General features: G+C 41.4%; 2 protein-coding genes across 4 annotated transcripts; one reads left to right on the top strand and one right to left on the bottom strand.

Annotated features, from left to right (window-relative positions):
* Positions 1 to 15,631: 15,631 nt before the first annotated feature.
* Positions 15,632 to 78,713, bottom strand: SLC39A9 (solute carrier family 39 member 9). 3 transcript variants are annotated; one of them, XM_054447968.2, is made up of 8 exons: positions 78,594 to 78,713; positions 54,019 to 54,127; positions 36,139 to 36,279; positions 35,845 to 36,042; positions 24,701 to 24,769; positions 23,115 to 23,200; positions 22,128 to 22,262; positions 15,632 to 19,639 (listed from the first exon to the last, which is right to left on the bottom strand). In XM_054447968.2, exons 4-8 carry the CDS (start codon positions 35,891 to 35,893, stop codon positions 19,409 to 19,411), a joined length of 570 nt encoding a protein of 189 aa, XP_054303943.1. In that variant the 5' UTR covers positions 35,894 to 36,042; positions 36,139 to 36,279; positions 54,019 to 54,127; positions 78,594 to 78,713; the 3' UTR covers positions 15,632 to 19,408. The 3 variants fall into 3 exon arrangements, with proteins under 3 accessions (XP_054303943.1, XP_054303941.1, XP_054303942.1); XM_054447966.2 differs by lacking the exon at positions 36,139 to 36,279 and having other exon boundaries at positions 77,578 to 78,685; XM_054447967.2 differs by lacking the exons at positions 35,845 to 36,042; positions 36,139 to 36,279; positions 78,594 to 78,713 and adding an exon at positions 77,578 to 78,042.
* ERH (ERH mRNA splicing and mitosis factor) lies at positions 78,668 to 96,667 on the top strand. Its single transcript, XM_054447970.2, has 4 exons — positions 78,668 to 78,810; positions 82,150 to 82,237; positions 90,016 to 90,136; positions 96,163 to 96,667. The coding sequence occupies exons 1-4, from the start codon at positions 78,808 to 78,810 to the stop codon at positions 96,263 to 96,265; spliced, it is 315 nt and encodes a 104-aa protein (XP_054303945.1). The 5' UTR covers positions 78,668 to 78,807; the 3' UTR covers positions 96,266 to 96,667.
* Positions 96,668 to 114,992: the final 18,325 nt, after the last annotated feature.

The raw sequence follows: 114,992 nt of genomic DNA, 5'->3' as shown, positions 1-114,992 counted from the left end.
TGTAGCTGTGAGAAGAGGGTCAGACCCCAGAATGGTAGATCCACTGACAGCTTGCACCATGCACCAGGAAAAGCTGCAGATACTCAACACCAGCCAGTGAAGGCAGCCAGGAGGGGGGCTGTACCCTGCAGAGCCACAGGGGTGGAGCTGCCTAAGACTATGGGAACCTACCTCTTGCATCAGTGTGACATGGATGCGAGACATGAAGTCAAAGGACATCATTTTGGAGCTCTAAGATTTGACTGCCCTGCTGGATTTTGGACTTGCATGGGGCCTGTAGTCACTTTGTTTTGGCCAATTTCTCCCATTTGGAATGGCTGTATTTACCCAATGCTTGTACCCCTATAGTATCTAGGAAATAACTAACCTGCTTTTGATTTTACAAGCTCATAAGTGGAAGGGACTTGCCTTGTCTCAGATGAGATTTTGGACTGTGGACTTCTGAGTTAATGCTGAAATGAGTTAAGACTTGGGGGACTGTTGGGAAGGCATGTTTGGTTTTGAAATGTGAGTACATGAGATTTGGGAGGGGCCGGGGCAGAATGATATGGTTTGGCTGTGTCCCCACCCAAATCTCATCTTGAATTCCCATGTGTTGCGGGAGCAACCCAGTGGGAGGTAGTTGAACCATGGGGGTGGGTCTTTCCTGTGCTGTTCTCGTGATAGTGAATAAGTCTCATGAGATCTGATGATTTTAAAAGGGCCAGCCTGACCAATATGGTGAAACCCCATCTTTACTAAAAATACAAAAATTAGCCAGGCTGTGGTGGTGCATGCCTGTAATTCTAGCTACTTAGGAGGCAGAGGCGGGAGAATTGCTTGAACCCGGGAGGCAGAGGTTGCAGTGAGCTGAGACTGTGCCACTGCACTCCAGCCTGGGTGACAGCAGAGGGAGACATTGTCTCTAAATAAATAAATAAATAAATAAATAAATAAAATAAAGGGGAGTTTCCCTGCACAAGCCCTCTTCTCTTGTCTGCTGCCATATAAGGCATGCCTTTCACCTTCCGCCATGATCGTGAGGCTTCCCCAGCCACACGGAACTGTAAGTCCAATAAACCTCTTTCTTTTGTAAATTGCCCAGTCTCAGGTATGTCTTTATCAGCAGCGTGAAAACAGACTAATACAAACACCCTTCACAGTCTAGTCCCTGGCCCCTGTCCGCGCTCACTCACAGTCATTCCCCTGGCCCTCTGCTCCAGCCGCACTGGTTCTGCTAGCCTGGGAAGGTACCATGCTCTTCACGTCTTCTCACTTGCTGTCTCCTCAGTCTAGAATGCTTCTCTTATTCCCAAAATCCCTCTTCAACATTCAGCCCAAAGACTTCTTTAGTGATGTCTTTTAGTTTTCTTTTAAAACATTATTATTATTATTATTTTAAGAGATAAGGTTGCTCAGGCTGGAGTGCAGTGATGCCATCACAGCTCACTGAGCCTGGAACTCCTGAGCTCAAGCAATCCTCTCCTCCTCAGCCTCACAAGTAGCTGGGATTACAGGTACATGCCAAAACGTCTAACTAATAAACTTTTTTTTTTTTTTTTTTTTTTTTTTTTTAGAAATAGGGCCTAGGGATCTTGCTATGTTGGCCATGTTGGCCTTGAATTACTGGGCTCGAAAGATCCTCCTGTTGCTGGGATTACAGGCATGATCCACTGCACCCAGCAGTGATGCCATTTTTTTTTTTTTTTTTTTTTTTTTTTTGAGACAGAGTCTCACTCTGTGACCCAGGCTGGAATGCAGTGGCTCAATCTCGGCTCACTGCAACTTCCACCTCCTGAGTTCAGGGGATTCTCATGCCTCAGCCTCTGGAATAGTTGGGATTACAGGCACACACCACTACATGCAGATAATTTTTGTATTTTTAGTAGAGACAGGATTTTGCCATGTTGGCCAGGCTGATCTCGAACTCCGGACCTCAAGTGACCCACCTGCCTCGGCTCCCCAAAACGCTGGGATTATAGGCATGAGCCATTGCACCTGGCAGTGATGCCTTTTCTGATGCCACTTCCTCCTCCCCTTGGTTGAATTATATTCCTACTTTGATTGTATTTCCTAAGGCCACAATGGGCCTTGGGCTTCTCTACCTGTGCAGGACTGGGTTTCCCCCAGGGCAACCCAGGAGAGAGTTGAGGTGGGGTACAAGGTACCACATGAAGGTGCGAAGCCAGTAGGCCAAAGGACTATGAGGGAGGGAGAGCCACAAGGGTGTGTGGGCACAGAAGACTAGTTGACCCATCTCTGGGTGTGCTGGGGAGCAGGGTCCCCTGGGGCCCCTGTGGGAAGTCTCACCTTCCTGTGGGGAGGCACAGCCTGAAGCCACATAAGCAGGCCCCCGCTTCAAAGTCTCTCTCCACTTGAGCTCCCTGGCACTAGACTAGATGGGCTCTGTTCTCATCAGCAGGGCCAGCCTCTTGCTAGGCTTCTACCCCACCCCACCCTCTCACTGCCCAGTAATCACTCACACCCGATGTTGCCAATGCAGAAGTGTTTTTAGGAGTGGCTGGAAAACCCTGCTGCCCTGTCAGCCTGCCAGCTACTCTACAGCACTAACATTGGCTCTTGGTACCCACCGGCATCGCTGTGGGCAGCACACTCAGCAGACACCCTGAAGGTATTCAGTGCTCCCTCTTGTGGGTGATGCATGAATTAGAACATACATTAATTTGGCTTCTGAGAGCAAGTATATTTTGGGAACGGTAAGAGGCAGATATGTTGAGTCTGGCCAATAAGCCCATAGCCATTTATTGCTATGATCACACACACTCTCCCAGAACATCTAAGGGAAAGCCAAGGTGCTGGCCCCTCATCCAGAACAGAATTAGCAATTCACTGGACTAGGTGCCAGAGGCTGGTTACCAGTGTTAGCTCCATCTTTACTCAATGAGAACACTTCGGGCAAATTACTTTAAAACACTCTTGTCTTCATATATCAAAAGGGAGCTAACCAGGAACAGTGGCTCACACCTATAATCCCAGAGCTTTAGGAGGCTGAGGTGGGAGGATCAACTGAGCCCAGGAACTCGAGGTCGCATTGAGCTATGATTACACCCCCACACTCCAGCCTGGATGACAGAACAAGATCTCCAATCTCTTTTTAAAAAAAGAAGGTGGTGGCCAGGACATCTAACTCTCTGCATCATACTTTCTTGGAATTTTTTTTCCAGGTTCAATAGCATGTGCTTTTCTGGCTTTGTTACTAAACTGAATTTGCGTCCGCACACCCGGCAGAGCAAAGCCAAACACGGCCATGGGGATTGCAGTCAGAGAAAGTGAGGCATTTATTGCAGGATGGCAAGGAAGGAGAATCTGGCAGCTCATACATCAGACAGAACTCCCAGACAGCTTACAGGCAAGACTTTCTAAAGGCAGAGGTTATAAGCAAAGTCATAAACCATAAATTAATACATGGAGGCTATACGTTAGTTTGACCTAAAAAGGTGGACATCTCAAGGCAGGTCGGGCACAGGTCACAGGTGAATTCACAAATATTTTCTGATTTGCATTTGGTAAAGGAGGCAAAACTTTGTCTAAAAATTTGGAGTTAGCAGAAAAGAATGTTACCTCTGTCCCATGGTCACGAATGGGTGGTCAGAGTTCAGTCCTCATTTCCCCCTATGTGAGGTCTATGTGCCAGCAGATCATTTGGTGGGGGTCTGGGTTTCTGGAAAGCAACTCAGGAAAATATGATAAGATATTATCTTCAGTTTCTAAAGGGAATCAAACTTTCTGAGACTCTAACTTCCTTGGTTATTTTTTTAGGCTGCTTTTGCCTTCTTGCTTATGAAATTGCTCACCCACTTCTCGGGGATAGCTAGGTGCCTGGAATTTCCCTTGAAGGAACTCAGATTTTCCTTTATTTCCATGCTGAGTGGGTGGGGAGGGTGCCTGGCAGGCTCCTAAGAGGAGTCCCCGCTCCTCTCAGTTTGTCAAGTACTGAGCAGGGCGGAGGCAGGGACAGATGAAAATACAGTATAGGTTCTACTGCTCTTCCCACCCTCTGCCCCCAGCCCAGCGAACACCCAATTCAGATGGCGGCTAGAGGGCTGGAAGGAAACAAGAGGTCAGGAGTGGAAGCTTTGGTGAGACAGTAGTTGAAGTATCCGAAGATGGTTATCAAATTCTGCCCTCAAGAGCATTCCAGACATAAGCAAGCAATCCAGGTCCTTCTAGCTTCCTCGAAGACCCCAATCTCCCTCTCAATCCCCTTCTCTACTGGGCTCCCTCCTCTGATGGCTCCTGAATTTGTCAGGATTCCTCAGTTCTTGTGCAACCAGAGTGGGACACAAACTTTTACTCACATTCCTATCCAAAAATTACAAAATTGGGCAGTGGCTAACATCATAACAAAAATCAGTGGCTGAGCCAGTAATAGGATCCGGGTTTTCTGATTCCTAAATTAGTCATACAGCACCTTGCTGTGGTTGGTCAGTACTGAGTTAGTAACCTGAACCCAGTTAATTTCCCACCTGTACACTCAGTTCCATGCCCTTTCTGATACTGCTAACTCCCAAGCAGCCCTCACCAAGTGTGAGGCAGAGGTGGAGCTACACACACGCAGGGTCAGCAGCTGGCCCTGCCAGGGATCAGGGCTGCAGCTGGGGCGGGGAGAAGGGAGGGTTGGTGGGAGGGTGGGGTAGGGATATGGTCTGAGAAACATGTCCTTAGGCAATTTTGTCCTTGTTTGAACACTGTAGAGCAGTGGTCCCCAACTTTTTTGGCACCAGGAACCAGTTTCATGGAAGACAATTTTTTCATGCACTGGAGTTTGGGGGGAGATGGTTTCAGGATGATTTAAGTGCAATACATTTATGGTGCACTTTATTTCTATTATTACATTGTAATATATAATGAAATAATTATACAACTCACCATAATGTAGAATCAGTGGGAGCCCTGAGCTTGTTTTCCTGCAACTAAACGGTCCCATCTGGGGATGATTGGAGACAGTGACGGATCATCAGGCATTAGATTCTCATAAGAAGCACGCAACCTAGATCCCTGTGTGTGCAGTTCACAGTAGGGTTCATGCTCCTATGAGAATCTAATGCTGCTGCTGATTTGACTGGAGGCAGAACTCAGGTGGTAATGTTTCTTCACCTGCCGCTCACCTCCTGCTGTGTGGCCCGGTTCCTAACAGGCCAAGGACCAGTACTGGTCTGTGGCCTGGGGTTGGGGACCCCTGCCATAGAGTGCAGTTACACAGATCTAGATGGCATAGCCTACTACACACCTAGGCTGTATGGTACAGCCTATTGCTCCTAGGCTACAAACCTGTGCAGCACATTACTGTACTGAACACTGTAGCCAGTTGCAATGCAATGGTAAGTATTTGTGTGTCTAACCACAGAAAAAGGTGGAGTAAAAATACAGTATTATAATCTTAGAGGACCATCGTTATAAATGTGGTCCATCATTGACCGAAACATTGCTCTGTGGTGCATGGCTGCTTTAAAAAGCACATGACACGGTGATTAACGTTACTGAAAAAGAAACAGAGCAGCATACGGAACATGGGGGTGGGGACAGGTTACAGTTTTAACTCATGTGGTCCCGGTAAGCCTAATGGAAGGAGACATTGCATCCAGAGTTGAAGGAGGGGGAAGAGCATTCCAGACACAAGGACAAAGACTCACGGTTGCTTACTTCCTACATTGTAAACAGTATACCGGAGGATGCAGCTCTAGCTTAGAAGAATTAAAAACAGACATACACACATATGTAGGCAGGTGGGTGTTTGATTCCCTGGGTTGCTGCTTGAAGGGCTGTGGTGTTGGGTGTGCCACTTGTGTGTGATTCTCTCTCTGGTTGTGGGTGAGTGACCGAGTGGGCAAGTGACCATCGCTGTGTGTGGTGATTGTTGTGACGGTGTGTGGTGTTTGGTTCTGACTCAGCACGGGTCGATGAGTGTGTGGCTGGGACCATTTAGAAGTAGATACACACTTGTGTGTGACTGTGTAAAAATGTGTGAAACATTTTCTCACCATTTCCATGAAGCAGCCGTTTTACCAGAAGGGTTGGAAGGAATCTTAAGGTCTAGAAGCCTAAGAGTTTATCTGGTAATTAATTTTAAACATTATATCTATGGTAAAATAAATGTGGATTATGAAGGAGAAGACAAAGTCAGCAAAAGTGAGATGTCAAGGAGCTTCCTGTGTATGGGTTGACATCTTTCAGCCAAATACTAGACTACCATGGGTGGTGGTTCATTCTCTTTTGCTTTTAGGCACCTTTGGTGTGGGAAAGTGTGGGGAGCTCTGGACTTGACACATTCTGAGGCAGCATGATTCTGAATGACTGGGACTCCGAGGTCCTGGATGCTGGCCAGCCCCTACGATGCCCAGTCCTGAATGAGAAAACCATCCCTATTCAAGGTGGTACAGTTTGTCCTTGAGCCAGGTCTAGACTTCAGAGCTACTCTCCCTCGGTTTGATCCAGTTTCTCTCAGACCTTGTGACCTCTATAGCGTAGTTAAGAGTGTGGGCTCAGGAGCCAGAATGCCTGAGCTCCAGCTTCAGAGATGTGCCTTGGTTTCCACATTTGAAAGTGGGGATGAGCCAGGCATGGTGGCTCATGTCTGTAATCCCAGCTCTTTGGGAGGCCAAGATGGGAGGATCCTTTGAGCCCAGGAGTTTGAGATCAGCCTAGGCGACATAGTGAGACCCCATCTCTACAAAAACAAACATTTAAAAATTAGTCGGGAGTGGTGGTGTGTGCCTGTGGTCCCAGCTACTCGGGAGGCTGAGGTGGGAAGATTGCTTGAGCCCGGAGTAGAGGCTACAGTGAGCCATGATCACACCACTGCACTCCCAGCCTGGGCAACAGAGCAAGACCCTGTCTCAAAAAAAAAAAAAAAATGGCCAGGCGCGGTGGCTCACGCCTGTAATCCCAGCACTTTGCGAGGCCGAGGCAGGCAGATCACAAGGTCAGGAGATTGAGACCATCCTGGCTAAAACGGTGTAACCCCGTCTCTACTAAAAATACAAAAAATTAGCCGGGCATGATGGTGGGCGCCTGTAGTCCCAGCTACTTGGGAGGCTGAGGCAGGAGAATGGCGTGAACCCGGGAGGCAGAGCTTGCAGTGAGCTGAGATCACGGAGCTTGCAGTGAGCCAAGATCATGCCACTGCACTCCAGCCTGGGCGACAGAGCGAGACTCTGTCTCAAAGAAAAAAAAAAAAGAAAGACAAGAAAGAAGAAAGAGAGAGACTTATAGCACATAACTCATTGAGTTACTGGGGAGGACTAAATGTAAAATAATGCCACTACTGCTGCTTCTGATAAGGATGATCATGTGCAAGAAGTTAATGCTTTCTTTCTTCCAAGATGCTTTTTCCAGGAAATACACCACATTGCCTCTTTCTTTACACATTCTTCAGGAGAGGGCAGAGGCAGCATTTCCCTTGTAGACACAGTGATGTGGTGGAATTGCACACACTTTAGAGTCAGACCTGGATTCAAATACCAACTCAGCCATTTATGTTTCTTTTTTTTTTTTTTTTTGAGACAGAGCCTTGCTCTGTCACCCAGGCTGGAGTGCAGTGGCACAATCTCAGCTCACCACAACCTCTGCCTCCCGGGTTCAAGCAATTCTCATGCCTCAGTCTCCCGAGTAGCTGGGACTGCAAGTGTGCACCACTACGCCTGGCTAATTTTTGTAGTTTTAGTAGAGATGGGGTTTCACCATGTTGCCCAGGTTGGTCTTGAACTCCTGACCTCAAGTGATCTGCCCGCCTTGGCCTCCCAAAGTGCTGAGATTACAGGCATGAGCCACTGTGCCCGGCCATTTACTAGTTTCTTAAAGCGTATCTTAGTTTTCTTTGTTCATAAAAAAAGGAATGTTAATGCTGGGCTTGCAGCTTGGTGCTGAGGATCAAATGAAAAACTGTAATTAAAGCAAACCTCAGACCTTAGTTACTGATTACTGAGATTAAAAGACAACTTGGCAGGGCGCGGTGGCTCACGCCTGTAATCCCAGCACTTTGGGAGGCCTAGGTGGGTGGATCACCTGAGGTCAGGAGTTCGAGATCAGCTTGGCCAACAAGATGAAACCCTGTCTCTACTAAAAATACAAAAATTAGCCAGGAGTGGAGGCGGGTGCCTGTAATCCCAGCTACTAGTGGAGGCTGAGGCAGGAGGATGCCTGAACCTGGGAGGCAGAGGTTGCAGTGAGCCGAGATCATGCTACTGCGCTCCAGCCTGGGCAACAGAGTGAGACTCTGTCTCAAAAAAAAACAAAAAAGAGACAACTTAAGGCTGGGAGTAGTGGTTCACACCAATCATCTCAGCGCTTTGGGAGGGTGAGGCGGGAGGATTGCTTGAGGCCAATAATTCTATGTTGCCTAGGCAACAGAGTGAGACCCCCATCTACACAAAAAAATTAAAAAATTATCCAGGCATGCTGGCGTGCACCTGTGGTCCCAGCTACTCAGATGTCTCAGGCAGGAGGATCACTGGAGCCCAAGAGTTCGAGGCTGCAGTGAGCTATGATCTTGCCACTTCACTCCAGTCTGGGCAATAGAGCGAGAGAGACCCTGTCTCTTAAAAAAAAGAGAGATAAACAACTTAAGCAAGAATGGTTGAATTTTAAGCTTGTGAGCCTATAGTTCAAGGAGACAGTTGTAAATGTATCCAACCTGACCTTATTCATAGTCAGGACAGTGTTGTGAGTTCAAGAACAGAGAGTAGCTGCCAAAAATAATGATCTTTTCTGTGTTCTCTGATCCTGGGAAGGGGTGAGTGGCTCTAGTTTCCCTCTAACATCCTCCTGTGTGTGTGTCTGTGTACATGTGTGAGTGTTTGCTTATGCAAGAAAGGAAGGAAGAGGACCGAGCTGGTGCAAAGCCAGCCTTCTCTCAGGATATCTTTCTTCCATACCATCTCTACTTCCTCGGAATCCTTGATCTGCCAAAGAGAAATCCGGAAAATGATGAAATGGCCATTTCACTTCTATGTGTTTTGAATGCAAATATGCACATTTTGAATGTAAAATAAAATTTCTCTAAGTTGAAAAATTCCATTTAACAAATGACTTTTTTAAAAAAAACTCTAATTCTATAGAAATAAATGGTGATTGTCGGGTGGGGCACAATGGCTCATGCCTGTAATCCCAGCACTTTGGGAAGCCAAGGCAGGAGGATGGCTTGAGGTCAGGAGTTTGAGACCAACCTGGGCAACATAGTGAGACTCCATCTCTACAAAAAATTAAAAACTTAGCCAGGCATGGTGGCATGCACCTGCTCAGGAGGATGAGGTGGGAGGATTGCTTGAGCTCAGGAGTTTGAGGCTGCAGTGAGCTATGGGCTTATGATTGCACCACTGCCCCTCCAGCATGGGTGACAAAGCAAGACCCAGAAAGAAAAGAAAAGAAAAGAGGAAAGAGAAAGAAAGAAAGAAAGAAAGAAAGAGGGAGGGAGGGAGGGAGGGAGGGAGGGAGGGAGGGAGGGAAGGAAGGAAGGAAGGAAAGAAAGAAAGAAAGAAGAAGAAAGAAGGAAGGAAGGAAGGAAGGAAAGAAAGGAAGGAAATATATGGTGATTGTCGACAAATGTGAAAGCACTTATAATAAAAAGAATAAATCAAACATTACTCAGAATCCCACAATCCAGAGATAATTACAGTTGAAATTTGAGGGTATAATTTTCTGAACTAGTTATATTCATTTATCTCTGCCCTTCTTTTTTGAAAACTATCCTTATATTACAATTTTCGAAAGGAGTATCTGCCACATGCAGTCTGGTAAACTGCTTTTCATACCTGAAATTAATCATGAACATATTTGTAATTACATTTTTGATCTCATAGTATTCCATTGTATTGCTTTTCCATAATTTAACTAATCTGTTGTTGTTTAACTCAGGGCTCTGAACACTGGATAAAAACATGGTCCTATCCATGAACTATCTCCCTTGTCTTAACTAACTCCACAAGTCCTCCCAAAACATGTGAATGCCTGACCTCTTCGTGAATAACTGTGTTTATTTCTTGGCGTATTGACATTCAAGAATGTGGCCTTTATTTCTCTAAGGAGTGGGGTTGATGGAAACCAGCACAGAAGGCTGGTTTTGGATGAGGTATTGGAGAACTGCAGGAATTTGGCTCACTGGATAGACATCGTTCCACCATGGTTGAAGATGTAACTCCTGCTCAGAAATGATTTATTAGTGGTGAAATTCCAAGGAGCTTCTGAGGTGCCTCCTGTTCACAAATAGTTGAGATTTGAGGTCTGATAATAAGCAGCTCTACTGACCCTCACCTGAAACTCCATCTCCCCCCAATCTCCACCTTTTTTTGAGACAGAGTCTGGCTCTATTACCCAGGCTGGAGTGCAGTGGCACAATCTCAGCTCACTGCAAACTCTGCCTCCTGGGCTGAAGCCATCTTCCCAACTCAGCCTCCTGAGGAGCTGGGACTACAGGCACGTGCCACCATGCCTGGCTTTATTTATTTATTTATAGAGGCAGGGTCTCGCTATTTGCCCAGGCAGGTCTCCACCTCCTAGCCTCAAGTGGTCTTCTTGCCTCAGCCTCCCAAAATGCTGGGATTACAGGCATGAGCCACCACAAGGGGCCTTATCTTCCCCCTTTCACCAGATTGACTATCCCACCTACATTTCTGGCTATGCAGTGATTGCTCTTAATGACTAAGGGGCAGGGTCTGAACCCTTAAACCAAGTCTCTTATTTCCTTCTGGAGGAGTTTGTATTTCTCTCATTTATGAGTAATATGTTGGTATATAAGAAACAGCCCTGGATGATAGGAAGTGAAGTGACATTTTGGTGCTGGGGAATAGAATCATGTTAGGAGGAGGCTTTGCATGGGACATTCTGCTTTCCCTGAGGAGTGACTGCCTTGCTCTCAAAGAGGGTAATTAACAATGTCCAGGGGCCAGAAAGTTAGAGAATGACAACCTAGAAAAGACCTTTTGAGTTGGAAACAGGAATCTTAAGTTTCAGTAGAGTGGGATGAACTCAGTTTAATGAGGGCTTAAGTAGAAAGATTTCCTTCTCTGAGATATGAAATAATTTTATTAATTAAAAATATGGGATGTGACAGCATGGCTCATGCCTGTAATCCCACACTTTTGGAGGCCAGGCAGAACTTCTTGACCCAAGGGGTTCGAGACTAGCCCAGGCAACATAGCAAGACCTCATCTCTGCATACGAAAAATAAAATTAAAAAAATTAGCTGAGTGTGGTGGTGGTGTGTGCCTGTAGTCCTAACTACAGGCTGAGGCTGAGGCAGGGGAGGGTTGCTTGAGCCCAGGAGTTCGAGGTTACAGTGAGCTGTGATCCTACCACTGCACCCCAGCCTGGGCGACCCTGTCTCTAAAAAAAAAAAAAAAAGAAAAAAATTACAAAGCGGCATAATCACAAATATGTGCCATTTAGTAATAAGAAAATAAGTTACTCATAACTGAAAGTCCTTGTCACTCAATTTATGTATTTTTACTAGACTATATTAACACAGGTAAATATTTCTAACTATAAACAAAATTTTGTTCCAGCTTTCAGTCACATAAGATTACATCATCCCATTTTTTCCTCTGCTGGCATAATCTCAATGAGATATATTATTGTATATTTAGGCTAATTCCAATTTTATGCTATTAAAAATACATTTCCCATAAACATTTCTAGGCAAATATATATTTTTGTAATTGCTTATAATAAATTCCAAAGGTGGAAGGACTGAGATAAAAAGCATAAATATATTCAAACTCTTGATATGCTCTTTAGAAATGTAGTATCACTTTACACTGGCTTCCATTTTATCCATTTTTTTCTTTTAACATGTCACTATTTTGTCCAGCTACCATTTACTGCATATATGGTATAAACCTAGCATTTAATCTGATTGCTTTTCTTAAAATTTCCCAACATTTACCATTGTGTTTTTCTATGCTGTGACTTTTTCTTTTTTCCTTAAGTCATCTTTAGCCATATTTTAGATTCTTAAATATTCTGCTTCTTACTGCTGGGCTCTTTCATTCCACTATCTCTGTGTCAGTGCTTGCATTGAGACTTTGTCACTTTAATTAGGCCTTCCACGTGTCTTCCTTTTTTTTTTTTGAGACAGAGTCTTGCTCTGTCGCCCAGGCTGGAGTGCAGTAGCACGATCTTGGTTCACTACAAGCTCCGCCTCCTGGGTTCACACCATTCTCCTGCCTCAGCCTCCCAAGTAGCTGGGACTACAGGCACCCGCCACCACACCCGGCTAATTTTTTGTATTTTTAGTAGAGACGGGGTTTCACCGTGTTAGCCAGGATGGTCTCGATCTCCTGACCTCGTGATCCACCCACCTCGGCCTCCCAAAGTGCTGGGATTCCAGGCGTAAGTCACTGCTCTCGGCCCTTCCTTTTCAACTATTCTTTCCTCACTCCATTCCAGCTGCACTTGTCTTTTTGCTTCTTCTTGAACAAGCCAAGTAAGCTCTAATGTTAGGACCTGCGCTCTAGCTATTTGCTGTGCCTGGGATATTCTCCTCCCAGGTATCTGCTTGGCTCAGGTACTCACTTCTTTCAAGTCTTGGTTCAGGTTTCACTTTTTTTTTTTCAGTCTTGTTCTGTTGCCCAGGCTAGAGTGCAGTGGTGTGATCTCAGCTCACTGCAACCTCTGCCTCCCGGGCTCAAGCAATTCTCATGCCTCAGCCACCCGAGTAGCTGGGATTACAGGCATGCACCACCACACCTGGCTAATTTTTGTATTTTTAGTAGAGACAGAGTTTTGCCATATTGGCCAAGCTGGTCTTGAACTCCTGGCCTCAAGTGATCCACCCACCTCGGCCTCCCAAAGTACTGGGATTACAGGCGTGAGCCACCACTCCTGGCCAGGTTTCACCTTAAAGTGTCCAGCTCTGACCATCTGTGTAGTAAAGAATTAGGCAGCCTTTGTCTTTGGTTTCTGGGAAGTAACCTCTAATCCTTTGGAATTTCCTGAGTGATAAGAGTATTCATTATTCATGGTGGACCCCTGGGATCCCACTTGATAGTTTCTGCTAACACAGTGACTCATGGAAGACCCCTGGATAGTTTATGTTTGCAAGATTACTCAGGCTGGGAGCTGGCCACCCGGAAAAGCCAACCATGTAGAGTTGGGGCTTTGAGTCATTGTGATACCAGTCCAACCTCCAGGAAGGAAAAGGGGGCTAGAGATTGAGTTCAACCACATAGCCAATGATTCAATCATGCCTAAATAACGAAGCCTCAATAAAAACTCTGGATAACCAAAATTCCGGAGAACGTCCCTGGTCAGAGTATTTTCATGCTTCAATGCTGGGAGGGCAATGTGTCCCTGAGAATGAGGGAAGCTTCACATTTGGAACTCTCTCAGACTTTGCCCCAGGCACCTCTTCTGTTTCTGGTCTGTCCTTTTTGCTATAATAGAACTGCAATCATAACATAGTTTTTTTCTGGAGTTCTGTGAGTTGTTTTAGCAAATTACTGACCAGAGAGTGGCTGTGGGAAACTCCAAATTTGCAGCCAGCTAGTCAGAAGTAACGATGGCCTGGGAATCCCTGAACTTGCTGCTGGTGTCTGGAGGGCAGTTTTGTGGCGGAATGTGCCCTTAATGTTGAGTTCCCATTTTTTCAGTGTACAATTCAATAGCTTTTGGTAGGTTCACAGAATTGTGCAGCTGTCATCCCCAACATGCTTTTTGAACTTTCAAATTTCTGATCTGGTTCAATCAAAAAGGAATCTCCAATCCAGGTTAATCACTGGATTTGATTATTTCATCTCTTTAGACTCTCTTAATTTAGAACAGAATTCTTTCTTTTTTTTAAGTGAATTTTTTGAGACAGTCTTGCTCTGTTGCCCAGGCTGGACTGAAATGGCGTGATCACGGTTCACTGCAGCCTTGCCCTCCTGGGGTCAAGCAATCCTCCCACCTCAGCTTCCCAAGTAGCTGGGACCACAGGTGCATGTCAGTACATCCAGCTAGTTTGTTTTTTTTTTTTTTGAGACGGAGTCTCGCTCTGTCACCCAGGCTGGAATGCAGTGGTGTGATCTCGGTTCACTGCAAACTCTGCCTCCCGGGTTCACGCCATTCTCCTGCCTCAGCCTCCCGAGTAGCTAGGACTACAGGTGCCCGCCACCACGCCTGGCTAATTTTTTGTATTTTTAGTAGAGACGGGATTTCACCGTATTAGCCAGGATGGTCTCAATCTCCTGACCTCGCGACCCGCCCATCTCGGCCTCCCAAAGTGCTGGGATTACAGGCGTGAGCCACCGTGCCTGGCCCCAGCTAATTTTTTTAAAAAAATTTTTTGTAGAGATGGGGGTCTCACTATGTTGCCCAAGCTGGTCTCAAACTCCTGGGCTCAAGCAATCCTCCCACCTCAGCCGCTCAAAGTGGCTGAGATTAGAGACATGAACCATCACACCTGATGACACTGACTTTTAAAAGACTTTTTATTGAGCTATGACATAAGGTAAAAAGCACAAATCATGTGTACTGCTTTTTCACCTGCTATAACCCTGTAACCAGCACCCAGATTAAAAAACAGATCAGGCCGGGTGTGGTGGCTCATGCCTGTAATCCCAGCACTTTGGGAGGCTGAGGAGGGCGGATCATGAGATCAGGACATCAAGATCATCCTGGCTAACACAATGAAACCCCGTCTCTACTAAAAATACAAAAAATTAGCTGGGCGTGGTGGTGGGCGCCTGTAGTCCTAGCTACTCGGGAGGCTAAGGCAGGAGAATGGCGTGAACCCGGGAGGCAAAGCTTGCAGTGAGCCGAGATCACACCACTGCACTCCAGCCTGGGCTACAGAGCGAGACTCTGTCTTAAAAAAAAAAAAACCAGATCATGTGAGCAGGAAAAAATAAAATGAAAATGACACCAAACAGAAAAGGATTGGTGGCTATTTTGGCTAAGCCCAGGTGTGTGTGTTTTGATCTCAGGGAAGCCTCCCGAGTAGCTGGGATTTACAGGTACCCCCCCTACCACACCTGGCTAATTTTTCTATTTTCAGTAGAGACAGGGTTTCACAATGTTGGCCAGGGTGGTCTCGAACTCCTGATCTCAGGTGATCCACCCACTTCGGCCTCCCAGAGTGCTGGGATTACAAGCGTGAGCCACCACACCTGCCCTGAGCAGAATCTTTGTAACTAGCTATACATGTAACTATACACATAGAAAACCAGCACAAAGTGGGCCAGTAGTATTTAATGAAATCTAATGACTAACCATAAGTCCACAGAGGGAGAAAAACATTTATCAAATTCACAAGTCACGCTTCTAATCAAATCTCTTTAATTTCCAGGGTCAGTTGTTCATAGCATCTATCTACTCATATAACAACTCTGCCCTTTGAAATGAATTCACTGTGGTTTGGATCTGTTGCCTCTTTCTCTTTTCTGAGAGTAAAGAGAGCTACCTTCATAAATAATATTTGCTAACAACAGCAAGGCAAAAAAAATTATCAATGCATTTATGTCTTTCAGGGCAGATTGGTCTATCAAGTCCTTAATTTCCCCTCTCTCCTTTCTCCCTCCCTTCCCTAAAGCATGTGCCTGTGGTAAGTACATCTTTCTACCATCCATCACAACTTTTCATTCTCTTTTCTGATGTTCAAATACAGGTCAATTCTGGTCATCAAACAAACTGCAAAAGGATAAGTAATGAGCCACTCAGATTAAGGTATGCACTAATAAAAATTTAATATCAGAAAACAGCATTTTTTTTAACCATTCACAATTAAAGTGGAAAGAGACAAAATTATAAGGCAGCCATCCATGGAATGATTTCATGTTTACAAGGGATCCAGAAAAAGGGACATTTAAAATCACTGTTCCAGCTACTGAACCAGGGGAACTGCAGTCTTATCCCATGAGACTTCTAACTTGCTGGAAGATGCCACAAGAAAAAAAGATCAAAGCCAATCTCCTTGTGTTAAGCCACTGGGTTAGGCTGAGTATATCTAGAGAATTCCTAAATGGTTGTCTAGTTCTTTCCCACAAGTTACACATTTCCTTCAGGTCTCCTGAGGTGAATCTAGATGTCTCAGGTACAAAGAGGTTTTAATTTCACAGCATCTCCAACAGTGCACTTTGGGTGATGTGGACCATTCTGTATTGAGCAGAAATTTTCTAATGGAAGGAAGGTTCCTCTGCAGAACAACTACAGAGGATTTTCACTTAACACTGCAGCAGTTCTGGACGAATCTGGTCATGATTCTCAGTCTCCCAAGGGGCTCAGGGGCCCACAAGGCAGGAACGTCCTTTGGGGGTTTGTGCTGCTGTCATACAGTTCCTGTGTTCAGTCCCTAGCTACCATGTGTTTCAGGGGCTTAATACACTCCGATGCTGGTGTGTCCTCTTAGTTCTAATCCTTGAAAAAGAGAAAAACCAGGCAGTGACACTTAGAAGTAGGCTGGTAAAAAAACACAATCACATTTTCTCCTTTCTGCAAAGAAAGCACAACTCAAAACAGCCACTCCCTTTCTTTTCTCTAATGATTCAAAATACCAGAACAAGGCTCACTTGGCTGTTTTGAATTGGGAAAGAAAGAGGTGAAAGCGGGGAGAAAGAGAAAACACATAACCTCTAGGTAGGTAGTACTGTTTCCAACTATCTACGTTCCAGTGCAGAATCTTTGCTAAAAAAAAAAATTGGCAACAGTGTGCACAGGAAAACTGAATCAAACCTGGAACATCACTGCTTTCGTGAAATGGAACTGACAAGCAATTAACTGGAGAATAAGTGAGGGGAATGGAGCAGTAGTATTCTCTAACTTAATTTGCCATTTAAGAGAGCACTTGGAATCTGAAGAAAGTCTATCCCTACCAAGGAAACGGAGTCAAATTGCAATTAAGATTAACTTTGGTTATATGGAAGGAAGAATCATGCTTCTCATCATCAATTGCATCTCTTTGGTAGCCAATAATTCCATCTGTAATCATGGCAGCAACTTAAGTATTGCCAATGTTTTCAAATGTGTTACAGCATTAAGGCATCCACATCTAAAGAGGCAGTTTTAAACAAGAGGAAAACGGAACTGAAATGTGCCAAGAAGTGAACACGGACACAGCCTCTCCCGGAACACTGCCCACCACGCCAGCAAGCTCTTCCTCCAGTCAAGAAGGCCTGTGCCACGCTGCTTGGTTCCCTGCTGCCTGAAGATGCATTTGAGCCCTATGAGATTAGTATGGCTATTTCTGCCTGCTGACCAGGAGAGAAATGACTAGTTCTCGAGGCAGCAGCTTTAAAATCTGGGAAAGCCCATACATAGCTTCTGAGAGCTAAGAGGGCCCTGAAAGGTTTGCTTGTTAATAGTGAGGTCCAGAGGGGAAGGCAAATTTGGAAGTCAGATGGTTCAATCCTTGCCGGAGTTCAAGGCTCCATCCAGCAAGATATACTAGCCAAACTTTTAAGCATGATGGCAAGGCACTGCTGAAAGAGGCTTTGGCCAGTAGAACAAATTACCATTGCACACAACAATATGATAGAAAGCACTACTGTCCAAACCAAACCAGACACTACAATCTGCTATTTATTTGACAAAGTCAGTTTCCAGAGAGAATCTAGGCAACCATATAGTTTTGAAGGACCAGATGAAACCTCAAGTCTCACACAAGTCAGCTGTTAACATCCAATCAAGGAAGTCATTTGGACTTTCCATACTATACCTTCTCTTGGTGGTAAAATTGTATGCAATTGTTGCCAGTGACTACATACAACTGTATCCTATTTGTGCTACTTTCCTCACTGTGGCCAGCAGAGGGCTCACAAGCTTTATTTCCACAGCTGCTGATCCAGTAACAAATTCATGAAGGAAATAAATCATAGGCATGTTAGCTTATGCGTCACAGAAAATGTTTTTACAAACTACTACGTCCACTGCCCTGAAGAAACTAGTCTTGGTTCCCCCTTAGTGTAATGTGTTTTGAAATGGTATAGAAAGTAAAAATAAATTAATAATACAATATTATACACTTATTTGACAAGACAGGGTTTACAAAAATTTTGGCAAATATGAAAAAAAAATTATCCTAGTTTGTTAAACACTTTTGCTATCTCAGTTGTTTAAATTACCAGAATATTGGTGATTGTGTCAATTTACACGAGGAGGTGGTATTTTAAGCGCTCAACAAAGCGACATTTGACACAAAGGTAATTTCTTTGAAGGGGGATAAAGAATAAAGATATTATTATCTTCATTATCACAGTTCGAGAAGTGGTTGTCCTGATAAGAATTCATCTCACACAAATATTAACACCAGCAGTAAGCAGCAAATTGTGGGAAGGAGAAGCTAGAGGGAAAAGTTAGGAGAAAAGCAAAGACGAAGAGACAAGAGACATGATTCCAATAAGCTTTAAATCAATAGGCAAACACTTCTCATTTATGATCCATCTTGCTACAGGTGGTTATGTGAGAAGACACAGTGTCCCCTAAGCTGACCTAGTATTTAGGTCCCTAGAGGGATTGCTGATCTGCTAAGAGAAATACTTTAAAAAAAAAAAAAGGACAACCATACATTTTGGTAGTCTTTTAAAAAAGGCTACTACAAAGATATCAATAACCATCCAAAAATCACTTAAAATTTAATATCCCTTAATTTCCAAAGACACTTGTGATCTGACTGTTCTTGAAGGAAAGCCTAGAACTGAAGCTACTAGAACTTGGCTCCTCTCTAGGAATGTGGAGACAGGTATTCTGCAAAGGAGAACTTGACAAGGAATGCTACAAAATACCAGTCACCTCTTTAGAAGCTCCTCCCACCTCTCCTGCTCCATTTGATGGAACGGCAGGCTGGATTCAGAGAGGCATGTGCCAAAGGAGCTGTTTAAGTCCCTCTAGACATCCCTTTTCAATGGATATCTCTTTTGAGTATAAAGTGAGCTTTCAATGTGTCTTGCTATCATTTTCCTGACCCTAATCCCAAATTAACTAGAATCACCTTTAGCATCTAAGTGAGTGGGTGCTATGACCCTCCATCAACGCATGTGGCATAGATGCTAAAGCACCAGTCTTACATGGTGGGAACCATGTTAAAAATCAATAGATAAAGTGGCAGAGCCTCTAAACTAAGAAGAGACATAGCTTAATTACAGAACACTGTATTTTCATAATCACTATTTCATTGTGAGTATGAAGTTCTCCTCTTTTCCTTAAAACTAAATTCCATCTTCCCTGAGAATAGGGTTAAGAGAAACATTAAAACTCAAAACGTCAAGGGCCTTTTAAAAGATAACACAATGGGATGTCTATAACTAACTGCAACGTAAATGTGTTTCTACTCTAAAAGCTTTTCCATTACTCAGGTTTTAACCTCACCTCCCCTCTGGACTCTAGGAATACATGTGGAGATGCGCAAGGCGAGACAAGAGACTGAGGAAGTGAGTAGCTGTCACGCGCCGGCTGTTCTCACTGGATGGCAAATGGCCCTGGACCAAGGCTGGACCTTGAACATTTAATGCTGGTGTCCTACTGACAGGATGAGAGGGATGAGGCAACCCAGAACCAGGGCTGCCACTTCCAGGCGGCTGAGGCCTCTCCCTCCCGTGGCATCGAGCTTGTGGCTGTGCCCTATTCCGCCCACCTCAGGGAGGACATGTACTGTGGCAACATAAAGAAATGTCCCGGCAGAGAAAAGCATGGCCACTCCCGTGGCGTTCACCTCTGAAAGGGCTTCTTTACTGCTCTGTGAATCAGAAGAGAGAAAGAGGAAAAACTAAGTCAAGTAAAATTCAGGGTCAGGAAGAAGTCCCAAATAAAAAACACTCATTATTCTTAACTGGTGCTGTTTAGGACACTGGGGACATCTAGAGAACACAGCAACTTTAAGTTATTCATGGGAAGCTTCCAAATAAGGGTTTAAGAATACCAGTGATGTACGCAATTGATTTTTTAAAAAATTTATTGTAAATCAACAATTTATAATTATATATATTTATAGGGTATAAAGTGACATTATGATTCATGAATAAAATGTGGAATAATTAAATAAAACTAACATCTGTCATCTCAAATATTTATCATATTTTGTGGTGAGAACATCTGAAATTTACTCTTAGCAATTTTGAAATGTACCACACACTATTATTAACTATATTCACCACAGTTCCATCATTCTGCCCATCCATTCATTGACTGTATCTGTCTAGAGATGAGGTCTCGCTATGTCGCCCAGGCTGGAGTTGAGTGGCTATTCACAGGCACAATCCTAACACATTACAGCCTGGAACTCCTGGGCTCAAGCAATCCTCCTGTCTCAGCTTCCCAAGTAGCTGGGACTACAGGTGTGCACCACTGCTCCTGGTTCACAATTGCTTTTTAAAACAAACTTTAAGTGCTGGTTTAACAGATTTGGCTTGTATTATTCTTGAGATAGAATCAACAACATATTATTGCAGATATTAAATTTCAGACATGAATTTATTTATTCTACTAATATTTAACAAGCATCATCTATGCACCAGGCTCTGGGCCAGGTGCTTGAGATACAGTGGTAATCAAGATGCAGTAGTTGCCCTCATAGAGCTTAGAAATATCTCTTAAGTGGCCGGGCATGGTGGCTCATGCCTGTAATCCCAGCACTTTGGGAGGCTGAGGTGGGCGGATCACGAGGTCAGGAGTTCGAGACCAGCCTGGCCAACATGGTGAAACCCTGTCTCTACTAAAAATACAAAAATTAGCCAGGCATGGTGGCGGGTGCCTGTAATCCCAGCTACTCGGGAAGTTGGGGCAGGAGAATCGTCTGAACCTGGGAGGCAGAGGTTGCAGTGAGCCGAGATTGCGCCATTGTACTCCAGCCTGGGTGACAGGCAAGATTCCATCTCAAAGGAAAAAAAAATGTGTGTGTGTGTGTGTGTATATATGTATATCTCATAAGCTAATCTTTATAAAACTAATTTCAACGTTTTCTGTTAAAAAAGTGGACCTATGGACTAAGGCAATCAATTAAAATTTTAAGAAAAGAACATGCCATAGATGCAGCAAGTAACTCCATGTCTCCAGAATTATCAGTACCTTCCTGTCAAAAGGTTAAAAAACTGACACTGATTACTGAAGTGATAGAGTAACCTGTTAAAGGGAACAACATACTGCTCACTGAAAGAAGAGAAGGCTCTTCAGGTAAATGGAAAGGGTTTTTATAACACACTCTTAAAAATTAAGATCAATAAACCCTTGCTTAACAGGAACTTAGCCATTCTTTATCTCATTTTTCACATGTTCCTATTAATATGGGTTTTACTGCCAAATACTGAATTGACTGATGCTCAGAAGAATCAATGACCTTTAGAGAGGGTGTTGGGGAAAGCAGTTCCCATCAACTAGCCCTGAGTCAGTTTGCTTCTAAGATTTTCCTCCAGTTGCCTGCCAGCTGACATTTGGGTAAAATGCGGAGGGTTGTTGCTAAGAGCTACAGACAGGACTATAAGGCATGGGAAGGTACAGCTTGGAGACAGAAGAGCACATGTTACCTCAGGTCTGAAGCTATGTTCAGTACAAAGTATTCAATAGAAAGAACTGTATAGTTACTATCTGGGGACATGAGAGCTGGGAGAACAGGAGGAACATGTGAAAAATGAGACCAAGAATGGCTAAGTTCCTGTTAAGCAAGGGTTTGTTAATCTTAGTTGCTAACAGTGTGTTATAAAAACCCTTTCCATTTACCTGATAAGCCTTCTCTTCTTTCAGTGAGCAGTATGTTGTTCCCTTTAAAAGATTACTCTATCACTTCAGTAATCAATGTCAGTTTTTTAAACTCTTGACAGCAATCTCTGCCCAGCTGCTACTCTTCTCAAAGCGGCTATGTGGCTTGTTACTCACGCTTCATGTATCTACCTCACATTAAATATGGACAGATTTGACTTATTAGATATCTGTCAAATGAAACTAGCATGGCTGGTTACGTTATACTATTTTAAATATTGAAGGGCTATCATATTTATGCAAATATTCTTGGAACTGATTGATAGGGAAGAAGTTTTCAAATTAAATGAATAAGAAAATGCTAATACGAAGAGGACACATTGGAATTAAGATATTTACCCTGTACAGTTTTTACTCCTAATTTTATCTTTAGTTTGAGAGAGTAATGTATTGGAAAAATTCAATCTAAGAGACCATAAGTTCTAAGAGATCACAAGACACTGGTTTAGATAGCTGGGAATAGATTAGCTTACCTTACTCAGTCCTAAGTATGTCACCATGGACATAACTGGTGCTGCCAGTGCAAAGACCAGCAAGTGCTTTCTGATTCGATTCCGCTCTAAGCCAGCATGCATCAAGAAGGAAACCAGTCCAAAAGCAGCTGGTGCCTGGAAATAAAAAATCATCTCTTATTATCATTCTAGAAGTATGGATTGCTTCTACATCAAGAAGTATATGCCATTTGACTATGATTTCTCATACAAAGAAAAACTCACAAAAGGCCAGGCACAGTGGTTCACGCCTGTAATCCTAGCACTTGGGGAGGTCGAGGTGGGCGGATCACCTAAGGTCAGGAGTTTGAGACCAGCCTGGTCAACATGGTGAAACCCCGTCTCTACTAAAAATACAAAAATGTGTGGTGGTGGGCACCTGTAATCCCAGCTACTTGGGAGGCTGAGACAGGAGAATCGCTTGAACCCAGGAGGCGGAGGTTGCAGTGAGCCGAGATCACACCATTGCACTCCAGCCTGGGTGACAAGAGCAAACTCCATCCCAAAAACAAAAAACAAAAAACCCACAAAAACAAAAAACAAAAAAAACCCCCAAAAAAAACAAAAAAACAAAACCAGGCAGAGTACCAACGCTGAGCTATGCCTCTTAGGAATTAATGTTCTAAGCCAAGAAAAGATCCTATTTGTGTGTTTCTTGGATAGTAAAAAACAGAAACAGTCAAGAAAAGAAAAATACTTTTGAACAGAAATTATTACTATGAAATATAAAAATCTGAGGAGAATTTGACAATTTGTGTATATGTCTACACAAAAAAATTGAAACTCCTCAAGGAAAAGCTTAAGAAAATGGGAACAAGAAGCTATGAACAGATTTATTCAATTTTCCAAAATGAATAGCACTTATGAAATGAAGAAAATGTTCCCATTCCAGAAAAAACATTAAGGACCATGAGAAATTTTAATTATGAATACACTCAATACCAAACCTTACACCAAAATGTTGCTTACCTTATGTAGCATGATTGCCACAAACACAATTAACTGGACACTAGTCTGTGAAGTAGACGCTGCTGCTCCCAAAGCAACACCATCGGCTATATTTGGAAACAAGGAAACATAAAATACTATAAACAACAACAATAACAGTGTAGTGGTTGAGTATATGAGCTTTACAGTCAGGTCCAGCTGGATCTAGTAAGGTTACTTAACCTTTCTACACGCCAGCCTTATCTTTAAAATGTGTTCAATAAAGTATGTATTTCTTAGGGTTTTCATGAGGATTAAATGAGATAACTTATGTAAAGGGCACAGCATCTGGCCCAGGGTATTCAATGTTATTATTTTGGTTGCTGTTGTTGTTATTGGAAAACTGACATTCAATTTTCCAACTAATCAAAAATCCATTGATTAGTTAATCAAATTCTAACAAGGGAAATATCAAAGAAGAATTTCAAAGGAAGCATCTCTTAATCTTATAGGTTAAGAAACAAAATAGTCCCAGCTACTCAGGAGGCTGAGGCAGGAGGATTGCTTAAACCCAGGAGGTGGAGCTTGCAGTGAGCCGAGATCGCGCCACTGCACTCCAGCCTCGGCGACAGAGTGAGACTCCATCTCAAAAAAAGAAATAAATAAAATAAAGATACTAGACATCTATATAGATGATTATTACTTAATGAGTAAACACTGGTTGAATGAAAGAAATTTGTTAGAAAAGCATATTATACTTAGAAAGGGCCAGGTAACAGTGTACCACCTTTCGCATGCCTTTCTTTGCCACTGACAGAATTCTATTACTAGGACTAGGTTTGGGTTATGATTCTAAAGTGTACCCTGTCAGCAATGCTGAGATCTCTGCATTCCATTGCATACCACTTCTGCTTAAACTGGTGCTTTGCGTATAAACTGGTAACAGAGCTGTTCAGGACAAAAGTGCCAAGGCTCTTTTCCAGATGACATTCTAGAGCCAAGAATGAAAAGAGCAAACTTCTTCTTAAGAGCTAGACAGTAAATATTTCAGGCTTTGCAGTTATTTGGTCTCTTGCAACTGTTCAATTCTGCCACCGTTGCACAAAAACAAGAGATGGATCATTGCCATTGTCTATCTCTTCCTCAGCCTCCTGCAACTTTATCTTCATTCTAACATCAGTCACATTTGCCTTTCTCCATTTTTTATTGCCATCACCCTAACCTAAATTTTCATCACTCAAACAAACCTAAATCAGCAATAGGTTCCCTACTTTCATTTTTCCCTAATCAAATTCACTGTCACAAACAATATATAAATACATGGGCAAGGCTGTGTTCCAATAAAACTTCCTTAATTTGAATTATATAATTCTCATGTGCTACAGTATGTTCCTCTCTCTCTCTCTTTTTTTTTTAAGCCATTAAAAAGTATAGAAACCATTCTTAGCTTGCAAACCCCTGACACTGAGCACACCAGGCTTGTGCTTGTGTTGGAGGACTTCATTAAGAAACCTTTTCCTCAAAGGCCAGTCCAAGAGCATTCAATGAGGACAGTCCCTGAAATATAAACACTAAGGTCTCCCCTGTGCAATAGAAAACAAAGAAGTTCCACTGCAATCCAACCCTACCTGCAGCATGGACGACCAGACCCAGCGTGGTGGTGATTTTGGAATTGCTAGACCTTGCTGCTTCTGGATCTAAAGTGAAAATGAGAAAGACAGTGTTAAGCTATGTGAGACAGAAACTGTTCAAACATTGGTCTGAAGGTGAAAGAATTTCACTAATGTTGGCCAGGCTGGTCTCAAACTCCTGACCTCCAATGATCCGCCCGCCTCACTCTCCCAAAGTGTTGAGATTTATAGGCGTGAGCCACCGCACCCGGCCACTATCTTTTTTCTTTCTGCTTCAAACCCTTAAAAGATTTCCCTGTCCTGAAGAGGTGGCTAAGAGGGAACTCTTCACTTGACTCAGCCTTACCTTAACAGAAAAATCGCTGAAATGTGTAACCCCCAACGGCCCCAACTTCCTCCTATTCCTTAATCCTCTTCCTCTACTATTCCAAGGAAAGTGCTCTATGGCCTCTGATCATTTCTTTCCAGACCAACCTAACTGTCATTGTCTATCTCTTCCTTAGCATCCTGCAACTTTATCTTCATTCTAACATCTGTCACATTTTTATTGCCATCACCCTAACCTAAATTTTCATCACTCAAACCTAAATTAGCATCAGGTTCCCTACTCTCATTTTTCCCTAATATAATTCATCTTACACATCCGTGTCAGATTCATCTTTTGAAAACACCACCCTTGGCCGGGCACAGTGGCTCACACCTGTAATCCCAGCACTTTGGGAGGCTGAGGCAGGTGGATCACCTGAGGTCAGGAGTTTGAGACCAGCCTGACCAACACGGTGAAACCCCGTTTCTACTAAAATATACAAAAATTAGCTGAGTGTGGTGGCGAGTGCCTGTAATCTCAGCTACTTGGGAGCTGAGGCAGGAGGATTGCTTGAACCCAGGAGGCAGAGGTTGCAATGAGCCATTGTGGGCAATTGTGCCATTGCCCTCCAGCCTGGGCAACAAGAGTGAAACTCCGTCTCAAAAACAAACAAACAAAAAAACCCACCACCCTTCTGATGTGTCAGTTACCATTTAAGAATCTGCTGCTTTTCAAATTCAGGGCAAACTGCTATATTAGGTAGGTTCTTAAGCCCTTTATCAACTAGTTCCAACTTATTTCTCAATGTCCAGTCTAGTTAAACCAGTTTGCTTAACACCATCGAACAAAACCTTCTTATTCTCCTTTCCCCAAGTCTCTTCACCTGTAATTCTTGGCACATACTGAACTTCTCAGCTTGTTAACCCAAAACTTGGACATCAATCAAAGTCTAACTACAGAACCACTTCCCTCAAGAAAGAATAAAAAATTGAAGACTAAGCATGGTGGCTCATGCCTGTAATCTCAGCAGTCTGGGAGGTCGAGGGGGGAGGATCACTTGAGGCCAGGAGTTTGAGACCAGCCTGGGCAACATCACAAGACCCTATCTCTACAGAATTTTTAAAATTTAGCCAAGTGTGGTGGTGCATGCCTGTAGTCCCAGGTATCTAGGAGGTTAAGGTGGAAGGATTACTTGTTCCTAGGAGTTTAAGGCTGCAACAAGCTATGCTCATGCCACTGGACTCCAGCCCGGGTGACAGAGCAAGATCTTGTCTCAAGAAAAATTAAAAATAAAAATAAAAAATAAATTTAAAAAATTGATTCCAGCTCAAAGCAACTCTCCCTTGCCTAGACCTAGTGATCTATGCGGGTAGTCTTCAAAGGTTCCTCTATACACCACCTCAGATATACAAAGCCATTTTCACTTGAATGTTTTCTATCCCCAGATGGACTGTAAATGCTAAAGCATTAAATTTTCTACCTCTCTTTTCCTTTAACATGTCTGACAGAATGTAGCACAGCACTAGGCACCCAACAGTTACTTAATAAATCCTTGCTGAAGAGTGAAAAAAGCATTTATGTGTATTAAATAAAGATGTTACTGCTATTGTAGGAAACATACAAGTAAATAAAGTTAAAAGATGGGGACATCAAAATGCCAGGTAAAATGACAGATGAACATCAGTCAAGTAAGTTACAGGGGATTTAATCTTCTTAGGAGTCCGGCATACAAAAGGAAGGGGTTTACAATGGAAAAAGTATACAAGTAAAGTAATACCTCTTATTAATAAATGATATTTTCCTATTAAAACACTGCAAAGAAGGGAAGCTAAAGACCCTTATCACTCTGAGCCAGCAAATAGCTCAATGCTACCCTGAACTGGAAGGAAGAGTCAAATTACACTGTGTGCAAGCTGGCTCTGGCCTTTTTTTATACAAAGCCTTATCATCCAGTTATACTTAGGATCTTAAACAATTAGAGGCTTTAAAATTAGAAAGTTTTTATAAACCTATAAAGACTGCAGTTTAGCATAAATTTAATAAATACACTTTTATTGATATTTTATAATACATTAAACTCTGCAGAAAATAGGTAAAACCAGGTCATCACACATGAAAGCCAGCAAAAACAATGACTTCAGAGATAAAACAGGAAGAAGAATAAAGGAACACAAGCTACATTTAATTCTCTGTATAGGATTACAGGGCACTACTGTGCCCACACATTTTATTTTTATTTTTTTAGAGATAGAGTCTTGCTTGTTGCCCAGGCTGGAGTGAAGTGGTGTGATCACAGCTCACCGCAGCCTCGAACTGAAGTGATTCTCCCTCCCATCTCAGCCACCTGAGTGGCTGTGACTACAGGCAAGTGCCACTATGCCTGGCTAATTTTTAAAGTACTTTTTTGTAGAGATGCGTCTTGCTGTGTTGTCCAGGCTAATCTCAAACTCCTGACCTCAAGCCATCTTCCCGCTTTGGCCTCCCAAAGTGCCGGGAATACAGGCGTGCACCATTGTGCCTGGCCTGACAATCACCATATATATCTTTAGAATCAGGTTTTTTTTAAAAAATCATTTGTTAAATGGAAATTTCTTTCAACTTACTGAGGAGGAAAAATTTTATTTCACATATTTAACATGTTTACATTTACATACATGTTTCAAAACACATAGAAGTGAAGTGGCCATTTCATCATTTTCCAAATTTCTCTTTGGCAGATCAAGGATTCTGAGAAAGTAGAACGGTATGGAAGAAAGATACCCTGAGAGAAGGCTAGCTTTGCCACAGCTTAGTCCTCTTCCTTCCTTTCTTCCTTTTTTTTTTTTTATTTTGAGATGGAATCTTGCATGGTCGCCCGGGCTGGAGTGCAATGGCGCGATCTCGGCTCACTGAAACCTCTGTCTCCCAGGTTCAAGCGATTCTCGTTGCCTCAGCCTACCAAGTAGCTGGGATTACAGGTGCCTGCCACCGCACCCGGCTAATTTTTTTGTATTTTTAGTAGAGACGGGGTTTCACTAAGTTGGCCAGGTTGGTCTCGAACCCCTGACCTCATGATCCACCTGCCTCGGCCTCCCAAAGTGCTGGGATTACAGGTGTTAGCCACCGCGCCCAGCCCCCTTCCTTTCTTGCATAAGCAAACACTCACACATGTGTATACACACACACACCCACACCCACACCCACACACACACACACACACACACACACACACAGAGCAGGATGTCAGAGGGAAACTAGAGCCACTTGCCCCTTCCCAGGATCAGAAAACACAGAAAAGGTCATTACTTTCTGCAGCTACTCTCTGTTCTTGAACTCACAACACTGTCCTGACCATGAATAAGGTCAGGTAGGAGAAACTTACAACTCCCTGAACTATAGGTTCACAAGTGTGAAATTCGACCATCCTTGTTTCTTTTTCTCTCTTTTTTTAAGACACAGGGTCTTCCTCTGTCACTCAGGCTGAAGTACAGTAGCACAATCATAGCTTACCGCAGTCTCGAATTCCTGGGCTCAAGCAATCCTCCCATCTCAGCCTCCCAAGTAACTGGGATTACAGGCACATGCCACCATGCCCAGCTAATTTTTAAGATTTTTGTAGAGACAGGGTCTCGCTTTGTTGCCCAGGCTGGTCTCAAACTCCTGGACTGAAGCAATCTTCCCGTCTTGGCCTCCCAAATCGCTTGGGATTACAGGCGTGAGTCACCATGCCCAGCCTACTTTAAATTGAAACTGACAAGAATCACAAGAAAAATGTCTTGGAGCCCAGTGTGGCCAACTATGTAATATAGCCAGAGTTCGATACCACCCAACAGTGCTTCTCATTTGCTGTTTGGAATAAAGCACATGAATAAAACCATTTATTCTTACATCAACTTTCCAAGATAAGATTTTATTAAAAAATATAAGTCTATGGAAAAAAATTTAACACATAGTAAATACAAGGAGATTAAAAACTGTTCTAGACCAAAATTATTTTGTTTTGTTTTAAGCTTACTCCCATAATTTTTTAAAACTCTAATTTGGAAATAATTTTAAACCTTCAGTAAAGTTGCAAGAATAGTTAAAAAAAAATTCATACATCCTTTTCTCGGATGGACCAATATACTAATTAACATTTTGCCCCATTTGCTTCATCATTTATACTCATGCTCTCTGTACACACACACATTCTTTTTCTCTAACATTTAAAAGTAAGTTGCACACACACATCAATAACCCTTTATCCCCAGATGCTTCAATGTGTATTTTCTAAGAGAAAAGATATTTTCTTACATAATCACAGTACAGTTATCAACATTGACACTTTTTCTAATTTTCTTGCATATTGTAATTTTGTCAGCTGCTCAATAAAGTACTTACTTCAGGGCATGTTTCCTTTCCAGGAAGGATCCAGTCTAAAATCACACATTTCACTTAGTTGTAACTCTTTGGTCTCCTTTATCTGGAACATTTCCTCTCGCTTTGACTTTTATGACATTGCCATTTTTGGATAATATATTCTCCTCCTTTCTTGTTTTTTTAGTAATAAAAAACTTTTGTGTGTATGTCCTTAGACTATGGGTTCTTGGATGAAATGTTATAAAGGTGATGATGCTTCTCCAGGGATCACACCTAGAGGTGCAGGATGTACATCTGCTGCTCACTGGTGGTGTTAATTTTGAATTATATCCTGGACATTGCCAACATTATCTCATGGATAGTCAGATTTTGTTATATTCCTCCAAAGAGTGACTTTTTTGTTTGTTTTGCTTTAAGTAACTTGGTTGGATTAAAACTGCAAAATGTCTTTTGGGTTGCTGCTCAATTTTCAGGTTAATTTTTTTGTGTGCTTTTTTTTTTATTTTTATTTTTTTTTGAGACGGAGTCTCGCTTTGTCGCCCAGGCTGGAGCGCAGTGGCATGACCTCGGCTCACTGCAAGCTCCGCCTCCCATGTTCATGCCATTCTCCTGCCTCAGCCTCCCCAGTAGCTGGGACTACAGGTGCCCGCCTAATTTTTTTTCTATTTTTAGTAGAGATGGGGTTTCACCGTGTTAGCCAGGATGGTCTCGATCTCCTGGCCTCGTGATCCACCTGCCTCGGCCTCCCAAAGTGCTGGGATTACAGGCGTGAGCCACTGCGCCCCGTCACTTTTTTTTTTTTTTTTTTTTTGGAGACAGGGCCTCCCTCTGTTGCCTAGGCTGGAATACAGTGGCACAATATTGGCTCACTGTAACCTCCCTGTCCTAGGCTCAAGCTACCCTCCCACCTCAGTCTCCTAAGTAGCTGGGACTACAAGCGCAGGTCACCACAACCAGCTAATTTTTGTATTTTTTGTAGAAAAAAGGTTTTGACATGTTGCCCAGGCTGGTCTCAAACTCCTGGGCTCAAGCCATCCACCCACCTTGGCCTCCCAAAGTCCTGGGATCACAGGCATGAGCCACTGCATCCAGCCCAGTTTACTTCATAATTATCTTCAGTTGAGCTACCTGGAGTCTGCCAAGCGTGGTTCAGGGTCAGCTGGAGACCGAGGCAGTTCATATACAGAATTTGGGGATGAGTTTCTCTTCTTTCTAGGATTCTCCCTTATTTTCAGTGCTGTAACCACTGAAACTCCTGAACTCTGTCCTCTGGTTCTTCAGTCTAGAAAGACTGAGTCTTCTATCAGAGTTTTAGCTGTCCCACAGTGGGGTGACTACTAAAAGCAGTAAAAATAGGAAATGCACCCTGTTCCAAGTGTTGACTCCCCTCCAGAATTTGCTTGCTTTGGGTCGTTCTCCACTGGTTTTTTGAATTCTGTCCAGCGTTTTTAGTTACCTGTAAGGAGGCTGATCTGAGAGCTTACTTGGTCATATCAAAAGCAGAATGCTTGGGACCTTAATTTTGACTATCTGATCAAGGTATCATCTGATTTCTTCATTTAATTACTTCTTTCCCCTTGAAGCCAATAAGGAAATAAAAATTTGCCCCCTACATTTAACATTCATTGATGATGCGTGCCTGAGTCGACCTTTACAGAGGGTTGCAAAAATGAGTATTTTTCCAACTCCAGCACTCTTTCTACATTTAACAATTGGAGCATTCTACTATAAGCGAGTGCTCTCTCTCTCTCTCTCTCTCTCTCACTCTCTCTCTCTCTCTCTCACTGTCTCTCTCTCTCTCTCTATATATATATATCACAGATGGGCTTATGGATTCCCATTTTTTTTTTCTTTTTTGAGACAGAGTTTCGTTCTTGTCTCCCAGGCTGGAGTGCAATGGCACAATCTTGGCTCACTGCAACCTCCGCCTCCTGGGTTCAAGCAATTCTCCTGTCTCAGCTTCCCCAGTAGCTGGGATTATAGGCGTGTGCCACCATACCCGGCTAATTTTTGTATTTTTAGTAGAGATGCGGTTTCACCATGTTGGCCAGGCTGGTCTTGAACTCCTGACCTTAGGTGATCCACCCGCCTCAGCCTCCCAAAGTGCTGGGATTACAGGTGTGAGCCACCGTGCCCGGCTGGATTCCCATTTTTTGAATGGTTTATGCTTTATTACTGTTCTTAATTACGTTGGTGCTCAACTTATCCCAGATGTGGCCAGTGGGAACCCTTTTAAGAGGGTTCCTATATCCTATGACATGCTCCCATCTTCTTCCTTCCTTCTGTTTTTTTTAGTACTAGAAGCTCAGGGTAAGCTTCAGGGTAAGCTCACTTGTACTTACCCTGCCACTGTCCTGGAATCAGCCCTGAGTCTTCTCTGAAGGGCCCTGGCATGCTCATGCTAGTAGGATGTCTTTATTTCTAGGCCCCATCTCCAGACAGAGCTAGGACATATATATATGTATATACAAATATATATATACAAAAACAAATACATTTAGAAATCTCGAGTCCAATACTTCCAATTCCAATACGTCCCTATAGGGGTTCTTTCTTGCCTTCCTCCACTCCATACTTGTGTGTTCCTTCTTCCACACTTAGAACCCTGACTCCACCAACATCAACATGACCCATTTACTCAATCCTATAAAACATCTAAAGCAGCTTCAGAACTGTTTTGCCCATTCTATTACAAAACAACAGCAACAACAACAACAACAACAACCAGTTCAGTATTTATGGTTTTCTCCCAACTCTACCCAAGACTAAACATATATAGTCAAATACTACCTTCATAATTTACTTGAATTAGTTTTTTTTTAAATCCCTTCAGTGTGATTGTATTATTCACTTGAAATACAATTCATCTGTTTCAGTTAGTGCTCCCATCCATATTGGTTTCATTCTATTTTTTGAATATGTAGAATATTAACATGTTTCCTAAAGTCAGAATTATACCAAAAAGGCAGGCTTTTTGGTGCCAAAAGGGGAATATCATGTGCTCCCAAAACCCTTCTGCCCTCTCAACTCCTCCACCTCATCCCATGCAGTTAATAAATGTCTTTTGTTTTCTAGCCAGTTCTTCTTCTGTTTCTTTTTTGTAAAGGTAAGTAGATACAGTTGACCACTGCACTGAACAATGTGGAGTTTGGAGTGTTGACCCCCTACATAGTCAAAAATCCACATACAACTTTTCACTCCCCAAAAACTTAACCACTAATAGCCTACTGTTGATCAGAAGTCTTAATGATAACAAAGTCGATTAACATGTATTTTATTTGTTATATGTATTAATACTGTATTTTTACAAAAAAGTAAGCTAGGTAAAAGAAAATGTTATTTAAAAATCATAAGAAAGAGAAAATATATTTACTATTAAGTGGAAGTGGATCACCATAAAGGTTTTCATCCTCATCATCTTCACACTGAGTAGGCTGAGGAGGACGAGGAGGAAGAGGAGGGGTCAGTCTTGCTGTCTCAGGGGTGGCAGAGGTAGAAGAGGTGAAGGAGGTGGAAGGGGAGGCAGGAGAGGCAGCCACACTCAGTGTAACTTTTATTGAAAGAAAATCCATGTATAAATGGACTCACACAGTTCAAACCCATATTGTTCAAGGGTCAACTGTATGTTTTTCTTATTTCCCCTTCTTTCTTACATAAAACATAGTATATGCTAGATGATCATTATATTTTTTGCTTTTTTTTTTCCATTTAACAATACCTCCTGGAAATCTCTCCCTATCAGTTCACAGCTACCTGAATCTTTATTCTTCTATTATTATTTTTTTTAGAGCGACAGGGTTTTGCATTGTCACCCAGACTGGAGTGCAGTTATGCAATTATAGCTCACTGCAGCCTTGAACTCCAGTTTCAAGTAATCATCCTATCTCAGCCTCTCAAAATGCTGGGATTAAAGGGGTGAGCCACTGCGCTCTGCCTGAATCTTTATTCTTTTCTACAGCTACATGGTACTCCATTATGTGTACATACCATAGTTCATTCAGCCAATCTCCATGACTGAACATTTAAGTATTTTCCAATGATAAATAATGCTGCATTGAATAATCTTGCGCATATGTATTTTCATATTGGAGCTGTATTTGAGTAAATCCCTAGAAGTGGGATTTTTGGTCAAAGGGTAAATATATATGTAGTTTTGTAAGATACTGCCAAATTCCTCTCCATGGGCATTGTACCATTTTGCATTGCCCACCCCAATATATGAGTGCCTATTCTATTACAGCTTTGCCAATCGAGTGTATTGTTAAGCTTCTGAATTTTTGCCTGACAGGTAAGAAATGGTATCTTAGGATAGCTTTGATTTGTATTCAAGTGAAATTGAACATCTTTTCATATGTTTAAGGGCCATTTTAATATCTTATTGTGATTATCTGTTCATGTCTTTTGCCTGCTTTTCTGCAGATTTTTCTGTCGATCAAAGATTCTTAGCCTGGGGTCTACAGAGGTGAGTACCGGTAGAATTCAGGGGATGTCTGTGACTTTAACTTGAAAAAACGCGTTTTTATTTTTACTAACCTCTGAAATTTAGCATTTCCTTTGTCTTTATTTTTTTTGAGATGGGATCTTGTTCTTTTGCTCAGGCTGAACTGGAGTGCAGTGGTGTGATCGTGGCTCAATGTAGTCTCAACCTCCTGGGCTCAAGTGATCTTACCACCTAAGCCTCCTGAGTAGCTGCGACTACAGGCATGCCCCATTATGCCTGGGTAATTTATTTTTTTTTGTAGAGATGGGGTCTCACCATGTCTCCCAGGCTGATCTAGAACTCCTGGTCTCAAGTAATCCTTCCCCCTCAGCCTCTCAAAGTGCTGGGATTATAGGCATGAACCACCACGTCTGGCCACATTTCCTTTATTTTTATTATCATTATTATTTTTGAGACAGGGTCTCACTGTGTCACCCAGGCTGGAGTGCAGTGGCGTGATCTCAGCTCACTGCAGCCTCAACCTCCTGGGCTCAAGCATTCCTCCCGCCTCAGTCCCCCTAGTAGCAGGGACTACAGGTGCGCACCACCATGCTCAGCTAATTTTTGTATTTTTTCTAGAGACGGGGTTTTGCCATGTTGCCCAGGCTGGTCTCAAACTCCTGAACTCAAAAGGATCCGTCCGTCTTGGTCTCCCAAAGTGCTAGGATTACAGGTGAGTCACTGCAACTGCCCCCTCACTGCCTTTAATTATGAATGCAGACAATAAACCACAAGTAATATCAGCACTATCTTTACTGCCAGTAGAAATCAGACTAATCAGGTTATTTTACGGTTGTAGATTATCTTTAAATTATCATTTTCACTCATTACTACTTTAAATTAAGGACATATAGAACTGCTGCCATACTGCATGATTACAGCTTTCCTGTCTGCAGATGCTCATGTGATGGAGCTGGGCAACTATCAAGTAGCTCTGCATCTAACAGTCACTCAGCCACCAAACAGTGATAGTCACAAGGCTCTCCCATTGGGGACCAAGATATTTATGCTGCTTTCCAATATTTCCTAACTGCAAAATTCCCTGCTGACATATCTGAAAAAATATGCCTACACATCAATCCCTTGAGAAGTTTTATAACTCTCAAATTTATTTCTATCACCATGGGATCAAAGTGTATCATGTATCAGAATCCTTTTTTATTAATATAAATCATATGAAAAATGTTGACCTAGCCAAAGATAAATTCGTTGATCTTAAAACAAAACAGTTACTATGACTGGAGTTAAATTTGAAAAGTCTTGGGGAATTCTAGTTGTCCTTTAGAGAAGCTTATGATTTCTTAAAAAGCAAGCTACAAATGTGTTTAGGTACATTTGTAAGAAAATACCTTTGCAAATCAAGATTTTCTACACCAATAACCATCAAAACAAAAACCCAAAATCAACTAGATGTTTAACTTGACATACATGTTGCCTTGTTACAGACTACCTCATAATTTAATGTTCTTAAGCCAAGCATATTATTATGTAATAGCTAGCATACTAATGTCCTAGAAAATAAAATTCAACTCTAACTTGTTTAGGATTTAAATGTATTATCTCATTATTTAATGCACTGATAAAGACATATATTACTATATCACAAATTTGTTCTGATGTTTTAGTAACTTATTTCAACACAGGTGGTTTTCTCTTTGATCCTATGTACTATGTTTTATACATTTAAAAACAATATTCCAATTAAAGGTCCACAGTCTTTAAGGGCTGCCTAAGGGCTCCATAGCAAAAAACTAAGTTAAGAATTTCTGCCCTAGACTCTCAACCAAATGTGACAGCTTTAAGACAAGCAAAGTAATAAACTAATAAACACTTCTTTGCGCCACATGCCACAACTCACTAGCTCTCCCCACTTAGTTAAATGTTCACTAGAACCCAAGGAAGACAAGAGTTTTAGCACTAAATATGGCCACTGATACAGACTGAAATATTTGATCGTTTGTAACTTTCTCAACTGCAAATGTATTGCACTGCCCAGAAAGCCTTGGAGCCACTCACCGTCAGTAGAATGCACATGGGAGTTACCAATCTGGTCCACCAGCAACATGAAAACGAAGCCCAGTACGAGGGAAACACCAATATAGGCATGCAGCTGTGTGTGGTCGTGGCTGTGCTCATGTTCATGGACAACTGATTTTTCTGCTGCTTTGTCTGATGCAATCACATCATGTGTTTCACTCGCTTGGTGGTGTTTTCCTAGAGCAGAATAAACCATAAAGAGAAAATACGTTTTTCCCCTAAAAACATTTTCATGTAGGAGTTTTCATTCTTTGTATTTCAAGCTCTACTTACTTTACTGTAAAGACATCCACTTTTTATATTGTAATCCAGCCAATCATTAACTCCTTCAACTTAAAGTTCATGATGAAAAAATCCCCAAATGTCTTCTGCCTTTGGCATGCAGACCTTCTGACTGCCTATTATTCTCAAAACCTGGGAAGTGGAAGCAAATCACCATGCAAGAAAGCAATCATATTCCCAAAGGGACACCATCCCCAAATATTCCTCTATCTGAGAAATTCATGCTAATCTCACCAGAAAATACACTGTTTTTTCCTGATGAAAACAGGCAAATGAAGACCAGTAACAATGAAAATAATTGCAAATTCATCTAGTTTATACCTAGGTTGAGATAAAAATGTCAAATAAGGAACAAATTGAGTAGAAAATTTTTAGCTTTATAAAATATCGCAGACAAATGCCAGCAAGAAACCAAAAGGGCAGAGCAGTTTAAGAGGCACATCCTTCAGTCTAAATTCAGTTCTAGAAATATGGAGGTTGGGAGACTCTGAACTGCAGTAAATGATACCTGGCCAGTTGATAATCCCAGTTTACAGTATCATATTTGTCATTTAAAACATAAATTCTTCAAGGCCAAAATGCTTATCTTTGCTATATTTCATGAATAGAGAATAACATACTAGACATTTATAATTTATAATCAGATTAAGCAGTTTAAGCCTTCTTTAAAAATTGAGACAAGGTCTCATCTTTCACCCAGGCTGGAGTACAGCAGTGGTGCAATTATGGCTCACTGCACCCTCGAGCTCCCGGGCTCAAGCAATCCTCCTACCTCAGCCTCCCAAGTAACTGGGAAACCACAGGCAAGTACCACCATAACCAGCTCATCTGAAAATTTTTTTGTAGAAATGAGGTCTCCCTATGTTGCCTAGGCTGGTCTTGAAATCTGGGGCTCAGGTGATCCTCCCACCTTGACCTCCCAAAGTGGTAGATTACAAGTATGAGCCACCGTGTCCAGCCTAGAGATCCTGTCTCTTAAAAACAAAACAAAACAGGCCAGGTGCGATGGCTCATGCCTGTAATTGTAGCACTTGGGGGGGCCAAGGCAGACATATCACGAGGCCAGGAGATCAAGGCCAACACGGTGAATCCCCGTCTCTACTAAAAATACAAAAATTAGCTGGGCATGGTGGCGTGTGCCTGTAATCCCAGCTACTCAGGAGGCTGAGGCAGGAGAATCGCTTGAACCAGGGAGTAACGAGGTTGCAGTGAGCCAAGATCACGCCACTGCCTTCCAGCCTGGCAACAGAGCGAGACTCTGTCTCAAAACAAAACAAAACAAAACAAAACAGTTTCACAAAATAATATCCAACCTTACAACAGTTACAATGCACTCTTCTGTTTCTTTCTCTGTCTCTCTCTCTCTTTCTTTCTTTTTGAGACAGGGTATGGCCCTTTCACCCAGACTGGAATACAGTGGTGCAATCTCAGCTCACAGTAACCTCCATTTCCTGGACTGAAGTCATCCTCCTACCTCAGTCTCCCAAGAAGCTGGACTATAGACGTGAGCTACCAAGTCCTGCTAATTTTTATATTGTTTTTGTGGAGATGGAGTTTTGCCATGTTGCCCAAGCTGGTCTCAAACTCCTGAGCTCAAGTGATCCGCACACCTTGACCTCCCAAAGTGCTGGGATTACAGGCTTGAGCCACCATGCCTGACACTATTCTTATCTTTTTGAGACAGAGTCTCACTCTGTACCCAGGTTGGAGTGCAGTGGCATGATATTGGCTCACTGCAACCCTGTGCCTCCAGGGTTCAAGTGGTTCTCATGCTTCAGCCTCCCAAGTAGCTGGGTTTACAGGTGTGCCACATGGTGAGGTCTTGCAAGATCTGATGGTTTTTAAGGGGCCCTTCCCCTCTTCATTCAGCACTTCTCCTTCCCGCAGCCTTGTGAAGAAGGTGCCTTGCTTCCCCTTCACTTTCCGCCACGATTGTAAGTTTCCTGAGGTCTCCCCAGCCATGCTGAACTGTGAGTCAATTAAACCTCTTTAATTGACCTTTATAAATTACCCAGGCTTCAGGGCCTTTTGTGGTTACATAAGAATTTTAGGATCGTTCTATTAAGGTTTATTTGGCTTACAGTTCTGCAGGCTGTCCAAGAAGCATGAATCTGAGGATCTCAGGAAGCCTCCAATCATTGCAGAAGGGGAAGAGGAGTCAGCATTTCACAAGACGAGAGAGGGGAGGGTTGCCATGCTCTTTTAAACAACCAGTTCTCTTGTTAAATTATAGAGGGAGAACTCACTCATCATCAAGGGGATAGCACCAATATGTGCATGAGCGATCCACCCTCATGACCCAAACACCTCCCACCAGGCCCCACCTCCAACACTGGGATCAAGTTTCAACACTAGATGTGGAGGGGACGAATATCCAAACCACAGCAAATGCCCCTGGAATTATGATAGGGGTTGCATTAAATCTGTAGATCACTTTGGGTAGTATGGATATTTTAACAATATTAATTCTTCCAATTCATGAACACAGAATACCTTACTTATATCTTCTCCAACTTCTTTAATCAATGTTTTATAGTTTTCAGCATATAGATCTTTTACCTCCTTGGTTAAATTTATGCCCAAGTATTTTATTTTATTTTATTTTATGATGCTATTATTATTATTTTTTTAAATTATACTTTAAGTTCTAGGGTACATGTGCACAATGTGCAGGTTTGTTACATATGTATACATGTGCCGTGTTGGTGTGCTGCACCCATTAACTCGTCATTTACATTAGGTATATCTCCTAATGCTTTCCCTCCCCCTCTGATGCTATTATGAATGAAACTGTTTTCATAGTTTCTTTTTCAAATAGTTCATTGTTAGTGTATAAAAATGCAACTGATATTTGTATGCTGATTTTATATCCTGCAACTTCACTGCATTTGTTTATTAGTTCTAATTTTTTTTTGGTGGAATCCTTAGGTATTCCTATGTATAAGATCATCTCATCTGAAAACAGAGACAACTTTACTTCTTCCTTTCCAATCTGAATGCCTTCTATCTTTTTTGTCTGCCTGACTGTTCTGGCTAGGGCCCCCTATATTTTATTTAATGTAAAGTGACAGAAAAAGCCACAGTTAATCATACCTCTATAAAGAATCTCATACATGGCATTCCTACAGAACTGATAAAAATGAGTGGGATAATCTATATTGAGCCATACCTGACAATAGCAGTTCTGACAATACATCATATTTGTATTTTCATCTTTGACCCAATAGTCTACCTTCCTAAACATACCAATTCTAACAGTCCAAAGAATTTTGAGATGTTTTCAAATTTTGGCTGCACAGTAAAGTGCTGCATTACCCAACAATCTTTGAAGTTCTTAAAACTTGTTTCTATAGACAGTTTTTTTTTCACGTGAAAGCTGATAATCATCTAATTCCAGTGATTTTAGAGCTCTAATTACAGAAGAGTAAGAGGTTCCTTTTTACATAATTAGTATTTAATAATGCTTATTAAAGCATCAGAGCACTTAGTTAACATGATATACTGAGTTCTGAAAACAATGTATTATCATAATTATAAAGTCCACAGAAGAACGAAACCATAGGCTGTAGTGACATGTATACAAACGTCTTTCTTGAAGTATGAAGAAAATTTGTTTTGGTCTACAATAAAGAAAGAGGGGGTCAGGTGCGGTGGCTCATGCCTGTAATCCCAGCACTTTGGGCGGCCAAGGCAGGTGGATCACCTAAGGTCAGGTGTTCAAGACCAGCCTGGCCAACATGGTGAAACCCTGTCTCTGCTAAAAATACAAAAATTAGCTAGCCTGGTGGCAAGTGCCTATAATCCCAACTACTAGGGAGGCCGAGGCAGGAGAATCACTTCAACCCAGGAGGCGGTGGTTGCAGTGAGCCGAGATGGTGTCATTGCACTCCAGCCTGGGTGACAAGAGCAAAACTGTCTCAAAAAAAAAAAAAAAAAAAAAAGGTAAGGGAAGAGGGTAAGAAAAGAGAGAGTAAGGCAGCAAAAACAAAATTACAATGATATGTCTAAACTCATCAGTATGAAGAAAGATGTAAAAAATCTGGAGACAGCTTAGCTGGAAGGTAATATCATGGTTAAGTTACTCCACACATTTTTTTTGAGTTACTCTTCCCAGCACTTTGGGAGGTTGAGGTAGGTGGATCACGAGGTCAGGAGTTCAAGACCAGCCTGGCCAAGATGGTGAAACCCATCTCTATTAAAAATACAAAAATTAGCTGGGCATGATGGCAGGTGCCTATAATCCCAGTTACTCGGGAGGCTGAGACAGAGAACTGCTTGAACCCGGAAGGTGGAGGGTGCAGTGAACTGAGATCGTGCCACTGCACTCCAGCCTGGGTGACAGAGTGAGACTCCATCTCAAAAAAACAACAAAAAAACTTCTTTAACAGGGGTATTAACATTTTACATTTTCAAAGGAATGTTGGAGACATCTGATGCTGGCCATGTTAGAGTAAGTGCATTTTGACGTCAATCACCCACTGATTACAACAAAAACTGGACAAAACATACCAAAAAACAACTACTTCAGGACTACAAAAAGTAAACAATAGCAAGTGAAGGGAGGTTAGCAAAAACTTCTAGAAAAACCCTGTCCTTCTGGCCAAAGGACCAGGAAAAGAGGTTGCTAAGAGGTAGTAAAGTACAGGAAAGTCTCCCCTTTTTTTTCTTTACCTCCTCTTTTTTCTTTCCTGGTCCTGCCTTTAAGGCAGCCCCAGTTGCAGAACTGCATGGTGGCAACAAAGGCAGTTAAAACCCCATCTTTCTGGCCAGAGCAAATAGAAAAAGGGATCCCAGGCCGGGCGCGGTGGCTCATGCCTGTAATCCCAGCACTTTAGGAGGCCGAGACAGGCAGATCATGAGGTCAGAAGATCGAGACCATCCTTGCTAACATGGTGAAACCCCGTCTCTACTAAAAATACAAAAAATTAGCTGGGTGTGATGGCAGGCGCCTGTAGTCCCAGCTACTCGGGAGGCTGAGGCAGGAGAATGGCGTGAACCCAGGAGGCGGAGCTAGCAGTGAGCCAAGATCGCACAGAGCGAGACTCCGTCTCAAAAAAAAAAAAAAGAAAAGAAAAGAAAAGAAAAAGGGAACCCACTGGTCTGAAGTATTATGGGGGAAACCTGGTTATGCTGTTCTGCCTTTTCTGCTGTTACTTTCCTTTGATAGAAGCCCAAGTCACATGGAACTATGCAGTGGCAACACATGCAGTGTTGCATGCAGCCACACATGCAACACATGCAGCCAAAACTCTAGAGAAATCTTGTCTTTCTTGACAGAGGACCAGGAAAATGGCGTCTGTCTGCAAAAGAATGTGAAAGGAACACTGGAGAGGAAAGAGCTGAGGGAGGGGTTCTTTAATCCTGTGTATAAACGGCACAAGTCCCAGGCTCACCCCTGAACTCAGTATACACAGGACATAGTCAAAGCAACATTGTAAAGGCTTTGAAAACTCAGCTAAAATGAGAACCATCATCCAAAAAACAAAAAACAAAAACAAAACAGAACTTTTAGGCTGAATCTAAATAGGTTAACTTCCTGCTAAAACAAAAGAAATAAACATTCTCCAGAGATTTTGACAGGACTCAGATTCTCAAGTTATCATATTCAAAATGTCCAGCATACAACCAAAAATTATTTGACATACAAAGAAACAGGAAATTTTGACCAATTACCAAGGGAAAAGACAATCAACCCAACCCACAGATCACTCAGATACTGGAATATTCAAAGACTTATTTAAAGCAGCTACTCTATGTTCTCTAAGCTAAAGATAACATACTTTTTGAAAAATAATTTTTAAAAAATAGAGACAGGGTCTTGCTATGTTGCCCAGGCTGGTCTGGAACTCCTATACTCAAGTGATCCTCCCACCTGGGCTTCCTAAAGTGCTGGGATTACAGGCGTGAGCCACTGTGCCTGGCCTAAAGGTAAAAATTCCTCAAATAAATGAATGTCCTCAGCAGAGAAACAGACACTATAAAAAGAAACCAACTGGAAATTTTAGAACTGAAAAATATAATATCTAAAGTAGTAAATTCACTGGATGGGATCAATAACAGACTGGAAATGGCTGCATGCAGTGGCTCACGCCTATAATCCCAGCACTTTTGGAGGCCAAGGCAGGTGGATCACCTGAGGTCAGGAGTTCCAGACCAGCCTGGGCAACATGGTGAAATCCCGTCTCTACTAAAAACGCAAAAATTAGCCAGGCGTGGTGGCACACCCCTGTAATCTCAGCTACTTGTGAGGCTGAGGCAGGAGAATCGCTTGAACCCGGGAGGCAGAGGTTGCAGCGAACCCAGATCGTACCACTGCATTCCAGCCTGGGCAAAAGAGCAAGACCCTGTCTCAAAAAAGAAAAAGAAAAAGAAAAAGAAAATAGTAGACTGGAAAGGACAGAGGAAAGAATCAAGGAATCTGGCTACAATGGCAGAGGTAAGAAGTACAAATTAAGATCACGTGGCTCACAAAGCCTAAAATATTTATTATCTGATGCTTTACAGAAAAAGTTTGCTAATCCCTCGTCTAAACACATCAATTAGAAGACAGAGGTTGTCAAACTAGAGTTTAAAAAAAATTATACAACTATATGCCATCTGTAAGAAGTCCACTTTAAATGAATGGCACTGGCTAAAAATAAAAGGATAGAGAAGAAAGATATAACCACGGAAACGCTGATCAAGAGAAAACTGAATGGTTATATTAAAATTAGATGAAGCAGACTTGAGAACAAGAAATATTAGCAGGAATAAAGACGGATATTACACAATGATTAAAAAGGTCAATTCACCATGGCATAGCACTCCTAATCATGTAGGTACCTAACCAAAGAGCTTCAACATACATAAAGCAAAAGCTAACAGAAATGAAGAGAAACAGATAAATCTACAATCATATTTGAAGACTTCAATACTCCTGTCTTAGTAATAGACAGAAGCAGAAAATCAGCAAAGATAATAGAAGACCAAACAACTTAACCTGAAATTTACAGAATAAGAGAATGTATATTCTTTTCAAGTGTACACGGAACATTCCACAAGATTAACCATATTCTGGACCATTAAAAAAGCATTTACAAACCTGTAAGTTTTCAAAACATACTAAGTATATTCTCTTACCATAATAAAGTTAAACTAGAAATCAGTAACAGAAAGAATCGGGGGCAAAACCAAGCAACCAACCAAATTTAAAAAACCACCACTCAAAAATTTGGAAATTAAATCACACAATTCTAAGTAACACATGGGTAAAAGAGGAAGTTGCATGAGAAATTAGAAAATATTTTGAACTAAATAAAGATAAAAATATAGCACACTAAAATTTTGAGATGCAAATAAAGCAGTGCTTAGAAAGAAATTTACAGCATTAAATTTTTTTTTCTTTTCTCAGGGAGGGTCTTGTTCTTTCACCCAGCCTAGAGTGCAGTGGCATAATCATGGCTCACTACAGCCTCAGCCTCCTGGTGTGTGTGTCACTGCGCCCACCTAATTTTTTTGTAGTCACTGCGCTCACCTAATTTTTAAAATTTTTTTGTAAATACAGGGTCTTCATATGTAGTTCAGGTTAATCTCAAACTCCTGGTCTGAAGTTATCCAGCTGCCTTAGCTTCCCAAAGTACTGGGATTACAGGCGTGAGCCACCATGCCTAGCCTAAATTCTTAGAAAAGAATAGGCCAAGTGTGGTGGCTCATGCCTGTAATCCCAGTACTCTGACTCTGGGAGGCCAAGGCAGGTGGATCACCTGAGGTCAGGAGTTCAAGATCAGCCTGACCAATATGGTGAAACCCCGTCTCCACTAAAAATACAAAAATTAGCTGGACACGGTGGTGGGCACCTGTAATCCCAGCTACTTGGGAGGCTGAGACAGGAGAATTGCTTGAACCTGGAAGATGGAGGTTGCAGTGTGCCAAGATCATGCCACTGCACTCCAGTCTGGGCAACAGCAAGACTCTGTCGCAAAAAAAATAAAAAGAAAAAGAAAAAGAAAAAAGAAAAAAGAAAAAAAGAAAAGAAAAGAATTACATGCCTGTAATCTCAGCACTTTGGGAGGCCGAGGCGGGAGGATTACTTGAGGCCAGGGCTTGAGATCAGCCTGGCCAACATGGTGAAACCCCGTCTCTACTAAAAACACAAAAATTAGCTAGGCATGGTGGCACATGCCTGTAGTTTCAGCTACTTGGGAGGCTGAGGCATTAGAATCACTTGAACCTGGGAGGTGGAGGTTGCAGTGAGCTGAGACTGTGCAGCTGTACCCAGCCTGGGCGACAAAGCAAGACCCTGCCTCAAAGAAGAAAAGAAAGAAAAGCAAAGAGAAGAGAAGAGAAACCTCAAATCAATAAGCTTCACCTAAAGAAACTTTAAAAAGTAGGAGGAAATAAATTACTTGAAAGACACAACTTCCAAAGCATACTCAAGAAGAAATAGGTAACTTGAACAGTCCTATCTCTATCTATTTAAAAAACTGAATTCATAATTAATAACCTTCCATCATAGAAAATTCCAGGCCAAGATGGCAAATTCACTAGTAAATTCTAACAAATATTTATGGAAGAAATATTATTGATTTTATATATTCTCTTCTAGGATATAAAAGAGAAGGGAACACTTCCCAAATCTAAGAGGCCAGCATTACCCTGATAAAACCATACATAGATGTTGTTAGAAAGGAAAACCACAGGTCGGTATTCTTCACGAACAGAAACACAAAAATCCTTAATAAAATATTAGTAAATTGAATCCAGCAGCATATAAAAAGAATTATATATAATAACTAGGAGGTGGGTATATGCAAGTCTAGTTCAACATTTGAAAATCAATCACTGCAATTCACTCCATTAACAGACTGAAAAAAGCATCTGATGAAATTCAACAACTATTCAAGATAAACACTCTCAGCACACTAGAAACAGAATGGAACTTCCTTATATCATTAAAATGGCCATACTGCCCAAAGCAATCTACAGATTCAATGTTATATCAAACTACCAACATCATTTTTTACAGAACTAAAAAAACTATTCTAAAATTCATATGGAACCAGAAAACAGACCAAATAGCCAAAGCAATCCTAAGCAAGAAGGACAAAGCCAGAGGCAACACATTACCTGATTTCAAACTACACTATAAGACTATAGTAACCAAAACAGTGTGGTCCTGGTAGAAAAACAGACACATATACCAATGGAACAAAACAGAGAACCCAGAAATAAAGCCATATACTGACAGCCACCTGATCTTCAACAAAGTCACCATGGAGGACTCCCTAGTCAATAAACAGTGCTGGGATAGTTGGCTAACCGTCCATATCCAGGGGAATGAAACTGGACCCCTACCGTTCACCAAATACAAAAACTAACTCAAGGTGGATTAAAGATTTAAATGTAAGACCTCAAACTATAAGAATCCTAGAAGAAAACCTAGGAAACCACTCTGGACATCAGCCTTGGGAAAGAATTTATGACTAAGTCCTCAAAAGCAATTCCAACAAAAACAAAACCGGACAAGTAGGACCTAATAAAACTAAACAGCTTCTGCACAGTAAACTACCAAGAGAATAAACAGACAACCTACAGAATAGGAGAAATTATTCACAAACTATGCATCTGACAAAGGTTTAGTATCCACAATCTATAAGGAACTTAAAAAACGGAACAAGTAAAAGACAACCACATTAAAAAATGGGCAAAAGACATAAACAGACCCTTCTCAAAAAGACATATAAGCTGCCAACAAACATGAAAAACCACTCCAAATCACTAATCAGCAGAGAAATGCAAATCAAAACCAAAATAAGATATCATCTTACACCAATCAGAATGGATATTATTAAAAAGTCAAAAAACAACATGCTGGCAAGGCTAGGGAGAAAAGGGAACACTTATACACTGTTAGTGGGAATGTAAATTAGTTCAGTCACTGTGGAAAGCAGTTTTGGAGATTTCTTGAAGAATTTAAAACAGAGCTAACATTCAACCCCGCAATCCCATTACTGCATATCTATCCAAAAGAAAACAAATCTCTGTACCAAAAAGACACCATGCTCTTATGTTCATCACAGCACTATTCTCGATAGCAAGGACATGGAATCAACCTAGTTGCCCATCAACGGTGGACTGGATAAAGAAAATGTGGTACATATACGCCATGGAATACCATTCAGCCATATAAAGAATGAGATCATATTCTTTGCAGCAAGGTGGATGAAGCTGGACGCTATTATCCTAAGTAAATTAATGCAGGAACAGAAAACCAAATACCACATGTTCTCACTTATAAGTGGGAACTAAACATCAGGTACTCATAGACATAAAGATGGCAATAATAGAAACTGGGGACTACTAGAAGGGGAGGAAAGGAAGATGGTAAAAGGTGAAAAACTATTGGTATGCTCAGTGCCTGGGTGATGGGATCATTTGTACCCCAAACCTCAGCATCATGAAATAGACCCAGGTAACAAACCTGTACATGTACCCCCTGAATCTAAAATAAAAGTTGAAAAAAAAAAAGAGAAACAGGGAATCCATAAAAAACCTATATCTAACCTCGTATTTAATGGTGAAAGACTGAATGAAAGTAAGGCAAGAATGCTCATTTTCATCCCTAATCAATCTCATAATGGATAGTCTAGTCAATGCAATAAGGAAGGTTAAAAAAAAAAAAAAAAAAGGCAGACAGGAAAGGAAAAGGTTAAGCTGTCCCTATTCACAGATGACATGATTATTTATGTAGCAAATCCCAAGGAATCTAGAAAAAAGCGCCTATACATAATGAAATTTCTTATACTAGAACTTTTTATATACTAGAACACTAGAAATTGAAAACATTATAAAAGTATTATTTACAATTACTAAAAACATGAAATATTTAGGCATAAGTCAATAAACTATCTGCAGATCTGTATGCTAAAATTACAACACTGATGAAATAAATCAAAGAAGATCTAAATAAATGGAGAGATACACGGGGCTCATGGATTGGAAAATACAATATTCTTAAGATGTCTATTCTCCCCCAAATTTATAGATTAAACTTAATCTCAGTTAGAATCCCAGCATGATTGATTCCATAGATATTTGACAAGCTGATTTTAAAATGTTTATGGAAAGGCAAAGAAGTTTATGGAAAGCCAAAACAATTTTCAAAAATAAGAACAAAGTGGGCTGGGTGCGGTGGCTCACGCCTATAACCCCAGCCAAGGTAGGAGAGTCACTTGAGGCCAGGAGTTCAAGACCAGCCTGGGCAACAGAGTGAGGCTGTCTCTATAAACAGTTTAAATAATTAGCCAGACATGGTGGCATGCACCTGTAGTCCTAGCTGCTGGAGAGGCTGAAGTGGGAGGATTGTTTGAGCACAGGAGTTCAAGGTCACAGTGAGCTATGATCATGCCACTGCACACTCCAGCCTGGGTAACAGAGTGAGACCCTGTCCCAAGAAAAAAAAAAAAAAGAAAGAAAGAAAAATAAGAACAAAGAAGGACTCCACTACCTGATTTCAAGATTTGCTATAAAGCTACATGAAGACAATGTAGTGCTGGTAAAAGGTAAACATACAGATCAATAAAACAGAACAGAGAATCCAGAAATAGACCAACACAAATACAGTTAATTGATTTTTGACAAAAGTGCAAAGATAATTCAATAGAGAAGGGATTTTTTTTTCAACAAATGGTGTTAGAACTACTGAACATCCACCCATATGCCAAAAAAATGAACTTTCACCTGCATTCAAAATTATATCGAAATAGATCATAGAATTAAATGTACAGCTGAAAATCATAAAAGTTCTAGAAGAAAACAAAAGAGAATATCTTTGTGAATTTGGGCTCAGCAAGGGGTTTTAGATATGACACCAAAAGTAAAATCTCAAAAGAAGTAACCGATAAATTGGACTTCATCAGAGTTAAAAACTGCTCTCTAAAAGATACTGTTAAGAGAATGAAAAGATAAGCCACGAACTAGGAGAAAATATTTGCAGAACATGTATCTGATAAAGGACTTGTATCTAGAATACAAGTCCTCAAAACTCAGTAATAAGAAAACTCAATTTTTAAAATGAACAAAATGTTTGCTATCACCACAGAAGCTATAACAATGGCAATTAAGCATATGAAAAGATGTTCAGCATCATCACAGGGAAATGCAAATTAAAACCACACTGAGATATCACTATGCTGCTATTAGAACGGCTAAAATAAAAAACTAAAACAAAACAGACAACACTAAGTGTTGACAAGGAAGGGGAGAACTGGAATTCTTATCTAGTATTGATGAGAATGCAAAATATTACAGCCACTTTAGGAAGAGTTTGTCAGTTTCTTTATGAAATTAAACATATATTTGTCATGTGACCCAGCAATCCTACTTGTAAGATTCTTTTGTCTTGCTCTGATGACAAGGCTGGAATGCAGTGGCACAATCTCAGCTCACTGCAACCTCTGCCTCCCAGGCTCAAGCAATCCTCCCACCTCAGTCTCCCGAGTAACTGGGACTACAGGTGTGTGGCATCATGCGTGGCTAATTTTTTGTAAGGACGGGGTTTCACCGTGTTGCCCAGGCTGACACTTGTAAGTATGCAAGAAAAATAAAAACTCATGTTCATACAAAAACTGGTACATTAATAGTGACTTTATTCATAGTCACCCAAACCAGGAACCACCCATATATATATCTTCCAACTGGTGAAGGAATAGCCAAATATGGTTCATGCAAACAATGAAATACTACTCAGAAAAAAAAGGTACAAACTAGTGATACACAGAACAATATAAGGGGACTTCAAAAAGCTTGTGGAAAAATGAAATTAAAAGATTAAAAAAATTTAAAAATATAAACATTATTACTGAACATAAGCTCTATCAAGTGTGAGACACTTTTGTAAATGATGATACCAGCTATTTAGTTCACCCCTAAATAACTGAGGGTCCTGGAAATTTAACCATGTCAATGCAGTCTTTTTACATTATTAACTGAAGAAAAATGGGTACCCTTTATAGATTTTAAGATTAGGAAACAAAAAGAAGTTGGAAGGAGCCAAATCAGGACTATAAAGCTGATGCCCAAAACTTTCCTACTGAAAATCTCACAAAATTGCCCTTGTCTGATGAGAGCAACGAGCAGGAACATTGTCGTGGTGAAGGACTCTGATCAAGCATTTCTGGGCATTCCTCTGCTAACACTTTGGCTAACTTTTTTAAAACACTCTCATAATACACAGATGTTATGGTTCATTGACACTCTAGAAAATCAACAAGTAAAATGCCTTGCACATCCCCAAATACTGTTGCCAGTGACCTTTGCTCTTAACCGACCCACTTTTGCTTTGACTGACCACTTCCACTTCTCAGTAGCCATTGCTTTGAAATGTGGTTTGCCTTCAGGATCGTACTGGTAAAGCCATGTTTCATCTTCTGTTACAATTCTTTGAAAAAAAAGCTCCAGGATCTTGATCCCACTTGGGTTCCATTTCCATTCAAAGCTCTGCTCTTGTCTGCAGCTGATCTGGGCACAACCGTTTTGGCATCTATTGAGTGGAAAGCTTGTTCAATGTAAAATTTTCAGTCAGAATTGTGTAAGCTGAACCAATTTAGAGGGCTATGGGGTTGGCTATTTTTTGTGTTGTTAATTGTTGGTCTTCTTTAGTTAGGGCAAGAACAAAATTAATTTTTTCTTTGAAAATAGGTGTGGATGGTCTGCTGTTGCAGGCTTCATTTTCAACATCATCTTGTCGCCTTCTTAAAACAAGTTAGCCATCTGTAAACTGCTGAATTCTTTGGGGTGCTGTCCCCATAAACCTTTTTTTTTGAGACAGTCTCGCTCTGTCACCAGGATGGAGTGCAGTGGCATGATCTGGGCTCACTGCAACCTCTGCCTCCCAGGTTCAAGCGATTCTCCTGCCTCAGCCTCCCAGTAGCTGGGATTACAGACATGCGCCAGCACACCTAGCTAATTTTTGTATTTTTAGTAGAGACGGGGTTTCACCATATTGGCCAGGATGGTCTCAATCTCTTGACCTTGTGATCCACCTGCCTTGACTCCCAAAGTTCTGGGATTACAGGCGTGAGCCACCACGCCCAGCCCCCATAAACCTTTTGCAAACCATCAATGATTTTACCATTCTTACACCCAACCTTCCCCATAAATTTGATGTTTGTTCTTGTTTCAATCTTAGCAGAATTCACGTTGCTCCGATATGGGCTCTTTTCAAACTGCTGTCTTAACCTTCTTAGTACCTCTAAGCAGATCCTGTTCAGACATGTTATAACAAGTTAGTGCAAGCTCATTTTACTGCAAAAAAGTTTTTTGAAATCCATGCATAGTTTTTCCATAATATACATTTTCCCTTCATATACTGACCCTCAAATGCATTATGCTAAGCAAGAAGCCAGACCGAAAGGTTACATGATTCCATTTATGACATTCTGAAAAGGCAAAACTATATAGACAGAGATCAGTGGTTGCCAGGGGTTGAGAGTGGAGAAAACATTTTATTACAAATAGACAGCGCAAGCATACTTTTTAGGGTGACAAAACTATTCTGTATTTTGATTGCAGTGGTGATAACATCACTCTCTATGTATTTGTCGAAACTTGTAGATGTGTACACCAAAAGTGTGAATGAAAAATATACAAATATTTTTTAAAAAATTTAAATGACTTAGGGCTGGAAACTAATCTATGATGAAAGGTTAAAGAGACCAGAATGCTTATTTTCAGAAAAGACTTATAAAGCACTTTGTAATCTGTTTTCAAATGACACCACAAAATTACTCGGGCTGGGTACAGTGGCTCACACCTGTAATCCCAGCACTTTGGAAGGCTGAGGTGGGCGGATCACTTGAGCCCAGGAGTTCGAGACCAGCCTGGGCAACATGGTGAAATCCTGTCTCCATAAAAAAATCTGAAAATTAGCTGGGTGTGGTGTCATGAGCCTATAGTCCCAGCTACTTGGGAGGCTGAGGTAGGAGGGTCACCTGAACCTGGGGAAGTCAAGGCTGCAGTGATCACACCACTGCACTCCAGCGTGGGAGACAGAGTGAGTCCCAGTCTGAAAAAAAAAAAAAATTATTTTGGGTCAAAAATCAGGAAAACTGAAAATAAGGGAATGCAACCTGTGGTGTTATTTTATGTGTGTGTGTGTCTATGTGTGTACATATGTATATATATGTAAACACATGTATACATAGTATATACACCATACACTTATATACATATACACACACACAAACGTATGTGTATATACTGGTTTTTGTCCACAGTTCCTGGTTCATAACTTACATAGCCTTTGTTGCAGTCTTTTGTTATACTGTTGGGTGTGTTAGGCCTCAAGAGCAGGCTTCTGACCTTCTCCTGCCCTCTTTTCACCTGCCCCAAGGCAGGACTTGGGGTCTTAAGCTCCCACGAGAGGGTACGATCCTAAACCCTGGGGGGAGGAATGCTAACATCTTGAAGCTTCCATAAAAACCCAAGAGGACATGGTTCAGGGAACTTCTGGCTAGCTGAACACATATGAAGGCTGACAGAAAGGTGAAGAACTCATCCATGCACCAGCAGGGTAGCACACCCCAACTCCACAGGGTCAGAAGCTCCAGCACCCAGGACCCTTCCATACCTTAGTCTTTGTATTTCTTCATCTGGCTGTTTGGCTGTTTACCTGTATCCTTTAAAATATCATTCTTAGTAAACTGGTAAATGTGTTTCTCTGAGTTCTGTGACCCACTCTCGCAAATTAACTGAACCCAAAGAAGGGGTTGTGGGAACCCCAACTTGAAGCCAGTTGGTCAGAAGTTCCAGAGGCCCAGGCTTGCGATTGGTGATGGGTGAAGGAGGGAGCAGTCCTGGGGACTGAGCCCTCGATCTGTGGTATCGATACTGCCTCCAGGTAGACAGCATCAGAATTAAATTGGAGGACACCTGGCTGGTGTCCGCTGCTTGGTAGTGGGGAGATATCTCCATGCATCTGGTCACAGAAGTTTTCTTCTGTGTTTATGATTGTTGTGGTGTGAGAGCACAGGAAAAACACGGTTAGAGAGAGTTTTTCTCTACACACAACCTAACACATGGTAGATAATTTTAGTCTTAAACTACACCTGGGCTGGGTGAGGTGGCTCACACCTGTAATCCCAGCACTTTGGGAGGCCAACTTGGGAGGATCGCTTGAGTCCCGGAATTGGCGACCAGCCTAGGCAACAGAGGGAGATTCTATCTCTACAAAAAAAAAATTAAACATTAGCCAGGCATAGCAGTATGCGTCTATAGTCCCAGCTACTCAGGAGGCTGAGGTGGGAGGATTGCTTAAACCCAAGAGATTTGAGCTGTGATTGCAAAACTGGACTATAGCCTGGGTGACAGAGTGAGACCATGTCTCAAAACAAACAAACAAAAAAACCCCAAAACCCCCAACTATACCTGAAACATGGTATGTAAATTATATCTCAAATTGATATTAAAAATAACACAAAGAAACTATACTTGAAGCACTTCTTTCCTCTACTCCAGTGTTTCTGAAACTTGTTTCATAAGAATCGCAGACAACTTGTTAAAAATAGATATTCCCGGGATCCTTCCTGGATATTAAGGAATCTAGGCTAGAGGTCAGGAAATCATACTTTTAAAATGTACCTCTTCCTCAAGGAATTTTCATTATCCAGACAACTTTAGAAAACAACTGCCACCCATAAAAGGACAAATGTTAGGATAGTGATTTCTATAGTGGAATCACATCCCAGAAAAATTCAAGATGACCCACTAGAATATGAAAGAAAATACTGTTCTATGTATATTTAAATCTCAGGCCTCAAAAATGTTCCTATTTTAGGAGTGTATTTTATAATGTACACATTAAATCAGTGCAATAGTGCATGTAAATCATTCCTCCCTCCCTCTGTAGGATGTGTGACCATAAAAAAAGTAGAGACCACTGCTTTAAGGCTCCTGATTTATTATTGTTCCCCAATACAGCTGACCACTCCTCAGTCCCTGTCCTATCTTGCAACACTTCTGCAATCCTCATTTACATCTGCCAAAACTCTTTGTCTATCAAACCCCAGCCAGGCCTAAGAGCAACATCATTCTGGATGAAGGACATGGTTCTTTTCCTCTACCAAGATCTGAAAAAGTATTTATTATATTGTATCTAGTAAGAAATTTGGAAGTGCCTACCTCTTTACACTATTCTTAACATCCAGTAGACTTGGTACTTGAGGATTCAGCTCATGGATTTAACAGCTGTGGTGTCAATCTTTCACAGGTAACTGTGAAGTTTCATGACATATAGTAATTGGATTTTGCTAAGTCTCAAATGTGAATCAAGTATGCTTTTCAGCTGTGTGAAGGACCAAATTACTTTGCTGGTAAGTAAACCAAGCTGATCACCAAGCATTTACTCTCACACAGCTATACTGTTCCCTCTGCTTGTTGCTATTAGGGTCAGGAAAGGCCTCTTTAATTTTTTCAGTTATCCTTTACTGCATGGGTCCTCACCAATTATCTATAAAGTTTACTGTAAAGGGTCCTTAAATTTAAATATTTATATCTATATATTTTTAAATTAAACAAAAAATGCAGCCACTATCATGTGGGGTTTGGGAAGTGTTTGAGTAAGCATTAAAAAAGAACTGTCATAACTTAAAATGACTCATATTCATGCTCTATGGCAAATAAACATTAAGTGGTATTCATGAATTGGGACATTCAGTTGACAAACTGCTAAGGATGTGTCAATATCAAAGATATCAAGATATCTCTCAACAACTCTTCTCAGGGCAGAACTCTATGGTAAACATGAACTGTGCTCAGAAAACATACCACTAAGCTTCATCCTGCTAACCCTCCAAGTCAATAACATATCTCAAATAAGGCTCTTCCCTTTCTCACCCTCAAGAATATCTTCATAAAGGGCATGTACTCCTTCAGGCACGATGACCGCCAGAGCAGTTCCACAGAGAAGGCCAGCACCCAAAACAGTCACCAGCTTCAGTCGTTCCTGGGGAGAAAACAAAAGAAATCACTGCAAACTTTGATTAATGAATGGGAAAACGTTTCTGAAGTATCTGTAATCAAGACTGTGAGCTGCTCATTTGTGAGACCAACATCTACAATAGACAGTGAAGATGAAAAATGATCAATTTCATGAGTAATGCCAATTAAAACAGAGATTAATTTTTTTTTTTTTTTTTTTTTTTTTTTTTGAGACAGAGTCTCGCTCTGTCGCCCAGGCTTGAGGCAGTGGCGCAGTCTCGGCTCACTGCAGCCTTCACGTCCCAGGTTCCAGCGATTACCCTGCCTCAGCCTCCTGGGTAGCTGGGATTACAGGCGTGCACCACCACATCTGGCTAATTTTTGTATTTTCAGTAGAGACGGGGTTTCACCATGTTGCCCAGGCTGGTCTCCAACTCCTGACCTCAGGTGATCCGCCCGCTTCGGTCTCCCAGAGTGCTGAGATTACAAGCGTGAGCCACTGTGCCCGACTGAGATGAAATTTTTTAAATGACCAGGTTAACAATGATTTGGGAAAATGTCTACTATCCATGATAGGGAGAATGAGTACACTTTAATACTGGAAGGAATGTGAATTGCTACAACCTCTGGAGACCACAATTTGGCATTTAGATTTAAAGCCTCAAAAATGTGAACTCTTTGATCCAGAAATTTTACTTCTAGAAATTCATCCTAAGAAAGAATTGTGCAAAGATGACCACTGTGCTTATTACTAATGCAAACCTGAAAATAAATGTCCAATAAAGGAGACTGGCTAAATAAACTACAAATTTCATCAGAGTACCACACCACTCAGCCATTAAAAATTAAGAAATATATATGTTAATGGATATAGGAAGTCACGATATGCTGCTATGAGGAAAAAGCTGATGGCAATCAATATGTATTGATAATCTCATATTTATAAAAAATATTTATATATATAAGTAGAACAAGTTATATTAAACATTAACAATTTTTTACTTAAAATTTATAAATAATTTGCAATATATAAATACATAACTTATAAAACATTTATAATTTACCTACAATAAACATGTATTACTCATACAATGAAAAAAATGTATTTAGACATTAATGCTAAAATTCTTCTGTGGTTTTAATCCAACTTAATCCTAATTGTCTTCTTTTTACCCAAGTTTGAGGGACTCCCTCTTGTCATACAAAAAGATTAGGTTTCAAAGTTTCTTGAAGCAGCAGTATACTCTAATATGACTTACTGGGATCTTAGAAGTATGAAAAATGATCTTAAAAACTACAACTAGGTGGGTGGATCACCTGAGGTCAGGAGTTCGAGACCAGCCTGGCCAACATGGCGAAACCCCATCTCTACAAAAATACAAAAATTAGCTGGGCGTGGTGGGGTGTGCCTGTAATCCCAGCTACTTGGGAGTCTGAGACAGGAGAATCACTTGAACCCGGCAGGTGAAGGTCGCAGTAAGCAGAGATTGCGCCACTGCACTCCAGCTTGGGTGACAGAGCAAGACTCCATCTCGAAACAAAACAAAAAAACCTGCAAGGAGAGCCAGGCACGGTGGTGTGCACCTGTAGTCTCAGCTGCTTGGGTGGTGGAAGCAGAGGATCATTTAAACCCAGGAGTTCAAGGCTATAGTGTGCTATAATCACATCTGCTATAATCACTGCACTCCCACCTGGGCAACATAGTAAGAGCTGTCTTTAAAAAAATAAAAAATAATAAAAAACTACAAGAAACCAGGCATGGTAGTAGGCACCTGTTGTCCCAGATATGGGGAGGCTGAGGCTGTAGTGAGCTATGATCTCGCTGAATTATACTCAAGCCTGGGCAACATAAAGAGACCCCATTTTTGAAAATAAAACCACAAGGGAATAATTATATATGTTGTTCATGAAAAAGTTTCAATTATTTAATGGTACATCATGAACTTCATCTGTCTGTTTCTTTTAAGAGGTTAGTTAGCAAACAAGTGGTCCATTCCAAGATGGCCGAATAGGAACAACTCCGGTCTGCAGCTCCCAGCGTGATCGACGCAGAAGACGGGTGATTTCTGCATTTCCAACTGAGGTACCTGGTTCATCTCACTGGGACGGGTTGGACAGTGGGTGCAGCCCAGCGAGGGCGAGCTGAAGCAGGGCGGGGCGTCGCCTCACCTGGGAAGCGCAAGGGGTCAGGGGATTTCCCTTTCCTAGCCAAGGGAAGCCATGACAGACTGTACCTGGAAAATCGGGACATTGCCACCCAAATACTGCGCTTTTCCAACAGTCTTAACAAACAGCACACCAGGAGATTATATCCCGCTCCTGGCTTAGCAAGTCCCACACCCATGGAGGCTTATTCACTGCTAGTGCAGCAGTCCAACATCCAACTTCAAGGAGGCAGCCTGACTGGGGGACGTGCATCCGCCATTGCTGAGGCTGGAGTAGATAAACAAAATGGTCGGGAAGCTCGAACTGGGCAGAGCCCACCGCAGCTCAGGGAGGCCTGCCTGCCTCTGTAGACTCCACCTCTGGGAGCAGGGCATAGCTGAACAAAAGGCAGCAGAAACTTTTGCAGTCTTAAACATTCCTCTCCGACAGCTCTAAAGAGAGCAGTGGTTTTCCCAGCATGGTGTCTGAGCTCTGAGAACGGACAGACTGCCTCCTCAAGTGGGTCTCTGACTCCTGTGTAGCCTAACTGGGAGATACCTCCCAGTAGGTGCCGACTGACAACTCATACAGCCAGGTGCCCCTCTGAGACGAAGCTTCCAAAGGAAGGATCAGGCAGCAATATTTGCTGTTCTGCAGCCTCTGCTGGTGATACCCAGGCAAACAGGGTCTGGAGTGGACCTCCAGCAAACTCCAACAGACCTGCAGCTGAGGGACCTGACTGTTAGAAGGAAAACTGTTAACAAACAGAAAGGAATAGCATCAACATCAACAGAAAGGACATCCACACCAAAACCCCATCTGTAGGTGACCATCATCAAAGACCAAAGGCAGATAAAACCACAAATATGGGGAGAAACCAGAGCAGAAAAGCTGAAAATTCTAAAAACCAGAGCACCTCTTCTCCTCCAAAGGATTACAGCTCCTTGCCAGCAACACAACAAAGCTGGATGGAAATGCCTTTGACAAGTTGACAGAAGTAGGCTTCAGAAGGTCAGTAATAACAAACTTCTCCGAGCTAAAGGAGGATGTTCGAACCCACCGCAAGGAAGCTTAAAACCTTGAAAAAAGATTAGACGCATGGCTAACGAGAATAAACAACATAGGAGAAGACCTTAAATGACCTGACAGAGCTGAAAACCATGGCATGAGAACTACGTGACACATGCACAAGCTTCAGTAGCTGATTCGATCAAGTGGAAGAAAGTATCAGTGATTGAAGATCAAATTAATGAAATGAAGCGAGAAGTTTAGAGAAAAAAGAGTAAAAAGAAACGAACAAAGCCTCCAAGAAGTATGGGACTATGTGAAAAGACCAAATCTACGTTTGATTGGTGTACCTGAAAGTGATGGGGAGAATGGAACCAAGCTGGAAAACACTTTTCAGGATATTATCCAGGAGAACTTCCCCAACCTAGCAAGGCAGGCCAACATTCAAATTCAAGAAATACAGAGAATACCACAAAGATACTCCTCAAGAAGAGCAACCCCAAGACACATAATTGTCAGATTCACCAAGGTTGAAATGAAAGAAAAAATGTTAAGGGCAGCCAGAGAGAAAGGTCAGGTTACCCACAAAAGGAAGCCCATCAGACTAACAGCGTATCTCTCGGCAGAAACTTTACAAGCCAGAAGAGAGTGGGGCCAATATTCAACATTCTCAAAGAATTTTCAACCCAGAATTTCATAACCAGCCAAACTAAGCTTCATAAGTGAAGGAGAAATAAAATCCTTTACAGACAAGCGAATGCTGAGAGATTTTGTCACCACCAGGCTTGCCTTACAAGAGCTCCTGAAGGAAGCACTAAACATGGAAAGGAAAAACCGGTACCAGCCACTGCAAAAACATAACAAATTGCAAAGACCATCGATGCTAGGAAGAAACTGCATCAACTAACGGGCAAAACAACCAGCTAACATCATAATGACAGGATTAAATCCACACATAACAATATTAATCTTAAATGTAAATGGGCTAAATGCCCCAATTAAAAGACACAGACTGGCAAATTGGATGAAGAGTTAAGACCCATCAGTGTGCTGTATTCAGGAGACCCATCTCTCATGCAGAGACACACATAGGCTCAAAATAAAGGGATGGAGGAAGATGTACCAAGCAAATGGAAAGCAAAAAAAAAAAGCAGGTGTTGCAATCCTAGTCTCTGATAAAACAGACTTTAAACTAACAAACATCAAAAGAGACAAGGCCATTACATAATGATAAAGGGATCAATTCAACAAGAAGAGCTAACTATCCTAAACATATATGCACCCAATACAGGAGCACCCAGATTCATAAAGCAAGTCCTTAGAGAACTACAAAGAGACTGAGACTTCCACACAATAATAATGGGAGGTTTTAACACCCCACTGTCAATATTAGACAGATCAACAAGACAGAAGGTTAACAAGGATATCCAGGACTTGAACTCAACTGTGCACAAAGCCAACCTAATAGACATCTACAGAACTCTCCACTCCAAATCAACAGAATATACATTATTCTCAGCACCACATCACACTTATCCCAAAATTGACCTCATAGTTGGAAGTAAAGCACTCCTCAGCAAATGTAAAAGAACAGAAATTACAACAAACTGGCTCTCAGACCACAGTGCCATCAAACTAGAACTCAGGATTAAGAAACTCACTCAAAACCGCACAACTACATGGAAACTGAACAACCTGCTCCTGAATGACTACTGGGTAAACAACGAAATGAAGGCAGAAATAAAGATGTTCTTTAAAACCAATGAGAACAAAGACACAATGCACCAGAATCTCTGGGACACATTTAAAGCAGTGTGTAGAAGGAAATTTATAGCACTAAATGCCCACAAGAGAAAGCAGGAAAGATCTAAAATCGACACCCTAACATCACAAAAGAACTAGAGAAGCAAGAGCAAACACATTCAAAAGCTACCAGAAGGCAAGAAATAACTAAGATCAGAGCAGAACTGAAGGACATAGAGATGCAAAAAACCCTTCAAAAAAAAAAATCAATGAATCCAGGAGCTGGTTTTTTTAAAACATCAACAAAATTGATAGACCGCTAGCAAGACTAATAAAGAAGAGAAGAGAGATGAATCAAATAGACACAATAAAAAATGATAAAGGGGATATCACCACCGATCCCACAGAAATACAAACTACCATCAGAGAATACCATACACACCTCTACGCAAATAAACTAGAAAATCTAGAAGACATGGATAAATTCCTGGACACATACACCCTCCCAAGACTAAACCAGGAAAGAAATTGAATCCCTGAATAGACAAATAACAAGCTCTGAAATTGAGGCAATAATTAATAGCCTACCAACCAAAAAACGTCCAGGACCAGACAGATTCACAGCCGAATACTACCAGAGGTACAGATTCACAGCTGAATTCTACCAGAGGTACAAAGAGGAACGGTACCATTCCTTCTGAAACCCTATTCCAATCAATAGAAAAAGAGGGAATCCTCTCTAACTCATTTTATGAGGCCAGCATCATCCTGATACCAAAACCCGGCAGAGACACAACAGAAAAACAAAGAGAATTTCAGACCAATATCCCTGATGAACATTGATGCAGAAATCCTCAGTAAAATACTGGCAAACCGAATGCAGCAGCACATCAAAAAGCTTATCCACCAAGATCAAGTTGGCTTCATCCCTGGGATGCAAGGCTGGTTCAACATACGCAAATCAATAAACATAATCCATCACATAAACAGAACCAAAGACAAAAACCACATGATTATCTCAATAGATGCAGAAAAGGTCTTTGACAAAATTCAACAGCCCTTCATGCTAAAAACTCTCAATAAACTAGGTACTGATGGGACATATCTCAAAATAATAAGAGCTATTTATGACAAACCCACAGCCAATATCACACTGAATGGGCAAAAACTGGAAGCATTCCCTTTGAAAACTGGCACAAGACAGGGATGCCCTCTCTTACCACTCCCATTCAACATAGTGTTGGAAGGTTCTGGCCAGGACAATCAGGCAAGAGAAAGAAATAAAGGGTATTCAATTAGGAAAAGAGGAAGTCAAATTGTCCTCTTTCCAGATGACATGATTGTATATTTAGAAAACCCATCGTCTCAGCCCAAAATCTCCTTAAGCTGATAAGCAACTTCAGCAAAGTCTCAGGATACAAAATCAATGTGCAAAAATCACAAGCATTCCTATACACAAATAACAAGCAGAGCCAAATCATGAGTGAACTCTCATTCACAATTGCTACAAAGAGAATAAAATACCTAAGAACCACTGCTCAACGAAATAAAAGAGAACACAAACAAATGGAAGAACATCCCATGCTCATGGATGGGAAGAATCAATATCATGAAAATGGCCATACTGCCCAAGGTAATTTACAGATTCACTGCCATCCCCATCAAGCTACCAATGACTTTCTTCACAGAATTGGAAAAAACTACTTTAAAGTTCATATGGAACTAAAAAACAGCCCACATTGCCAAGACAATCCTAAGCAAAAAGAACAAAGCTGGAGGCATCATACTACCTGACTTCAAACCATATTACAAGGCTACAGTAACCAAAACAGCATGATACTGGTACCAAAACTGAAAGATAAGACCAATAGAACAGAACAGAGGTCTCAGAAATAACACCACACATCTACAACCATCTGATCTTTGACAAGCCTGACAAAAACAAGAAATGGGGAAAGGATTCACTATTTAATAAATGGTGCTGGGAAAACTGGCTAGCCATATGTAGAAAGCTGAAACTGGGTCCCTTCCTTACACCTTATACAAAAATTAATTCAAGATGGATTAAAGACTTAAATGTTAGACCTAAAACCATAAAAACCCTAGAAGAAAACCTAGGCAGTACCATTCAGAACATAGGTATGGGCAAGGACTTCATGACTAAAACACCAAAAGCAATGGCAACAAAAGTCAAAATAGACAAATGGGATCTAATTAAACTAAAGAGCTTCTGCACGGCAAAAGAAACTACCATCAGAGTGAACAGGCAACCTAGAGAAGGGGAGAAAATTTTTGCATCTACCCATCTGACAAAGGGCTAATATCCAGAATCTACAAAGAACTTAAACAAATTTACAAGAAAAAAAGGAAACAACCCCATCAAAAAGTGGGCAAAGGATATGAACAGACATTTCTCAAAAGAAGGCATTTATGCAGCCAACAGACACATGAAAAAATGCTCATCATCACTGGTCATCAGAGAAATGCAAATCAAAACCACAATGAGATACCACCTCACACCAGTTAGTATGGCGATCAATAAAAAGTCAGGAAACAACAGATGCTGGAGAGGATGTGGAGAAATAGGAACACTTTTACACTGTTGGTGGGAGTGTAAACTAGTTCAACCATTGTGGAAGACAGTGTGGTGATTCCTCAAGGATCCAGAACTAGAAATACCATTTGACCCAGCAATCCCATTACTGGGTATATACCCAAAGGATTATAAATCATGCCTCTATAAAGACACATGCACATGTATGTTTACTGTGGCACTATTCACAATAGCAAAGACTTGGAATCAACCCAAATGTCCACCAACGATAGACTGGATTAAGAAAATGTGGCACATATACACCATGGAATACTATGCAGCCATAAAAAAGGATGAGTTCATGTCCTTTGTAGGGACATGGATGAAGCTGGAAACCATCATTCTGAGCAAACCATCAGAAGGACAGAAAACCAAACACCGCATGTTCTCACTCATAGGTGGAAATTGAACAATGAGGACACTTGGACACAGGGTGGGGAACATCACACATCAGGGCCTGTCGTGGGGTGGGGGCTGGGGGAGGGATGGCATTAGGAGAAATACCTAATGTAAATGGCGAGTTAATGGGTGCAGCAAACCAACGTGGCACATGTATACATATGTAACAAACCTGCACGTTGTGCACAGGTACCCTATAACTTAAAGTATAATAATAATAATAAAAAAAAGAGGCTAGTTAGCAAAAACAGTAGCTCTATTATCTCTGATACATTACTGAACTTCTGACTGAGAGGCTGGGAGCCTAACTAGCTTTTGTAAATATTATCTCTATGGGAAAACAGTTTTTTTAGCTGAAAGGCTGGTTGAAACATTACTCCCTCCTTGTTTGGAGGGGAAGAAAGGGATCTATGTATCTATTGAAAAAGGGGAAACTAAAGCTGCAACGTCAACACCAATTAATACTTGCCATATAGCAAGAGGAGAATCCCCCCTGATCCCCAGCACACAGCCAGGTCAACCCTTATACATTCAGAATGGCTATTAGGTACTTGTAAACTGAGAGTATTCCAGTGGTTAGGGTACTGGCTTGGGAGGCAGAACAGACTCCATGACATTGACAAAGGATTTGTATTTGAAGTAGAAAGAACTTCTACAACTCAATAATAAAACACAACCAACCAACTAAAAAATGGGTAAAACACTGCACAGACACTTCACAAAAGATGTATGAATGGCTAATAAGCCCATGAAAAGGTGCTCAACATCATTTAGTCATCAGAAAAATGTAAATCAAAACTATGCAAGATACCTTTTCATACCCATTAAAATGGCCAAAATTGAAAAGACTAACAACTTTAAATAATTACAAGATATAGAGCAACGGAAAACTCACACACTGCTGGTGGCAGCATAAAATGGTACAACCAGTTTGGAAAATTAGCAGTCTCTTATAAAGTTAAACTAGCATTCCCCTTTTGAGTATTTACCCAAAAGAAATGAAAACATATGTCCACAAAAAACTTGTACAAGAATATTCATAGAAGCTACATCAAGAATAGCCACAATCTGGATCAGATGTCCATCGACAGGAGAATGGATAAACAAATTGTGGTATATTTAAACAATGGAATACCACTTGGTAATAAAAAGGAATAAACTGCGGCTACATATAGCACATAAATGAATAAATCTCATAAACATTTTCCTGATGTTTGAGTGAGAGAAGCCTTACACAAAAGAGTATGTACTGTGTGAATAAATGTATATGAAGTTTAAAAACAGGCCAAACTGATCTACAATGATTGAAATCAGAACAGTGACTGCCTCTGGTGACCAGGGATGAGGGGGTGGCCACACAGTGGGGATTCACCGGAAAGTGGCATCAGGTTACTTTCTAGAATAATAGATATGTTCTAAATCTTGATTGGGATGTGGGTTACATTTGTAAACATTTGCTAAAATTCATCAAACTATATTAAGATCTGTACCTTTCATTCTATAAAATTATCTATTTATAAAAAAATTAACTGGGTAGTAATTTACTCAGCCAGGATTTCTGAAATGATTCATTTTAGAATATTCAGTTTTAACAAGGCTTCTTTCTTCATGGCAGTTCTCTGAAATCAAGTTCAGAGATCTAATCGAATACTAAAAGGCACTTCCAAAAATTTTCCTTAAACAATCTCATCTGCTGTTCAGGTATTTCTTAAAAATAATTCACCACAATTTTATGTCAATAACATTATGGGGAAATCAGTGGTGTTCACAATTCCGGATCAACCCGCAATTCACTAAGCACTTACCAAGTGCTTCATTATACTCTAGTCTGGGGTCACGTGAAAAACTACATTGAGATACGTTTTAAAAGCAGGAAAAGAGTTTGAGACCAGCCTGGCCAGCATGGCGAAACCCCGTCTCTACTAAAAATACAAAAATTAGCTGAGTATGATGGTGCACAACTGTAGTCCCAGCTACTCAGGAGGCTGAGAGAGAATCACTTGAACCCAGGAGGCGGAGGCTGCAGTGAGCTGAGACTGTGCCACTGCACTCCAGCCCCGGTGACAGAGAGATACTCAAAAAAAAAAAAAAAAAAAAAAAAAGAATATGAAATATAAACCGGAGTTTGGTGCAAATTTTTACAAAGCCACAGTAAAGGTTTTTATTAATCTTTAGACCCATGTTTTAAAAATAGGGATATTAGCTACCGAAGTTATCAATTCAAATTAAAGAACTGGGAGAAAATATAAAAAATGATTTTCTCTCAGTATATAGATGGAGAATCGAAGTCCAAAGATGAGAAGTGATTTGCCCAAGATCACATGACTAAGCTAGTTAGTGGTTACAGGGATGATTAGATTCGGCACTGCACTCCATGACAATGCTCATTGTATAGCATAATACATACAATGCATTATAAAAAAATTTATCTCCAAAAAAGATGATATTCATGCAACCTTTCAAAACAGTATGAATCAGCAAAATCCCTCAGCAACACTGAGAGAAAAAACAAAATCATAGTTATAATTCTTCTCTATTGACAGTTTCTAATGGTCCAGGACAAAATAAAATAAGGACAATACAGGGAGCACATCATAAAGCTTTATTTCTTCAATGTAAAGAACTATTTTTTATTCTGAGATTACATCCTACCTAATTTTGGTTAAAACATCCTTTCTTTTAAGAAATGATGGTGACAACAGTTTCTGTTTTTATTTTTAGTGTCCTTACACAGCAAAATTAAAAGGAGGTAATCCTGTATTGATTCTTTGAAAAAAAAAATTTTTTTTTTTGAGACAGGGTCTCACTCTGTTGCCCAGGCTAGAGTGCAGTGGCGCGATCTTGGCTCACTGCAAGCTCCACCTCCCGGGTTCACGCCATTCTCCTGCCTCAGCCTCCCGTGTAGTTGGGACTACAGGTGCCCGCCACCATGCCCAGCTTATTTTTTGTATTTTTAGTAGAGACAGGGTTTCACCATGTTAGCCAGGATGGTCTCGATTTCCTGACCTCGTGATCTGCCTGCCTCGGCCTCCCAAAGTGCTGGGATTACAGGCATAAGCCACTGCGCCTGGCCCGCAAATACATTTAATAAAGGGCCATAGGCCGGGCACAGTGGCTCATGCCTGTAATCCCAGCACTATGGGAGGTTGAGGCAGGTGGATCACGAGGTCAAGAGATCAAGATCATCCTAGCCAACATGGTGAAACCCCATCTCTACTAAAAATATAAAAATGAGCTGGGCATGGTGGCGTTTGCCTGTAGTCCCAGCTACTCGGGAGGCTGAGGCAGGAGAATCGCTTGAACCCGGGAGGCAGAGGTTGCAGTGAGCCGAGATCACGCCACTGCACCCCAGCCTGGTGACAGAGTGAGACTCCATATCAAAAATACAATACAATACAAAACATACAATAAAAGGCCATAACAGAATTTCATATAAATACATTTAATTAAGAACCATAACAGAATTTCATCATAATACATGTGAGGCAATGCTGTCATTTGTCTTATGAGAGCAAACATCTTCTATGACATCTATTTTTCCCAAGGAGCTCAAAACTCCTTAGGAAAGGAGTTTTGTTAGTTAGTTATTTACCTTTTTTTTTTTTTTTTTTGAGACAAAGTCTTGCTCTGTGGCCCAGGCTGGAGTGCAGAGGCACAACTTGGCTTACTGCAGCTACCACCTCCAGGTTCAAGCAATTCTCCTGCCTCAGCCTCCTGAGTAGCTGAGATTACAGGTACATGCCACCACATCTGGCTAAATTTTTTGTATTTTTAGTTAGAGACAGGCTGGTCTTGAACTCCTGACCTTAGGTGATCCACCTGCCTTGGCCTACCAAAGTGCTGGGATTATAGGCATGAGACACTGCACCCAGCCTGTTTTTGTTTTTTTTTTTTTTCTTTTGAGACAGCTCTGTCACCCAATCTGGAGTGCAATGGCACCATCACAGCTCACTGCAGCCTCAAACTCCTGGGCTCAAGTGATCCTCCCACTCTAGCTTCCTGAGAAGCTAAAGCCACTAGTGTGCACCACCATGCCCAGCTAATTTTTAAATTTTTTTTGTAGACATGGGGTCTCCCTATGTAGCTCAGGCTGGTCTCAAATTCCTGGACTCAAGTGATCCTTCCAGCTCAGCCTCCCAAAGTGCTGGGATTACAGGCCACTGTGCCCAGCCTCAGTCCTTGTTTCAATCTTCAGCAAAGCAATGTAAAGATTGTCCTACAACATTTTTATCAGCTTGATAAATGTCTATGAGCCTTTTCATGGCAATCAATATTACAGAAACAACACTTTTGATGAAAAGAACCAGCAGTCCAAAAAAATAAGCATTACTGCCAATTGCAATTTCTATTTTAATTTGAAAAAAAAATTCTTTACCTGATCATTTTAGACTCAATCTGATTTATTTTAAGCGCTAGAATTGTGGCTTCATGTATTTGTATGGCTGTATTCTTTCACACAACTTGGGATTCAATCTCAAGTTGTGTTTATATTAAAGTTAACAAAATGCTGACAGGTTCTCTCTTTTGCTTATGGTAAATCACTAAAAAGTTTATTTAAATGGAGAACTACAAATTCCAAGTGTCATTCAAGATGAAAAGAGAGTTCCCAAAGCAACAGTTTCTGTCAGTGAAATGAAGTATTTGCTCAGGAGAGGCATGAACTGTGCAATGCCATTGGTTTTATGTTATCTCATTTTAGAAGTTCACAGTTGCAGCCTGACTGAACCAAAGGATCTGCCAGATTTATTAATTAAAACAACAGCTTGCACTCTATGCCATTAACCATCAGCACAAGCTTTGAAGTCAGTTTAATTTCTTGGCAGACACCAAGGTAGTTAAATGGTCTTTCTTTCCCTGCTCACAGAAACAGTCAACAAATTGGTTCACCTAAAGACAAGCCAACAATTTTTAAAGTTTTTTTTTTTTTTTTTTAGATGGAATCTCACTCTGTGACCCAGGCTGGAGTACAGTGGTGTGAACCTGGCTTACCGCAACCTCCACCTCCCAGGTTCAAGCGATTCTCCTGCCTCAGCCTCCTGAGTAGCTGGGATTACAGGCATGTGCCACCATGCCCAGCTAATTTTTGTATTTTTAGTAGAGATAGGGTTTCACCATGTTGACCAGGCAGGTCTTGAACTCCTGACCTCAAGTGATCCACCAGCCTTGGCCTCCCAAAGTACTGGGATTACAGGCATGAGCCACCGCATCCAGTCTTTAAAAGCTTATGATACGGAAAACATTTTATCTTAATCTTCCTTGTGCCATGTCCATTTTAGTAGTCAAAGCGTCAACTACAGCTTCCTAAAAAAAAAAAAAAATCAAAGGTACATCTCTTATCATAAGATTGATCCCTTCAAAGTTCTAGGCACTGAAGAGATAAAATATCACAGGCTATGAAGTAACTCTTGTTCAGGCAACAGTTTTTCCCCATATTCTTACAAACAAACCTGCTTCAAGAAAGAGATATTTCTTAATGTCAATTTAGCCACTACATTATCTGCTGCTAAGTGTTTGTAACAGATAATAAAGAAAACTCAGATCTAATTTGGTTCTTCAAGTCCTTACAGCTGAAACAAGATGCCCAAAAGCTTCCTGGCTCTGAGTAGCAGCTGTGTGAAACAGGACAAGTCTTTAACCTTCCTGGGCTTCACGGCCTTCTCTGTAAGAAGCAGCTACTGCTACTAGTGTTATTATAGTGTAGGAGCAGGATATTAGTGCACTTAGCAGAGTAGGTGTTGTTATTACTTGTCTTCAACATCATCAGTAGCATGCAAAAAGAAGCTTCTAAGCACCTCCACTGCAAGAATAACGGAAGTTCCAGGGAACGAAGTTACAATTCTGCCATGTTGCCAGGGGCATATAAGCTTCCTATTTCCTAACTCATTTGACATCAAGGTTACTTAACACCTTCGAAGGCAGTAATAACCAGCAAGCACTTTATTAATGCCATTTCCTCTGCATTGCAGAACTGGACACCGGGGAGGCTGCCTGTGCTACAGAAATTGGTATCGGGCAAGCATGCCAGAACCAAGAAGGAAAACAGCTTCCACTTACAATTTCTCTCCAGTACCCTTTGCAGACAAAGCATAACATTGTGCCAGCTGGTAGAGGAAAAATATTTACGGGGCTCAGATGCATTTTTGCAGAGTAGTCAATGAAGAGTGAATTTAAAGCTGAGAGGAAATAAATTGATAACTGGCTCACTAGCCTACCAGAATTACATAAAAAAGATACACAGGAGCCAAATGAGAACCAGGAACAGTAGAAAGCAAACAAGATGCTTGTTCTTCAGGCTATTTGGCTAATAAGAGACTTTGCTGGTCCTTTAGATTAATGTGGCTTCTGGATGGCCAAGTTCTACACAAGGGAGGTGCTACTAAAATTCTTCTCCTTCATCATAATAACATTTATTAAATACTTAGTATGCCAGGCATGTTCTATTATAGTCACTTTACATATATTAGCTCATTCATCCTCAAAACAATCTTATGGAGGTAGGTACTTCTATTATCTCCACCTTACAGACAAGGAAATAGAGACATAGAAAGTTCAATTTGCCCAGGTTTACACAGCCAATAATGGCAGAGCCATGATCTGAACCTATATGTAGTCCAGCTCCAGAATATATAATCTTTTTTTTTTTTTTTTTTTTTTGAGACAGAGTCTTGCTCTGTCGCCCAGACTGGCGTGCAGTGGCGCAATCTCGGCTCACTGCAACCTCTGCCTCCTGTGGTCAAGTGATCCTCCTTCTCCTGCCTCAGCCTCCCGAGTAGCTGGGACTACAGGTACGCACCACCACACCTAGCTAATTTTCGTATTTTTAGTAGAGACAGGGTTTCACCATGTTAGCCAGGATGGTCTTGATCTCCTGACCTCATGATCCACCCACCTTGGCCTCCCAAAATGCTGGGATTACAGGCATGAGCCACCGTCCCTGGCCCAGAATATATAATCTTAAACACTATGCTAAATTGCTTCTCTACAAGACATATTTAATTGTTCAGTGTTTGGCTTTTAGGATCTGTCTTCTTTCCCCAATTTGTCTCTGTCAAATGCATAAAGAATTAATGAAAGGAGTATACAGCAAGGTGTAGGAGCTAGGGTACAATGTTTTGGTTAACAGAAAATTAACCTCAGGCTGGGCTTGGTGGGCTCATATCTGTAATCCCAGCACTTTGGGAGGCCGAGGCAGGTGGATCACCTGAGGTCAAGAGTTCGAGACCAGCCTGACCAACATGGTGAAACCGTCTCTACCAAAAACACAAAAATTAGCTGGGTGTGGTAGCAGGTGCCACCCAGCTACTTGGGAGGCTGAGGCAGGAGAATCTCTTGAACCTGAGAGAAGGAGGTTGCAGTGAGCCGAGATCGTGCCATTGCACTCCAGCCTGGGCAACAAGAGCAAAATTCTGTCTCAAAATAAAAAAAATAAAAAAAAAAGAAAGAAAATTGGCCGGGCGCAGTGGCTCATGCCTGTAATCCCAGCACTCTGGGAGGCCAAGGCGGGCAGACCACCTGAGGTAAGGAGTTTGAGACCAGCCTGACCAACATGGAGAAACCCTGTCTCTACTAAAAATACAAAATTAGTGGGGCATGGTGGTGCATGCCTGTAATCCCAGCTACTTGGGAGGCTGAGGTTACGGTGAGTCAAGATCATGCCATTGCACTCCAGCCTGGGCAACAAGAGTGAAATTGGAAGGAAGGAAGGAAGGAAGGAAGGAAGGAAGGAAGGAAGGAAGGAAGGAGGGAGGGAGGGAGGGAGGGAGGGAGGGAGAGAGGGAAGGAAAGAAGGAAGGAAGGAAGGAAGGAGGGAGGGAGGGAGGAAGGGAAGGAAAGGAAGGAAGGAAATTAACCTCAGATAAATACAGGGTTTGCAACAGATAGTTTGATGTAATTATCTATTAGTTACCCTCAAGACCTTTTCATTTAAAAATGAATTTCCATATAAGAATTTCCAGGGCTGGGCATGGTGGCTCATGTCTGTAATTCCAGAACGTTGGGAGGCCGAGGTAGGCGGATCTCAAGGCCAGGAGATCCAGATCATCCTGGCTAACACGGTGAAACCTCATCTCTACTAGTAATACAAAAAATTAGCCGGTTATGGTGGCACGCACCTGTAATCCCAGCTACTGGGGAGGCTGAGGCAGGAGAATTGCTTCAACCTGGGAAGGGGAGGTTGCAGTGAGCTGAGATTGCGCCACTGCACTCCAGCCTGGGCGACAGAGCAAGACTCCATCTCAAAAAAAAAAAAAAAAGAATTTCCAGTCTAACTAATATTTATTTCCATTTTATTTCAATGAAGTTAAAAACTGAATATTAGTATTCAAGGAAGACTGAGATTTCTATAATTTCATTGTAGGTTTTAAGAAATACCAGTACTCATACTTAGTACTACCACTTTTTTTTTTTTTTTTTAAAGACAGAGTCTCGCTCTGTTGCCCAGGCTAGAGTGCCATGGTACAATCTCAGCTCACTGCAATCTCCGCCTCCAAGGTTCAAGCAATTCTCCTGCCTCAGCCTCCCGAGTAGCTGGGATTACATGCGTGAGCCACTGCGCTCAGCCCAGTCTGGAATTCCAGACTGAGCTGAAGGGGATCTTGTCATTCAATAAAAGTCTCATCACTAAATTCTTTAATTAGAGGAGAGGTTAAGACTATCATATACAGAAACATTCTGAATCCATTTCGCGTCATCTTCTCTTGAAAAGGATGTCACTTCTTGAACAGCACAATTTATAAGTGACTAACCTGTGAAGATGTCAAGTGTGAAATTCATCTTGGATAGTTCACAATAGGAACTACTTCAGATTCCAAATTGGCAGGTGTTAATTTAAAGGGCATCTAAGACATATTAACTTATTTCTTATAGGTTTCAGTGGTATTTGGAGACTGTTTACCTCTGGAGTTTCAAGTTCTACTCCACTGACTAGGCAGAAAGCATGAGATATACTGTGGAAGGTATGAAAGATGTTCCTAATTTGGGGAGCTAAAAGCATCAATTTAGATAGATTCTATTTTCATTCTTTCTTTACACAGCATTCATTAGGAAAGGCAACATTTAGTAGTCAAGTGATTGATTTGGCAACAGGAATCAAAATGACTTAGTTCCAAATCACACCTCTACCACAGTCTGCGACCTCTCCAAGCCTGAGTTTGCTCATTTGTAAAGTGAGGTTTAACAGTATCTCATAGTCTTGTCCTGAGGATTAATAAGATAGTGCATATCATTGCCTGGTACACAGAAAGAGCTCAATAAACATTATTAATATTATTAAGCAGATAAGTCTTAATTATGTTTATCAATATAGTATCCTGGAGAAAACAAAGTTTATAAAACTAAGTTTTTCAGGAAAATAATATTGAATCATATTGCAATCGGATTTTATTTGATCCAAACTTAGTTTTATCAAGGATCCTTATGAAACAATAATCTGTAGTTCAATCTGAGAAAAGACAAGCTGATGATTTCTTTCCAGATATGGATAAATTTACTGAGATTGCAAAGTTTAAAATTTTATAATTTACGTTCATTCATCTGAGACAGGGTCTCACTTGTTGCCCAGGTTGGTCTCAAACTCCTGGCCTCAAGCAATCTTCCAGCTTCAGCCTCCTAAAGCACTGGGATTACAGGTATAAGCCACCATGCCCAGCCCAAATCTTAGAATTTACAAATGAAATCCAAACAGGTATAAAATCTCTTGTATTACCATAAGAGGGTAAGAGCAATGTACCAGACAATACAAAAGTCCTTAAAAATGTAACATTGTTAAATCTACTTCAAAGAGAACCTATTGTAGAGGTAGAAGCATACTGAATAAATTTATTCTTCAGACAAAATAAACCTTTGATTTGTGGGTAACTCAAACCCCTAAAGATACTTATTATGAATAAGTCAGTTATTATAATCAGACACTGATATGGTTTGGTTGTGTCCCCACCCAAATCTCATCTTGAGTTGTAGTTCCCATGCGAGGGACCTGGTGGGAGGTCATGCTGTTCTTGTGCTAGTGAGTTCTTGCTGTTCTTGTGATAGTGAGTTCTCATGAGATCTGATGGTTTTATAAGGGGTTTTCCCCCTTTTGCTCAGCACTTCTGCATCCTGCCGCCCCATGAAGAAGGATGTGCTTGCCTCCTCTTCTGCCATGATTGTAAGTTTCCTTAGGCCTCCCCAGCTATGCTGAATTGTGAGTCAATTAAACCTCTTCCGTTTATAAATTACCCAGTCTCAGAAATGTCTTTATTAGCAGTGTGAGAATGGACTAATACAGACACCAAACTTTAAAACACGAAAGAACAAAACAAAGCTTAAAAAGAGAGTAAGTATAATGAAGAAAAGAGAGTTAAATACTAAGAAAAATAGTATAAAGCAGGGAGGGTAGAGGAAAAGCCCTGGCCTCTCCAAATAGAATGGTATTTCTATTTGGAATAGAAACCTTTGGATTCCAAACAAATTGCCGAGAAGTTTCCATGACTGGGAAGGGGAGGAGGGGGAGGAGCTTTCCCATTATTAAGTCTGTTTCCAAATAAAAGGTTTAACAATTATAAATTAGAACAAAGTTATAAAAATGAAAATCTTTAAAAGTTTTTCTAATCAGTATTGAGAATCTGCCTCAACATTTTTGAAAGTTTTTATTATATTCTAGACATAGTGTTAAGCCTGTGCTTATATTATTTCAACCTCACAACAATCCTAGAAGGTCATTTAACAGAATAGATTTGGATTTTAATAGCTTGTTCAAGTAGTAACATTGACTTTGAATGATATTGTCTCAGACAGTCCCTTTTGAAATCAGTGCATTATTAATCATATTCACCTTTAAAATCATCCTAAGAATAGCACTACTTTCATCTGCCAACTTACGGATTTATGCTGTTGGTTATTTTAGGGAGTAGGTCTCCTTATGTTGCCAGTGGCTATTCACAGGCACACTCATAGCTCACTGCAACCCTGAACTCCTGGGCTCAAGTGATCCTCCCACATCAGCATTTGGAGTAGCTGGGACTAACTGGTGTGCGCCACTACACCCAGTTTTGCTGTTTTTGTTTGTTTGTTTTTTGTTTTTTTGAGAGGGAGTTTTGCTCTTGCTGCCCAGGCTGGAGTGCAATGGCGCAATGTTGGTTCACTGCAACCTCCGCCTCCCAGGTTCAAGCGATTCTCCTGCCTCAGCCTCCCAAGTAGCTGAGATTACAGGCATGCGCCACGACGCCCAAATAATTTTGTATTTTCAGTAGACACAGGGTTTCTCCATGTTGGTCAGGGTGGTCTCGAACTCCCGACCTCAGATGATTCGCCTGCCTCGGCCTCCCAAAGTGCTGGGATTACAGGCGTGAGCCACCACGCCTGGCCTGCTTTGCTGTTTTTATACATGAAAAATGTAGCATTATAACTCAAACTGGTCTGCAATAAGAAAAGTATGGAAACTGAGATAAAGCCTTCAGAAATTTTTAGAGCAATATGATTATTACAATTATAGTAGTAATTTTTTTTCCGTTGAATTTAACAATACATTTGGGCTTGTATTTTCTATGTCTTTTTTCACTTCATTTTCCTACTATTTCATTTTTATAAGTGTATTGGTATGGATTGAAATAAAAATTAAAAACAAAAACTGATCCTTTACCAGGCAGTTTGAGGAATACTGCTGTAGAGCTCTGAGCCAAAAACAGCTTGCTCTCTGTTACCAGCTCTGTGACAAAGAGGAGACATACTCAGGTGAGTAACAACCCTCAGATAATCAATCTGAAATCCCAATTGGGCCATCTGTTTTCTTGTATCATAGCTCCATTTATCAACTGGAGCAGCACTGAGTTTATACCAGGTAATATAGGCTCTCAACCTACTTATGTAACATTGTTATTTAGAGCCAAAGAAAACTACTCATTAGCAATTCAATCGAAAAAACATAAGACAGTGTTAACTATAAACCAACGGGTCTCACTCCCTTACCAAACAGGGCTTCCTTTGGTAAAGCATGCTTTGGCCTCCTTTATTTATTTATTTATTTATTTTTATTTTTTTATTTTTATTTTTTTCTGAGACAAAGTTTCGCTCTTGTTCCCCAGGCTGGAGTGCAATGGTGGGACTTGGCTCACTGCAACCTCTGCCTCAGGCGTGTGCCACCACGCCCAGCTAATTTTTGTATTTTTAGTAGAGATGGGGTTTCGCCATGTTGGCCAGGCTGGTCTCGAACTCCTGACCTCAGGTGATCCACCCACCTCAGCCTCCCAAAGTGCTGGGATTACAGGCGTGAGCCACCTAGCGCCTGGCTGGCCTCCTTCAAAAGTTAAAAATGTTTCTTTTTCCTGTATACTGAAAAAATTTACATCCTGATTATCATAGTTACTTATAATTGCATTTGAGAATCAGATTTTTTTTCCTTTGTTTTATAAATTTTTAAGGCATGAAGGTACAGTTGCCAGGTCAAAGGGCAAGGAAGAAGGCCACAAAAGTATCAAGAAAGGTAGTTTTGGGGTGAGGAGAAACTGACAGAGAAATCAATGTCACATAAACCTCTTGGTGGTCACACCTGGCAGGTAGACCCCACCACTACTGCAATTTCAGACTACCTAATTTTAACTCGTTTTTAAATACTTATCTTGCCATAATTGATCATCTGACTTTTATTCCTGTTCTGAGAAATTTTTAGAAAAAGTATTGAATGAGAAAGCAGCAGCAAGATTAAAAACATGAATAAAAAGCATATCTTTTCATGTAAATCAAGCCTGTCCAACTCATGGCTCGTGGGCCGCATGCAACCCAGGAGCACTTTAAATGAAGCCTTACACAAATTCATAAACTTTCTTAAAACATTATGAGTTTTTTTTGCATTTTTTTTTTTTAACTCATCACCTATCTTAGTGTATTTTATAAGTGGCTTGAGATAATTCTTCTTCTGATGTGGCCCAGGGAAGCCAAAAGATTGGACACCCGGATGTAAATGAAAGTGAACTGTAAAATAATAACACTAGTCTCTAGGAAAGCCATACTTCCTTAAAAAGGCAAGTCATTTATCCAGTGCAGGAGTTTGGGGAATTATTTTCTAAGGAAAGAAATGCTGCTTTCCAGTCCCCTGTGAATGAAATTTATTTTTACAAATTTACCATCTCACTAGTTTCATTATAACATTGGTCCATAATAATGGCATAATTTACCTAGAAAATATGTTTAGTTTCTAGGAGATAGAAATCCTAGTTGAATTCTAGGATGTCTTTAAGTTATATATAACTTTCATTTTTTATTCTAATAGCTCAAAATGCATTGCATCTGTTCTAATAATAAACAGATATTATGAATGCTGATTTTAGCATTTTAAGACCTACAGCTGGAAAAGAACACTTGACCGTCAATTTAAGAAAGCCACAAATGACATGACATACTAATTATCTGTATTAATGGCCCAGTTATTAACACCACTCCTGTAAACATTTCCTTCCAGTGAAAAAGGAAATAGTATATATCTGCATATTGCAATAATCATTCAAGGTAGTTTGAAAAAATACTGAAATTGGTAAAGTTAAAAGCATTTTATAGAAATAAAAAGTTTTACTGGTTGCTTATCAGAATTAATTATAATTATTCATAAATGTTACTTCAATATGTTTAAAAATATACAAACCAACCCAAATCTCACACGTCAGCCCTACTAATGTCAATTCAATTCTAATATAGTTATAAGAAAATATGGTTATGTCAAAGGAAACACAGCAGGTTCACAAAGTACTGGGCAGGCAGGTAACCCAAATAAGTGAAATAGGCTTCAAGGGCAAGGAGGACTGTGCCTAACAGCTGCTACTCAGCCCGACCCAACCTTTGCCTTGAGGAAATACTGGTAAAGAACAACAATAATAAAATTCCGCTAATGGAACAGTCTGCAGGCTGGATTTGGCACACAGGCTACCATGTATATGTACCATGTACCTTTGCCGAAATGCTTAGTGGCTACGAACTGGTCTGAGTCAGAAAAGCTAGACTGAAAAAATACCTCTCTTCTGATTCTAACAAACTTCATGAACCTATCCAGTCTCCGTTTCCTCATCTATATGTCACTGATTTTTATTTTCTTTTTTTTTTTAAGAGAAAGAGTCTCAATGCTGCCCAGGCCAACTCCTGGGTTCAAGCAATCCTCCTACCTTATCCTCTTGAGTAGCTAGGACTACAGGCGCGCCCCACCGCACCCAGCTTGAGCTTTTTAAGTGAAGTTAGGTAATGCACGTAATTTTTTTAAATGCTATCATTAGATGCTGAGGGGTACAGATTAAAAAGGAAACAGAAAAAGAGCAGCAACAATTTAAGCATCGTTCCATCTGGCTATGGGCTTTACTTTTCCTCAAACTGACAACACCTTGTCCCACCTTCTTTCCCACCCACAGGCTATTTTCACCTGTAATGTCTCCTCTTCCTCAGGTTTCTTCAAGGTGTACTTAATATTTCATTTATACCTTTCCTTTCTACTTCAGGCCTCCTTTGAAAGTACTTTCAGGAATGGCATTGAAACTAGGGCCTATTTTACTGCTGAACTCTAGGACAAACTCATGAAATCTTGTTCCCTCTGAATGTAGTAGTTTTTCCCCCCTAAATCTTTGAACGCTGTGCACTTCGTGAATTCTTTATGCCTACCTAAAGGACCTATCAGCATGTTCATTGAACAGTGCTTTCATCTATCCCTCTTCCCGGGACCCTCGCTTAACGTCTGTTCAAGGTGCCAATCAAATTAACGAAAATGTCAAAACGTATTAACCAAAAATTCATTGCTAAGCAAATAGATTTGAAACAACTTCAGAATATCAATTCCAAGGCTTCCCTTCTTTAAAAGGAAATGTAAGTTAAGAACAATCTATTTTAGTTTTTTCTTACATTCATTCTAGTACAGGCATCCAAAAAACAAAACAAAACAGCTTTCCTCAGAAAGGTGTGTTTGACCTTCTCAAAAAGAAGTTATATTGATTTCAGTACACGTGGAAAAATAACATTCTCCATTTCTTTTTTTTCTTTTTTGGAGACAGGATCTTACTCTGCTGTCCAGGCTGGAGTGCAGTGGCCCAAACACAGCTCACTGCAGCCTCAACCACCTGGGGTCAAGCGATCCTCCTGCCTCAGCCTCATTTGTAGGGACAAGGTCTCGCCACGTTGCCCAGGCTGGTCTATAACTCCTGGGCCCAAGCGATCCTTCCACCTCAGCCTCCCAAAGTGCTGAGATTACAGGCGTGAGCCACCGCGCCCAGCCCTCCATTTATTTTCTTGATAACAATCTGGAACTTTGATTCCATGAAACCTCTGAGAATCAAAAGAAATGTTATGGTGCCTCTCTCCAGGTGAATGCACAGAACCTCAAATTTTTATAGGCAACTCTAGGGGATTCAGAATACTCTGGGATCTTCCGTGGAGTATCTATCCACCCCAGGTTAAGAATTCCACTGCTTAATATGAGGTTTGTTTCTATCATTAAGTGTTATGTATCTTTTAAAAAAGATAGTCTTTCTTAATGAGACCTTCAGTTTTGAGATTTAACTAGGGAAGCAGCTTCCCTTTGCAACTAAAACTAGTATCTCACAGCCATCCTGACAGCTGACAAAAAATTGAGAATTTCTTACCTCTGAGAAATTAACAGCCAAGGGAATGATTCCGGCCACGTAACATCCCACCAACATAGCCAGAGACAGCAGGCTAATGGAGATGAAATCATCCATTCTGCCCTCCTTTATTCACCCACAACCACTAGACAACAAATTTCCAGTGGCTTTAAACGGTGCTTAGGTTCTTTAAACAGGTGTGGTGGTTCCAAGAGAGTGGGCTTTCCAGTTCTTTAGGCCTCCCCACCAGCAGATGTGTTCACGAGGCACCTTCCTCTTGAACGTACCCGGAAACAGACCCTTTTTGCTGATATTAGCACCAGAGAAAGCTTACAGCAATCTAAGGTCCCAGGCTCTGGGTTCTCAGATGCCAGTCATTAGATTCTCGTGGGTTAACAGAGACGGGAAAAGTCAATGGGGAAAATGTGCGAATGATCGATTTCTTCGATTGTCGGATTGAGGGTGGCACAATGTCTTAGGTGGCGGCGGGTAAGTGACTCAAGCGAACTTGTTCGTTCCCTAGGCGCCCCTGTCTCCAAGAGGCGGCCCCGAAGGTGATCCGCCCCCCAGAGCAGGAAACCAGCCCACCAGTCCCAGCAAACTCTCCTCCGAGCCTGGGATGAGGAAAGGAGTCCTGCAGGTCTCTAACGATGGGTCCTAGGGGTTCAGCAGCGAAGTTGACACAAAGCTGTCTCTGCCCTATACCCGGTGCTGCCCGTGGTACTGCACTCGACCGGGCCTTGACCCGGAGTCGCCGATACTACAGCTGCCATGGCCGCCAAGTGGCACCTCTTCATTCCATCCACTTCCGGATTGTCTAACCACCCCCTCCTTTACAAAGGCACTTCCGGGTTACAACCGACCTCTGGCCCAGGATACTTAGGTTGCCGCCATTTTTGAGTAGGGCTAATTAAAGATGTCTGATGTCACTGTCTATACCGGTGATCACTTGAGTCGTATGTTTAATAACGAAAGTACGGAAGACAGCGTCTTGAAAAAAAAATAATTCTTCCTAAAGCTTGGAAACTTTCCCTTACCTTTTGCCTTTATCGAAGATGGCTGAAACAGAGTCAGTAGCTGCTCTAGCTGCCGGAAGTGACTGTGCCTCTATGATCCAAAAGGCTCTTTTGCGTTGCACTTTCGACGACTTCCGGCGGCTCCTCTCGCGAGGATTGGCTGTTAGCGGCGTTGTGGCTAAGCTCGTGTAACGGCGGCGGTGTCGGCAGCTCCTGCAGCGAAGAGTTTGGCGCGATGGTGAGAAAGGCCTCCGCGGCTACCCGAGTCCGAGTCCCCGGCCTCCAGAGCGACCCCAGCCCCATACATTTTCCTCTCCCCACGAGCCCCATGCAGCGCGGCGTGATGCTCCCCGCCACTCCAGTCGGTGGATTGATCCTTGTTCCCGCCGCAGGGACGCCAGGCCTGACTCTAGGCCTCGGAGCCCCGGTCCGCCCTGCGGTTGCGCGCCCGCCTGCTCGCTCGGGTCAGGCGTGCCTTGGGCCTGAGGATGAGCTCTCTCCCGATTGTTACTTGGTAGAGGGAGGCGTGGGGGTGGTGTTTTGTTTTTTGAGATAGAGAGTCTCACTCTATCGCCCAGGCTGGAGTGCAGTGGCGCGATCTCAGACCCCTGCAACCTCCGCCTCCTGGGTTCAAGCAAGTCTCCTGTCTCAGCCTCCCTAGTAGCTGGGATTACAGGCGCCCGCCACCTCGCCCGGCTAATTTTTGTATTTTAGTAGAGACGGCGTTTCACCATGTTGGCCAGGCTGGTCCTCGAATTCCTGACCTCAAGCAATCCACCCGCCTCGGCATCCCAAAGTGCTGGGATTACAGGCGTGAGCCACCGGGCCCTGCCGGATATTGTATTTTTCCCTCCAAATGCTCTAGCCTGCTGTAGGAACAATGGGCCAGGGTTGTCTAACCTATTCTCGAAGCTGACAGATCCAGCTATACCCAGCATGTGGGCTAGGAGAGGACGTATTTGCTTTGCAGTGTGTTTTCTCAGCTTTCGTTTTCCTGTGCTCTGCCTTTTTTTTTTTTTTTTTTCTGTTTTTGAGACCTCTAGGTATTGCATGTGGCGCGTCCCTCAGCCCTCTATCTTGTACTTATCTGTATTTGTATCCTCTTGGGGCTGGAGGCTGAAAAGTAGGCTCAGCTCAGAGACCAGCTCTATTAGAACCCAACCGGGATGATCAGTAAGCTCGAATTCGAAGAAAGTGACCAAAACTGGCTTGAGAGGTGGTATAATCTGTAAAGAATTTGAGCAGGAAAGCAATGCCATTTAAAAATGATAACCACTTGACCACAGTTTTTAAAATGTATCATGTTATGTTCTTAGTGATTTTAATCCATGCCTTTGGGCAGTAAGTACTGAAAATAGTAAACTTTGCCCGGTGTTCATTTTAAGACTAGTTATAAAAAGCAACATGCTGTATAGCTTTTTCCATTCTTACCCTTTCAAATTAGTCCTTTAATTTGCATTAGAATTGGAATACAATTATTATAGTAGCAGTTGAGATAGCTAGTGTATAGGGCAAGCTCTGTTGCAAGAATGCACGTGGTTTCTACAAAATTATTTTTTCTTAAATGACTCATTGAAACTTTTTGAGTAGCTAGCTTACAAAGACTTCTGTATAACAAATAATCTAATATAATGCTTTCTGTGGCTTTTAAATCGATTTAACAAAGGCTTTGACTGCTCAGGTTATTACAGGTGAGAGTTAATCCTTCGTCTCTTGTCACCAAGTTCCGTTTTTATGTCAAACCCTCTCAAACTTTTAGGCAAAGTGATTTAGTTTTCTTGATGGCGAGAGAAGAGTATGATTACCCTTTGTTTTGTGTGTCATGTTAAATGTACTATTTTTCCATTGTTTATTCAGAAAGCCTGGGCTTCAGCTATTTCAGTTCCAATTTGATGGTTAAAAATTCTGATCATTTTGGCCAGGCGCGGTGGCTCACGCCTGTAATCCCAGCTCTTTGGGAGGTTGAGGCGGGCAGATCACCTGAGGTCGGGAGTTCAAGACCAGCCTGACCAACATGGAGAAACCCCGTCTCTACTAAAAAGACAAAATTAGCTGAGCGTGGTGGTGCATGCCTGTAATCCCAGCTACTTGGGAGGCTGAAGCAGAAGATTCGCTTGAACCCGGAAAGCAGAGGTTGCGGTGAGCTGAGATCACACCTTTGCACTCCAGCCTGGGCAACAAGAACAAAACTCTGTCTCCAAAAAAAAAAAAATGATGTTCATTCCAAAACAGTTTAGGGTTCCTGTTAGGAAATTTTTGTTTTCTGGTTTTTGGCTGAAAAATACTAGTACAGCAGAAGAAAAGGAAAAAAGTGAATAGTTTGATTTGGGACTGGGTTTACAGTGGAGTTGCATCATACTTGCATTTAATTAACCTTACACATGTAGCAAAAAATTGGATGAGTCATATTTTCAACAGACCAGTGAATGCTCAGCTGGATGAGATTTTTTGCTCCCCAAGGGACATTTGTAACAAAGAATCAGCCAACCCAAAATGTAATAGAGCCCAGGTTGAGAAACACTGAGATTGATTTGTTAGTGACTGATCACTAACAAAAACACGTTTCCCAGTGAGCATGAAGTGGAAGAAAAGTCTGTCTGCTATTTTTCGGGCATATTTCACATTTCTCATAGTGTGATCACCTAACTTTCTGTGTGATTCTAATACATGATTTTAGTATGAGAAAGCCCAGTAAGGCAAGTTATCTACTAGGTGAATAGTTTAGTGGATTTTTAAGGGTAATTCTTACTATATGTTTATATTGCTAATTTATCTACTGCTTTAATGTTAAGTCTAACCCTTGGATAAAATGTGACTTTGCTCTTATGCTAAGGTTGGAAAAAAAGCTTAAGTTAAAACCATGCTTGTGATCATTATACTATTTCCCCTTTTGTTTCCTTTCATCAGCCCATCTGACTTTTTATTAGTGACTTAAGAGCATTAAAGATGGAAAGTGACCACTGGAGACAGAAAACCTAAGCAGGTTTATAATTTAGTTGGGAAGCAAAGATACAAAAGAAAAAGGAGGGCAAGGTAGCTTATACTGATTACTTGTAGGCAATAAGTACAGTAGGACTGGGAGACTTAGGGAGACCGTACAGCAGAGTTGTTAATCCAGCTAGATACTACACTTAGACTAAGACATAAATATTTTTGTGGGAAAAGTATCCTAATTACTTTTTTTTTTTCCTTTTAAGAGATAGGGCCTCACTCTTCGATGCAATGGTGTGATCATGGCACACTGCAGTCTCAGCCTCCTGGGCTCAAGGAATCCTCCTGCCTTAGACTTCCAAAGTGCTGAGACTACAGGCATGCACCCGGCAAATTTTATTTTGTTGTAGAGACAGGGTCTTGCTGTGTTGCTCAGGTTGGTCTCAAACTTCTGGCCTCAAGTGATTTTCCCCCTCTTAGCCTCCCAGAGGAGGAGGATTATAGGCATGGGATGCATGCCTGGCCTCTCTAATTACATTTTAATAACTAGCAATCATTATTGCATTACAAATGGGGATTTTTTTTTTATCATACTATGAATTTCTCAAATAGAAACTTACATTGAAATCATGTTTTCCCCCTGCAGTCTCACACCATTTTGCTGGTACAGCCTACCAAGAGGCCAGAAGGCAGAACTTATGCTGACTATGAATCTGTGAATGAATGCATGGAAGGTGAGTTTAACACTAATCAAGGGGTAGAAAAATGTCTCATTTAGGAACTGGGTTTTCCCCCTCCAAATTTCTTTTTTTTTAATAGTCCATCCACCCCAGGCCCTGCCTTTATCACTTCCAACCCTCCAAATTTCTTGAATTGCTAATTTTAGAAGGGAAAGCAGATATTTAGGATGGACCATAATTATTGAACATTTTTATTTGTTTGTTTATTTATTTATTATTTGAGACAGAGTCTCGCTCTGTCACCCAGACTGGAGTGCAGTCATACAATCTTGGCCCACGCAACCTCTGCCCCCCAGGTTCAAGTGATTCTTGTGCCTCAGCCTCCCAAGTAGCTGGGACTACAGGCGTGGGCCACCACCCCCAGCTAATTTTTTGTGTATTTAGTAGAGATGGGGTTTCACTATGTTGGCCAGGCTGGTCTCGAACTCCTGACCTCAAGTGATCTGCCTTGGCCTGTTGAACATTTTAAACATTAATTATGTATATAGTATCCTCCTTGGTACAAGTGTTAGGTTTTTTTTTAAAAAAAAAAAAAAAACTAATGTATATAATGAGTGACTTTCCAGAGCTGCTTATTGTTTTATAAATATTCTCTTATTATTTGTCACATATTATTTTGTTACAGTATGGAAATATTTTACAGGTATCCCTTATATATTCTGGTTAAACTCAAGCACTATAGACTTGTGTGTCTGTTGGTTTTTAATAGGTTGTTTTAATAGATTTAAGGGATACAAGTGCAGTCTTCTTATATAGATATATTGCATAGTAGTAAAGTCTGGGCCTTTTTTTTTTTTTTCCTTAAGAGACGGGGTCTTGCTGTGTCACCCAGGCTGGGGTGCAGTGGTGATCATGGCTTATTGCAGTCTCAGTTTCCTGGGCTCAAGCAGTCCTCCTGCCTCAGCCTCCCAAATAGCTGGGACTAGAGGCACCTGCCGCCACACCTGGCTAATTTTTTGTTTTTTTAATAGAGATGAGGTCACTGTGTTGCACATGTTGGTCTCAGACTTCTAGCCTCAGGTAGTTCTCCTGCCTTAGCCTCCCAAAGTTCTGGGATTACAAGCATAAGCTACTGCACCCAACCAAGTCTGGGCTTTTAGTGTAGCCATCACCTGGTGTACATTGTATGCAGTAGTGATTTTTCATCCCTCATCATTCTCCCACCTTTTGTAGTCTCCAGTGTCAGTTATTCCACTCTGTCTGTCCATGTGCACACATTATTTAGCCTCCACTAATAAGTGAGAACATTAGATGTTTGACTTTCTGAGTTACTTCACTTGAGATAATGACCTCCAATTCCATCCATGTTGCTGCAAAGACATGGTTTTATTCTTTTTTTAATAGCTGAGTAGTATTCCATGGTTTGTGTGTGCATGCATACTCATACACCAGATTTCCTTTGTCTAGTCATCCATTGATGGACACTTAGTTGATTCCATGACTTTGCTGTTGTGTATAGTACTGCCGTAAACGTATGAGTGCAGATGTCTTTGTTTCTTTTTGTTTTTTTGAGACAGAGTCTCACTCTGTCGCCCAGGCTGGCGTGCAGTGGTACGTCTCAGCTCACTGCAACTTCTGCCTCCTGGGTTCAAATGATTCTCCTTCCTCAGCCTCCTGAGTAGCTGGGACTATAGGTGTGTGCCACCACACCCAGCTAATTTTTGTATTTTTAGTAAAGACAGGGTTTCGCCACGTTGGCCAGGCTGGTCCCGAACTCCTGACCTCAAGTGATCCACCCACCTCGGCTTCCCAAAGTGCTGGGATTACAGGCGTGAGCCACCACTCCCGGCCATCTACTCTAATTCTTAAAGAAGAACGTGGCATTTTTTCTTCATCTCTTTACAGATCCATTTCTCTGCTGACATTTCTGCCTGCTATTGATGTAGATTTTCTGTGCAAGCTCTCCTAGCAAATTGTTACCTAACCTATATTATCATGTTTGGTCTTTGATTCTGCAATACTCTTATTTCTCAGGGCAGTTTCAGGGTTGTAGAAAAATTGAACAGAAACTACAGTTTTCCCATATTACTCTTTCTTCACCCCTACACAATTTCCCCTATTATTAATGAATTTCACTGGTGTGGTACATTTGTAACAGTGGTGAACTAGTATTCATTACTGATACATTATCATTAAGTAAAGTTCGTAGTTTATACTAGGTTTTATTCTTATGTCCTACATTATTGTGGATTTTCCCAAATGCGAAGCGTCATGTGTCCGCCATTACAGCATCACACAGAATGGTTTCACTGCCCTGCCCTAAACATTTCTTGTGCTCTACCTATTCGTCCCCTCCTACCCCATCCTCAACCTCTGGGAACCATTGGTTTTTTTTACTGTCTCCATAGTTTTGCCTTTTCCAGAATGTCATATGGTTGGAATCATTATCGTGTGTGGCTTTTTCTTAACTGGCTTTTTTTACTTAGCAATGTGCATTTATTATGTTTCCTCCATGCCTTTTCATGCCTTGGTAGCTCTTTTTCTAAAAATTGAAAATGGTGATTTATTTCCCATTTAAAAACCTAAAACAAAAAAATGTTAAAATAATTATTAAATAAGTTCTCACATGATGTGGTTGCCAAATGGTAATTTTATTATTCTATTTTTTTTCTTGTAGTAAATATTCCCCTGTAGATCAGAGCATTTTTCTCCTCCCCCCTCACTTTTTTTTTACGAGCAGTTAAAGACTTTATTTAAGACCATGTTTTTAGAGCAGTTTTAGGCTTGTGGGAAAATTGTTCGGAAAGTACAGAGCTCCAGCATATGCCTTCTTTCCTCCCCTTCTTAGTTTCCCCTATTAGTGCATCTTCTATTAGTCTGATTACACTTGTTGGGATTGATGAATTAATATTCATAGATTATTATTAACTAAAGTTCACAGTTTATGTTAGGGTTTACTGTATGTGTTGAACATTCTGTGGGTTTTGACATGTATAATTACATGTATCTACCTTTACTGTATCATACAGAGTAGTTTCACTACCAGAAATCCCCATTGCTCCACCTATACCTCCTTCCCTGCCACCACCCCCAAATCCCTGATCTTTTTACCATCTCTATAGTTTTGCCTTTTCTGGAATGTCATGTTGGAATTATGGAGTATGAAGCCTTTTCAGACTGGCTGCTTTAGCCTAGCAATATGCTTTTTTTTTTTTTTTTTTTGGTGTGTGAAACAGAGTCTTACTCTGTCACCCAGGCTGGAGTGCTGTGATGCAATCTCAATCTCAGCTCACTGCAACCTCTGCCTCCCTGGTTCAAGCGATTCTCCTGCCTCAGCCACCCAAGTAGCTGGGATTACAGGCCTGCGCCACCATGCCTGGCTACCTTTTTTTGTATTTTTAGTAGAGACGGTTTTTACTGTGTAGGCCAGGCTGGTCTCAAACTCCTGACCTCAAGTGATCCGTCCACCTCGGCCTCCCAAAGTCTGGGGATCACAGGCATGAGCCCCCATGCCCGGCTGACCTAGCAGTATACTTTTATGGTTCTTACTTTTTGTGTGTGTGGCTGCATAGCTCATTTCTTTTTATTGCTGAATAATATTCCCTTGAATGAATGTACCATGGTTTGGTTATCCATTCACTTATTGAGGAGCATCTTGGTTGCTTCTATTTTTTGGCAATTATGAATAAAGCTGCTATAAACATTTCTGTGTAGGTTTTTGTGTGGACCTAAGTTTTCAGCTCATTTGGGTTAAATACGTAGGAGAGTGATTGCTAGATTATGTGGTACAAGTATGTTTAGCTTTGTAAGAAACTGCCAAACTGTCTTCAGACGTGGCAGGACCATTTTGCATTCCCACCAGGAGTGAATGAGTTTCTGTTCCACATCCTTACCAGCATTTGGTGTTGTCACTGATTTAGATTTTAGCCATTCTAAGGTATCTTATTGTTTTAATTTGCAATTTCCTAATGACATATAATGTCATCTTTTCATATGTTTATTTGCAGTTTACGTCTTTATTGAGGTATCCAGATCTTCTGCCCATTTTTCATTGAGTGATTATGGTTAAGTTTTAGGAGTTCTTTGTATATTTTTGGACATTAGTCCTTTATCAGATAAGATGTTTTATAAAGGTTTTCTCCCGGTTTGTGGTGTCTTCTCACTTTCTTAATTGTGTCTTTTGGAGCACAAAAGTATTTTATTTTTATAAACTTTAACTTGCATATTTTTCTTTTTGTTGTGTTTTTGGTGTCATATCTAAGAAACCATTGGTTTATCCAAGGTCACAAATATTAATGCCTTTGTTTTTTTCTATGGGTCTTATAGTTTGGGCTCCTACTTTTAAGTCTCTGGTCTATTGTAGGGTTGTGTCCAACTTCATTCTTTCACATGTGACTATCCTTTTGTCCTAGCATCATTTGTTGAAAATACCGTTCTTTGTTGAATTGTTTTGGCATGCTTGTCAAAAAGCAGTTGACCATAAATGTGAGGGTTTGTTTCTGGACTCTCATTTCTGTTCTATTGATCTGGATACCTATCCTCATGCCAATACCATATTGTCTTGATTGCAGTAGTTTCATATTAAGTTTTGAAATCAGGAAGTTTGAATCCTCCAGTGTTGTTCTTTTTCAAGATTATTTTGGCTGTCTTGGGTCTCCTGCATTTCTGTGTCAAATTTAGGATTAGCTTGTTGGTTTCTGCAAAAGCAGCTTGGATTTTTATAGGAATTGCATTGAATCCGTAGATCATCTGGGGGAGTATTGGCATCAAGTCTTCCAACTCATGAACATGAGATGTCTTTCCATTTATTAAGCATGGTGTGGTGGCTTTACTTTCCAGCATGGCGTGGTGGCTCACACCTGTCATCCCAGGACTTTGGGAGGCCAAGGTGAGCGGATTGCTTGAGCCCAGGAGTTTGAGACTAGCCTGGGCAACATGATGAAACCCCTGCTCTCCAAAAAGTACAAAAATTAGCTGGGCATGTTGGCATGTACCTGTAGTCACAGATCCTTGGGAGGATCACTTGAACTTAAGAGGTCAAGGGTGCAGTGAGCTGTAATTGGGCCACTGCACTCCAGCCTGGACAACAGAATGAGACTCTGTCTCAAGGGAAGGAAAAGAGTCTTTCCATGACATTTTATAGTGTAGGGTGTACATGTTTTGTACTTCTTTTGTTTCGTTTATTTCTAAGAATTTTATTCTTTTTTATGCTGTTATAAATGGAGTTTTCTTAATTTTATTTTCAGACTTGTTGTTAAGGCATAGAAATAAAATTTATTTTCATATACTGATCCTATATCCTGCAACCTTGCTGTACTCATTTATTAGTTCTAATAGATTTTTATTGTTTCTTTAGGATTTTCTATCTGTAAGATAATGTCATCTGCAAATAATGATGGCTGTACTTCTTCCTTTCCAATCTGAAGGCCTGTTATCTCTTTTTCTTGCCCAATTGCCTTGGCTAGAATTTCTAGTACAATGTTGAATACAAGTAGCAACAATAAATATTCTGGTATTCTTTCTAATCTTAACAGAAAAGCATCCCATCTTTAACCATTAAGTATAATGGAGGCCGAGCATGGTGGCTTTGCCTGTAATCCCAGCACTTTGGGAGGCCGACGCGGGTGGATCACCTGGGCTGAGGAGTTTGAGACCAGCCTGGCCAGCATGGTGAAACCCCGTCTCTACTAAAAATACAAAAATTAGCCGGGCGTGGTGGCACACACCTGTAATCCCAGCTACTCGGGAGGCTGAGGCTGAGGCAATAGAATCACTTGAATCTGGGAGGTGGAGATTGCAGTGAGCCGAGATTGCGCAATTGCACTCTGGCCTGGGCAACAAGAGCAAAAACTCCATCTCAAAAAAAAAAAAAAGTATAACTGTGGGTCAATGCCTTTTTAACATTATGAATTTATTTTCCTAGTTTTTATTTTCCTTCCATTCATTAACTCATGGGTGATAGTCTGTGATCACAATGTAGTATGCCAGTAGCAATAAAAAACCCTAGGATAGTTGTTTAATAGTTCTGTGGTTGAATAGTATTTTTATTAGGAAATTTATAAAGTTAATTTGGAGCTAATAAAAGGCTTATATATACAGTATAGGACATGTTTTTTCTAGATAACTAGCATTTATGTCACTTATCCACTCATCATAGTAGTCGTAAAATAGTTGACAGTGGGAATAGACTGAAAAGGTGTATTCTTCTTTTGTGGGAATAACAAAGGAGAGTATCAGGCCGGGCACAATGGCTCACGCCTGTAATCCCAGCCCTTTGGGAGGCTGAGGCGGGCTGATCACCTGAGGTCAGGAGTTCAAGATCAGCCTGGCCAACATGGTAAAACCCCATCTCTACTAAAAATACAAAAAGTTAGCTGGGTGTGGTGGCGGGTGCCTGTAATCCCAGCTACTTGGGGGGCTGAGGCAGGAGAATTGCTTGAACCCAGGAGGCGGAGGTTGCAGTGAGCCAAGATCGCATCATTGCACTCCAGCCTGGGCAACAAGAGCAAAACTCCGTCTCAAAGGAAAAAAAAGGAGAGTATTATTGAATAAAAACTAAATAGATAATGTACTGTATAGCTAATTATAATTAGTAATGTGGGCTTGCTATTAATGATTTTGCTCATTATCTTTTTTATTATATTTAAGTACTTATATCCTTGTTCGTGTGCTAATGCTTTATATGTATTATTTCAAATAAACCTCACAATTCTATGAAGAGGCACTCTTAACTCTGTTTGACAGGTGTGGTTCAGGGAATGGCGTCGTTTGTCCTCGGTTTGACAGGGGCAGAGCTGGAACTCAAGTCTCTGAATCCATAGTCTAGGATTTCTTTTTTTTTTTTTTTTTTTGAGACAGAATCTTGCTCTGTCGCCCGGGCTGGAGTGCAGTGGCCAATCTCGGCTCACTGCAATCTCCACCTCCCAGGTTCACACCATTCTCCTGCTTCAGCCTCCCGAGTAGCTGGGGCTACAGGCACCTGCCACCATGCCTGGCTAATTTTTTTTGTGTTTTTTTAGTAGAGACGGGGTTTCACCGTGTTGGCCAGGATGGTCTTGATCTCCTGACCTCGTGATCCACCCGCCTCGGCCTCCCAAAGTGCTGGGATTACAGGCGTGAGCCACTGTGCCCGGCCTAGTCTAGGATCTTAAATACACATTAGGATAATCTCTTTCCTTGTTGCCAGTTTTTAATGTGACTTTTTTTTTTTTTTTTTTTTGCTCTGTAGCTTTAGGAAGAATTACTGAAAAACCTGTTAAGACCCACAATGTTATTTGTTTGAGCCATCAGATGGCAAGTCTTTAAAGTCCCTTAGCTCCAGTGGTTTGAAGTAATCATTTTATTATTAAGACACAAAATAGTTACACCAACATTGTGGTGAATTTCTCAGCTGCCCAGACTGGAGTGCAGTGATGCAATCATGGCTCACTGCAGCCAAGTGATTCTCCCACCTCAGCTTCCCAGGTAGCTGGGACCACAAGCACACACCATCACACCTGGCTAATTTTTTAATTTTTGTAGAGATGAGGTCTCCCTGTGTTGCCCAGGCAGGCTGGTCTTAAACTGTGGGGCTCAAGTGATGCTCCTGCCTCAGCCTCCCAAAGAGCTGGGATTACAGGCGTAAGCCACTACACCTGACCTGGTGAATTTATAAAATAAAAAAGTATTTGCTAGTGGCAATAATCAAAAAGCCATCAATCTATCATCTTTTCCCCAGCCCAACTTTATTAAAGTAAATATGATATCAACATATAGCACTGCTCATAAGCACTGCTCATATCTAGAAGTGTATGCGATTGTAAGATTTTGCTTTTTTTCCTATCCTTTCTTAGGCGTTTGTAAAATGTATGAAGAACATCTGAAAAGAATGAATCCCAACAGTCCCTCTATCACATATGACATCAGTCAGTTGTTTGATTTCATTGATGATCTGGCAGACCTCAGCTGCCTGGTGTAAGTATTAGCCAACATGTCTTTTATCTTGTATTTTCTATTGTTTTTCTGTCTGTTTGAGGTGATTTATGGTATTAGGAGCTAATTATGTGCCTGACACTGATCTTTGCATTTGCATAGTGTATAGTAATTAATATTTCTCTTACAGAAATAAGAGATTGGCAACATAAAGCCAAAGGCACAGAAAAAAATGACTTTGCTAATTGATATAGTTAGTATCCAGAAAGGATCCTAATTAAGAAGTTCCATGTCCCTGTTCTTTGTTCCTTATACCTAATTTTTTTTTTTCCTTTACAGTCTTTGTCCTAAAGCCGTTGGTTTTGGATTAAAACTAAGATTATCTTTTTTTCATGACATTTCAAAAACTTAAATATGTGTGTAGCTGAAATTTAATTTAATTTCAATCCTACCCTGTGTAAGTATGTATATTTTGTTATGTTAGAGTGAGATTTTTTAACGTATTTGTTATAGTTTGTATTGATAATCTGCTTCTGACAACTACTAACAAGGAGCATAAAGTGTTACTATAGACTTACCTAATATTTTTTACATTAGCGAACAGAAATTGAGTGTAAATACAGCTCATTTAACCGAGGAAAATGGAAGCACCTTATGATACGATACTCAATCATCGGATACTTGAATATTTATTACATGCCATGTGCTGTGCTAGAAGTTGAAAGAGCAGTGATGAGAAATACACAAGTCTTACTCATAGGCACTTCCTGGGTCACCACTGGAGCCAATCCTGGCATGTGGCTGCACCATGCTGTCTCCCCAAAAGTTCCAAAACATGCATTTCCTTGGGATGTTTGAGTTTTGTTTTCTTTACCTCTTCGTTGTGTTCCAGTTGTAGCCATTTCACTTTGGTCACTCAGAACATTCAAATGAATGTTGCATGGTACTTTAAGCCATTCAGACATCTATAGGAAAAACATACCAGACAGAGGGGACGAGGAACAGCTCGTGTAGAAGTCCTAAAGTAGGAGTGCCTGGCATGTTTGAAGTCATTAAGGAAGCCTTTGAGACTGTAGAGGAATGAGTGAAGGAGAGAGTCTTAGGAGATTGGAGGGGCAGGGAGCAATGATATCCTGGAAGCCAAATGCAGAAGTGTGTCATATCATTGATAGGACAGATAAGTGAGGACTGAGAATTTAATTGACCCCTGGATTTGACACTGTGGAAGTCTTTGGTGACTTCCAAAACAGTTGTGGTAGAGTGCCAGGAGTAAAATGCCTACAGATTTCGGTGTATGGAAGGGAATGAAAAGAGAAGATTTATAGGTGGCCATTACAGGCTTGCTTTTTTTTTTTTTTTTTTTTTTTTAAAGAATTTTGCTTGAAAGAACAGAAAAATGGGGTTGTAGCTGGAGAAGGAAATTGCTTTTTTTAAAGTGGGAAAAGTAATGGTAAGTTTGCAGGCTGATGGGATGATGTACTAGAGAAGGAGAAACTGATAGCTCAAATTGGCTCTTGGACAGTTCAATCATAAAAAAGGGAGGACAGACAAATTTGGGAGCTGGGGGGAATTATCTTTTGTATGCTTCAGTTATCTCAGAAAGATAAGGAGCAAGGACATCATTTGAAACCGGTGTTACAGGTTTGTGGAAAAGTAAGAAATAAGCTAGGAAGGTGAAAGAATTAGGGAACTGCAGTTAATTCAGGGATGCATTAAGTGTCCCCCAAAGTATCTATCTGATAATGATTTAAAGTGAAATCAGTCATTGTGATCATGGGATTTTTTTCCTAGTCTCTCTCACCTGGATGGTTACAGGTGAGGAGTAGGTAGAGAGTAAAGATTTTGCTAAAGGTTGAGGGCATATATGAGGATAACAGCAACGACTGAATGACCATGAGCTTTAATTGGGGGTGTAGGAGGAGGTGCTGGAAACAGAGGTAGATCAGTTCGTTGTAGGTCCCACTGGATCAAGGATTGCTCACATTAGAGTGTTAGGAAGTGGTTGATCAGAGAATGACATGCTTGAAATTAGGAAATTGAAGTTGTTGGAAATGACAAGGTCTAGGGATCTGGCCAAGAGAGGGTAGGAGATGAGATTAGAGGAAAAGACTTCATGGAATTGGGAGGCCTAAGTGTTGACAGAATCATCCACTGGATATGAAATTACCAATAATATGTATATTAATTGATAGAATTTAAGAACAATTTGCTTTGTTTTTGTTCACTGCTGCATCTCTGGTACATAATTAGTGCTGAGTAAATATTGGTTATGTAAATGCATGTTACTTGTGTTATTTGAGGCATAGCTTTCTAAAATTATTGATAATTTTCTGTTTCCCTTATTTATATTACAGAGCTATATTCTGCATTGATTAAAAATTAATGGTTGTCTTTATGGTTTTATAAAAGAACCTTACTGAAACATTCAGGATCTAATCCTGACGCTTTTGGGGTGTCGTACTTACTCCCAGTAAGTGGGAAGTAAACTTGAAGTGAAGGATCATGTTTTACTTGTCTTGGGAGGCTGTGGTTAAGAGCTAGCTGGAGTGGCAGAATTAGACATAGCTGGGTTTGAATCCTGGCTCTACCATTTGCTAGCTCCCTTTGACAAGGCAGCTTTGTATTGCTAAACTTTAGTTTGCTCATTTGTAAAATTCAGACAAATCTAGTTCACAAGACTCCTTGTGAGGATCAAATACTTGCTGAGCACAGCATTATTAGATATGCAGCAACTCCCTTTTCAACTAGATTGAAGAAGTCAGGATAGAGTTTTATTTTTAATTACAAGCATGTTCTTAAATTTGCCAGGAGTAGAATGATATGAATTTTAATGTCTACATGTGAGATAAATTATAAATTTCAAGTGAGATTTAAAAGGTGTTCAGGTTTTTTCAACAACATGAAAATTGAACAGAGTAAAACAGTTACAAGTGACATGTTAATGACATACAAGTATGTCATTAATGACAGAACCTAACTTTTCTAACTTTGTAGTAGACTTTATAAAAAAAAATTTTAGAGACAGGGTCTTGCTATATTACCCAAGCTGGTCTCAAACTCCTGGGCTCAAGTGATCCTCCTTCCTCAGCCTCCCCAAGGGGTGATATTACAGGCATGAGCAACTGTACCCGGCTGCATTAGACTTTAAAATGTAAACTAGAAACCATATCTAGCATACTAAACTGATTTTTAATACAATATTTGCTATATTAAAGCAAAATAGGGGGAAAGCTTTAATTATTACCTAGATAATTTTTCCCACCTACAGTAGTTCCAGAAATATAGAAGAGAGGTTAATGACAATTTATGGTTTTTTACTAGTTTCAGAGTGTTAAAAACCGTAAATTATCATAGCTTGAAAACCTGTAACTATTTATGTTTGTTTCTAATGTTGAAAATTTTTTGGCCTCTGAAAAACTTTCAGAATCAAATTTAGGACTTAAAACTATTTTTCCCAGGTGACTTTGGTTATGTCCTTTTCGTTCTTTGAATATTCAGGAGAAATCAGGTATTGTTTCCAAAGAGGTCACCCACTGCCACAGCACATCCTGTGATTTGGGCCTTTACTCCTCAGACCAGAGACTGGGTCCATATTTGGTTTGTAGATGGTTGTGTGCTCATAGCTTCTATTAAATTTACATGGCAGTGACCTAGGACTTCTTTTAATTAATTCTTTTTAAACAGTGTAGGTAGAAATGGAAAAAATAAGATTCTACTTTGTAACATGACTAAACCCAGAGCAAACTGACCATGCATTAATAGTAAAATGTAGGCATGAAAATTTGTATTTCGTATACTTAAAGTCAGAGTCAGATTTTTCCAGTTTTCTGATCTGTACGTTTTTTAAATAAGCTTTTTGTAAGATGAAAATAATACCCTTTTGATAATGCAGTATTTTGTTTGCTTAGACACATAAAGAACATTTTCACCGTCAGTTATTATAATGACGAGAGGTATTCCTGATCAGTAAGAGAAGTTATCACTGAAGACACTTTTTTTTTTTTTTTTTTTGGAGATAGAGTCTTGCACTGTTGCCAGGGTTCAAGCGATTCTCCTGCCTCAGCCTCCCGAGTAGCTGGGACTACAGGTGCGCGCCACCACACCCAGCTAATTTTTGTATTTTTTTTTTAGTAGAGATGGGATTTCACAATGTTGGCCAGGATGGTCTTGATCTTTTGACATTGTAACCCGCCTGCCTCAGCCTCCCAAAGTGCTGAGATTACAGGCGTGAGCCACTGGCACCTGGCCTACTATTTGAGTTGGAAAATTGCATGCAGGTTGATGGATTCCTAAATGTTCACAAACCAGAGTGATTTTTGTTGGGGGGAATGGTATAAACAAAGCCTGTCCCATCCAGATATGATAATTGTGAGAAATTTTGTTCCTTTTTAAGTTATTTTCCAGTGTTAATATAAATGTTATAGTCTCTTCTGCTACATTTTGCAGTAGACTAGCTTAGAGCTTATTTAGGAAGCATGGACAAAGAGTTTTCAGAAAAAATTACATTTTAGAATTTTTAAATTTGGTTAAGCATTTTTAAAAATGGGAATCTTGTACATTTTTAATAAACCAGATTGTGACCTTACTGTTCAGAGGAAGAATGTGATGTTAATTGTATAAAGCATTCCTACTTTGGAATTTATTTCCCTTGCCAAAAATTGTAGTTTAGGTTTCTAACTTAGTGATTAACAGTGAGGACTCTGGAGTCAGGAGTATTTAAAATCTATCTCCAGTCCAGCATTACCTAGCTAATAACTTGCTTCACTTTTTAAAGCCTTGGTTTCTCATTTATGAAAAAGGAGGCCAGGTGTGGTGGCTCACACCTGTAATCCCAGCACTTTGGGTGGCCGAGGTGGCTGGATCACTTGAGGGTCAGGAGTTCAAGACCAACCTGGCCAACATAGTGAAACCTCGTCTCTACTAAAAATACAAAAAATTAGCTGGATATGGTGGCACACGCCTATAATCTTACCTACTCAGGAGGCTGAGGCAGGAGAATCATGTGAACCCGGGTGGCAGAGGTTTCAGTGAGCCAAGATGGCACCACTGCACTCCAGACTGAGTGACAGAGTGAGATTCTGTCTAAAAAAAAAGCAGGGGTCGGTGGGGGGGAGCGAGGATAATTGTACCTACTCACAGGGTTGTAAAAATGAGTTAATTCAGATAAGAATTTAAAGCGACACCCAGTACTCTGACATCTTACTAGATACTACTCACAGTCCCATTGGAGTTTTACTGCTAATGCTAGTCTGTGTACTCCTTACCCTTCTGATTAGAGATATTTTGGAGCTTATTATGTCTTCTGATAATTCTTCTCCATAGGCCTCTAGCATTATTTATTTTAAAAAGCAAATCCTAAAATATAGGTAAGGTTTTTTAGTTAATTCAGAATAAACATTGCAAATCTAAAGTTTGTTCTAGTATTGTTGTTTTTGTTTTTTTGAGATGGAGTCTCACTCACAGGAGTGCAGTGGCACGATCTCGGCTCACTGCATCCTCCACCGGTTGAAGCAATTCTCTTGCCTCAGCCTCCCGAGTAGCCAGGACTACAGGCGTGCGCCACCATGCCCAGCTAATTTTTGTATTTTAGTAGAGACAAGGTTTCACCATGTTGGCCAGGCTAGTCTTGAACTCCTGACCTCAAGTGATCCACCCGCCTCAGCCTCCCAAAGTGCTGGGATTACAGGCATGAGCCACTGCACCCAGCCAATTTTTTTGTTGTTGTTTTTTAATCACTAAAGGAACCATAAAAATAGAAACTATGTAGGAGGAAGAACACATGGTTTCTGGTCATACTCTGTCAAGAAGTAGATATGTAACATATTGGGCATTTAACTTAAAAGTTCTAAGTCATGTTTTCTTTTTCCACTGTAAGATTGTACTAGGTGATATAAAGTTCATGTTACTTAGAATTCAACGACTGTGTAAGTAGCTCTTTCAACTTTTCATTAAGTTAATTTTTGGAAATGTGCACATCTATGCCATCATTGGGCAGTTATAATTTGGGGATTTAAACACCTGGCAGTGATTGACCACTGTGACTTTGCTTATTCCCTTTCTCTCCTCAGTTACCGAGCTGATACCCAGACATACCAGCCTTATAACAAAGACTGGATTAAAGAGAAGATCTACGTGCTCCTTCGTCGGCAGGCCCAACAGGCTGGGAAATAATTGTGTTGGAAGCATTGGGGGGGTTGGGGTGGGCTTGGAACACAGGTGTGTACAGTGTGCTGTAGTGGAAGTTTTGTATCATAGTAATCCTGTTTCCACTTTGTTATACTCTAGCCAAGACTGACTGTATTAGATGAAATGTGAGGATCTTGTTCAATCGGAAACCCCCGTTACCTCCTCTTTTTCTTTTTTTTTTTTTTTACTTAAACATTTTTATGATGATTTAGATGGAAGTTGTTCTTCGTCACTTAATGTTGGTTCCAGTCCTTCAACTGTTCATATCTACTTTATAACATTCACATACTAACCCTTCTTCAAGATGGGGTGGGGGGTGGAAACGCAGTTTAGCCATATCCTCAAGATAAAGTCTTGGTAAAAATAAATAAATGTCCTTTAGTTATATTTTTCTCCCTGAGTGCTTTTTTTTTTTTTTTTTTTTGTCTTTGAACATTGAATTTTCTTGCAAAGCATTTTTTCATTGTAAGTTTAAAAACCAATAGCTGCTACACAAAGAATTTGAAGAAAGTTTAAGTAGTGCGCAACACATTTTGCTGTGATTTATGTGAAGCTAATAACACTTTTACCTCATTTTTCCAGCATAATTAAATGAATCTTAATTATAGCTCCAAGGTTTGTACCTACTATTGACGCAAACGTTATAAATGACTTTCTGGTGCTAACAGCTTGTCCGCAGCAGCAGCAGACAGATGAACTTCTTAGTGTTGATCAAATCAAGTACTCTTACTAGGAGGTCTTTGTGCCCTTTTCAGAGCCTTCAGTTGGATACTAGTTACCCACTACTGTAGGGAAGCTATAAGGGCAAGGGAAAAACCACAAAAAAGTATAAGATAGTCTTGTCTCTTTTTTGTTGTTGTTTTTTTGAGACAGTCTCACTCTGTACCCAGGCTGGAGTGTACTTCCAATCATGTCGATCATGTACTTTCAATCAGCAAGTACATGAGCACTCTCTGATTCTATTAGCACTTTACCAACAGCCGGTGATATCTTGACACAGCATAAGATTGAAAGTTTTTTGGAAGGCTCATGATTGGTCTAATATCCCCCTGTTCCTGCCTCTACTTGCACATTAGGGCCTTAACTATTTTTTTTTTGTTGTTTTATGCAAGACAAAATTTTACCTAGAACATACTCATATGTGCTCAGTTTTTCCTATAGAATAATCTGGTTAATGAAATGTTATCACTGTACCAAGAGATTATTAGAATTTTAGGGTACCTGACAAAATTAAGTAGAGTTGTAGTTAATGTTTCACTGTGAAACCAACCAAATTTTAAAGCTAAAATAGGCCGGGTGCGGTGGCTCACGCCTATAATCCCAGCACTTTGGGAGGTTGAGGTGGACAGATTACTTGAGGTCAGGAGTTCAAGACCAGCCTGACCAGCATGGTGAAACCCTGTCTCCACTAAAAATACAAAAATTAGCCGGGCATGGTGGCACACGCTTGTACTATCCCAGCTAGTTAGGAGGCTGAGGCAGGAGGATCCCTTGAACCAGGGAGACAGAGGTTGCAGTGAGTGAGCCGAGATTGTACCACTGCACTCCAGCGTGGGTGACAGAGACTCTGTCTCAAAAAAAAAATAAAACTAAAATAATCTCACAGAAAAAGAAATAGATCCAAAAGTAATCTGATTGTCCTGTTTTTCATTTGGCCTGTCCTGCTAAAATAGTTTTATTTCTTTAACAAATAGAGGATCTTTGGCTTCATTTATTTATTTATTTATTTTTTAAATACTCTAGAGCAGATCTGAAGGGAATGAGATCCCTTGATTCTCAGATATAGTACCATTTCTGGTGTTGGGCTTACAGAGGAAAATATGAGAAAGGAATGTGAGAAAGTATCTGGGTCCTAGATGTTGAGTGATGAGAACAAAAAGAAGGGGAGCAGTGTTTGGAATTATTAAAAGCTTAAGAAAGAATAGAACTGGAATAAATACAGAGAAACATTTGTCTATGTCCCATAATACACAGAAAAAAAGCCTAAAGTAGCCTTTTTGTGAAGATGAAATGTGCAGTGAAAGTTTCTGTGGTTTGGCCTAGGTACAACCACTGTCCTTGTGTTAGAGATTTAGAGTGTTGATTGATTGGCCTTTCCCCAACCACAAGTAAAACAGGTTTGATTTCCGCTTATTAAGTGATATTTTATACTGCTACATAAAAGTGAAACCTACCAGACAGATTATAAAATTCCCGATTCTCTAATCCAAATTTATAATCTAAATTTATATACGTGAGAATTTCTAAAATATTTCTTGATAATGGCCATTTCTGTCCTGTAGTACTTGATTTAAGAGGTCCCAGGAGTATAAAAGGGAGAGTTCAACGATCTCACTTCCCTCCCAGTTTTCTGGCTTAATATATTTCCAGCAACTCACTAAATGCTCAAACAGATTATGTGTCTTAACTCCCATTGTTGGGACAGAAGTAGGAGTGAACCGTTTTACTTTCAGCAAGAGAAGGACTTAAGGGATGAGCAAATAATTTTGTACTGTCCTAAAAGCAGACCAGGCTGGGTTGGGGGAGAGAGGACAGGGTAGTTTTCTTAGTATGATTGTCAACTTTATATCAGGATGGTCTTCCTTTATCAAATTGTTTTAACTAATCATTTGAAGGTTGGAATGAAAATCAGGATTAATACATAAATTGATTAATGTTACTATATTTGTAAGGATACTTTTATGTTCATGTTCATTTTAATTTTTTTTTTTTTTTTTGAAACAGTCTCACTCTGTCACCCAGGCTGTAGTGCAGTGGTGCGATCATGCCTCACTGCAGCCTCAATCTCCCAGGCTCAGGTGATCCACCCTAGCCTCCTGTGTAGCTGGGATTACAGATGCACACCACCACGGCCAGCTAATTGTTTAAATTATTTTTTGTAGAGGTGGGGTCTCCATATGTTGCCCAGGCTGGTCTTGAGATCCTGGACTCAAGTGATCCACCCACCTTGGCCTCCCAAAGTGTTGGGATTACAGGCGTAAACCACTGCACCCAACCTAGGGATACTTTTGGAAGAAATATTAATTTATATGTTAGCCTAATGATACTAGAATTGCCACTTAGACATAGCATTTTACTGCCTAGGAGATATTTCTACATCTTTATCATCACAGCAACCCTTTGAGATAGGAAATAATTATATCTCTATTAATGGTAAAAAAAAAAAAAAAAAAAAAAATTTAGATTGCCTAAGTGATTCACCAGATCACAAAGCAATACCAAAATTTTGCTAGATGAAAAAGACAAGGTTTTAACCTCGAAGACCTTGAAGGGGAGCCCCATAATATGACTAGCTGTGCTAAATAATGGATCTCTAATTCTTGTCAAAGGGACCTTTTTAGATTCAATCAAATATTTGGATTCACAAGACCTGAAGAGGTCATACTTGGCACCAAGTTAATCAAAAGCATAGGGGACACAGAAAACAGCTTGCCAGCCCAGCGTCATCAAGTGTTTCTCTTCCATGGGAGTAGTCCTCATGGCAGTTCGCAGAGCCATCCAAGAATTCTCCTCCGAACACACGGAAACACACAGTAGCTCAGATGCAAGAGATAAGACTTAGGTAAGTGCAAGAGCTGCCCCAACTTAGAAACTTCATGTACAACAAGAGCCACTAACTCTTGTAATGGCTTCATGGACTTAGTTTCTAGGTCCCTGCAAGGAACATGCCCAGTTTACAAGTCATTGTATTCAGAGAAACACAAGGCCATGTCTTCCCATCAAGTATTCATTGTTTCTCCCAGTCTAGGTGTAATTTATCACATAGGGGCCATGTTTCTCATAAGCAGTCTTGTCTAGTAATACATTGCACCATTGTGTTTCCTCAGGAACAGAGCTACAATGTTAACCCAAGTTGACCGTGAGTCAGTGTATTACATAATGGTGCAATGTATTACTAGACCAGATTGCTTATGAGAAGCATGGCCCTAAGTGGTTACCTTGGGTTAACTTTCTAGCTCTGTTCCTGAGGAAACATAATGGTGCAATGTATTACTAAACAGGATACTAATGGAATGATTAACCTCAGAAGAAAAAGTGACATGAAAAGTTGAAAGTTTGTGTTAAATGGTCTTAACTCATTAAATGGGTAAAATGAATTACTGTCTTGGAGGAAAGGAGGCTGGGCATAGAATGGGGAGTCAGAAGAACAATTCTCAGAGCTCATACAGGGTGAGGAAACATATAATCTGACCACTAGAGTCCTGTGTCACCAACTAAAGGATTCACTGAAGCCTCCAAAGGTGTTAAAATTTGTAATAAGACCAATGGTCCATTAAATTAAGGCTACTATAGACTTACCATAGCAAAGTTTAAAAATGGATCTTAGGCCAGGTGTGGTGGCTCACACCTGTAATCCCAGCACTTTGGGAGGTGGAGGCAGGAGGATCACTTGAGCCCAAGAGTTGGAGGCTGCAGTGAGCTATGATCACGTCACTGTACTCCAGCCTGGATAGCAGAGTGAGACAGTATCTCAGAAATAAAAAGTATGACAACAATAGTGTAAAGGACAATAGGGTGAAATGGAATACATGGTTGAAATGTTTTTTAACGTCGAAGGTAGACTGAAAAGTTAAAGATGTCTATTTGAGGGCCAAGCATGGTGGCTAATGCCAATAATCTCAGCACTTTGGGAGGCCAAGGCAGGAGGATCACTTGATGCCAGGAATTCTAGACTGCACTTGAGCAACATAGCAAGACCCTGTCTCTACGAAATAAAAATTTAAAAATTAGCCAGATGTGGTGGCATGTGCCTGTAGTCCTAACTACTCAGGAGACTGAGGCAGGAGGATCACTCAGGCCCAGAAGTTCATGGCTTCAGTGAGCTATGATTGCACTCCAGCATGGGCAACAGAGTGAGAACTTGTCTCACAATAAAGTAAAGATCTCTGTTTGTAAACCCTAGAGAAATCACTTAAAAAAAAAAAGAATCCAAAAGAAGATAGGATATCAGGATAATGTGGAAACCTGCGGTTGGAGGAGTTGCCATGGTAATGCTAACTCCCACCTTCATCTACAGGCTTTTATTGTGGAGTATCTGCTGTGTGCCAGGACCCCAGAACAAAGAACAGGTGGGAAAATAGATAACAAATAGCAATATGGTAAATTTAGACCCAGTCATTAATAATTTCATTAAATGTAAATGGTCTAAACATTTCAATGAAAAGACTAGGATTGTCAGACTGGATCATGAAGCAAGACACCACTATATGTGGTCTATAAGAAATCCACTTTACATGTTAAGACACAGATAGGATAAACGTGAAAAGGATGGGGAAATATGTCATGCAAACACTAAGCATTAGAAGCAGGAGTGGCCATACTTAATATAAGGCAAGGAGACTTCATAACAAGGAATATTACCAGGGATGAAGGGGGATGCTTTGTAATGATAAAAGTGTAGCTTCATCAAGAGACATAACAATCCTAAAAATATATGCACCTGCTGTGGTTTGAATGTGTCTCCCAAAGTTTATGTATTGGAAACTTAATCCCAAATTCAACAGTGTTGGAGGTAAGGCCTAATAAGAGGTGACTGGGTCATAAGGGTATGAGCTTTATGAATAGATTAATATCATTTCCGCAGGAGTGAGTTAGTTACCATGAGTGGTCTTGTCATAAAAGTGACTTCAGTCCCCCCTGCTCTCTTTCTTGCTCTCACTCTTTCTTGCTTTCTGCCTTCCAGCATGGGATGACATGGAAGGCCCTTGCAAGGTGCCAGTGCCGTGCTCGTGGACTTCCAGGCTCCAGAACTGAGCCAATTAAGTTTCTATTGTTTATAAATTACCCAGTAAGTATTCTGTTACAGCAACAGAAAACAGACTAACACATCACTCAATGACAGAACTTCAAAATACGTGAATTAAAAACCTCAGGATATTCTAATGTGCAATATACCAGTACTGTTCAAAATGTTGCACACCTGAGTATCTTGAGCAGATTTTTATTTGGTTGGTCTGTGGTGGACTCACAGTCTACAATTTTAACAAATTCCAGGTAACCACACTTTGACTAGCAAGACATCCTACACGATACTGCTTTTCATGAGGTAGCATAGGAAAATGCCTGGTATATAGTAGGTGAACAGTAAATAGTGATAGAATGTGACTAAACAGAACAAGGCACATAAATAGCTACAAAGATGAACAAGAATGATCTTAGGCAGTAGGGATAGGGAAGAGCATAAACTTTAGTACATGGAGCAATATAACATTTTTATGGGAGGGAATGCTGGGGGAGTGTTAAGTGGACAAGGAATCATAGGTAAGTAACAAGCATAATATTGAAAGACTACTCACACTCTAGGCTAGACATTAAGGCAAGTGAATGATGGGCTAGGAGATAGGAGGGGCTGAGAGGCTGAAATCATGAGGGCACCTGAAAGATGGAGAAGTTGAAAGAAGCTAGATGATGGTCTGAGAGGAATTTCAGTGATACCTTAGAGGAGGGCCAGGCACAGTGGCTCACGCCTGTAATCCCAGAACTTTGGGAGGCCAAGGCGGGCAGATCACTTGAGCTCAGGTATTTGAGACCAGCCTTGGCAACGTGGCAAAACCCCATCTCTACAAAAAATGCAAAAATTAGCTGGGAGTGGTGGCATATACCTGTAGTCCCAGCTATGCAGGAGGCTGAGGTGGGAGGATTGCTTAAGCCCAGGAGGTCACAGCTACAGTGAGCCAAGCCGAGATTGTGCCACTGCACTCCAGCCTGGGCAACAGATTGAGACCCTGTGTCAAAAAAAGAAAGAGCGAAAGGAAAGAGAGAGAGAAAGAAAGAAAAGAAAAAGTAAAGAACAAAGAGAAAAAAGAAAGAAAAGAAAAAGAGAAAGAAGACTTAGAGGGAGATAATCTCTTAGTGATTTGCTTTCCTGTCTAGTCCACTACATAGTTTGTCTTGTAAGCCTAAGAAAGATGTTTTGCCTTTGAAGATAATAGTAACCCTTTCAGCTACATTTAGAGATCCTGTGTCAACATATCTAGCATACCCTTTCTTTTTTGTAATTATACACTTAAATGGATGTTCAGTTTGAGACATACTGTGAAAAGGTTGGTTTAAAAGCCTTTTCTGTGCCAGAGGTAATTTTCTTTATGCTTTTCAAGAGAGTATGAAGAGGCTAATGAGAACTGATGACATCACTTAACTGAGACAGGCCTTGCATTCTTGTCTATAGATGTTTGAAGTTAAAGTGTGTGGACTGTAATTTAAGAGAAATGAGATAGATCATGGTTTCTTTCAGGGTTGGAGGAGTTGTCATGGTAATACTAACTCCCACCTTTACCTACAAGCATTTGTTGTGGAGTACCTACTCTGTTACAGGACCCTTGGGCTTGGCCAACTATATTGCCTCTCTAGCCTTGGAGAAAAAGAGTATAGTTGAGTCTTTTAGTGTCTGTTCCATGGTGAGTAGTTTGAAGAGTATCCCACAGTTCTGGGTCCTTGCCCTGCAATGGCCCTGGCCATTCTAGAGATTACTTTGTCCTTGACGCTGTCAGTGAGCTCAGAGACCTGTTAGAGGCATGGTCACCAACTTCCACCTACAATGCAACTCCAGTAAGGATTACCACAATGCTCATCCCAATTATTTTGTAAATCCCAATGGGAGGTTGCAGGTATAATGACAGAGGGCAGGAAACCTCATGTTTCTTGCAGAGTGTTAGGAAAAGATTTGGAGGTGCAGGTACTGAAAGGCTGTTGAGGACAAATGCTCATTGGAATGAAGTTGATTAGAGATCAAAGTCCTGCTTGATACCTCAACGTATCCTTGATACCCTTGCTTCTCTAAGCCAGGCCCTCTGAATCTTTTCAGGTACTTGGATGGAGAAATTACTTCTTTCCTTCTTATAAAAGGCTAAAGATGCCAGGCATGGTGGCACGCACATGTAATCCAGCTACTCGGGAGGCTGAGGCAGAAGAATCTCTTGAACCTGGGAGGTGGAGGTTGCAGTGAGCTGAGATCACACCACTGCACTCCAGCCTGGGCAACAGAGCGAGACTCCATTTCAAAAAAAAAAAAAAAAAGGCTAATGATCACTACTAAGACAATTATGTATTTGAGCCTTGTGACCTATATGTGAATGGTGAGCATCTCTGAATACTACCCAGTATTCCTGCAACAGACCAGTGTAGATATTGGGATTCCACAGTTTGTATAAGATTCTGTGTCAACAGACCCCGTATCAGTGAGTCAGTGTTTGCAGCCAACACGGGGCATGTTGCCCCGAGAGCCTGTGGATGGGAGGATCACTCAGGCTTCCCAACAAGGACAACCGCCTCACCTCCCCCTGCCCATGACCAGCTTTGACAGCCACTCCAACCCCCAGCCACCTTCTGCCTAGACAAGCTCCTCTTCCTACTTGGGCTCTTAACTCCGCTGCAGGCCACTCCTGCACAGGGATGCCCTACTCATCCTGCTCATCCATAAAGGTAATTCCACATTTATGTGACCAGCTGTCCTAGTAACAGTTATGCTGTTTCCACCTCATTTTCACTGTTTAACTTAATCCTCGGGTAAGTGTAGAGCCAGGTGAATGATAACTATTATTATTATTTATTATTATTATTTTTTTTGAGACAGAGTCTTGCTCTGTCATCCAGGCTGGAGTGCAGTGGCGCGATCTCGGCTCACTGCAACCTCCGCCTCCTGGCTTCAAGCAATTCTTCTGCCTCAGCCTTCCAAGTAGCTGGGATTACAAGCTCGCGCCACCATGCCCAGTTAATTTTTGTATTTTTAGTAGAGACAGGGTTTCACCATATTGGCCAGGCTGGTCTTGATCTCCTGACCTCGTGATCCACCCACCTCAGACTCCCAAAGTTCTGGGATTACAGGTGTGAGGCACTGCGCCCAACCAATGATAACTATTATTACAAAACAAACTCTTAAGAGTTTTGCACACTTTCTATGTGTACATTATACTTAATCAACTGTATTCACCAGCAATATTTAATATTGCTGTTAGACCGGGCGTGGTGGCTCACGCCTGTAATCCCAGCACTTTGGGAGGCCAAGGTGGGTGGATCACGAGGTCAGGAGACCGAGACCATCCTGGCTGACATGGTGAAACCCTGTCTGTACTAACAAAAAATACAAAAATAAGCTGGGCGTGGTGGCGCGTGCCTGTAATCCCAGCTACTCAGGAGGCTGAGGCAGGAGAATCGCTTGAACCAGGGAGTGGGAGGTTGCAGTGAGCTGAGATCGCACCACTGCACTCCAGCCTGGCGACAGAGTGAGACTCCATCTCGAAAAAAAAAAAATTACTATCAATACAATACTACCAGAAAGAAGTCTAAAAACATTCATGCTACCGTGAAGTTACCCCTGTATCTTAGTGGAGGCCAAGGACCCCAGGGCAGTCCAGTCACCAGCTGCTCAGGCAAGGAATCTTGTTCACCTTCCGGCACTTCTTGATTCTCTAATAGGCCGTCCTTGTAGCACTTTGATTCTCTAATAGGCTGTCCTTGTAGCACTTTGATTCTCTAATAGGCTGTCCTTGTAGCACTTTGATTCTCTAATAGGCTGTCCTTGGCCCTTTGGTAAGGGCCAAAAGATCTGATAAAAACATAAGGACTGTTTGTTTGGTTTTTAAAATTGTATCTATTAAGCTATTTCAAGAAATATTTTTAAATTGCTAAAGCTTCTCACAAAGCAGTAATGACCCTAGCACAGGTGGGATCTTGCCTTTTGCATTGACTTGCACTTGGCACACCGTTCCTGTTGGAGATGGAGGGCAAAGGAGAAGATAGCACCAGGAGGCTCCTTTGCCCATCAGTATAAGATTCCAGCAGTATTAAGGAATTATTGTAATTTTTAGATTTGATAATGCTATTGTGGTTATTTTTTCAAGTTCTCTTTTAGAGTGTATACTGAAATATTTACAGATAAAATGACATATATGAGATGTGCTTCAAATAATCCAGTGGAAGGGTGTAGAGGAAACAAGATTAGCCATAAATTGATAACCTGGGTGGGGGGTTTCACCTCTTCTTTTTCATATGCTTGAAACTTTCCATAATGAAAAGTTAAAAAAAAATAAAAGATTCGATAACAAAGCTATATCCTGTCTTGGCTACTGCATAGCTATAGTGCTGAAGCCAGTAGGAACACTTCTAAGACTGACAATGCATCCATGATGCTCACTCCTCCACAGGGCTTTACCATTCACAGACCACACTCACTGCTCCCTCCACCTGGATACGCTGCCCCGCCCTCTCCCCTCAGCCTGAGCAGAAGAGGGAATGATGCATTATCAAAGCAGGGCATATTTGGGCCGCAAAAGAAGCCTTTGTTGAGGACGACTTGTCTGGTTGCTTGGCAGGTGGAGCTTGCAAGGAAGCCGAGGTGGCTCTGCTGTGTCAGGCTGGCATTCTGTAAACCTGGGAGCAGTGGGGAATGTTTGGGGCCACTGAAGCTGCATTTCTGACACATGCTAATGAGCTGGCCCAGGGATGTAAACAGAGTCAGCACTTCAAACTAAATTCTGGTGAAATTTAACAACCTTTGCTTAACCACCTCCCTAAACTGCTTCTGACTGGACACAAGAATGCCAATAGAAAAGGGGGCATTTGCCACCTCTGACAGCTTTCCAATGCCAGTTTGTAAAAAGCTGCCAAATGTGCCCAGCCTCACTCAGTGTGGGCATCCCCAAAGGAGAAGAGCAAATGTGTTTTCCGAATTCCCAATTTCAGGCCTCTCCACTCATCTCTACAATCTTCCCCAGTCTGGTCGGGAAGTAAGCTGTCCTCAGGGGGACCTTAGAGACCTCCTTCAGGGAGTCGGAAGACTCATTAAGCTGACAGTTGACAGCTGATTTTGTCATGCTAACTTTAGACTGTTCCTAATCAACAGCCACTAGTCCCTGAGGTGGTTGTGATCATTGCCTATTTGTAAAAGTAGGTCTTTCTCTAGTTTTAAGTGCACGTGGTTGCGTCACTCTGTAGGTAACGTGGACAGAGCTGGGGAGGCCAACAACATGGATGTTGCTCGTGAAGAAAAGTTAACCACTCTTTTCCCTAAGATCAGCCACTTGCCTTGAAAACACATGCCAGTGGTTCACAGTGGAGCTCACCACCCCTCCTCATGGACCCTATCCAAAGCAGCTCTTCCTGTCTTGAATGGTGTTGCTAGCCAGACTACCTTTCAAGGCTGAGTTCTGGGTACAAGCTTTCATTTCTTTCTTCCTCACTTTCCACATCCAGTTGGTCAGCAAGTCTTGCTTTTATCTTTGTCTCTCTGCCTGTGTTCATTTATTTAATTATTCATTTCCACAAATATTTACTTAGCACTTACTATGTGCCAGACACAATGTTAACATCTGGGGATATAATGGAATAAGACAGTCCACCACGATCCCTCCTTCCATTCCTATGTGTCCTCCTGTTTGGGCCCTAATCACAACCCCAGTGCCTTCATCAGGCCCTCATCAGTTATCATCTGCAGTAGTTTCCTAATTGATCTTCCTATCTCGGGGTGACTCTCGATCAGTTAGTCAGTCATCATTCTCTCGTTACAAATGACAGAAACCCACCTTGACTTAGCTCAGGCAACAAGAGTGAGGGGTATAGTGTATTGAGTTTTGTAAACAAATTACAGGAATGGCCAGAGCACGGGTGAGTCTTAGGATCAAGTGGAACCAGAAGCTGATGGGCAACAGGAATGCCTGCTATTTCTGGTCCCTGCTTCCCTTTAAGTGTTAGTGTCATTCTCCCTACAGGCCAGCTTCTTTCCCACAGGGATGCCCATTGTCTTCGAGTTTTACCACTTTAGAAAGATTCCTTCTTTCTAGTCGAGTTAAAAAATCCCAAGAAATGTTCTGACTGGACTGGCCCGGCTTGGGTTACCTGCCCTGAGGACATGGTGTTATCTGTGTGGTGGGCAGCCTCTGAGATGGCCCCCAGTGATTCTCGCCTCCTGGTAGTCATGCTCTCATATAAACCCTCCTTTTAGGGGAAGGCTGAACTTATGAATGACTCTCCTAAAATAGCATACAGCAGAAGTAATGAGATCTCACTACCAGCATGAAGTTACAGAAGGACTGTGGCTTCCATCTTAGGTGTGCTCTCTCAGTCTCTCTGAGACTGTTGGCTCCAAGGGTAGCCAGCTGCCATGTTGTGAGACAGCCCTATGATAGAGACAGCCCATGGAAGTGAGCTTGGAAGCAGATTCTCTAGCCCTGCTTGAGCCTTGAAATGACTGCAGCCCTGGCTTGACACACTGATTGCAACCTCATGAGAGTCTCTGAGCCAGAACCATCAGCTAAGCCCCTTCTGGATGCCTGACCCATGGAAACTGTGAGATAATAAATGTTAATTGTTTCCAGCCACTAAATTGTGGGGTAATTTGTTACACAGCAATAGGTAGCTAATAGAGTCTATAATAAAATGGAAGCTTCTATTCAACCCACAAGGGAAAGAGCTTTTCCCAGAAAAAGGAGGCAGGCGATTTTGGCTGATAAAGAATAGACATCCTTCACTACCCTGTAATCATCTGTCTTCTTCCATGCTATGGAAGAGGATGTTTTTCATAATGAAAATCTGATTATGTCACTTTCTTTCTATTCTTCCTCTTTTCTTTTTCTTCTTTTTTTCTTTATTTAGAGATTGGATCCCGTTCTGTTGCCCAGGATGGAGTGCAGTGGCACAATCATGTCACTGTAGCGTCAAACTCCTGGGCTCAAGCGATCCTCGCACCTCAGCCTCCCAGGTAGCTAGGACTAAAGCTGTGCACCACCATGCCTGGCTAATATTTAATTTTTTATTTAGTAGAAACAGGGTCTCCCTATGTTGCCCAAATTGGTCTGAAGCTCCTGGTCTCAAGCAGTTCCCCCCCACCCTGCCCCGCCTCCGCTTCCCAAAGCGCTAGGATTATAAGTGTGAGCTGCCACGCCTGGCCTTCCTGCATGGAATTTTTTCTTTTTTTTTTTTTTCGCCCTGCACAGCCCCTGCTTGGAATTCTTGAAGCTCTCTATCACTCTTAGTTTGTTCATGCTGTTACAACAAAGTACCATAGACTGGGTGGCTTATAAACAACAGAAATGTATTGCTCCAGATCTGCAGGCTGTAAGTCCAAGATCAGGTGCCAGGATGGTTAGGCGCTGGTGAGGGGAGTCTTCCAGGTTGCAGATGGCCACCTTCTTGTTGTACCCTCACGTGGAGGAAAGACAGAGAGTTCTCTAAGGTGTCTTTTATAAGGGCATTAATCCCATTCATGAGGGCTGCCACCCTCATGACTTAATCACCTCCCAAGAGCCCCCACTTTCTAATACCATCACTTTGGGGGTTAGGTTTCAACATATGAGTTTGTGGGGTGGAGCACAAACATTCAGTCCATTGCACATTCTTAAAATAAAATCTAAATTTCTTAGCTTGCCACCCAAGGCCCTTCATGATTAGCACCTGCCTACCTGTCAAAACTCAGCCCCCACAAATCCCACTCCCTGTTCCCTGTACAGACCACACTTCTTGCGGTTCCACTAGTACGCCCCACAATCTCTCCATGCCTCTTATACGTTCTTCCTTTTAGGGGCACATCTTGTTCCTCAAGGCTCATGCACTTTAACCCTTAATCATAGGTTAAGGCTCCATTCAGGCATCACCACCTCCAGGAAGCGTTCCCTGATAACCTAATCCCTCCACCCCGCCATGTTCTGACATGGCTTATATCGCACTGTGTGGGATTGTTGGTGTGATTGTCTACTTCCCTCAATCATCTCTGCTCTTTGAAGCATGAACTACATATTTCACATTGGAATCCCCAGTGCCTTCTAAATAATAGGTTCTCAACATACGTTTGTGATTAATTAATCAATTAGCTAGTTAGTTGATTTATGGTATCAGAGAATTACTCTCACTTGTGTCTGCCTATTCATACTGGTTCCATTAGAAAGGAGTATGGGGCAGGGAGGGAGGTCAGCTTTCATTTTTATTAGCTAAGGTTCATAAACAAATGAAGTACACATGACCCTTGATCCATGATACCCTCAGAGAGTTTTACAGCAAAAACCAGAAGCTAATTTAGTTGTAGTTATGAAGGAAATCATCAGGGTTTTCTGAGAGAGAATAACATTTTGAGCTGCTTGAACATGGATGAGCAGAGGCCCCTGTAAGGCCTGACATTTAAGCTGAGACCTGAAAGATGAGAAGGAGCCCCCCCAGGCAGAGTCGGGGAAGCATGCAGAGGATCTGCTGTGGGAAGTTGCTAAGCAGAGAATAACTTGGTGCCTTTGAAGGATTCAAAGAAGACTGGCACAGTGAACTAGAGGGCAGCTGGATAGGTAGGGAGGGGACCATCATGGATTGAAGTGGGGAATAGCCAAGGGACTGGAGCTTACTACGTGGGAAACCCCCATGGGCATGCATCCACTCTACCCATGCTGCTCATTCATTCATGTCATTCATTCATTCCTCTGTGAAACCTTGCGTCACTGCTTTCTCTGCCCAGAAAGCTCTTCCCCAATCTCTCTGACTCCTATCACCCAAGTCTTGCATCAAATGCCAACTCCTGCCCCATCTGAAGTGAGCCCTTACCCCTCCACACCATCTTCCTAGTGACCTTCTGTTGTCCCGTTTTATTTTGTACATAACACCTATTACTATCTTGGAATAAACTTGTGCATTTTTTGGTTTACTTGTTTCTCTGTCCCTCTAGACTATATGTGCTATGGGGTCAAGGACCTTAAATATGTTGTCTACTGCTGTGTCGCCTGTGCCTAAACCCGGCTTGGTATGTAGTAATGATAAGTATTTATTGCATTATTTCATTCAAATAGCCAGCAGTGTTTTCTTTTTTTTTTCTTTTAAGCTCAGGGGTACATGTGCAGGATGTGCAGGGTTGTTACATAAGTGAACGTGTGCCATGGTGGTTTGCTGCACAGATCATCCCATCACCTAGGTATTAAGCCCAGCATTCATTAACTATTCTTCCTGATGCTCTCCCTCCTCTCCCTGAGCCCTCCAACAGGCTGCAGTGTGTGTTGTTCCCCACCAATGTGTCCATGTGTTCTCATCATTAAGTTCCACTTATAAGTGAGAACATGTGGTATTTGGTTTTCTGTTCCTGCATTAGTTTGCTGAGAATAATGACCTCCAGCTCGATCCATGTCCCTGCAAAGGACATGATGTCTTTCCTTTATATCAATTAGCCAGTAGCTTTTACTGTCTACCATGTGCCAGACCCAATGCCAGGTACCAAGACAAAATAGACATACATTCCACCCAGAGCTCTGAGCTTAAAAGAGCCCCACACTTGGTTCAATACTCCACTGTCATCATTTTGAAATTATTAATTATTTATGAATTAGATGACCCATATTTTCATTTTTCACTAAAGCCTCCAAATTACGTAGCTGATCCTACCCCCACTTTAACTCCAGAAAGCTCCTAGCACATTCACATTTGGAAACAGTTTAGGGACAAGTCAGTAGACTTGGCATACTATTGTTAATAATTTTAATAGAATTGTCTAATATATTTAAGGAGACATAAAGAGTAAGTGGTTTACAGAAATAGCATAGGTTAAGACTCAATTCTGGGAATCAGACATCGTTGGATTCCAGGCTCTGCCATTCCTAGCTGTGTGACTTTGAGAGACTCACACAAGATCTCTGAACCTTGATTTCCTCATTATAAATGGATATCATGATAGTGTCTACCCTGAAGAGCTGGCTTGATAATTAAATGAAATAATACTTAAAACACTTAGGTCAGGTTCTGGGCGTCCTGAAAAGCGGATTCCATCGCCCAGCCACCCACTCCCCTTCCTTTGGCTCCTTCCACTCTCCTGCACACTCCTGGGGTGGGAAATCTGGGTCAATGTGAGTGGCTCCTAAGTGAGAAGAATATTGAAGAGAAAAAGCAAGGGATTATGACCTTCAGGGAAGCAATAACATTTTGCTTAAAAATTGCTTGAGCAAAGAATTTGTAGATATTTGCAATTTGTATGCAAATAAAGACTCCTATATCCTGAGCTGAGACATGGCCCTGGGCAAAAGCTTGAAGAAGACGACTGTTGGACCACAGAGAAGCCTACATCAGTTTCTCTTTGCTGCCAGTTTAAATGAAAACCTTAGATAATTTCGAAGCTGCAGTTTCCACTGCCTTACTTAGCCTTTCAACAAATCCATTAGTATGGAAGGCAGTTTTCTAACAAGGTAGATGCATCCCCATCTGTATGTACCGCATCGTCTCTGCTGTATAATCTTTGTTCTCACATTCATTGTCTGTTTAATCAAGCACTGATTTGGCATCCACTTGCAAATGCTGTGTCTCCTATGCCTGATGAAAAAGAATTTTCAGTGGGTCAAACCTCACCTAATTTCATGAAAACACAAGTCAACAGCCAAATTAAAAGAGGAAGCCGAGAACAAACTGACAAAGAACAAACCCCCAAGACTCTCAGAACTGAGGGAGAACCGTAGTTTTATTGTACTCATCACCACTTGTTCATTCATTCAAGAAACACTGCAAGCACCCACCACGCATGGGGTACTATACTAAGTGCAACAGACAAGTCTTCGTCTTCATACAGTCTGCAATCCACCTGGAGTACAGAAAAGCACAGGCCATTCCAATGCAACCCTGACTCAAGGTAAAAGCAGGGAAGTACAGGCACTCAGGGAGCCTCTAGTGGGGGCCCCTCACCCAGTGGCTAGGGATAGGGGTGGAGAATCTCAAGGAAGCTCCTGGCATTCTTGCCCTTGAATTGCATCCATTTGTCTGATCCATCCCTGACAGGATTCCTCTATCTGCAAGGTTAACAAGATCGGCATGCATCTGCCTTGAATGCGTGCCCCCTTTTAGAGCCCGGGAACCAGGGCTAGGACTGGGGTTAGAGTCAGTGCCTTCCAGGAGAGGCTCATCTTGCCTCAACAGAGCCTCATTCCATTCATTCATTCATTCATTCATTCATTAGCACACACTTACTGACCACCTCTTCTGTACCAAGCTCTGGCAATCCAGCCGTGAGCAGGACAAATACTTCTTCCTCAAGGAGCTGGGGCAGTTTTTTGGGCACCATGCCTCTTTTTCTTTTATTTACTTCAGCTCATTGACAAATGTTATTTAAATCTCACACACCCCTAAGAAGTAGTTATTATTATCCCTGCTTTGCTGGTGAGGGGACCGAGTTTCAGAAAGTTCAAGTAACTAGCTGCAGGTTGCCCAGCTAGGAAGGGAAAGGCTTCAACTCTAGGTTAGACTCCCAGCCTCTTCTCTTTCTCCTCTGCTAGGCAGACCGAATCCTGGGTTGGGAAGGGGCCTTCTGACAGCAGCTTTCTCTGTGTTGTTGATAAATATCTGTGGGTCGTTCTCGGCAGCGTGACTGCCATCCTCCCTCAGGCCTGGTGATGGCAGCAAGGCCATGCGCTTTATGGCCCCCACAAGCAGAGGGCACTGGCCGAGGACTGTCTCCGCAGCCTGCATCTTCCCTGCTCCAGGGAGCCCTAAGTCATGTCAGACAGGCATGCAAACAAAGGTGGGACAGCTATGCTCTGAAGACCCCAAACAGAATCACTCTTCCTGCCTCATAACCTTCCCTCCCGGCCCCAATATTCTGAAGGTTTTCAAAGCCTTGTTGAAACATCAAGTCCCCTGTTGAACTCACTTTGCTTTCTTCACAAGGTAAAGCAAGTGTCATGAAACAAGGTTTCAAAGCCACACCAGCAGTCTTCCACTCAGGAACGAAGTAGGTGCCAGGACTCCCCAACCTCCTCTCTCTGGTCAACTTCCCACCATTTCAGGCCACCATGTCTGAGCTGCAAAGTCTTGCTCTGATGGCTGGAGAAAGTCCTGACCAGTTGGAAAATTCAAAGCTTTAGAGTCTAGCAGCTCTGGCCTGCCCAGGGTCACGTAAACATATCCTGAGGATTCGCAGACTGCTGTTTCCACTTTACAAGGCCTGACGACAGACATTTTCCCATTTGATCTGCCCCCACATCATACCCATTTTTCAGTTGAGAACAGTGAGGCTCAGGATGCCTAAGCGGCTGGCCGAAAGTCTCCCAGCTCAGAAATAGCTGAGCCAGAGCTACAGCAATTGTTCTCTTATTGTAAGGCTGAATTCTCCTCTCTATCCCTGCTGTCCAACACAGAAAACCAGCCAAGAAATAACTGAGATGGACACATTTGGTTATAATAATTTTAAATAAGCCTCACTGCTTAATGAGCATGCAGAGATCCAGGCACCTGGTGGAAGCCGTGGGGCTCCACAAAGCACCCTGGAGCCTCCACCTCAAGTGGACAAAGCCACAAGGCAGAGTACCCACGGGTCTGAACAAGTTCAAAACGAATATCTGAGGACAAATAAGGCAGAGCAGAGAACCTTGAGGCCAGGAGGACGTTGGGAACAAATAGCCCTGGCCAGGAGGCAGGGAGAAAACAGGCCATGCTGGACATAAGCTCTGGGCCCTCAGGCCAGCTCAGTCAGGGGTCTCACCCTCCCGAGCCCCAGAGAAGATGCCTGGCCCCAGGCAGACCATTCGCAATCGCCTCCAGAGCTGCATCATGGGACATTGTATCCTTGGATCCACTGTGTCCTGTGCTCCCAATTTCCTGCCATGTGACTTTATTTATTTATTTTGAGATGGAGTCTCATTCTGTCACCCAGGCCGGAGTGCAGTGGCATGATTTTGGCTTACTGCAATCTCCACCTCCCGGGTTCAAGCAATTTTCCTGCCTCAGCCTCCTGAGTAACTGGGATTATAGGCGTATGCCACCATGCCTGGCA

Source organism: Pongo pygmaeus, chromosome 15 (genome assembly GCF_028885625.2).
Source record: "Pongo pygmaeus isolate AG05252 chromosome 15, NHGRI_mPonPyg2-v2.0_pri, whole genome shotgun sequence".
NCBI classification, from domain to species: domain Eukaryota; kingdom Metazoa; phylum Chordata; class Mammalia; order Primates; family Hominidae; genus Pongo; species Pongo pygmaeus.
Note: the sequence above shows the minus strand (reverse complement) of the source record. Positions and strands in the feature narration are given on the sequence as shown.

Excerpts from the sequence above, each read along its gene's own strand:
- SLC39A9 (XM_054447966.2), bottom strand. The coding sequence starts at position 77,673 with ATGGATGATTTCATCTCCATTAGCCTGCTGTCTCTGGCTATGTTGGTG. Across the intron at positions 54,128-77,577 it reads TGGCTGTTAATTTCTCAGAG|GAACGACTGAAGCTGGTGAC; the intron begins GTAAGAAATTCT and ends TTTTCTCCCCAG. Across the intron at positions 24,770-35,844 it reads CCATGTGCATTCTACTGACG|ATCCAGAAGCAGCAAGGTCT; the intron begins GTGAGTGGCTCC and ends TTTTCACTTTAG.
- ERH (XM_054447970.2), top strand. Across the intron at positions 82,238-90,015 it reads TGTGAATGAATGCATGGAAG|GCGTTTGTAAAATGTATGAA; the intron begins GTGAGTTTAACA and ends ATCCTTTCTTAG. Across the intron at positions 90,137-96,162 it reads GCAGACCTCAGCTGCCTGGT|TTACCGAGCTGATACCCAGA; the intron begins GTAAGTATTAGC and ends TTCTCTCCTCAG.